General features: G+C 54.2%; 4 protein-coding genes across 5 annotated transcripts; all 4 read left to right on the top strand.

Annotated features, from left to right (window-relative positions):
- Positions 1 to 23,151: 23,151 nt before the first annotated feature.
- On the top strand, positions 23,152 to 67,698 carry RASGRF1 (Ras protein specific guanine nucleotide releasing factor 1). Of its 2 annotated transcripts, none has more exons than XM_050902928.1 (27): positions 23,152 to 23,427; positions 36,868 to 36,974; positions 37,945 to 38,092; positions 41,535 to 41,627; positions 42,907 to 43,160; positions 44,896 to 44,975; positions 45,468 to 45,661; positions 46,180 to 46,289; positions 47,632 to 47,750; positions 48,269 to 48,429; positions 49,301 to 49,364; positions 50,430 to 50,566; positions 51,891 to 51,973; positions 52,743 to 52,991; positions 53,419 to 53,789; positions 54,756 to 54,881; positions 55,549 to 55,719; positions 56,147 to 56,253; positions 56,968 to 57,080; positions 57,726 to 57,786; positions 60,391 to 60,494; positions 60,888 to 60,972; positions 61,273 to 61,470; positions 62,273 to 62,352; positions 63,494 to 63,611; positions 63,968 to 64,036; positions 66,681 to 67,698. In XM_050902928.1, exons 1-27 carry the CDS (start codon positions 23,152 to 23,154, stop codon positions 66,771 to 66,773), a joined length of 3,771 nt encoding a protein of 1,256 aa, XP_050758885.1. In that variant the 3' UTR covers positions 66,774 to 67,698. The 2 variants fall into 2 exon arrangements, with proteins under 2 accessions (XP_050758885.1, XP_050758884.1); XM_050902927.1 differs by having other exon boundaries at positions 56,141 to 56,253.
- A 234-nt stretch (positions 67,699 to 67,932) lies between these two features.
- CTSH (cathepsin H) lies at positions 67,933 to 75,781 on the top strand. The gene is made up of 12 exons (XM_050902929.1): positions 67,933 to 68,021; positions 68,181 to 68,212; positions 68,345 to 68,450; positions 68,542 to 68,612; positions 69,178 to 69,282; positions 69,609 to 69,695; positions 70,554 to 70,609; positions 71,747 to 71,828; positions 71,917 to 71,985; positions 72,427 to 72,533; positions 74,320 to 74,445; positions 75,116 to 75,781. The coding sequence occupies exons 1-12, from the start codon at positions 67,949 to 67,951 to the stop codon at positions 75,189 to 75,191; spliced, it is 990 nt and encodes a 329-aa protein (XP_050758886.1). The 5' UTR covers positions 67,933 to 67,948; the 3' UTR covers positions 75,192 to 75,781.
- Positions 75,782 to 76,405: 624 nt separating this feature from the next.
- Positions 76,406 to 97,093, top strand: BLM (BLM RecQ like helicase). The gene is made up of 21 exons (XM_050902926.1): positions 76,406 to 76,518; positions 76,637 to 77,361; positions 78,521 to 78,710; positions 79,169 to 79,290; positions 80,531 to 80,663; positions 81,672 to 82,414; positions 83,245 to 83,421; positions 83,848 to 83,966; positions 85,436 to 85,549; positions 86,311 to 86,409; positions 86,498 to 86,646; positions 87,486 to 87,592; positions 88,400 to 88,560; positions 89,059 to 89,254; positions 90,273 to 90,463; positions 91,301 to 91,442; positions 91,810 to 92,009; positions 92,799 to 92,991; positions 93,447 to 93,569; positions 94,823 to 95,030; positions 96,762 to 97,093. The coding sequence occupies exons 1-21, from the start codon at positions 76,421 to 76,423 to the stop codon at positions 96,943 to 96,945; spliced, it is 4,374 nt and encodes a 1,457-aa protein (XP_050758883.1). The 5' UTR covers positions 76,406 to 76,420; the 3' UTR covers positions 96,946 to 97,093.
- Positions 97,094 to 98,146: 1,053 nt separating this feature from the next.
- WDR76 (WD repeat domain 76) lies at positions 98,147 to 110,987 on the top strand. The gene is made up of 13 exons (XM_050903197.1): positions 98,147 to 98,199; positions 98,658 to 99,005; positions 99,850 to 99,942; positions 101,557 to 101,612; positions 102,484 to 102,604; positions 103,379 to 103,480; positions 103,567 to 103,610; positions 103,702 to 103,855; positions 105,701 to 105,853; positions 107,263 to 107,477; positions 107,934 to 108,086; positions 109,670 to 109,723; positions 110,601 to 110,987. Exons 1-13 carry the CDS (start codon positions 98,194 to 98,196, stop codon positions 110,854 to 110,856), a joined length of 1,755 nt encoding a protein of 584 aa, XP_050759154.1. The 5' UTR covers positions 98,147 to 98,193; the 3' UTR covers positions 110,857 to 110,987.
- Positions 110,988 to 112,213: the final 1,226 nt, after the last annotated feature.

The raw sequence follows: 112,213 nt of genomic DNA, 5'->3' as shown, positions 1-112,213 counted from the left end.
GGGCTTGTTTGAACATATGTTTTTGATTTGGAGGAGTACAAAGGCAGGCACCTGGAAACCAAGCCGCCTCGGCAGCGGGCTGTGTTGGAAAGCAGCCCTTAGCAGGGACCCTGGGGCTGCGGGGAATGGCAAACTCAGTATTGCTCTGGATACTGCAGTTGATAAGAGCTAATACAGCCCTGTGTGTGCAAGGAGTGGCAATGTGGAAAAGGCTGGGGGACGATCCGGCCTTTGGGCTATTATTGAAAGCAGGTCTGATTTTGTGTGCTTCTGCCTAGGAAAGGATGCCTGTGAGCGGGAGGGGGTGTGGGACAGACCCACGGAAATCTCCTGAAGTCAGAAACCCCCCAAGCCAGGGTTCAGCCTGGGCGATCCAGCAAAGGGCCAGCAGCAGCACGGTGTCCCTGTCCCCGTCCCCACGTCCTGCCCTGGGGACAGGCGTCAGGGCAGGAGCAGACTCTGCGGCTCCATGAAGAAGGCAGAAAGCATCTCACCCCAGGATGGGGAACCAGCCCCTGGCTTAGGCAGGAGGAGCGGTTTGCTGGAGTGGATCTGGCACCTCCAGCCGGGGATGCACGGGTGCTGCTGCCTCCCGTGTGCCCCGTCCCGGCGGCACTGTCGGGGGTGAAGCTGGGGCTCCCGCGGGGCTGGCTGTGGGTCCTGGGGGAGGGAGGGAGGGATGCCTCGGGCTCTGTTGGATTTGAGACAGACTTTGGTCTCCCAGAGCTGCATCTCACTGCTGTTGGCGCTAACTAGGTCGTGCAGGACGAGCCGTACCTGTCCCTGCGGCGGGGCTCGGCAAGCCATCGGCACAGCGTCGGCGCCAAGGGCAGGGGACTGGTGACTCGTGAGCCGGAGCATCCGTGAGAACAGCGGCAGAGAGGGGCCGGGAGGGTGGGGGGCGGCTGCCTGTGCCGGGGCAATGCTCTGCACGAGCCGTTCACCTTGGCCATGCAGCAAAGCTGGCGAGGGTGTCTGCTCGCCCCGATGCGGCAGACCCCCGGGACCCTTGGCAAAGCCTTTGGTCACGGCGGGCTGGGATGGTGACAAACAGCTCTGAGCCCACGGCTGGATCTGAGATGCCGCAGCAATTAGTACGGCAGCACTCCTGAGCAGAGGGTTCTGTGCTCTTCACTCACTGGTGGTGCGGTATCGTGACTTGTTAAATGGCGTCTGGTGTGATCATGGGCAAGAGAATCGCCCAGCGTGGGAGCCACCTCCGGAGGTCTCTGATCCATCCCCTGTTCAAAGCGGGACAGCTCCAGGTTAGATCCAGCTCCAGGCTCAGGTCAGGTTTCACAGGGTCTCCTGCAGTTGAGCTTTGGGCACCTTTGGGGTGGGATGGAGCTCCCCCAGCTCCCCCAGCATCCTGGCCCTGCCCGGCTCCTGACCACCCCGCAGCAGCCCTTCTCCCTGCTGTCTGGTCGGGATTGCTCTTGCGGTGCCCGCTGTCCCTCGTCCTCTGCGAAGAGCCTTCGTTGTGCCTGCCTGTGTGGCAGTTAAGACAGCAAGCAGATCCCCTTCAGCCTTCTCTTTGTAGGACTGAGCAATATTTTTGCTAAAAAGAGGAATTCAACTATTTTAAATACCAGCTTGCTGTATGATTCAGTGTCTGCTCAGGCAGACACGAGGTAATAAGGATGTCGGTCTTCAGGCTTTATTCTAGGGAGAAAAACCTCTTCCCTCCGTGCTGGGTCTCCTCTAGCGAGAGCGATGCAGTGAGCCTGCAAACCCTGCCGGACACGGGGCAGGCGAGGGGCAGGGACAGGCAGCTCCTCCTGAGCCGGGGCCCAGCCCGGGTCTGCAAGGGACCGGGCAGCTCAGCGTGCCGGGGAGGGGAGAAGGTGGCTTTGGATAAGAGTTCAGGGACCAGAGGAGCTCGGCCCTGCGGCAGGATCACCTCTCCAAACCCCCTTGGCCAATGGCCCATCTGTCTGCCAAGCCTCTGGTGTCCCTGCAGCTCCGAAAGCTTTCCATACCTTCGGAGCTGGATCTTCCTTGCTGTATTTTCATCCTGCTGCTGCTTGTCCTCACCCCATGTCTTCTCTGCACGCTCCTCCGGCTGGGGAGGTGAAGGTGCCCGGGAGCCTGTGGTGGGGTGCACCAGCCCTGGTCCACGACCCCCTCGCTCTGTGTCATGGGGAAAAAACCATAGCTCCAGCTGCCGCCAGAGTTCCCGCGTGGATAATGCCACCGGGAGCAATAGGATTTAGTAGAAAATTCCCTCTTTCAGATGCAATTGATTTGGGTTCCCCCACGGTCCCGGTTTCCAGGCACCAGCAGCTGCTGGAAATGCTCTCCTGGCGACAGAAAATCTATGGGAAAGCAGGCAGCCTGATGAAGTATTCATGGGGATTTTTATCATTGGTTTTCACCCGCTACAAAAAAGTGATCTTTATTTTTAGTGAGCTATGGATACAACAGTAACATAGGAGAAATGCTCTATTTCTCTTCGAGCCTGCACATGTGACAATCCGGGGCTGCGGGGCGCGTTGGAGAGGGCTGATTTTGGAGGGCTGTGAGTGAGCGGGGTGTGTGCTGGGCCCCATGCATCCTCACCCCACCGACAGCAGAGATGTGCCGCAGCATCCCTGCGGGACCCGGCTGTGCAGGGACAGAAACCCCCCGGGACAGCACCAGGCTCTGTCAGGCGGTTTCTTACAGAGTGCTGGGTTATCAAAATGCATCGGTGTAACTCAGATGTTCCAGCGTCTTTGGCCCAAGACAGTGGAAATTATGTCACTAAAAGCACTCTTCAAGCGTCTATATTTGAGTTAACTTTTTGGTGATGTTCAGAAGTTGCTACGGGGCCACCAGGCACCGTCCCCTGGGCATTTCTGGGTGCTCAGCGAGCGGGGTGTGGGGGACATGTGCCTGGGACCAGTGACGGGGGGGATCGATGCCACGTGCTTACGGTGGAGAAGTAAAAGTGGCCACCGGGGTTAAAAGAGCTGGGTGAATGAAATGTGCAGGTACTCTGAATAATTGATTGGAGAAAAATGTTAAAATTAATTAGACACCCTCTTTGTTAAGAGGGATGAGAGCTGTGCTAGTGCTGAACGGTGCCGGGTTGGCACGGGACGCAGCGTGCCCCACAGTGCTGCCACCCAGCTCAGCTGAAGATGGGGCTTTGGCAAGTGATGGGCATTGCACCAGCATTGGGCAGCGAGCTCGGCGAGTATCGGTCCAGAAAATAAACCCGGCTGTCTGAAACCCAAAATGCTCCCTGCCTCTCCCGGGGGAGCAGGAGGGGACGCGTGTCAGCATCAGCTCCCTAGCTGGGTGTAAATGCCTCATTAATCTTAAAACCACAGAATCTGGACAAGGCTATTCAGGCTGAGAAAAGTAATGACTATTACTCTGGTTCATTAATCCATTTGTGGATTAATCCATTAATTTGTGAATTAATTTGTGGTTCATTAATCTATTTGTGTTTATGGGTGAGGAGATGCCCTTGTTAGCGCTGGCAGGGGCTGGGCAGGTGAGGAGGCAGAGGAGGGCAGCAGAGGTGCAGGCAGCGTACTGGAGCTGGAGGCAGGCAGCTGGAGGCACAGAGATGCTCGTGGAGGCTGGCACCGGCTGTGCAGAGCACGGGTGACAAATCCACTCCCTGTGACCTGCTCAGCCGTGCCCCACGGAGGTCAGGGAAGAACAGCACATGGCCCCTGGTCCCTGCACAAAAGGTGCTTTGTTTGTTTTTTTTTTAAGGATGTAAAAATGCAGGTGATTGATTTTCCGCAGGGCACCGGTGTGATGCGTTTCACTGGGATTTCGATCGCTGAAGCAATGCGGTCCTGCTCACTCGCTGTGCTGATGGCCAGCTCACGTCATCGCTTCCGACTCCAGCAGGTCAGGCTGACCTGCTGGAAGGCAGCTTTTTGGTTTTTTGGTGTTCTTTTGTTTTGTTTTTTTACTGGCTTATCGCTCCGGCAGGCTGTCCCCTTGGGCCACTGCAGTGGGAGCAGAGGAGGGGAGTGGGGCTGGGAGAACCCCCTGCAGCCCCAGCCACGCCGGAGGGCAGCCCCATGGAAAGCGATGGATGGGTCCCCCAGGGAGCTGCACCCCGAGCCGCCACGGGGCCGGCGGTGGGGTGTGCTCAGCACCGGCGTGTGGCACAGCAATGGTAGCAAGAGCAAGTCCGGCCAGGCTGCCTGCACCGCTGTCAGCCCGGCCTGAGGCTCGGCAATAGCTGGTACCAGACTCCATTAATCAAGCACTGAAAGAGGGTGATTAAGGTCAATGGAGTTCCTTTTCTGGCAGCTGGATCTGGTGGGGCTGGTGGTGGCCGTGGCGGGGATGAGAGCCTGAGCTGGTACAGCGGCAGCGCTGCTGCTGAGGCTCTGGTACGGCAGTCAGCGGCTTGGGTACCTGGGATGCTGCAGTCACCAGCGCGTACAACAAATGGCTTGAAGTGACTGGTGGGTCAGCCCTGAAATGTGACTGGAGGCGAGGAACCCACTGGAAAGGGATGGCAGCGCCTCTGGGGACGAGGCTTTGGGCTTGCATTATTGAACATGTTTTGCCAATGACCTGAAAGAAGATAGAAAATCATTACGACAAGTGTTTGCAGGTGACGTGACACACAGGTTTAAGGAGCGGAAAGGTAAGTTCGTGCAAACCATTTACACTGAAGTTGTGCAGATATCAGCTCCTGCATCTGCCGACAGAGGAAGAGAGGAGCTGCTTACCTGGGCTGGGGTCCCCGTCCCGGCGGGTGGTGCCTGGGAGAGGAGCTGAGGCTCACAGGGGACGGCAGCAGAGACGAGAGCCCGAGGCATTGCCGTGTCCTACAGAGCTGAAGCAGCCTTTGTGTGTGTGTGATGGGAGAACGTACGATGGCGTGAAGACTATAGCACTTCCATCCACTGCTGCAAGCCCTGTTAGACCCGTGTCTCTTTCTGGGGTCTGCACGAGGAGAAGGACATTGAAAACTTGGAGACAGTTTAGAGAAGAGGTTTGGGTCTGACTTAAAGGACTGAAAGTGGAGGCTTGGATCTATTTACTTTCACGGAGACAGGTTGAGCTGCTCGGAGAGAAAATATTGGCAGTGGGCACCTCTTCATCAGAGCCAGCAAGGACAGGAGAGGGCTGGTGCCTGGAAACGGGAATTAAACGAACCGACTCCTAAGTGTTTCCTGGTTAATTCTGGATTCATTAGGACAACTGAACAAGCCTGTAATTGATTCTCTGCTGCCAGCGACGCTTGAATCGGCCCTGAGTGCTGCAGCCCAGCCGCTCCTGCCAGACCCGAGGCGGCAGAGCCTTCGGGCAGCTCAGATTCGTGTGATCGCAGTGTTCCCGTCCGGCTCGCTAATCCCCCAATCTGCCACTGTCCCGCAGAGAAAGCACAAGAATGAATCACATCTGATTAATTTGCCTTATCCAGAAGAATCTCCCTGAATTAGCAAATGTTTTGTTTTATTTGTTTCTATAACCAACATGAAAACATCCTACAGAGCCCGGCATCTGCATCCGTGGTGGTGCCAGGCCCTGGCAGCCTGCCTGGAGCGTGCCAAAGTGAGCAGGGCCGGGGTGAACCCAGCGTCGGCCGAGCCCTGATGGCACACTCTCACATCTGGCTTAGAGTGATCTTAAAACATATTTATGAGCCAGCCAAGCTCGGTCGCTGCCTTCCCCGGTGTTTTCCTGCTACGCTTCCCCCTTGGGCACTGCTCGCTGGAAAGTCTGCCCGGACTGTGCAGAGATGTGCTCTGTCAGCAGCAGATGCTTAATCTGATTAAAAATAAATCTGTCACTCTTCTGTGACTGATGGGAATCCGTTACAGCAAATCCCATTGTAATGTGGAACCGAGCAGCGTGCGCCAAACTTCGGCGCTTGCTCCCCGTTGAGCTCCAGGGAAGGTGCTGGGTCCCCTTGCTGTGGGTCCGGGGGCTCGCTGTTCTCTGTATGCATTAATGCCCATTTACCGGCGGAGCTGCAAATACCATCCAGCAAGGACAAGGAGACCTGGGGCCTCTCCTCACTCTGCCCGTGACTCCCCGTAGGACCTTGGGCAAATCACTTTGCCTTCTGTGCACCATCATTGCAAGGCGAGGATAATGATACACGTATGCCTAAAACACACCATGGAAAATGCAGGATGAATGAGAAGGGTCCCCCCACATCCACAACTGAACCAGCTCCATCCAGCAGCCAAAAAAACCCCAACAAAGTTGCTGAGGGACCGTAACAACATGTAAAACTTTACCCCGCTGAAACAAGGGTCAGTGCCCAGGAGTTGTGGCTTGGGCATGAGGAAGGTGGTGTGGTGGGGGATGTGGGCAGTGGTGCAAAGGGACTGCAGACGTGGGTCGTGTCTCCGTGGGGCAGCCCCAAGGCAGGATGCTGCTGCGGGCAGGCTCGGAGCCATGCCTGCACCTGGGGCTTTGCAGGGCCCTTGGTGCCGGTGGGTAGGATTGCTGGCGCAGGGGATGGGAGCTGGGAAATGGTGGGGCTTTGCTGGATGCTGTAATGCCAAAGTCGTCCTGCTAACGACAGGCAGCTAATGAGGCTGGATGCCTGACAGAGCACTTTCTTCCCAGGAAGGTGAACTCGGGTGCAGAGGGGTCTCTGCCCTCCATCTAGTGGGTAACAAGCCAATTAAACCCCTGAATGATGGAGACGCGTTTGGGGTTGTTTCCACCCCAGGCAAGGGGAGCAGTGAAAGACCTGGTTCGGGGGAAAGTGCAGCAAAGCCTCCATCCCTGCTGCTGTGCCTCGGGAGGTGTGACCTTGGGGGTCCTGCCTGCCGGGAGATGGGGTCCCCTCCCTCCCTCTGAGCTGGGCTGGGGCGAGGCTGGAGTATTCCTGCGTTGGGAATCTGTTGGGCTCCTTAAAACACTCAAATTCGTTTTCCCAGCATGGCGGTGAATCCCCGCGCCCCTGCTAGTAGGAACAGTCCTTGCCTCTGCCGGTGCAGCAGCCCCGCAAGCTGGTGCCGGTGCAGGGGCAGAGACCCACGCTGCGGCGGGTGCTGGGGCCGGTGGCTGCTGCGGTGTCGCTGGGCTCACGAACCCGTCCTTGCATGTGCTCCTGGGAGAAGAGGAACAGACACAGCGTGTCGCTGATGCATTGCAGAGACAGGTACGGCCGGCAGCAGCGCGCGCTGCCTTGGGCAAGTGCCAGCGTGGGTCAGTGGGGCTCATCTCCCCGGCCCCGGGCTGCTCCCTCGCCCGCGGGGCCGGCTGTCCTGGCTGGGTGAGGGGAGCCGGCCAGCGGGCTGGGGTGCCGGGACGTGGGTGCCTTTCACCATGCTCTCTGCGGCTGCTGCACCGCGTGCTCGGGGAAGCACTGTAGGGAGGAGAGGCAGTGCCGCAGGCCTCAGATGAACAGGCAGCACCCTGAGGTCCGCTTTCCCCAGCCCCTGGGGCCGAGCAGCACCGAGCTTGGCCCCACTGGCCGAGGGGGATCCCGCCTGGGCAGGGGGGATGGCTCTGTATGGGGAAGCCAAATTACCCCATCTCTGCAGCACGAGGGAGAGGGACCTCCTGCAGCCTGCTGGGCTCCCCACTTGCTGTGGATGATGGGGGTGATGCTGCCTGACCCTGGGATGCTTCCCTGGCTGCTGTGAACCTCCATCTCTGGAGCTGCAGCTCCCCGTCCCCCAGGATCTGCCCCCTGCCACTGGCTGCTGTGTGGAGGGGGAGCTGCTGCTCTCCCCAGGGCTGCACAAAAGCACCTAGCAGGAATCCAGCCCCGGCTGCTGGACCTCTCCATCCCAGGGCCATTTGTGCCCCTGCACCAGCATCCTGCCATCGGGCACAGTCTGTCCTTCCAGCCTACCTGGGCAGCTGGGAGCTGGCCCGGCTCCCTTCCCCGAGGATGGCCGGGGTGCTGTGGAAAAGCCCTGCCCTCTTGCAGTGCTAATCACGGAGCAGTGTGATTACCCCGGCCGGCTGCTTATGCACGGTGCTGGTGGAAGTGGGGTGCTCTGCCTGACAAAGAGCAGACGCGTGCGGACAACCAGGTTCATCGGGCTGTTGTTCCTGTTTGCGGAGCCCTGGCTGCAGCGCGGCGTTGCGAGGGATGCAGGAGGACTGTGTCGTGGCTGTGGGCATCCCCGCCGTGCCCTTGGTGCGGATAATCCCACCCGCCCGCGTAAGCGGCTAACGCGGAGCTGATCAGTCGGTAATTGCGGAGTGTTTGCCATGCGGCAAGTGGGGAACTAACTGGTTTAGTGAATGACACCCGTGTCCTGCCCACAGCCACCTGCGTCGTCTGGCGTATTTACAGTGTTGTCTGCTATCAGGGCTCGTTTCACCTACTCATACTAAGTCCTGTGGCTCCTGTGTCTGCTTAAACCATCGCCTCTTAGCAGATACAGGAGCGCTTTGTCGTCTTCCAAATCTGCTGGTAGAGAGACAGGGAGAAACAATTTCTCCACGACAAAAAGTAATTAATTGCTTCCAGAGATTCAGTTGTTAAATTCTTAATTAGAGATGGACTGAAGTGTGCAGTAACATTAGCCAGAAGCTCTCCCTGGGCAGGGCTGTTCCTGGGAGCACCTGCAGCAGCAGCAGCAGCGTGCTGGCCTCGCTTCCCTGGGCTAATCCCGGCGGCCCTGGGGATTACACGCCCAGGCACGGCGTGTCCAGCCCCGGGACAGATTGTCCAAGGTGATCCAGCCATGCCGCCCAGCACCTTCTGCACTGGCACACATGCATGCACGCCGAGCTCAGAGCAACCCGGCTCAGCGGCTGCCGTCCTCAAAGCTTCTCCCTGGTACCTGGCTGCCAAAATCTCTTGCGGCATTAATGCAGCTTGTCTGTCCCAGGCTTGGAGGGGGCTGAAAAACCCTGGTCTTAATGTTCAGGTGTCTGAATGAGAGCAGTTCCACTACACGGAGCGTGCAAAGCTGCCCTCCAAATTGGTTGGACCGGAGGTTTTACAGCAGCCTTGAAACGCTGCCTGTCCCGGGTCAGGCTGCAAAAATGGGGTTAGGTGGGAGCCCAGACCCGAGGTCCTGGCTGCTGCCCCTCCACGTGCACCCCTGGCTTCGGGCTCGGCTGGCCGAGCGCAGGCTCCCGGCCCCGGCTCTCCCTGTGGGCATGTCCCGAGGAAGGATGCTCAGGCTCTGCTTTTGCACCTCATCCTTGTCCCCCGTGCCCCGTGGGGAGCAGGCAGCGCCTCGGAGCAGCCCAAGCCCTCCTGGGCAGGACTGCCCGGTGTGCAGGCAGGTCGCAGGCAGAGCTTTGCCACTGTCTGTCCTCCCAGCTCGGAGAGCAGAGCTCGGTTTTCCAAAGGGTCCGGGGGGATGTCAAAAATAGACTTTGCCAGATCCGCTTTTAGTGTTGCTGAATGAAGGTCTGGCGTGCTCTTGAGAGACGGGTGGAAGGATCGGAGCCCTCTTCAGCCTTTTGTGAAAGCAGTGAATTGGGAAAAAAAGCCCTTTTATATACATATATATAAAAACCTTATTTGGGGGATGTTTGTGAGCCTGCTGGGATTGGAAGGATGCTGTTTGTCCGAGATGTGCCAGCTCCCCTCCCCACCTGGGGCAGCTCCACCTTTTCTGCGTGCCAGTCAGATCAGGCCGTGGGCTCTCTACACGCACACCCACACGTGTGCACGTACACGTGTGCAGACGCACACCCTTGGGCACGCACGGCTCTGGGGCTGCCCCGCAGCCTGCCCTGCCGCAGCCTGCCCCACTGCAGACGGAGCCTGGCTCCCTGATTCAGCGCCGTTGCTGTTCCTGCCAGTGTCACATTTAACACCTCATCACGTCTTTAATTGTTTGTTTACTCGTTCTTCAGTAGTAAGATGCAATATTAGTTTAATTAGAGAACAGAAAGTAGCACACTCCTCCTTCGGAGACCCAGGTTCAGGGAAGGGTTTAAAGCTGGGTTTATTCCCTACGCTCCCGCCTCAGCCAGCCCTCACCCTGCAGAAGATGCTTGGGACCGGGACCCCCGGGTGGGTGCGGGCCACCCAGCGCCGGGCACGGGCAGCGGGGTGGTGCAAGTCAGGGGACTGAGGAGTGCGGCTCCGCTTTAAATTTCAGCTTAGAGAAAGTCATTTTGTGTCCCTGTGGCGGCAGCTGGGAGTAGAAGGAGCCCTTCCCCTTCACCCCAGCGTGGTGTTGACTCTGAAGCCTAATAAGGGAAAATGTGCAGAGCTATTCCATCTGCAAATGTCACTGTGCCACGTGCTCAGGGGGGTAAAGGGGCAGCTTCAGCCTCGACCTGCAGGATGGCAAGAGCTGCCGTGTGTGCACGCACGGGGAGATGGGGAATCCTGCTGGGAACGGCCTCCCACGCTGCCGGGAGCAGCAGCAGCCAGGCAGGCGCAAGGGAGGTGCATGGGCACCTTGAAGGCGGACAAGCTCCGGGTTTTTGCAGGAGCCTGATACCACTTGAGCATTAGCTGCTTGTTTGCTAAGAGCTGTCTTTTCCTGCAGCAAATGTCCAAGCGTCTAGAATACTCCATCATATTGCTGACAAAATCGAAATACCAAAGCGTGATTTTAATCCTCCTGCTCATGAAATGTACCCAGGCGTTACTAAAGCTTCACTGACTGTGCTGGCAGTGCCCACGGATTTTCTGAATTTCCCACAGAACCAGAAATGGGGATTTCTGCTCGCGACCATCCCGTCGCTGCCAGGGAGCCCAGAGCTGGCACTGGAAGCTGGGGAAGATGCTCCGCTGCTCCTTGCGCTGCCGCACACGTGCCCTGGTTCTGATCTGCCTGCAGAGGACGAGGTGGGGCAGCGACGCTGCGCGGCTGGGTTTTCTCCCGAAGCAGCCGGAGATGCTTATGGGTCCCTTCCCACTTGAGATATTCTATGGTTCCATGCGCTCATGCTGGTGGCGGCCGGCTCATTACTGCTGGACCGAACGTGGGGTTTGGCTTGTCAGCTCTGCTGCAGCAGCATGTCCCTGCCCTGAAGTTTAACCAATAAATACGATGTTTCACCCAACCCGGGATCCGAGCCCCTGTACCCGAGTGGCAGAGCAGAGGGCTGCTCTCAGAAACCGTTGCCTCCAGCACAAATACTGTGCTGCCGCACCCTGCAGGGACACGGCAAATGGGCACTTACTGGGATTTCTTCCACTCTGGCTTAGCACTATGACAGTGTTTTGCAAGCAGTGCTGTGAGCAAATCGCTGCCCTGAAAGCCTGCTTTTAAGTAGGCACCCAGGCACGCTGCGCAGGGCCGGGGTGCCCAGGGTGCTGCTGCCCCGTCCCCACCCATGGGACTGCTGAGCAGAAACAGCAAGGAACAGCAAACCTGCCCTCACTGCCCCCGAATACTGATGGTACCTACATATGTGAAGGGAAAAAATGAACCCTAACCAGGAAATTTGTAGTAAGTATTATTTAGAAGTGCTTCCGTTTATTCTGTCCGTTCTGCACCCTGGGACAATGCCCGGTTCAGCCCACAGCCCGGGGCTGCCCGTTTTCTTTCCAGCTCCCATCTGCCTCTCCAGTGGATCCTTATGGCTCTGATATGCAAAGCAGCCCGTAGGCTCCTGCAAACGACCCAACTCTTTAATATCTAATCCTGTTTCTGCGGGAGGCTTGGCAGAGGCTCAGAGCTGCCAACAGCACCTGGATTGGCGGGAGGGAGAGAGGACAACGTCGAGGAGGTCGCTGCAAGGCATCCCCCTCCCTGGCCATAACCGGGGGGTCGAGGTTTGCTTGCTTTGTGCCCCTGCTCTGTGCCACCTCCTGTCTTGGGGGGGGGCACAGCTTCCCCCCCCAACACCACTGTGCACCGGAGCTCGGGAGAGCTTTAGCACGAGGTGGTGCGAGGCTTTTCACTCGCCCTGGCAGGAGCCTGCGCCGTGCTCGCCCCGGGCAGGCAGCTGCCTGCGAAAGCTGCCACCACCACCCACCCTGCCACCACCACCCACCCACCCCTCATTCCTGGGGCCAGAGGGGTCCGTGTCCCTCCTTCCCAGCCCCAAAGCCATGGCTGGGGCTGCTCTCTGCCCAGCCACCCCAGGCTGACACGTGCCGGGGTGCTCCCCTGGGACATGGGGGAAGTGGGTTGCTTTCCTGGGGATGCAGGGTGCTCCCCTAGGGATGTGGGGTGCTTTCCTGGGGATGTGGGGTGCTTCCTAGGGATGGGGGCTGCTCCCCTGAGGATGCAGGATGCTCCCCCAGGGATATAAGGTGGTTTCCAGGGGATGCCCAGGGCCCCGGTGCGGGGCTGGGGGTGCTGTGCACAGGGCTGGGCACTCGCGGCACAGCCCGGCTCCTGCTCTGGCCGTTCAGCAGCGGCTGGCAGTGCTGTGAGCTGCAGCGTGGAAACTGCCAGTCAAACGCGGAGTAATAAAGTCAGACACAGGGTGAGTGGGGATGTTTGTACCTGAAAATACTTTGTACCTGTAGGGACAGGAAACGTCTTTAAAAGTCTGCAGCTGTGATTTTCAGGGGAGGTTTCAGTGTCGTTCTGTCTATCATGTGGCAAATATTGTATGTAACAGCAGGGACCCCTGGCCTGTGAAGTACAGGATCACACAAATATATAAAATACATTTTAGCTGTAATACATTCAGAGGCGCTTGTAAAACACTCCAGTTTGTCTCAGAAATGCCTAAAAATAACTTTCTGGTTACCAAATCACTGCTGTATGTGCACTAAGTGAGCCTTCCTGCGGCAGCTCGGGAAGCCCAGCGTGGTGCTGCTCTTGACACAAATTGCCAGCAGCGGCAGAGCTCCCATCCCCGTAACAGCTCCCGGTGCGCTCGGGTGTCCGGCACCGGCACGCGGTGCTGGCAGCGGCCGTGTGTGTGGCAGCCCCAGCCCCCGTGCGGGATGCGGCCCCCGCGGCGGCGGCTGCGTGCTCCCCCGGGAGCTCTCCATGGAGATATTAATGATTCACGTTAGGCGATCACACACACTGAACGCGGGGCCCGGCCACAAGCGATGCGTGTCCTCCTCCAGCCCAAGGGGCAGTGGCTTGGGGTGCCGCAGCGGCTCGGGGTGCCGCAGCAGGGTGCTCAGCACCTCTCCCCTCTGCCTGACGCTGCCACGGGACAGGGAGAATTTTTGTCTGTGTCCAGGTACCTGGTGCTCTTGCTGGGCTGGGCAGATGCTGTGTCATTGTCCCAGTGGAGCAAGGTGGCACGGGGACGGCTGCAGGTAGCCAGGATGCACAGACCAGGCAGGGACCCACGGCACCGCGGAGCAGCCGAATGCATCGCCGGGCTGGTGTCCCCAGGGGACAGCAGGGGAGCGGCTTGCCCCCCTGGTAATGGGAGCTGCCCATTGCGGCCAGGGCTGCCAGGAGATGTGCAGCTGGCCTTGAAGCACCAGGCAGGCAGGGATCATCCCAATGTCATGGTGGCCCCAGCGAGCACGGTGGGCGCCTGGCCACGCTTCAGCTGGGACCACGCTGGGCTGCTCGCGGTTACCCGAAAGAGACTGTAGCTTCCCGGGGCAGCAAAATGATTTGTGGAGAAAGCAAATCCACGAGCTCTTGAGCTGGGAGACGAGGCAGTCAGCCCAACAACCTGGTTACCAGTGCCCGTGCCAGCTCCCATCAGCGCTGAGGGACCGCGCACCCCCCCGGCACAGCCCGGCAGCAGGGTGACACCGAGGAAGCCTGAGGGCACCCAAAGCCGGGCCTGAGCACTGGGAGGAGAGATCTCCCCAGCCTCCGCTCTCCCGGTCTGTCCCGCCAGCAGCGCACCCACGATGCTGCAATCCCTGCTGCCGAGCCATCATTCCCGGAGCTCCTGCCTGGGCTATGCAGCCTCCCCCGGCAGAAAGCTGGCGTGTCTTTTCCAGGCTGTGCAGTTATCCTCACTGCCTGCTTCATCTGCTGCAGGGCTGGAGCGGCCGCTGGGCTTTGGTGGCCTCGGAGCCGCTCCCTGCAAATGCCGGTCCCCGATAGCTAAAACACTGCTGTGCCTCACGCTGCTCCGTGCTCCTTCCAGGAGAGGAAGGACTCGAGCAAGCCATGACTTGATGAAACGTGGGAAGGCAACTCTTTTCCTCCCCATATCTCAGGTGAAGAAGCTGGCACCCAAGCGCTGCACGACAAGGAGGGAGGAGCTGTGCCAGCAGCCCTCTCTGCGGGCTCAAGAGTGAGCGAGAGCTGCTGGCATAAATTACCACGTTGTCATCCCCGGTGCTGAGATTCCCAGAGAATAGCTTAGCGGTTCAAAGGGCTGCTGAAATAATTTTGCACAGCATAATAACAGTCCTTAAGCTTTCCACTTAAAAAATGTCAACAAATACATGATTTCCGCAGCGTGGCTGACTCGCTGGCACCCGGGGGTCACGCGCAGCCAGCCCCTTCCTGACACCCAGCACGGAGAGTTTAGTTCTAAGTGACAAATTAGCCTAATGAACTCACAGCATCTTTGTGCTGCTGAGGAGCCCTGATTTATACATCCCTTCCCCCCACAGCACTTCACGCAAATGTCACTCCTCCGTCTGCTCAGCTCCAGCGCCGGTAGCTGGGTGCTGGCGGGGAAGCAGGACTCAAGTGATGAAAAGGGACATGAAAAGGGACATCCATGCTGGTGGCGGGGCTGGTGGCACTCATCCTGCCCGGCACGGCCACTGCCTGGCAAGGATGCAGCCCGCTGACCCCAGCGAGTGCTTCTCACACTGCCCAGGCTGCACCAACGCTTTTTATTTTAGCCAGTAGATGGGAGAACACTTTGCGGTGGGAGCGCAGCTCCGCCAGCCTGGCATGCCACAGCACCTCTTGGAGCATCTTGAATTCCCTCCTCTGACAAGTTATTTCAGACTCTTGGCTGATGAAAGCCCTTCGCCCTCGGAGCCATGCGCGCACAAAGCCCGTTTGCTGCCCGTGTCGCCGAGCGGGTTCCGAGACGACGATGCCAGCCCAGGCGCCGGCTGCAGGCGGGTCCTTGGCACCGGGAGCCATCGCTTGTGTGGGCAGGAGGGAAGTCTCTGGTTTGCAGCGCGGTGGGGGAAGCAGGCGCGTAGCCAGGGAAGGGCAGCGCCTGCGCGGCAGCCTGTGCTTGCTGCCTGTCCCCTCCCCAGGAGGTGGCTGGAGAAGGGCTTGGGCGGGCGGTGGGGCTGGGGCAGAGCTCTGCCCCCACCGGTGCCGCAGTTCCAGCCCTGCAGCTCAGCAGGCGTTCCTGCTTCTGGCCAAGCTCCAGCTCCCACCGTCGGTCAGCCACGGGGTGCCTGGGGCACCTCGTCCCTCCTGGAGCCCAGCACCTTCCCAGGGTGACAGCGTGGGAGCCACGCTGGTGCCAGGACACCGTTACACCATGCTTTACTCTGATGCGAGAGGGCTCCAGGCTGGCAGGATTTGGCCAGGGAGAGCTGCAGCTCCACTGGCTCAGCTCAGGGAAGGAAACACGAAGGCAGAACCTGGGAACAGGAGGAAGAGGTTACGGCTGAAGGCTCCGGGATCACAAATCTCCTGAGTCCCTTTCCCTCATCTCCTCACTCCCCCGGGCAACTGGGACCAGTGGGGCTCAGTCTGGGAGAGGGGTCTCTGCTCCCTGGTGAGCCCCATGCACCACCGGCACCAGTACTGTGCCCTGGCCAGGGCTGTCCCCAGGCTGCAGGTTTGTGCCACCTCCCTGGCACCCCTCGTGCCCCTGTCCCTGTCCCTGTCCCTGCCCCTGCCCCTGTCCCTCTCCTGCCTGGCATGCACAAAGCACTAATACATGCTCCCCCGCCACCCCTGAGCTCACGCTCCAGGAAGGCAACGATTCCCAAATCCCTCAGGGGCTCCTTCAGCCGAGGAGTCAATGGGCAGCTCTTACCAGCGTTTAAGTTTGCAAACCCTCTAAGTGCTCATGAGTAGCGAGGGAAATTACCACGGTTCGTCTGGATTGCCCTCCTGGCACGCTGTTCGTTAGCGCGGCGCAGCACAGCCCTGGCGGAAAGGGCCCTTTACGGCCGCTGAGCACACATTGCGCTGCAAACGCTTGTAAACCAAACTGCTTGTGCCTGTGATTCACACATCCAGGAGCAACGGGTTATTCCTCGCCGGAGCTCTGTTCTGGGCACTTACGGCTCTGCAGCTTCGCGTGGACATTATTTGCATTTTTACATAATATTATGAGTTGCCTTGCAAGAGAGGGAAGACGTTGCTTCTAACTCCATCGCGCTTGTGGAGAACCTCTCTCTGCAGGGCTTGTTTTCTGGTTTCACCAGCCATTGAATTAGTGAAATTCAAAATAGATGAAGTGCCTGGCAGGTTTCCAGAACCATTTGCTTGTGAAACCAGTTACTACTGAGGGATTTATAACACGGTCGGAGAAGATGCTTTTCCTACGTAAACCACTCAGCAAATCTGCATTCATCCTATTGTTTATTCCCAGGCATGGTGCGTGTTACAGATTGAAGATCAGCACGGGGCAGTGCCGGGAGTGCCCTGTCCTGGAGCCTGGTCAGCGGCCACCGCCTGAAGAAACCAAGCGTGGCAATGCTGTGGGTTACACAGCACCCGAGGTGCCAAAGCAGGAGGGAAACACGTGTGCAAGGAGGAGGGGCGGCTGCACAGAGCTGCGGCACACCAAAGCTTCAGTTCGGTGTTTCCACAAGTATTGCCTACCAGCCCCTTTGTGAGGAGGCTGCCGATCTCTGCAGACCAACGCCACCGGGAAGCCATGGCGGCCTGTCTTTACATCTGCAACCCGGTGGAGCTGCACCGGAGAACCCCACACGGCAGCGTGCCGCCAGCCCAGCGACACCCAGAGCCCAGAGGCATCTTGTGCCGCAGGGACCTGGCTACTCTCTGCCCTCTGCGATGGCAGGCGGCGGCAGGAGCCCGCCCGGCAGCCAGCACGTTGCCGGCGACACTGCGGTGCTGCCGCACTTGGGTTGCGGGGTCTGGGCTCCTGCTCTTTTGCTTCCCAGCCTCAGAGCAGGTTCTTGTGCGGGTTTGCAGGGGCACCGAGAGCAGAGGACCCGCACTGGCCCCAGGCCTCTCAGCACCCGCCTGCTCAGGCAGGGCAGGGCAGCCCCTCAGCACCAGAACTTTGCTCCAAGCATCTGGAGGAGAGGGAACCGCACCGACCCGCAGCAGCACAGCTGGTTCTCACCCGGGGGGAGCAGCCCTGGGACGTGCAGTGGAGCTGCCCTGGGCAGAAAGCAAAGGCTGGAGAGGCCGAAGTGTAGGTGGAGAGAGCAGCGCTGCTCCTGCTCGCAGCAGGAGGGCTGCTGGCTGCAGATTTGCGCTCACAGGTTGTCCCCAAGAGCCAGGTTTTCTCTCTCCCCTGGAGACTCCTCCGTCAGGGAAGGTTAAACGTGTGACGGTAGTGATGGGAGCCTGGTCTGCCAAAATGAAACACTGGATGGGGCCAATTAGCAGAGAACTGTCTGTGCAATAAAGTGCTGAGTCCAACTCTCCTGATGCTGGTGTATCGGAGAGGGCATTGCTTACCAGGCTGGAGCACTGACATTTTGTGTGAACATAACAGATGCCTACTTGTGCTTTGAAAATCTCTTCTCTGTCCTGCCATTGCCCCAGCAATATTTCTGAGCACACAAAGGAGAGAGCACTGGAGCACTGCTGGGGAACAGTGTAAAGATCAAGGGCACACTTGAGAGCAGCTCTAAATGAGGGTGCCTTTCGAATCGGGTTGCTTTGTCCTGTCCACAGATGATCTGGTATGCCATCAACTCTGCCAGGGTGCCTTGGAAGTAAATGTGAAGTTACTATTCCTGCTCCTTCCAAGTTTGCTGCTGAGCAAACTTTGCTTCTGCACTGCAGCCTGGTGGGTTTTGTCTCCCTCCCAGAGAGCCGAGCCCTCGTGCCCGCAGAGCTGCTCGGAACCCCGCTCGTCCCTGCTCAGCCCAGCCCTGTCCCGGGGCGCAGGCATGGCAAGCAGGATGGGTGAAACCTCCTCCCGCGGCACGTGGAGCACAGTGGCCGCACACCCGCCGGGCACCTGCTGCAGCTAAACCTTAAGCACAGATGTAACTTGCTCAAGCAAGGATGGGACTTTCAAGCTAGCTGGTGTGATTTAGGAGCCTGAGCCCATGGACTCGACTTCGACTACAGCTTGTGCTGATTTCTTTTGGAAAGCCCAATTTGGGCAGAGTCCAAGACACTTTGTGTCCCTCATCGCGGTTGGAAGCACACTGTACACATACTACACAGAGAAGAGGAGCTCTCGGGGGGCGTGAAATGAGTATCCACGCTCAGTACTGAAAGTAAGCGTGTGCCCGGCTGCCAGCAGCCTGGAGGACACGGTGTCCTGGGAAAACACGTTTTAACATCACAAACGTCAGCACTTGCCCTGTCGATGCCTCAGCCCTTGCTGGATGCCTCTGAGCCTGACTGGATAAAAATGCCCATTTTACTGCCCGCTCCACGTGATGGAAACGAGTTTGTCACCAGAAGTACAACCTCCCATTTCTGGTCTCTGTGCTGTCAGGCTGGGAGCTCCTCAAGCAGCATCTCGGCTGTGCCTTACCAGCTGCCTGCTGGCTCTCCCCGCTGCCGGCAGCTTCCCGTGGGCGGCAGCCAAGCCCGGCCTTTACGGGAGAGGCCGAGCGGGATCTGGGGGAGCCGCCGATAAATACCAGCGCCCACATAACCCAGCAGCATGTGGGGAGCTGGGAAGGCTGTGGGGTTTTTTTTTGTTGTTGTTGGGCACATGTTTAGCGTCAGCATCCTCAGCCTGCAGTTCAGGCAGCGAGATGCGCTCGGCAGCCCGAGGGGCCAGCCAGCATCTGATATCCCGGGGGAAAGGAGACAGGAGTGCAACAGGCAGCAAGTCTGACCATCACGCGAGCTGCACAACGCCCCGGGGGAGCACGGCCGTGCTGCCGGCACTGCCTGTGGGACCCCCCCGCCCCGTGCTGCTCTGCCGTGGCTCGTGCCAGCAGGGTGAAGGGCAGCAGCACGGTGGGTCTCAGCCCCGGGGGGTTGGTTGGGAAGATGCCCTTGGCTCACGGGTGTCTTGCGCTAGCAACAGACAGGTCCTTGGCGAGTGGTGCCCTGTGGGGCTCCTCCCAAGGGCATTCCAGCCCTGCTGGCCAGGTAAGGGGGTGCCGAGAGCTAGCCCTGCGGGGAGCATTTGCACACAGAGATGGGGAAATATTCGTGCTGCTGAGCAAGGGTGTCAGCCGTGGATAGTGAGCCGTCGGGCACCCGGCCCGTGCGCCCCACCAGAGCTGGATGTACAGAGCGGCAAACTGTTTCTTCCATCCAAGCTTGAAAGAGGGAGGAGACTGTATGGGAGCTGAACTGGTGAGGAGGCTGCTGCCGTATAGAAGAGCCTGCCGCCAGCTGAGTCAACATGAGCCCTGCTAATGCGAGAGGTTGAAGCACGGGCTGAGAGCAGCAAGGGCCGTGTTTTCCACAGCTGATTATTTTGGCATGGAAATCACAGGATGCGTTTCACGAGGAGTCAGTGCACAGCAACAGGCTTTGCACCTGCCCGGATAACAGCAGCAGGACGCGGGGACGAGCACATCCCAGCGCTGCGGCGCGGAACGAGCAGGCAGTCTGCCGGAGACCCGTCCTGCACCGAGAGACCCGTCCTGCGCCGAGAGACCTGTCCTGTGCTGCACCGGCGGGTCAGGGCTCAGCCTGCGGCTGCATGTGCAGACACCCACTGAGCCCCTAACAAGCCATGGGTGCTATCACCCTCTCTCCTTCGCCTGCCTTGTCGCTGGCTCAGCGGATGCTCTACCCTGGTCCCCCAGACCCTGTCAGCGTGCTCAGAGCTGCTGGGAGCAGCAAGTCTCTGCTGGTGACTGTCCCACTCCTGGAGCTCCCCTGCTGCCGGTGTGCCCCCCGTGGCCCCCCACTGTCCTGCCCTCCCGCTGCTCCCAAGCAGCATTCCCGGCCCCCCGGCTCTCCCTTGCCAGCGGGCCCTGCGCCCTTGGGTGTTGCTGCAGTAACTGCTTCTGCTGCGTGCAGTTCTGCTCAGGCTCAAGCCTCGGCTTTGCGTGGGATGCCCACAGGAACCGCTTCGATGTTTATTAAACACTTAAATGAAGAGAGAAGAAACCACTGCAATTAAAATACTTGGAAACCCTGGGAAATCTTTACTCTGGACAAACTCCCTGTCTCACGGCAGCCAGCAGCGGTGAGTCTGGCTCTTCTGTGCGGCAGCACCCAGGAGAAGTGACGAACGCTTCACCTCTGCTTTCCCAGAGCAGAAGGGTCACGCTGCAAATGCCTTAGAATCGATCGAAGCAAACGTCACATGCAAAAAATAAACCTCCCTTTGTTTTAGAAATCAAAGTTTCCGTATTTGCTCGAGCCTTGCAAGCTGTCAGCTATTTTTTCCATTACCCTCGTGTCATCTAAGGGGAGTCCGAGCTAAACCAACACTATCTGGGGAATAAAGTCCAGATGCCTCATCTGGTACCAACTCCATCACAGCCAAACGCTGCTCGTCCCTGGCACCATAAGCGCTGCTCTCCTCACGGCAGCCTGCTCACGCTGGCGAGGCAGCGGAGGGCAGCAGGGACCCTCGCCCTGCGGGCAGCGGGCGCACTGCATCCCCGGGCATACCGTGTCCCCTGGCACGCTGCGTCTCCGGGCATGGCCCCACGGCCGGGCAGAGGGCTCAGCAGCTCCCGGGCCGTGAGACGGCTTTTCCACTTACATCCAGTATAGGAATTATTGGCAGCGCTAGCTTCCAAGTTATTATTTGATCCAAGATTTTGCAGGCTTCCACGAAGGATCTCTCCTTGTGCAACTGCACCATTTCATACGCAGCAGGTCCTGCCTGACTGCCCCTGCCCAGGCAGCACTGCCCAGAGCTCGCTCCCCATGATGAGGAGCTGTGAGAAGGCTCGGCCCCGCAGCCACGGCCATCACTGCCCAGCTTTGCCTGGCTGCTGCCTGCTCAGCTCCAGCTAATCTGCAGAGAGATGGAGGGGACAGAGAGTGTCTCAGCTTCTTCTCCGGGGGTTATTCTGGATCAGCGCTTGGCTGGCAGGATGGGCTGGTCATGGGAGCACCTTCTGCGGCATGCTTTGACCCATCTTTCACCCCAAGCAGAGGCTGCGGTGGTGAAACGGGATGTGGGACCTCACTGATCAGGCTGGAAATGGAAAAGGGGAGAGCCCTGGCCAAGGAGGAGAGTTAGCCATGCCGGTGGGGAAAGTCCTAGAGCTAAATACCCGCTTGCAATCTGGGTAACAGCGGGCGCATGCAGCCGGGAGGGCAGCAGCCGGTCTGCCAGCTGGAGGGGCAGGCGGGCACGGGGTGCCAAGGGCAGCATGCGGCCCCGCTTCCCGCTCCCGGCCGGGGCCGCTCTGCCCCTCCCCGGCACCGATCCGGCACCCATCCGGCACCCGGCAGGCACTCAGGCCGTGCCCCTCGAGTGCCTGTCCCAGCGAGTGCCCGGGCCAAGCGGATCCATCCTGGAAATGCCAGCACCCTTCCCAATTCCAGCCCGTTCCCTCCTGTTGCCATGGCAACCCGTGACCTCACTGAATTCCTTGGAGATCTGCCAGCATTTTCAGCGGAAACAGAGCTAATTAACGTGGTTTTCCTGATGCCGTCCCTGTCTGCAGGGGCTTGGTCACACTTGGGGCTGGGGCCGGGGCCGGTTCCTCTGCCGATGCGAGCAGGCAGCTGCCCATGGGCAGCAGGGTTCGTGCGCTGCCTCGCAGCCACCTCAGGTCTCGCACGTGCCCATTACCGTGGTGTCTGACCGACCCCGTGCTCCTGGCTACGGGGAGCCCCCGGGATATGGGGAGCACCAGGGCTCTCCCTGCCCTGCACAGGCTCCAGCTGAGGCCAGCGCCCAGTGTTCCCAGTTTTGCCCTGCTCGGCACAACACACAAGGCCAGGACGGACCGAAGAGTGAGGCGAACAGAAATGAATGGAGAAACTGGGTCCTCTTCTCTCCCACGTGTGACATCTGGGAGCGGCTGCGCAGTTACTGGGCTGCCCTAATGAGAGACGGAGGGTGGGAAGGGAGAGGACGGTGTCGAGGGGTGCTGATACCTCTGCATGCAGAGGGACCACCCGGCTTGAGGGACTGCGGCGTTAGGGATTGCAGCGTGCCGGGACTGGGCCAGCTCCACGCTGCTGGGTGGGGAGGTGCAGGCTGTGCGTGGGACCCGCCAAGGGGAAGGCCACGAGTGAGGATGTCCCACGGTCAGCGACATACGCAGGGCTGGATGTGGGGGGTGCTCCCCCGCATCAGAGGGGGAGTTGGCACCCAAGGTTGGAGTAGGTGCCCGGAGTGGGTGCCCAGCTGAGCACAACCTCATGCAGAGCCAGCGCAGGTTGGGGGTCCCACCTGGCCTGGGGGTCCTGCTCAGTCTGGGTCTCAGGGCAAGCCAGGGCTTGTGGCAGCCCTGGGTTGATCTCAGGCTGGGGGTCTCCACTTGGCCCGGGGGTCCCTCTTCACCCAGGAGTCCCTGTCCACATAGGATCCTGCTCTGCCTGGGGGTGCCATTTCTCCCAAGGTCCTTCCTGGCCTGAGGGTCCCATTTGGCCTGGGGCCCCACTTCACCCAGGGCTCCCATCTGGTCTGGGGGTGCCTCTTGGCCCGGAGCTCCCGCTGTGCCCAGAGATCCTATCTGTGGTGGGGGTCCCATCTGTCCCAGTGGTCCCCCTTGGCCCGGGGCTCGGTCTGGGCCCGGGGGTCCCGTGTGCCCGTGGGTGCCTCTTGGCCTGGGGCTCCCACTGCGGGCAGGGGTCTGTGCCAGCCCGGGGGTCCCGTGTGCCCATGGGTGCCTCTCGGCCTGGGGCTCCCGCTGCAGGCAGGGGTCCATTCCGGCCCGGGGGTCCCGTGTGCCCGGCGCGGTGCGGAGCGGCGGCCGTGCTGGCGGCGGCGGGCGCCCTCGGCATCCCGCGGCCCGCGGGGCGGGGGGGCTCCGGGGAGCGCGTCGCGGCCGCCCCCGCAGCCGGCGGCAGGGCAGGGCCAGCCCCGCCGCGGAGCGGACCGGCACGGCACGGCACGGCACGGCTCGGGCCGGCGCTGACGGTCTCCCGGTGCCGCCGCCGGCTCCGGCATCACATGACTCGCCCGTCTGCGGGAGACGCGGCTCCGGGACGCGGCGCTCCCCCCGGCAGAGCCGCCGCCGCCGGCGCCGCGGGAGGCGAGCGCTGCGCGGGCAGGGCGGCGGGGCTCGGCCGCGGCATGAGCCGCCGCGGCGGCCGCCGGCTCTCCCGGGGCAGCGGGGGCCGCTGATGCGGGCGCGGGGGCTGCGGCTGCTCGCCAGGGACCCGCCCGCCGGCCGCCCGGCGGGGACCATGTGAGGAGCTGGCGGTGCCCACCAAGATGCAGAAGGGGATGCGGCTCAATGACGGGCACGTCACCTACCTGGGGCTGCTGGCGAAGAAGGACGGCGCCAGGAAGGGCTACCTGAGCAAGCGGAGCTCCGACAACACAAAATGGCACACCAAGTGGTTCGCGCTGCTGCAGAACATGCTCTTCTACTTCGAGACCGACTCCAGCTCCCGGCCCTCGGGGCTCTACCTGCTCGAGGGCTGCGTCTGCGACCGGGCGCCCTCCCCCAAGCCCTCCCTCTCGGCCAAGGACTCCCTGGAGAAGCAGGTGGGCGCGACGGGGGCCCGGGGCCGGCGTCCCCCCCACCGCCCTGCACCGGCCGCTGTCGGAGCGGGATGATGCCCCGGGGCCGCCACTGCCCCCGCGGGGCTCCCGGTCCCGGTCCCGGTCCCGGTCCCGGTCCCGCACGCAGCCCCGCTCCCCGGGACTCCCGCCGCGGAGCGGACCTGCCCGGCGCCCTGGACCTGCCCCACGCGTGACCGGGGCGGGGGATGAGGTTGGCCTGTGGCGGGGGAGGGGGGGGGATGCTCCCCGGGGTTGCGGTGCCGGTCCCCCGGCCGCGGTGCCAGCGCACTCCGGGGCAGCGGGTGAGTTCATTATGGGGGTGTCCGGAGGGTTCCCCCCCTCCCCTCCCGCGGCTAATTAGCCGCCGGTAATTGGCGGCGGGGCTGCGGCGCGGGGCGCCCCCCGGCGGCCCCGGGCCGCGCTTTGCGCAGCGGAGCCCCGCGCCCCACGCGTGTCCGCGGCGCGGCCCGGCCGAGGTTTTGGGGCAGTGGCCCCGGCGGGGCGTGGAGGGGCCCGGGGTTCCCGTGGGGTTGCTCCATCCACGCTGTGGCTCGGCCATTCGGCTTCAATGTTTCCCAGCCTGACGCAGCCCCCCCCCACCCCTCCCGTGTGCACCCCCCCGGGGTTTGCCAGGGTGCTGGGGGGCAAACCCGCACCCGGCCCCGCGGCGTGGGCAGCCTGGGCGATGGGTGGATGGTGCTCAGCGCGGCGGCGGGGGGGGGGCTCAGGGCCTTGTTTCCAACACAGATTTCATCCCGTTCCCGCTCCCCACACGTGCGGTTCGTGCTCCTGTCACAGACCCGGCTGGAAAGGCCACGCGTCCCCTCCCGGGGCGGTGGGGTGAAGCGGAGCCGGGGGCCCCCCATGCCACACGCAGGGCTGGCACTGGGCTGCAGTGCTCCTCGCCAGCTGCTCGTGTCTGTGGGTGGAACGGCACTGAAACAGCAAAGCCGTTGCGAGACCCTGGGAGAATCCGGGTTCCCCCACCCCCCCACCCCAGCAGCGCCTGGGGAGCCGGCCGCAGGGACGGGAGCCCCCGATGGGCCCCGGGGGTGGGTTTCTCTCCCCTGGCTGCGCCTTTCCCAGGTGGGCAGGGTGGCATGGAGCGGCGTGGCGTGCAGTGCTGGCAACCTCTGGCATGTTTGTCTGGTGTCGTTCGCTGGAGCTCGGGGTGCGTCTGAGCAGCCAGGCAGGGAAGGAGGGGAGGAAGGACTGGCTTCCAGCCTGGGGGTGCAAATCCCTGCCCATCGCTGCCATGGCTTCTAAAATCACCTCCAGTCTCACGAACGTGGAGAGGAGCCCGTTGCGGCTGAATTCACCCCTCGACCGCTGCGCGTGGAGTGCAGCTGCACGCCCGGTTGGGTGCCCGTGTCGCAGAGGGCGCCGGGAAGCCCCTCGCAGGGAGGAGCGGGGGCGGTTTTCCCGGCGCTGGCAGCCCAGGCTGGGTGCTTGCAGGAGGCACCATGCATTTTGGGTCCAGCTCTGCAGGTCTTGCATAATTTCTGCCTAAGCGGGCTCCCGGGGAGGTGGTGGTGAGCGCTGCCGGCAGACTGCGGGACAGGCCCCGCGGGGACCCGCCTGAGGCAAGGGGCAGCCTGGAAGGAAATAAGCCCCTTAATTGCCTCTGGCTAATCATGGCACGCTCAGCACTCCAAAAAGCCCTGCCACTAGAGCGAGGCAGTGCAGCACCACCGCTCCGTGGCACGTCTCCTCACTCCCGGCAGGGAGCACGGGAATATTTCCCTGTTCAGATCAAAATACCGTTTTTTTGCAACAGCTCTGCCTCCTCGCAGTCCTGGCTCTTGCATTGGAGCAGCCTCCGGCGTACCGCACAGTCGGCTCCGGCAGCAAGGAAGGGTCTGTGTCTGCAAGGGGGTCACGCTGCTGTCCTGTTTTGTCAGCTGTGTCCCTTTAGGTAGCAGCGTAATAGATGTTGTTGCGCGTTCCTGGTTCAGCTTCAATCAAGCTTGCTAGCCAGGTTTAAATCAAGCTTGCTCGCCAGGTTCTGACTCCTCGTGTTTGTGCAGGAGGGGTTTTCCGCCAGGTAAACATGAAGGGGAGGATGTCACAGCCCCTTCCCGTTTCAGAATGCACCTGGAAGATTTATCCTCAGTGTAAATGAGATCCTGCCACACCAAATATTTACCAGGCCGCTGATCTGCATCGATTTACCAAGGTTTAGCGTCTAGCTCGTAATTTTGTATAATCATTAGGGCACATTTAAATGAAAGTGCTCAAGCACTTGGATGCCCACTGCTTTGCAAACTAATTAATGGCATACCAGATGAAATAAGCAGCAGAATATTGATGGTGCAGATCTGCAGCATGGTCTGTGCAGGAGGGCGAAAGCGAGCAAACAGCACGCAAAGCCGGCAGGTCCCTGAGAGGAAGGTGTCCGAGTTCTGCAAACCAGATAAAACATTTTCTTCCAGCTCACCTGGTACTGAGCTGTGTTCAGCATCGCCGGCTCTTCCTTTGAAAGGAAGGTGCCGAGGAAATTTCTAGCATTGCCCATGTTCACCACTAATTGTTTTCTGAGGGTATTTATCTATCCGGGCAGTTACAACTGGAGCTATGAGGCCAGCATTCCCTGCAGCAGAGGAGTTTCAGGTTTAGATTCCGTCTTCACTGGAGTAAAGCCTGAAAGGTTTCAAATTTTCCACAAAGGAGAAATTTTAAAAGGTGGGTCTTTCAAAACCCCCTCTTTTTTTAAAGTTCACATATTTTGCTTTGGTGGTTTTTTTTTTTTTGCTGGGAATGCAGCATATTTTTAGCATACAGTGCGTGTGAGAATGAAGGAGCAAAGTTATTTGAAAAATTGAAACACCGAAGAGGGGATTTGGACACCTCTGGGAACTTTCTTTGCTGTTTTTGTTGTGTTTTTCCGCAAATGAAATTTCCTTCAAACCAGTTGGATCTGGAAGCTATTTTATTGTTGGGTGGGCTTCATCAAGGCTGTGGCCCGGAGGAGGCGTCTGCCGGGTCCGCCAGCGCTGCCCTGCTCGGTGCGGGAGGCTGGCATTTGGGCTGCTCGGGGCGGTGGTGCCGGCGGCGCGATGGGTGCGTGCCCGGCGGTGCTGGGGCGAGGCGGGGGGGGGGGGGTGAACCCTCCCTTTTATTCCGCCGTGGTGTCTGGGCCATGCCGCCCAGACCTGGGACCTGGTCCCCGCTGTCCCCGGCCCCGCCGTGGGTAAGGATGCCGGGATGTGCTTTCACGCGGTCACATCTCCTGCCCCTTGGTGGAAGGGGCCGCAAGAGACCCCCGGGTCCGTGCTGTGTTGCAGGGCAGGGCAGGACATGGGTGCCCCGGGTGGGACTGGACATGGTGGGGCGCAGCCAAGGTGAGATCGCGGCGGAGGAGCTGAGCAGGCGCGGAGGTCCGGAGCTGAGGTGTCCCTGAGCTCGAGGCCATGTGCTCAGGACCGGGAAGGCCCTGGCATCGGGTGAGGGCTCTCCATTGCGCTCAAGTCAGGCAGTGGGAATCCTGGCTGGGTTTGCTCCGTGGATCCAGCCTTGAGTCGGATTTGCAGACCTGTACCCCGGTGCCATGAGTTACTCTTAATCAGCAGCCCTCTGTGTCTCAGACGAAAGCCAACATGATGCTGAGTCCCGAGTCAAGTGGTAGCACTGTGCGAAACCCTTGACTTGAAACTCAGAAGCTCTCCGGAGCTACGAATCTTTTTTCCCACAAAGCCTGGGCTGCTCTTGTGAACACACAGCCTATAAGCGGAGATTTTATTCCCCATCTCTGAAGCGTTTGCCAGGGATGGGTGTAACATTTATTGTCTGTGCTATCAGGGGGCAGGGGAGACTCAAAGAAGCCTTCTGTACGGTGATGCAAAGCTGAGGATGAGGGGTCAGTGGGTGGGCGTGCGAGGCTGTGGTTTCCCAGTGGGATGGGAGAAAGCTTGTGGAAACGGTTCCCACCAGTGTGTCGGGGAAGGAGTTTGTCTTCCATCTCCGTGGAGTGTGTCCAGCCCCGGTCCTGCTCGTTTCCCTGCACAGCTAAGGAGGGCACGAGAAAGCCACGTCTTCTCAGCACCAGCAGCACAAAGAGTAGCGAGCACCGAGCGGAGACAAAGCGCGGTCACCAAGGGCACCCTGTCCGGTGGCACCCATCCCTGAGATGCTGGAAGAGCTGGAGGGAAGCAGAGCTGGAGATGCTTGGGTGCCTCGGGGATGCCTGCCCTCAAGGAGCGTCGGGTACCTGCAGCAGCCCCAGCCAGCCCGGCAGCTCCGGCTCTCTCGGAGCCGAGCCCCAGGCCCCGCTGACGGAGCCATCCCTGGCGGCAGGAGAGCTCGGGCAGCTCTCCAAGGGTGCAGCAGCGTGGGCCACGGGATCCAGCTGTGCCAGTCCCTGCACAGGGGCTTCGCCTGGGCAGAGCTCCCGGTACCCTCAGAAAGGGCTGCTACGGGTGAGCCAGGGACAAACGCAGCCTCGCTCTGCGGGTGGGACTGGGCGGGCACCCGCTGCTGGTCCCTCTGATGAAGAGGGTGATGATGGCCCTTCTGGAGCAGCCAGGCATTTGCCCGGACCTCCTCCTCCAGCATTAAATGCAAGTGCCTTTGCTGGGTGCTGCCATCCCAGCCCCCGTGGCGATGACGAGCAGCATGTGCCCCCCGGGACCCCCTGGCTCTTTCCAGCAACGGCCAGAGGAGCCGCAGACGATGGGTTCCCCTCCTGGGCACCTCTGTTAAGCGCCCAGCTGGCCGGGGTTATCTGGGCCGTGGGCCGTGCTCGAGATGAGTGGGAGCAGCAGGGGAGGACCCAGAAGCGGCTTTGAACGTGGTCCCGAATTGAGGCAGGCAGGGAAGGGCTCAGAGCAGGGTGCAGCTCCGGTGCCGGTGGCAGGAGGGGACAGATCCCGCCTGCAGAGCAGCTTCTCGCTGGGGCGAGCAGGCGTCCATGGACACCCCGAGCAGGGCTGCCCGCAGCCCGGGCACCCTCTGCTCTGCTCTGGGGGTGCAGGGTGGTGGGGCGAGGATGCTCCTGCGCAGGGTGCGGGCGGCCGCCCGCCCGCCCGCCGGGGCCCAGCACAAAGGCAGCGGAGCAAAATCAGCAGGTTGGTACGACAGGGCTGCCTGGAGGCAGTGAGCGATCCCTGTGCCACATGGAAATCCTGCGTTAGCCGTGCATCCAGCCACGGCTGAGTCTGTGCGAAACAGGCTTTGCACAGGAGGGTAATGCGCTTCTCGTCTTCTAGAAAAGTCTGGTTTTTCTTCAGGGTACCCGTCTGAGCGTGCTGCTGCCTGATTGCTGTCTTTCTGATTATTCACATGATGCTTATTCAAAGGACAGGATAATGTAGTGTGATCTGTGTGACTGATCGCGATGAAGCGATTACAGCTGAGTCTGAGCGCAGGACACCTTGCCTCTGCGGGGACTGGCTTTGTCATAGGATGAAAAACTATTCCCCAAATTTGTCATATAAATCCAAACAAGGCAATTTTGGGATAACATGGCCTTCTTACAGATGTGCTGTGAACAAAGGAGCTAAAGTCATGGGATGAATTGTTCCCGCAGCAGTACACACGACGTGAGCGGATGGGGATGCTGGGCAGGTTGCAGGCGGGAGCCCCGGCTGAGGTTCTGCTTGTTGCCGTCACCAAGGGCTGGCTGCAGCCCGGGCCACTCCGCCCTGGGCAAACTGGTGTTTGCAGGACTCGTGAGCCAAGCAAGGTGTGTATGTTAAACATACTCATCCTCCAGTGGTGGTCAGGGCTGTGGGTTTTTTAAACGTTTACAAATGGTTTTCCAAAAGGCTGAGATCCACCGTAATCGATGGCTGCCTTTCGTGCGTCATCACGAGTGCCAAGTGCGTGTCGCTGCACAGCCCTGGGGTTGGGGACGGCGTCCAGGTACGTCGGGGCATCGCGTGCTCGGCAGTACATACCCGCCTGTCCCAAGCCCCAGCGCAGGCGTCAAACACCTTCCCGAGGTTTTCCAGATCCGGAGTTGAGTTTAGCATCGATGCCTCGGGTACTTGAGCTCCAGCTTCCAAAGTCCACGGCCGGGTGCTTGAGCAGCAGCCCCCTCTGGGGCAGCGGAATCCTCTCGGAGAAGCTGTCGGTTGTTGGATTGTTGAGAAAAAGTGGGTTTGTGCATCCAAACTCTCAGTTGAAATAGTAAAATAGGTATTGGAATATTTTGGTTGCCAAAGACAGGGGAGTCAGTAGAGGTTGGTTTCTGATAAAGCAAAAAGGCTGAGAGAATTTTCACCTGTCAAACAAAAAATCTGAAGAAGAAAATGGTGTTAAAAAGTTTAAAAGGACATTTTTCAATATGATTTTTTTACAAAAAATGTATGGACCACTTCAGATTAAGAGATCTCTTGGCTTACGCTGTTTGGCTCTTCCCATCAGCTTAATTCACCTTGATTTGCTCACTTGGGTCTTTGCCATGACAGCCAGCCTGTTGGCTTGTCTTGTTGGATTTTTATAAACTTTAAATTAAAAATTTTTTCCTAGACTCGTGTACTTTTAGCCAGGCTTTCTGCAACGAGCTGAACGCGGCCGTAACTCAGCCTTTGTATCAGCAGCACAGAAACCTAAATGTTATTTACATGCAATCTGATTTTTTGAACATCAGTCACAGTTTGTGAACCTAAACCTGAACTACCCATAAATTTGGAGATTATCCTACTGATTTTTGTGTTTTAAACGTGATGCCAGCCCATCCCCTTTTTTCACATGCTCGCATCCAATGGATTCGTGAGATCTGCTAAAGAAGCAGGAGGAGAGAGGAAAGAAACCTTCCCCCAGCCCAGTCCCACCAGCTCAGCAGCCTCAGATACACTTTCTCAGCTGCTTATATACAATTTGCAGATTTCTTGCAAATACGAAGGCGCAGCATCATTATAGCAATGGCGATATTCATAGGTAAAATCCAGCCGAGGTATGAATGTCCGATATACCCAGGGTTAGGACTTTGGTGTAATGCTGGTTTCTTCATTAATTACTGCACAGAGTGATGCCAAGGCTGTATTTCCAAGTTGTGAGTGAGGGGCTGCTCATGGTGCCGGTACCACGCAGGCATCGCCTGTACCATGCAGGTACAGGCGATGCCTGCGTGGTACCGGCGATGCCTGCGTGCCCGTCTGCCAGCATCCCTGGATAATGTGCCAGAGAGGATCCCGTGCCTGCTGTTTGCCCCACTCGACGTGGCTGATGCTCGGCTCCAGTGCCCGTGCACGAGCATCCTTACGGTCCGTCCTGAAGCAGAGGAGAGAAATCACAGCCTCTGGGATTTTTCCTTATTGTCAGCAAGCAAATGAGCTGCCCGACCACCCGGCTCCTCCTCTGAGTCCCAGGTCCTGTCTTCCCAGAGCACATGGTATGTAGGTCAGGGAAGTTAAAAGCTGCCATTGCTGGCTGTGGATTTTTAGACTCATCCATCCAGATGCAGGAAAATTCTCCTCCCTTGCCCTTTATGTCAGCTGCAATAACCATCAGCTTCATGAACAGGCGGCTGCGTACCTATCTGCCACGGGCGGATGGAGGGCAGGCGGGTCCCTGGCGCGGCGGGGAGCATCCCTGCTGCAGAGGGATGGCGGGGGGCATCTGCCGCGGGGCAGAAAGGCCCCTGTGATGGCACAACGAAGCCGCTTTGTGCGGGAGAGGGTGACGGTCACCGCTTCTGCGCGGGCGGCATTGCTGGGGATGTTTCCATCTTGGTCCCCCTGCTCTCACGCCAGCTGCTTCAGCAGAGCTGGGCACTGTCTGTGACCGGCATGGGGCTGCAGGAAAAGCGCCCGGCCGCGTTGGTCACGACATCCAGAGCAGTCTGGCAAATTGTTCAGGCTGAAAAACGCCCTGCTACAAATTTTAAAAAAATTCTGGAATACGCTGATTTTCTATTTTGGAAATAATGCATCATTTTAAAGCTTATTTGAATTTATTTATTGTTTACTTAATAGAAGGCAAGAAGCAAAGTGAAACCCTTCAAGAGCTTAGCTGCACCAGCAGCGGTGGGTTTGCTTATGGCAGGCCTGGCTCTGCTTTGCCCTTCTCTGCCTGTACTCCGACAAACCGGAAAATTTGCTGTTTTGTCCCTGGCGCCGCGGTGTCGGTGCCTGCCCGAGAGTCCCGCGGCACCAGCCCTTTGCTCCCTCTGGACCCTGAGCCGGCAGCCGGGCACCGGTCGGGTCTGCGCAGGCAGAGTGGGACAGCACAGGCCAGCCAGGTGTTGGGGAACCGAAGTCCCAGCGTGTGCAGCTCCGCTGCGGGCAGCGGGCACGGGAGGGCTGGGCAGCTCTCACTGGGGAGCAGCGGGGTACGGGGGGGATGCTGGTGCAGCCGCTGGTGTGCCATGCTGGGACCCCAGGGGGGAGCCCGGCTCCCTGCGGATGTGGAGCCCTGCAGGAGCTCGCTGGCCACCCTTAAATGTCCCTGCGGAACACCACGTGGCACCTTGTTGTGGCCATGGGACACGGGGACCTGTGTCCCAGCAAGACCCCAGTGTGGGAACCCCAAAGCACCGTGGCAAACGCGCTCTCTGTAATCGTCTCATTGCCTTTTTCGAGGATGTGGAGGATGGAGGAGCCCAAGCGTCCCAGCCACGGCGGGTGGGAACAGGCGTCAGACGGACACGACATGGGAGCGGGCAAAGTGCAGCTGGGGTGTGCAGAGACCTGTATCTTGGGGTCACCGGGGACCCATGTCCTGCGGTGCATAGGGACCCGTGTCCCGGGGCGGCAGGGACCCGTGTCGGAGTGCACACGCGGGACGTTTTGCTTCTCCAGCACTGGGCATGGCAGGAGGGCAGAGCCATCGCTGCGCTAACCGTGCCAGCCCAGGGACATCAGACACGCGGGAGGACGTTTCTGGGGAGATAGTCCTTGCACATCAGTCACTCGGGTAGTCCTCTTCATTAATTTAAAATCGTTTGTTGAGGTTCTGGAAGCAGAAATAGCTCCTGAGCAGCATTTTGCTATTGTACTCTCAGTAAAAATAGCCAAGCCGGCGCTGGGAATCTTTTGCAGAAAAAGTGACAGAGGGAGCGGAGTTTGGGGAGCGGGCTCAGGGGGGCCGGGGCCGCGGTGGGGGCCAGGCCGGGTCCCTCCCGGCTGGGCCACCCTTGAGCAGAGCCCCAGGCACATGCCGGCCAGGGCATCCCGGAGTGACCGCTGGAAACGGCTTCGTGAGCTGCCGGTGGCTGGCAGGTGCTGTGGGGTCCCTGGAGGAGCAGCCCCTGCCTGTGCAGGCATTGCCTGGCCCTGCCCTGCCTGCACCTCTTGAGCTGCGGATGCCCAACACCTCTCACGACAGCACTCGGCATCCAGGTACGGGACTTTGCCGCAGTACCTGCTGGAGCTGGTGTTCTCCGTGCTGGTATCTGCCTCCAGCTGAATTACTGTGAAACGTTGGGTGAAATGTTTCTGAGGCTGATGCAAAAGACGTTGTTCGCCTCTGCTGAAAACCACTCACAGCCATCTCCCTGTGAGCCTTGGCGGCTCAGGGTCTGCAGGACGGATTCGGCTTCTGCTGGCTGCCGGGGATGTGCCGTGTATTCCCCCGTGAAAAGCAGGAGCAGCCTGTCGAGCCCTTAAGGTGGGAGAGAGGAGAGGCCCTGGGGGTCTCTGGCATCACAGGCTGTGTCTCATCAAGCCCAGGGGTCTCTGCATGTTGGGGGCTTCAGTAACTGCCCCCCGTGGTGTCCAGCACCTGCCCTTCCCTGCAGCAGGCAGAGCCTGGGAAACGCTGGGCAATGGTCGCAGGGCTGCGGCTGGCCCCGGGTGGGTTTTGTAATGTTTTACTTGGTGACCTGAAATGCTCCCGTGTCATTATTTCAGGCAGAACTGCTGTGTCCCCCCGGGGTTTCCTGAAGTAAAACCCCCGCAGCACTGGGTCTGGGGGGGCCACGCATCCCACAGCGCCGGGGGGCTGCACATCCCGCAGCGGGTGCTCAGAAGGCACCACGGGAATGGGGGAGGCTGGAAAATGCCCCGTGATGAGGGACTGGCTTAAGGAATTGCATCTGCTCAGTTTGCCAGGAAGCAGAGTGAGAGGTGTTTGAGTAAGGGCTGTCAGTGCCTCCATGGCTGAGTTAATGAGGCCTTCAAATGAGCAAAAAACGGGTGTGAGAAGAAGCAAATGGAAGCTGCGGGTAATTCATGCTCTGCGCCAGGCAGGGGTGGCCCAGCAGCACAAACTGCCCTGGCGAAGCTGGGCGTGGGGTGATGCTGGAGGCGAGGGCTGATCCTGCTGCTCCCTGCTCTCTGCCCAGTGCCGGTGAGTGGCTGGTCCCCTCGGTGGGTCTGTCCGCTGCCCGGCCGGGGCCGTGCTGCCACCAAGCCTCGGCCCCCAACTCAGTGAGCGCCGCTGGAAACGCTCCCGGGCTGTCGAGTTTGATGTGTCACTGTGATAACAGAGAAGGATCATAATTTAGGCGGAGATAAAAGGTGGTGGGAGTTTTATTATTCAAATATAAAATAACTTCCTCCTTTCAAGCGCGCTGCACTTCCTGGGTATTGTATGGGGATAAATCAGAGTGACATGGGGAGCTGCAGCGCGTGTGCTCGCAGGAACCGCTTTTAATTGTACGTGGAGCAGCAGTCAGGACTGAACTGTCCTGGCCGCAGCCCCACAGCGGCTGCCAGAGCTGCCCCCGGCCGCGGTGGGAAGCTTTCGGCCCCACATCATCCGGCTCCGCGGCTGACAGAATTGAAACTGCCGTTTCCAAAACCTTCGGGAGTTCCTGGGTTTAAATTAGATGAGCCAGAAGCCGTCTGATGAAATGCTTTTGATGCTGGTGTGTCGGGAGGTGCCTCAATGGACCTGGTGGGCGAAGCAGGGGGAGAGGCTGCATGGGCAGGGTGGGCGCCTGTCCCGGGTCCCTGCCACGGTCCCTGCTGTGGGCACTGCCACCCCTTATTTTAAAATCCAACAAGTCCCGAAGCTGTGCGAGGCGCTGCTTTCCCAGAGGGCCCTGGTGAAGATCAGGGTGCTCTAACCCAGCGTGATGCCCAGTCCTGCCTTTGGGCGCAGGGCTCTGAGTGGGTGCGCTCACCCATGGGGGCGCACACGGGTGCTGCATCGTCCCCCGCTTCCCCCCGAGGGACCCACAGCACCCGGGAAGGGCAGCCCAAGGCTCGCCGTCCCATCCCCTCCCGCCGGGCAGGGACTGGTTTGGGGGAGCCAGAGAGGCATCTCCCCGTGTTTCTGGTCCTGCGGGGACTCAGCCGAGCTCCGGCTGTTGGCGTCGGTGGAGCGTGGGGCGGTGAATGCGCACGCCGCGGCGTTGGGGCAGTTTGTCCCTGCGGCACCGGGAGCTTGCGGGGGCACCGGGGCCGAGAAGGGGCTTTCCCACCCCTCACCTCCCTGTGGCCAGGACAGCGGGGCTGGGGAGCGGGTGCTTGGCAGTGCCCTGGCACGGCTGGTGATATTCCTGAGCCGGTGTTTAAGGGGGAGGATTTCCAGACTTGCCAATCTGACAAGCTCTTTTTAATGCTGTGTGCAAGGGAAGGGATGTAAGAGAGATGGGCATAAAGCAGAGAGGCGGAACTACCCGCACAGTTTAAGAGACCAAAAATTTCTGGTGAATTTTCTATCAGAGATGTCTCGTTGCCGATAAAAGCCTTTGGGGGTGGGAGGGAGAAGAAAGAGGGGTGAGAAGCAAAGGGCTGTGGAGCTGCTGCAGTTCCAGACGTGTCCCACAGACAGAGGCGAGCCAGCAGCCCGGCTGCCCAGAGCTCTCACCAGCCTGGCCGCGGCAGGTCGGGGAAGGGGTGGGAGATGGACGATGACGTGTTTTACTGTGGAGAAGGCTCCATAAGGAGAAAACTTGTCCGCAGGATCAGCAGTAAGAAAACATTGCACCTAAAGGATCCTGGACAGAAGTAAAGGAGATGCATCTTCACAGGGTCACAGCAACAACCAGTTGCCCCCCAAAAGGCGAAAGAGCTGTTTCTGTAGGGGCTCAGGCATGGCCCCAGGGCAGCGCGGGGTCCCCGGGCTCCCCCATCTCCTCTGCAGGACCCGGACGGGCTGAGCGAGCTCAGAGGGTGTTTCTCAGGCTGTTGCTTAGCAAGACATGAGCCCTGGGTGGGCATGGTGCTGGGTGGGGGAGCTGAGTGTCCGTCTGTCCGTCCTTGCTGCCTGCACCGGCGTCACCCGGGAACAGCGACCGGCTGCGCCTCAGCTCCCCTGCGTCCCGGTTTCACTGAAAGCCCCCTGCATCCCTCTGGAAGTCCTTCTCCTTAACACCCCTGGGCCTGGTTAGGGATGGGAAGGGGACGAGAGTAAAGATGCCCGGGGAGGGGGAGGACAGGGGAGAGCTGGGAGGGGTAGGGTGGGAGACGTAGCCCTGTTTTGGGGAGGCACGGTGAGCAGTACCCCCAGTGTTCGGCACAGGGGCAGTGATGGTGCTGGGCCGCCCGGCTGCACTGGATGAGTGCCAGCCTTGCCCTGGTGCAGCACCCCGCTGCCCGTCCCTGCCTGCCACCCGGCGTCGGGGCAGGTTCCCACGCGAGCTCCTGCCTGCGTTGCGGTGCCCGTCTGTGTTTTCATGGCGCGCCAGGGTCTGCGCTGGCAGCCGGCTGCTGCCTGCCGTCCTGGGGAGCAGTGGGGTGCACACCAGGGAGCAAGCAGCGGCTGCAGTTTGGGTTTGGGGTTCTTTTTTTTTGTCAAGATACCTGTTAATTCAGATCCCTCCTTAAACGTAACAGAGGAGCAGAGAATGTCAGGATGAGCTTTTTCTAGTGGGTTTCGTTTTAGCCCAGTTATTCCGGGCAGTATCTGGCATTGCAGCGTGGTACCTGTTTCCTAGGAGACTGCAGGAAAGCACAGGAGCAGCACAAACCCCAGCCGCCGCGGGCTGCCGCCGCACACAATTAGCACAAATACTGTAAATGTCAAGGGAGGCTAAATATAGTCCTGTGCGAGTCCTGTTACACCGTTGCCCATTAGAGCCTCCTGGCTCGAGCGGTGTGAGCACGTGGGACCGGGGCTCTGCCCAACGTCAAGCCCCAGGCAGCAGCAGGGCTTCATTTTGGTGACCCGAGGGTGCTCGCTGCCCACGCAGGCAGGGATGCAGGCAGCCTGGTGCCAGGTCCGGCTAAACGTCCTTGCTCATCCGCCCCTTTCCCCGAGTGAGGGTGGTCCCCAAGGCGATCGGTGCAGGCTCAGGCCTGCAGCCTCCCGGTCCTCGGTGGTTTTAGGTTTACCTGAAGCCCGGTGTTTGCCCAGTGGGATTTCCCCTCGGAGCATTTCTCAGCCCCATCCTCACCCGCGGCACGGCTGCGCTGCCTCGCCGGCAAGGAGCAGCTTTTCCCCGAGCGCTGAGGACAGCACGTCTTGGCCGTGCTCCTGGTGTTTCAAAAAAATTTTTTTTTTTAATTAAGCGACCTGTGGTGGATCATAAAGCGCTTTTCTAATGGCCCTGTGCGAGCGAGCAGTAACTTCACCCTGTATTTGCTCCCACAGCATTACTTCACCGTTAATTTCAACCACGAGAACCAGAAGACCCTGGAGCTGAGGACCGAGGATGCCAAGGACTGCGACGAGTGGGTGGCAGCCATAGCTCATGCCAGGTATCGCCCTCCACCAGCGCAGACCCGGGGACAGGGGGTGTTGGAGGCAAAGCTGTGCCTGAGGGTGGCTGTGGGCAGGGCTGCAGGCAGGGAGGCGTTGAGCCAGGCACTGCCGGCAGGCAGAGCAGAGTGCTTTTGGTCCCCAGCCCCATGTTGGGGACCCTCGTGCCAAGCAGGAGGCTGCATTCAGACGTCCCCCCTGCCCCACGCCTGCCTGTCCCCTTCCCCATCCCCATCCTGGCAGGCTGGCGCTGCCTGTCCCAGCCTGGTGCCGGAGGGATGCCCGATTCACCGTCAGGTTCAAAGGCCATCAGGAAGGGTTTCATCTGGAATAGCAAAAATGGTCAGAAGGAGGTTTTTCCAAGCTCGTGTTTCCCTGCCATGGGAATGCTAGCACAGCCCACTTGCTCGCTGTGGGAGAGCGGTCAGGAGCCGGCACAGCGCAGCTGCATGTCCAGCAAAGGAGGGTGCCGGGCTGGCAGCGAGAAACAGGGGGCAGATGAGTGTTGTATGCAGGAGATTAGAGAAATATCATCTGCTGCAGCACCTGAACGAGAGCAGATGTTTGTAAGAGGTTGTGCCACAAGTGTCCTCCTTCTCGTTAAACTTTTGGGACATGGTAGGTGAGAGAGGTTTGCCCGTGGTTTTATATTTTTTCTTAGTCTGCTATCATTTCCTTAAAATTTGCGTTGTCTTTTCTGTCTGCACCCTCGCGGGGAACCCGAGTCCTCTCCAAATTGGTCAGTTCTGAGTAGCGGCATCCCAAACTACGAGAGCTGTCTCCTGGTTCGTTCACCCTGTGGGTACCCCGAGCTGGAGGGGCAAGGGCAGCGTGTAGGCAGTCAGGCAGGAGAATCCCCCTACAGCAAACTGCAGGATGCAGACACCTCATTTTGCGTGCACGTCCCAGGGGGGTGTGTGGCGGCGGGTCTGCGGGCGGAGAGATGCTCATGGCCGTGTCTGCCTGCAGCTACAAGAACCTGGCGACAGAGCACGAGGCGCTGATGCAGAAGTACCTCCATCTCCTGCAGATTGTGGAAACGGAGAAGACCGTTGCCAAGCAACTCCGCCAGCAGATCGAGGACGGGGAGATCGAGATCGAGCGCTTGAAGGCCGAGGTGAAAAGCCCGGCGTCGCCCCATGGATGCGCTGCCGCTCCCCGGGGTGACCCACGGGCTGCAGGCAGGCGGGCGGCATCGCCACGCTGGCAGGGACCGGGAGATGTCGCAGCCGGAGTATTCACGCTTGTTTTAGTGACATCAGGCTGGCCCCTTCTCTTGCAGAGAGGGGCAAGGGCATCGCCTTCGCTGGAGGTTTTTCTTGCAGGAGCCATGCGGTTGTGGCTGCACCATGCCAGCACGGTGTGTGTGCGGGGCTCGGTGCGGTCCCCGGCCCCAGGACGCTGCCGCGGCAGGGAAGGGTTCGCTTCAGCAGTGAGCGCTGGGGAACGGGCTGGCGAGCCGGTCCCTTGAGTTCAGGAGTAGGTGTCAGGGGAGGGATGGAGACTCCTTATCTTACCATTTTGCCATCCTTATTTTCATCCTAGATACCTTGATTAGACCCGCTCTGCGTGCTGCGTGCCCGGTGGTAACATCTGCCGGGCGGTGCAAAGCTAGAATAGTAACTGAAAAAGGGAAGAGGCGTCTGTGGCCTCGGGAGGGAACCTGTGCCAGGTGCAAGCCGCACAACCCGAGTCCATCAGGGGATTAACGTGCACGGTGCTGTAAACGAAACGGACACTTCACTTCTCTGCAATGAGAGCAGCCCATAAAACCTGTTGCCCGTTGCTTGTCCCAGAAGCTCTCGCAGCAGTTTGCTGTTCAGTGGTTTGCGGCGTTGGGTCGTAGGAAGGGTGACACGAGCCGGGTTACGGCAGGCAAAGCAAGAAAATGCAAAAATGATTCAGCAGACAGTGCCAAGGGAAGCTCGCGTCTCTAAGGCACCCGGGAGGCAGATGCTCGGAGGCATGGGTATGCCCCGTGGTGCCTGGCCCCCGCGTTGCAGGGCTGCAGCCGGCCCTGGGTACCCTCTCGCTGCCTGGGTTTCGGCTGCTGGTGGGTGTTGGTACCGGTGGTGCGGCAGCTGGCGAGCGTGGGGCACCCCGGAGCCGGTGCTGCCGCCGGCCCCCTCCTCGTGTCTGGCAGGGAGGGTCGGGCAGCGGCTTCGGGGTGGAGGCAGCCGGGAGCGGGTCCTGCTGCCTGCTGGGCTGAGACGTCGACCCTGAGTCAGTCAAAATCTCAAAATTGCCACGAAGGAGGCAACTGGAGAGGCAGTGGGGGCAGGAGTGGTTCGGCACATCCTTATGGTGGTCTTTTCTTAAATTTTGAATTTTTGAATTAAAAAGTGCAGGTTAATAGCAATCTCTGACCATGACTCAGGGTGCGCTGCGGGCTGCTTTTAGTCTTGGGGAGCTGGGGAGCCACAAGCCTTTCCCAGGAGTTGCTTCAGCACCACTGAATTTGTGCTCTCTAACAGAACAGGATCAGCCCCAAAACCGCCCCGGCCGCAGCCCGTGGCACCCACTCAGAGGGGGGGTTTCTCCTGGGACCCTGGTCCGGCACTGGCCAGGAGCTCCCTGGGTCCGGTCCAGCCTCTGAATTGGGGCGAGCTCCGCTCCCCCGGTGTAAGGGGCAGGGGAGGCGAGTGGCGGCGGCGAGGCGATGAGCATCGTGATGAGCTTTAGGTCAGGGGAGGTGGGAGATGTGTTGTGAACACGGAAATTAGCTGAGGGGTCGGGATCAGAGACGCCGGCCAGAGCTGCAGCCCGTCCCCTCCCCTGTGCCCAGGTACTTTTGATTTTACCTTGCGCTGGGTTTTGTTTTTTTACTCTTCCACATGCTTTGAAGCAGAGATCAAATAATCAGCTTCTACTTTAATGTGCAAATTTTGCTCACTCAATTTGAAAAAAAGAAACCAAAATAAAACCATAGCACTGGCAAACCCGCTCCACGGGTCCTGCCGAGATGCACCGGGAGCTGGCTTCGGCGCTCTCAAACGCTTCAGTGCAGAGGGGATGCAGGGGATGTTTGGTGACTTGAAGCTCCACAGGAAGGCACAGGGAGAGGAAGAAATCTCTAAAGTCTCTTCTAAAATCTAATCCCATGGAATAAAATGCGGTGAAACCCATAGAGCTGCGTAGGAGCTGAATCGGTGCCTGTGAGCCCGCGGCCGCTTTCTCCGGCGTGTCGCAGCCCCTGCCGAGGCCGGCGGAGCCGGGGGCAGCTCTGCTGGGAGAGCAGGGATGCTGCGGGGCCAGTGCCCTGGCAGTGCCGGTGCCTCCAGCCGAGCCGCGGCCGGGTCACGCTGGCGGCACACCGGCAAGGCAGCAGCAAACTCCGCTTCACCGAGCGGGGCCGGCTGGCTCGGGCTCGCCCCCAGCCCTGTGCCAGGCACCAGCCCCGCGCCCTCCCTCCAGGTGCCTGGCAGTGAGAGGGGCAGTTCCTGGGAAAATGCCTTAGTTTTGAATGTCGGGAAGTTCGGGTCTCTTTGGGAGACCTGGGCGCCGAGAGGCGGCTGTTGAGCTTCGTTCAGGCACGGTGAGCGGACTGACCCACAGCATTTTTAGCTTCTTACGGCGTGAAAACCTGTAGATCGGAAGAGGCATTTCACTTAAAATCTTCAGGATTTTGTGGAAGTCACCTCCTCTTCCCGGGCTGTGATCGTGCAACAGAAGCAGCTTCTGCCCCTGCCCGCGTCCCCCGGCAGCCGTCTCTTTGCATCTTTTACTTTGCTTTCCCTCCTAACCACCCAGACACCAAAAAATCAACTCGCGCTTGGTGGGTGTTGCAGGTACTGCTGCTGTCGGTTCCTGGCGTCACTGGGAAGCAGAGTCTCCGACTGAAAAAGATCTCAACTCCTTTCTCTCCAAGACTTTTTGGAAAGTACTCTTTGAAAGTTGTTTTCTTATTTTTAGTATTTTCTGTAAAATCAAAATTCAAATTGCATTTTTCCCAGTTTTCATTTTCTGAAAGGTACATTTTCTGTTTTCCTACCCTTCCCTGGAGCTTTTTAAACGGTTGCAGCCGTGGGGGCAGGGACACGGCAATGAGCAGAGGGGCGAGAAAAAGTACAGGCGAGAAATGGTAGAAATTCAAATGCTTGAAGCTAACGAGATTCGATCCCATTTGTGCTGGAAAGCTGCGACTGGATGACAGTTTGTCCCCGTCTGCAAGTTTTAGGGTGCAAATGACTTGAGATTTTCCTGCCATTTTCTCTCCAACTCATTTTTTAACGACTCGCCCGTGAAGGCTTTCTTAGGAGACGGGGATGCGGTTTGCATTGGGTACCCGGCAGGATTTCCCTGTCTCTGCGGCGTGTTCGGTGGGTGCTGGGGATGCCAGGGAGTCGGCAGCGCCCTGACGGCTCCGCAGCATTTCTTTATCTGTTTCATCTACCGATCTCCCATTAAGACAGAATCAGCGCAATGTGTCCCTGTATGTGTAGTTAAGCTGGAGACACGTGCCATTCCCCGGCACTGCGCGGCAGCAGGGTTTGTCCTCAGCTCCCGAGACGTGCCGGGATGTGCCGGTGCAGCTGCTCACGCCCGCCCTGTGCCCGCAGATCGCCTCCCTGCTCAAGGACCACGAGCGCATCCAGGCCGGCCAGACCAGCGCGCCCAGCGACGACGACAGCGACATCAAGAAAATCAAGAAGGTGGGTGGTGGCGGGTGAGCGGCGCGGGGGCCGGGGCCGGCACTCAGCGGGGTCCCGGTGCTCGGCAGGGTCCCAGTGCTTGTGGCAGCGCGGCGGACAGGCTCTGTGTGGGGCTGGTGGAGCGGTTGGCCTGGGGGAGCTGTCTGAGGAGGTGCCTCTGCTAACAGGGTTTTTTTTAGGAGGAAAATGTGTTTTGCACAAGTGGAAACCCTTCTGTTGGTTGTGTTTGCTCCGCGGGGCACTCCCCGCTTTCCCCGGGTGAGCGAGGCGTCCCTGCCCGTGCCGGCCCACGCACAAACAGCACCTCTTACATCTCGCTCCTCCCGTGGCTGTGGTTACGTCTTTTATTTTCGTGAGGAAAAAGCCACCGCCCCAGCAGCATCCCTGCAGGGAGCAATAGACCCCGCAAGGAAATCTGCTCCAAATACAGCGCTCTCGGAGAGGACAAGCCACACTCACCAGCAGACGCTGCTTGCCGTGCGCCCTGCTCCCACAAGCGATTCCCTGAGCCCGGCAAGCGCAGAGGTGCCTCGGCCTCCCCGCGGTGCCACGGAGGGGACCGGCACTGCCAGCCGCTCAGGGAGCGGGTCCTGCCCTTGCCTGACCCCCAGGAAAGCCTCCGCCGGCCCCGGGTGCCCGCTGCCCCATGCAGGGGATGTGGGGTTGAAGCCCGTGGGCTTGGGGCGGCGGGCAGCGGCCGCATGCACGGACGGAGCTCTGGGCACGGACCGGGATGCGCTGCGGATGCTCATTGACATGAGGAAGGGTTGGAAGCTTTTCTAGGTGTCAATACATCTCTGCGCGTTTGGGTGCACAGATAGGTGTTGCCTCCAGAGGGGCTTTGGTGCCCCAGTTCACTGGGGGACTGGGGGGTCCTGGGCAGCACTAAGCACCCAGCAGGCTGGGAGTTTCCGTACCTGCACAATCCTGCTGGCAGGAAGGTGCCCAGCATTGTGTTCGTGCCCAGGGAGGTCAGGAGTTAACACGGGATCCTTGCTTCTCGTAGGAGTCTTCCCTGCATCTCTGTAAAAGGGAAAAGAGGACATTGCAATAAGCAAGTGCATTTAAAAGAGTTATTGTTCGTTTCCCAGCTGGGAGGATTCAGAGCAGCACCAGTAACAGGCACCATCGTGCACACCTCAGCACAGAGCCAGGGAAACCTCACTGCAGAGCCGCAGCCCCTGCACCATGCTGCCGCGGCCCCTGCACCGTGCCGAGCGTGGGGCGCCTGCCCGGCTTGTCAGCCCGGACCCTAACGCGGCCGCTGCTCCCTCGGCAGGTGCAGAGCTTCCTGCGGGGCTGGCTGTGCCGGAGGAAGTGGAAGACGATCATCCAGGACTACATCAGGTCCCCCCACGCTGACAGCATGCGCAAGAGGAACCAGGTCGTCTTCAGCATGCTGGAGGCGGAGGCCGAGTACGTCCAGCAGCTCCACATCCTCGTCAACAACTTCCTGCGGCCGCTGCGGATGGCGGCCAGCTCCAAGAAGCCTCCCATCACGCATGACGATGTCAGCAGCATATTCCTCAACAGGTGAGTGTCATCCTGGGGTCCAAGAGCTCTGCGGCTCCCCAGCAGCACCGGCAGCCTCCGGGCAGGCGTTGGTGTCCGCAGCCCACTGCCCTCCCCCGGGAATGGGTGTTGGGGCGCTCGGTGCCAAGGGGTTCCCCGGGAGCCTGCAGCCTGGCCCCCAAAGCCATGGATGGAAGCTCACCGTCCCCATGGGACACGGGCACAAGCAGCCCGCTGAGTGCTTGGCACTGACGCGAGGAGGTGCCCTGGGGGCTGATGCTCCAGGGCCTCGGTAGCGGGTCAGGGCTGCCTGGAGCCCGTCTGTATGAGGTCCTGGCTCTGGCGGTGGGGAGGACGGTGTCCTCTGGCTTTAATAACCACATAGGTAATGATGGACAAGTGAAGCGGGGAGGATGCAGCTCTCACGGAGATGGTATGGAGGGGCAGGCGTAGCCTCTCCTGCAGCTGTGACACAGGGTCATAGCCACTGCAAAGCGTGCTGAGAGCGGCCGTGCCCGGGCGCTGGCAGGGATGGGAGGTGGCACTCACCGACTCCAGCCAGGCCACAGTGACGCCACGTGTGTCAGCAGTATATGCCAGGTTTAACAGCAGCTGCAACGGCTCCGTCCCACGGATGGTACTGGCAAGTCTTACCAGCCAGCCCTGCCAGCCCTGGAGGTGCCGGCCACCGTCCCTTGCGGAGGGAAGCATCTCCAGGAGCAGCACTCGCGGCTCCTGGCATTCGCTCCTGCCCTCTCCGTGGCCCTTGCTGCTGCTGCTGCTGCTGCTGCTGTGAGCTCCCCGGGCTGCATGGGGTGCCAGCCTGCTCTGGGAGCAGGGAGGGACCCAAACTGCAGAACCCAGATTCCAGTTTTCCCCCACATCTGGGCTTGTGTGAAGCCAGCACCTTGTCTGGGGCTGGTGCAGACACAGCGAGTGCTTCCAAGCATCCCTCCTCTGCCTTGTCTCGTCTCCGTGGCCTGAAGGAGTTTCCTCGCCGTGAGGTCTCTTGGCAAATGAACAGTGGAGGACCCGCGGCCAGCTCAGAGCTCCAGCCAGGAGCACCCTGTCCTGCCGAGGCTTGGGGAGAACACGGGTGCCTTGGGTGGGCAGCAGCATCAGGGCAGGGAGGCAGACGGGCGTCTGGAAGGGCTGCACCCCCGTCAGGCATCACCCGCCCACGGGAGCGGGGCTGCCCGGCCAGGGGGAATGCAAAGGTGATTTATCGACTGCTGGAAATCAAACCAACCCCATGCCTCGCTGTCGGCAAGGGACAGATACCCGCAGAAGACATCAATATCCCAAGGGGAGCGGAACCAATAGTGAAGGGGGTTATTAATTAGCTCCCAGCCTGCAGCTAATGGGGACGGGGGTGTGCACAGCATCGACAGCGGGTGCTGGGTGTGGGGGAGCTGATGGTGCTTTCGCCCCCCTGCCAGCACTGCTCGGCAGGGCTGGGCTGGGAGGCAGGGGGATGGTTTGTTCCCCTGCGGGAAGGGGGGTCTGGGCTCCCCTGCATTTCGGGGTTGACTTCTGAGGGGGGCTTCAGGCTGCTTGGTTCCTCTCTCTCCTCCTCTGTCCTCATCCATCGTTCGCTGCATGCCTCCGGGACCTTCTCTGCACCCCACCTTGTGCAGCCACCTCCCCAGCCAGTCCGAGGGCTCCCTTGCTCTCCCTCTGGGCTGCTGCTTTCGTCTGGTTACTCGTTATTTGCCGCTTGTTCATCTGTCTTTTCACCCCTTGGTTTATCTTTCAGCGAAACGATCATGTTTTTGCACCAAATCTTTTACCAAGGCCTGAAGGCAAGGATATCCAGCTGGCCGACGCTGGTGCTGGGTGAGTGCGTGTTGCCTTCTCACCGCGTTCCCTTCCCACTCGCTGGTGGAGCCGAGCCCGCGCTCCTCCTCCTCATGCAACTCAACAGGCATTTTGCTAACCGGCGGCAGCAACGAAACGCATCCCACAGCACGTCGTTGTTTGTTCATGTTGGTCGCGGAGGCGAGGACCAGAGCAAAAGACCCCAGAGAAACCCAATTCCTGCGTTCCTGGTTCTGCCGGGCGGTGGAAGGGGTGGGCTGGACCCTGCACAGGAGAACTGATGCTGAAGAGCATTGCTGTGTCCGATTAGACCCTCAGCTGGCTCTAAAGGGTGTCTTTAAAACCCAAACTGGGCAGACTTGGGGCTTGCACAAGCAGCACGAGGCCCCGGGGGGTGCCCCGGGTGGGACCTGGGGGTGAGGAGGGTCGGGAGCCAGGGGGGCTGTGCCGGCACCCCAGGGTGCGGGCTGGACCAGCGCACCCACCTCCCCACCGCCTCTCTGCTCGCAGCCGACTTGTTCGACATCCTGCTGCCCATGCTGAACATCTACCAGGAGTTTGTGAGGAACCACCAGTACAGCCTGCAGATCCTGGCACACTGCAAGCAGAACCGGGACTTCGACAAGCTGCTGAAGCACTACGAGGCCAAGCCCGACTGCGAGGAGAGGACCCTGGAGACTTTCCTGACCTACCCCATGTTCCAGGTGACCACTGGCACCGGGATCAGCCCCGGGATGCCACCACAGCGCTGGCAGCGAGAGATGGGCTGGGCGGTGCAAACCCCAGCCCCACAGCAGGCATCAGGTGGTGGGGAGGCAAAGCCCGGACAAAGATGGCCTGGGGCTGGACCCCGCTGCTCCCGGGACCTGCTCAGGCCATTGCTGGGCTCGTCAGTGCTGCCAGAGGACTCTCTGGGTGAAGCTGCTGGCTTCCCGGTTACCCCACGCCTCTGGGACACGGATGGGGCACAGCAAGGTCCTGGGCAAAACCCCACGCCATTCCCCCTCTTCATTAAATTTTAGCACAAGGAGCTTTGAAGCTTTCTTAACCTCCCCGATCAGGGGGTCTGAGGCATGGTGTCCCTGGCCATGGTGTCCCCAGCCACGGCAGCTCCGGGATCAGCGCAGGGTGGGCGCCCGCAGCCCTCTGTGCCCTGCTCCATCCCGCCTGCCCCCGGCACTGCGCCACGGCTGATGCCCCGCTCCGGTCTGTTGTGCCGCAGATCCCCAGGTACATCCTGACGCTGCACGAGCTGCTGGCTCACACCCCGCACGAGCACGTGGAGAGGAACAGCCTCGATTACGCCAAGTCCAAGCTGGAAGAGCTGTCCAGGTCAGACCCACCGCTGCCCGTCCCTGCCCATCCCTGCCCGTCCCGGAGGCCGGGGCTGTGGGACCGGGGCCAGCTCTCGCACCCAGACGGTTCGGGCTGGTGGAGGGGCTCTTGGCCAGACTGCTGGCATGGTGTGCTGCCCTTCTGGCAGGCAGGGAGAGGGGCTGGGGCAGGCAGACCCCCACCACAGGGTTTGGAGAGGGTGCAGTGCCAGTGGGACCGGGCTGGCCTGGGTGTTTGTACAGCACCCGCAGGGTGAAGCCGGTGGAAACGGTGACGGAGGGGCTGTGCTGTCCCGCTGGGGTGGGACGCAGGAGAAGCTCAGTCCTCGGTTCGCTCGGAGCCCGTCGGCCATCCCTGACAAGGATGAAACCCCTCGCGAGCCGTTGGCACAGGGAGATCTGCCTGCTCGTGCAGGGGGTGCTGTGGGTGGCGTCATGGGGAGCTCGCCCAGGTGCCTCCGGCTGCCCGTGCACCCTGCCTGCTGCTCGGGCGCAGGCAGCAAGCAAAGCCCGGCATCGAAGGTGCTGTTTTAGCCAGGACCTGCCCTCCCATTGCCCTTGTCCTCTGCATTTTGAAGGCTGAGACGTTCCAGTGCCGTCTCCTCCTGCCCTCCTGTGCCAATCCGTCCCTGGGGCCGGCGGGATGGGAGCCCGGCTGCTTCTGGCCATGGGCTGCATTTTCCAGGGCTCCTTAATGATGAAATACAAGTTTTGGAGGGCTGGGATGGCTCTGAAGGTCTGGCTCTGTCCTCCTCTGTCTGGCACAGCTGTGCTGGTGGGTGCTGGTGGGTGCTGGTGGGTGCTGGTGGGGCTGCCCCGGGAAGGGGCCGAGTACCTCCGAGGTCTCTGCAACGAGCACCCGGGAGTCGTCCATGATTCCCCATTTCTGATCCTCTCTGTCAGCAGGCCACAGACCAAAGCGTTCCGTGTGTGCCGTGCCAGCGTACTGCGATGGCACCAAACCCACCAGCGCTCCTCGGTCCCGAGGCGATCTGTAAAGTTTCCATCCCTTTTCCCACTCCTCAAGGAGCAGGGATGTCGGAGGGGGCCGGTGATGGGGGGGATCTGTCTGCCCTAAATCCAAATTTTGTGATTTCTGAGCAAGAAGCACTCGCGTTTCAATATTTAGAAATCTGGAGGTACAGTGCGGGCTGGTGTGTAGGTTACCTCCTGAGCTGCCGGGTCTGTCTGTGTAGATACAGATGACTGCTGTAATTCTCTTGATATTTCTTTGGTTCTGGTCTTACCTAGTGCAGCCCCTCCGTGTGTCCAAAGGGATCTGCTGGGAAAACTTGTGCAGATCTCATCCGAGCTCCAGTTTTCTCTTCTCCCTCCTTCAGAATAATGCATGATGAAGTGAGTGAGACCGAAAATATTCGAAAAAATCTGGCGATAGAGAGGATGATTATTGAAGGGTGTGAAATTCTGCTGGACACCAGCCAGACTTTCGTAAGACAAGGTACCGTGTTTGTGTCGACGTCCCTCCCGTCCGTGGTTAATGCAAAGCCCTGCAGCCCCTGTGCCCCATTCCTGCATCCCTCCACGGCGCGGTCTGGTGAGCTGTGACATTTAAAAATATAACCCGTTTCTGAATTTTCTCTACTTCAAAGTCTCGGCACTGCATTTTATTGCATCACGGAGCAGAATGTGCATTTTAGCTGTTATTGATTTCCTACCGCCAGAGCAGTAGCGGGATGCATCCTGACCTCCTGGGCACGTTGGTCCTGGAGGAGCACCCATGCGATGTGGGTGCAAGGGTGGGCTGGGGGCCGTGGCCAGTGCCCGCCTGGTCTCTGGGCCCCAATAACCCGCACAGCCAGTGGCTCACGGGGCCAGTCCCGGTCCCAGCCCCGGCGCTTGGGGACACATTCGCCACTGTCCCGCTCTGGGCATGCAGCAATGCCCTGCTCCTGGGGACCCTGCCCTGCAAAGCTGCCCCCGATGCCAATGCCAGGGATGGGTCTCTCCCCTCCGTAGGGTCCCTCATCCAAGTTCCGATGTCGGAGAAAGGAAAGATCACGCGGGGGCGGCTGGGCTCCCTCTCGCTGAGGAAGGAGGGCGAGCGGCAGTGCTTCCTCTTCTCCAAGCACTTGATCATCTGCACCAGGGGCTCCGGAGGCAAGCTGCATCTCACCAAGGTGCGGAGGGACGGGGGGGCTTGGCAGCCCCCAGCGAAGGTCCGGCGGCCACCGGGCTGGGAGCCGTTGCTGCTCCCTGGGGTGCCGGGGCATGGGCTTGTGCACGGGGAGCGGGCAGAGGCCGGCACTGCTGCAGCCCGAGCTGGCCGGGCTCTCCTGGTGACACTGGGGGTCCAGGGGCCACCTTGCCCTCCCCTGGCTGCGGCCTCCTGGGGGTGCCGGGCTGGGAGCAGGCGGGCAGTCAGATTTATTTCACATGGTCCAGACGCGTTGTCAGTGATGTGCGGAGCTCTGAGTCATGGGCAAAGATGAGAAATTGCAAGTTCTCGATAAAAGAAGTTATCCTGATTGGCGGCAGAAACCTTGACAATCTATTCAGTGAGAAAGTTAAATTATAGCCTAGGTTTGTACATAACGCTCACAGTCTCCTCCAGTCCGCTCCCAAGACTCACGCTTTTGTTGGTGGAAGTTTTGCAGTTAATTGAGCAAGAATCTTACAGAAATTGCTCATTACTGGCATTAAATTATCAGTTTGAAAAATTACAGTCCATGGCAAAGAGTTGATAATTACAACAACAGACTTTTGGAAAATTTAATTTAAAGCTCATATTAAATAATTTATAAACAAATTAGTTGATTGGTTATACAAGGAAAACCGCGATATCCCAGCAGTCAGTAACTGCTTTTTTCCCAGTGAAAGCAGACGCTGCGCTGGCCGTGGGCGGTGTGTGCACCCATAGCAGCATTGCCCCGTCCCCGTCCCCATCCCCGTCCCCGGGGCGATGGGCTGCGACGCGGGGCAGGGGCCGGGGCAGCCCCCAGGCACCTGGGGGGGGGATCCTGCCGCTGAGCCCTGACTCCCACCCTGCAGAACGGCGTGATCTCCCTCATCGACTGCACGCTGGTAGAGGAGCAGGAGAGCACCGATGAGGACGGTAGGTGCCCCTGCCCCACCCGTGGCCCCGTGCTGGGCAGACTCCCCTCAGGGCATGCCCAGGGCCCTGCTCAGCCCCCACCCGTGGGTGCGGGGTGGGGGGGTTGGCTTATGTGTGTCCCAGCGGGTGCTAAGCAGACAGGGCATCTCGAAAAGCAAAGTTGCAGCTGCTCCAGGACCCTCTTTGCTGAGGTTGCCAGCACCACCACCATGGCAGACCATCTCCTGCTGTGCACCGCAGGCGGTTTCGGGTTTTGCAGCATGGTCACCCCATTGCGGGGGGCAGGGGGGCAAAGCTTGCACCCAGGGGGGCCGGGGAGGTGCCGGGGGTGCGGGTCCTGCTGGAGGCTGCACTTAATGCCAGAGCCTTGGCGTGAGGTTGCTACCAGCCCCGGCAGTGTTTTCCCCGGCTGGAGGCAGCTGCCGTGTTCCGTGGCTGGGGACCGATGGCAGCGTGGTCAGTGCTGCCGGCATCCCCTGTCACGGACGTGGTGTCCTCCTGGACATTGCTGCCATCCGTCCGTGTGGCATAAAACCAGCTGCAGCGGAGTTGGAGCAAATTCAGATGCTGAACAGATTGTGGAAGTCATGATCTACTGGCTGGATTTAATTAAGTAAATTATTTACTGTGAACCGAACAGATGCACATTTATGCAAACCTGACCTGCCTGAGGCAGGCAGCGAGCGTCACAGCTCAGTGCTAGCAAGTGGAAAAAGGCAAAGATGCTGGACGTCCTCAGCCATGCCCACTTAACTGCAGACTTGTGAAAAAGCACAGGCTCCTTTCTCTTGTCCTCATTACGAGTTTTCTAACACGTGCTGGGGAGCCGGGTTCTCCCCTGGCACATGGCACCAGGGCCCCAGCAGTGAGGCCACGCTGCGCTCCTGGTGTGCAGACTTTATTTTGCAAACACGGAGCCTTTGCCCAGCAAACCTGTCCCGTCCCCACCGCAGACAACCCGCAAAATGCAATAAACTCCTTAAAACGTTAATAAAACCTATGCTGGGGGAGAGGGGGTGGGGAAATCTTTTCACAATCACCGTGTGTGTTTTTTGTTTTCCAAAGCAAAAGCATCAGGGCAAGACATCGACCATCTTGACTTCAAAATCGTGGTGGAGCCAAAAGATTCCTCATCTTTTACGGTTATCCTCGTGGCCTCGTCCAGGCAGGAGAAGGCTGCGTGGACCAGCGACATCAGCCAGGTAGGACGGACCCGGCAGGGAGGAGGTGTTGGGGCACAGAGTCCCCCGGGGGCCACGGGATTCCTGCTCGGCTGCCCCCACGCAGGCTGCGGCAGCGGCTTTGGGCACCCAGAATTAACACTTGACGTTTGCTGCGCGGCTGCCGTTCTGCTGCTTGCCCTCAGGCTGTGGCTGCGGTGGTAGCACCCGGCTGGGTTTGCACCCTGGGTGCTTTCCCAGCACCATCGGGGTGCTCGGGACCTGCTGCGGGCTGAGGTCTCGCTGCATCGGGCTGCTGTGAACAGCACGGGTGGACCACCAAGCCTTGGGCACCCAGGGAGAGCGGTTCCATGCAGAGGGTGACTTGGAGCTGGGGTGCACCAAGAGCCCGGCCATGGCCGAAAGCTTTGTGGTGTCTGGTAGCTCAAAGAGGAGGAGGTGGAGGAGGAAGGTGACACAGCCGCAGTGGGTGGGAGCAGGGTCTGTCCCATCGGTGCTCTGCCTGCACGTGTAGATATGTGGTTTGGATTTCTCCTCTGACTCAGACCCGTGGTACAATTAACACCTGCTCTTCGTTTGCTTTATGCAAATGACTTTGAAGATATTTTTTCCCAGGTGGGAGGAAGAGAGAAAGTTACCGGTTAAATAGGGATTGCCTCCTGGCCACCTCTGTTGTACCACGTCCTTGCCTGTGTCCCCTTGCCGAGCCTCGGTCCTCGAGGAGAGCCGTGGGCAGGAGCTGGGGCCTGGCCCCACGCAGGGAGGTGGTGGCTCCCAGCCCCAGTCAGCCACTGGTCCCACTCTCCGCAGGGGCCAGGGCTGGTCCTGCCTGCGTGGGGATCTCCAGCCCACGCTCCGGCCCAGCAAAGCCCTGGGTGGTGAGCTGGCAGCGAAGGGACCGGTGCCGCTCTGCTGCTCGCTGGGTCTCCCTCCAAGAGCATCCAGCAGCGCAGGCTGGGAGGGGAGTTTAATTACGGCAGTAAAGGATGAGAGCAGGTTTCTGGCAACTCTCGCAATGCCTTTGCGTCTGCCAGCATACCCTGAGGCTGGGCCAGTTCCACAGTGGGAGAGCTGGGGAGCAGCGCTGGGTGATGCTTCCCCCAGAACAGGGATGCAGGAACGTGATCACGAAGCTCCTATTTTCAGGCAGAAGCTCTTGCCCTTCCCAGCTGCGCACTCCCAGCCCTGGTCTCCCGTCAGGCACGGTAGATGCAGCCAGCGAGGATGTGCCTTGTCTGGATAAGACCAAGCTCGGGCTCTCTTATGGTGCGTCCAAGCCAGGCGGGCAGCGGGGCTGCCCTCGCTGCCACCATCTTCTCCCACCTCCCACCCGTGTCTCTTCCAGTGCGTGGACAACATCCGCTGCAACGGCCTCATGATGAACGCCTTCGAGGAGAACTCCAAGGTCACCGTCCCCCAGATGATCAAGTGAGTGCTGCCGCGGCCGGGCGCTGCGGAGAGCGCCGGGCTGTGCCCGGCCCCACCGCACAGCTGTGGCACAGCCAAACACTGCCGAAAGCCCTGGGAGCCCGGCAGCTTTCCCATGTGCTCAGGTGCTCGGGTGTGCTGTTCCCAGCACGGCGATTAGGAGCGCTAATTAGCGGGGAGAGGAGATTTGTGTGGGCCTGTGCTCGGGGAGGTGGGAAGGTCGAAGGGGAGAGCTCAGAGAAAAAATAATAGTAGTAAAGGCAGGGGGTAAAACTCCCGGAGGAGAGGGGCGCAGGGGGCTGTCGTCCCTGTGGGTGCTGGGGTGCAAGGGCTGCCCTGGCCCGAGGGGGGACACATGCGGCACGAGGGGGGCCGGGCACAGCCGGTGGGATGGGGCAGCACGGAGGGTGTCCCTGCTGCATCGACCACCCGCACTGCTGCGGGCCTGCCGTCACACACGGGGAAGGGTCTTGGTTCATGGGTGTCCCTCAGGGACCGTCACTCCACGTTTTTTGCACGAACCTCTGCCTGTTGAGCACTGTGCAATGTTTCCACCCGTCGTTCTGGGGTGCGGATTTCCTAGCTTTCCCCTGGGAGTATTCCTGCCTGCGTTTTACGTAGGGACGCCCCGTATGAACGCGGCTCCTTCGCTGCCGAGGACCTGTACCACTTTCCGTGGTCCCCACACATCTCGGGGGGAAGCTGCTTGCGTGAAGCAGCTCTTGGTTTCGTTCCAGGCTGGAACCACAGATATCTTGTTTCTCTGCAGGTCTGATGCCAGCTTGTATTGTGATGATGTTGACATTAGGTTCAGTAAAACGATGAATTCCTGCAAGGTCCTGCAGATCCGCTATGCAAGCGTGGAACGGCTCCTGGAGAGGCTGACGGACCTGCGGTTCCTGAGCATTGACTTTCTGAACACGTTCCTGCATTCGTACCGCGTCTTCACCACCGCCCTGGTCGTCCTCGACAAGCTCATCACGATCTACAAGAAGCCGATCAGTGCCATCCCCGCACGGTGAGGCTGCGTGCGGCATTGCTGCAGTGCCCGCGCCAGTGACCTGTCCTGCCCCTGAGGGACCGGCAGGGTTTATGGGGGGGCTGTGGCATCACTCCTCCGTCCCCTCTTCTGTCCCAAGTCAGTCCTCTGCTCCCCAGACCTGCCTGGCCCCAATGCTGCCCCAGGGCTGTTTCACCCCGTCCCCATGAGTTGTAATACCTGCAAATCGGGGAAGCAGATAAACCCGAGCTCTGCTCGTGCCGGTGTCCCCGCTCCTGGGAGGGCCAGGCGGTGGGAGCGGGGTGGCAGGGGCTCACGCTGGCTCTGCTGTTCCCCGGGGGGATGCCTCGGAGACCCAGCGCTGCTGGAGCTGCCGGCGGGGGATCTCCGCAACCTCTCAGGCAGAGTAGGTGCGAGCTCAGCCTTTCCCTGTCTCTCTGCCAAGGTCCCTGGAGCTCCTGTTTGCAAACAGCCAGAACAACAAGCTGCTGTACGGCGAGCCCCCCAAGTCCCCCCGAGCCAACCGCAAGTTCTCCTCGCCTCCCCCTCTCTCCATCACCAAGTCCTCGTCCCCCAGCCGGCGGAGGAAGCTCTCCCTGAACATCCCCATCATCACAGGAGGGAAGGCGCTGGACCTGGCTGCTCTGAGCTGCTCCTCCAACGGCTATGCAAGCATGTACTCCTCCATGGCTCCCTTCAGTAAGACCACGTTGGACATAAACAAACTGTACGTGTCCAGTAACTATCCCAATAAAATCCCTGATGAAGGAGAAGCAGCCTCAGAAAAGCAAGAGGAGCCGCTGCCGAGCAAGCAAAGTAAGTGGCTGTGGGTTTGCAGGGTGGGCTCCAGCCCAGGCAGCCGGCAGGGAGGGGGCCGGTTTTGGTGGGCGCTCCCGCGGGAGTGGTTCGGCAGTGGAGACCCCGGGGACCCCCTGACTTTAGCATTCACCGCAGCGTTTGTGGCTGTGGGCTGAGCTGCGCTCCCCACTCGCAGGGCAGGGACCAGCCCAGCGCTCGCGCTGCCCCGTTTGCTGGGATCACACCCAGCACCCCGAGGTGGGACCTTTCAGCGCGGGGCAGCTGCCGCAGGGCTGGACCCCTGTGCTAGCAAGGCTGTGTGCATGACTCCGGCACTGCTAGCAGTTTCCCTGTCTTTAACAAAAACGGGAACAGGCTGCGGCCCCCCTGTTTGCACCTCAACATTATCCTCTCCCTCGCTGCGGGTTGCGTGAGTATGTCTGCGCCCCGGTGCCCAAGCAGGGGCTCCGAGAGGGGCGAAGCCGGTCTGTGGGGTGGCTGGAGGGGAGGGCAGAGGACAGCCCAGCCGGAGACGGGGGGACAGGCTGCCCCAGCTCCTCCCGCAGCCCTGCGCTGGGTGATTGCCCAGCGCCTGAGCCCTGCGAGGGAGGTACTGCATCCCACCCCATCGCTGCGCACGGGGCTCACCCGCAGTTCCGGCTCACCGTCGCCAGCCCCAGGCACAGCCTCCGAGCTGGCGATGCATGCACCGTGCATGGCATGGAGAGCTCCTGCCTCCTGTGGGTTGTGTGCTACCTGAAAGCTGAGTACGTTGTAATAACAAAAAAACAAACGAAAAAAAACCAAAAAAACCCCACCCCAAAAAAACCCAAAGTAACTGTGGGACTCTGTACCTTTCCTGTACTTGGTTGCTGTGTGCCCAGCTAGAATGATTCAGACTTTAGGAAAATCTGGAAGAGCTAAAAGGCGGCTGCACGTGCACCTGTCCAGCGGTGATGGTAACTGGTTCCCTGTTCCTCCCAGGCTCAGAGGTAACTGTCAGGGAAGAGTCGGACACAGATCCCAATCAGAGCGATGAAGCAGAAGCTGAAACTTCCCCAACAAAATCTCCGACGACTCCTAAGTCCATCAAGTGCAAAAATTCATCAGGTAACAGTGAGCCAAGAGCTGTCCCACTCAGGGGTCGCCCAGGGCTGCCTGCTGCCCTTGGGCCTGGCCGTGCAGAGCTGCTACAGGTGCAGGCGTAAAACTGAAGGAGACGTGAGAAGGAGCAGGACTTTACCCTTTATTTTCCTGCAAGGGGACAGGGAAATGCCGAACTCTCCGGCCCGTATCGCAGAGCTAGTCTGCGCATCTTACCGGGTCTTCTCACCCCTTTCCTCCCCTCTTGGGGCTGATCTGGTGCTTTGGGAGCGAGTTACGCTGCTCAAGACATAAGCCTGGACTGGCATCGAGCATCGATTTATCTGCTCGAGTCTCCCCTGTAGCTATCTTAACACCGTCTATAGCACCCCGTTGGTTTAATTCCTGCTAAAGCTGTGCTGGATAAATTTTTACGGCGTGGTGGCATCCAAACTGCCCATCTCCTTTGCCCCAGCCCCGGCGGGGTGAAAGCCAGCTCTCCATGAGGAGCAGCCCCGCGTTGCCTGTCTGCACCCACCACCTCCATGAGCCCTGTTCCCATCCTGCCCCGACCCAGGGGGGCTGCCTGCGTGCTGGGGGGCTGGCGAGTGGGGGCCGGGGCTGTGGGAGGGGACATGGCTGGGGCTGCGGCGGCGGCCGGAGTGGTGTTGGCTTTCTTCCCCCCCCGCCCCAGATTTCTCGTTGTTTTCTTACAACAACGGCGTGGTCATGACATCCTGCCGGGAGCTCGACAGCACCCGCAGCGCCCTGTCCGCTGCCTCCGCGTTCGCCATCGCCACGGCGGGAGCCAACGAGGGGACCCCCACCAAGGAGAAGTACCGCAGGATGTCCCTCGCCAGCGCAGGTACCTGGCCCCGGGCTGCCAAGAGAGCGGGGACACGTTTTTGGGGTGCCTGTTTCCACCATACTCGGCTGGGTTTCCCTCCACTGGGAACCCTCGGCTGGGTTCTTCCCTCTGCGGGAGGCCAGAGCACCCACAGCCCAGCGCCCACTCGCTCTGGGTTGTGATCACCGGGTGCCTGGGCACGGGGGCTGCCCGAGGAACGTGCAGGTTGCAGGCAGCTCAACCCTTCGCACCCGCAGCCGGGCTGCCCGTGCGGCCCCACGTGTCCCGCTGCCTTCTAACACGGAGCCTCCCCGGCGCTTGTGTTTAAGAGGCATCTTAGGGATGCTTGGGAAGGTGGGGCTGCTCCTTCTGGCAGTCCTGGCAGCAGCCATAAGCAATTCCCGAGGGAGCCGTAGCTGTGCTAAGGGGTCGCTGGCAGTTTCAGGCTTTCCGACGGACCAGCGGAATGGAGACAAGGAGTTCGTGATCCGGAGAGCGGCCACCAACCGGGTCCTCAACGTGCTGCGGCACTGGGTCTCCAAACACTCGCAGGTGGGCAGCGGGGGCCGGGGTCGGCGCCGTGGGGGCTCTCCCTCCCCACCGGCGTGAATTCGGCTGCATGCCAGGTGGCTCAGCCGGGCTCCAGCTGGAAAGACAATTTGGCACTTCTTTTTTAATTAAGCAAATGAGTGGACACAGGGAGGAGATGAAAACTGCGAAGCAGGGGAGCTGGGAGCCCCTAGCGTGGAGCAGGGGTCCAGGCCTTGGATTGCAGTGTTTGCATATTCGGTGTGCAAAGGGGGGAGCCGGGATCCGCGGTCATCCCGCCGGCTGGGCTCGGTAGAAGTGGAGTAGCTGGGTTGGATTTCTGGTAGGGGGTTCCAGTTCTGGGGTCAGGGTTAGGAAACCACGTGGCTTTCCTTGCTGTCCCTGTCCCTCTCTGCCGCTGGTTGTTGGGGGCACTGGGAGCGTGCCGTACTGGTTGTCACTGGGAAGCCCCTGCACCTCTCCCAGGCCGGGTGATGCCAATGCAATGGTACAGAATGAGCCCGGTGCTTTCCTGGCCGGTTCCTGTTTGCCGGGCACTACGGGCTGGGATTTTGCAGGGAAGAGGCAGCCTCTGCCCTCGGCCCAGCAGCCGCCCACACTGGCACCGCGGGGCCATCGGTCTTGGCCGGGTTTAAACTGGCAGGGAGCGGAGCTGCTGGGAATCGGTGTTACTCAGATTATAGTGCATTAACACTGTGACTGTGCCGGCTTTGGCAGGACTTTGAAACCAACGAGGAGCTGAAGTTCAGAGTGATCGGCTTTCTGGAGGAGGTTATTCACGATCCCGAGCTCCTGACCCAGGAGAGGAAAGCAGCTGCCAACATCATAAGGTGAAGGGCCGTGGGGGGGGGAGGTTGCTTTTCCTGGACGCTCTGCCAGGCTCTTGGCGGCTGCTTCCCGCTCTTGCCTGGGATAAGAGCAGGCACGAGGTCTCCGGGAGGGGCTGTGCCCGTGGTCAGGGCCTGGGGCTCGGGAGGTGCCGAGGAGGAGGACGGACGGTGCTGGCTGCATCCATCTCCCCGGCGCATCAGGACCTGATCGGGGACCACGGGCGAGGTGTGACCCCCACCCTCGTGCCTGCACGTGTGCAGGCTCGGCCAAGGTGCGGTGTTGAACCCAGCGAGCACGTGGCCCTTCCCGCTGTCGGGCAGTGGGACGGCACCGTGGCTCCCCGTGGCCAGGGGCTGTAGGCTCCTCCGATGAGCGGGGCGGCTCTGGCCACCCAGGCACGTGTCCAGCCCGTGCTGGGGCCAAGGCAGCCGTGTCTTGCTGCAGGAGTGACACATGCAGGGCCAGCTGTGGCCTTGGTTAAGGAGTTTTTTTCTCTTTAAAACGGGAAATGGGACTTAGAAGCGTTCTTATGCAGGCCGAGTGTTTAATATGTGAAAAACCACGAACTCGTGCTGCAGCCCCGTTGGAGTTGTGCAGGTCTGATGCTTTCCCAGCCAGAGTAACGCTGTCTTTTCATGCCATAGGACCTTGACGCAGGAGGATCCAGGAGACAATCAGATAACCCTGGAGGAGGTTGTACAGATGGTAAATACCCTTTCTCTTCATCACTCCGCCTGGTAGCTTGGTGTGGTGGTAGGGGAACAGCTAAAGATCCCTGCGCTCCCATGCACCCAGCTTGGTGGAGAGTGGTTCTCCAAGCCTGCTGTCCGGGCATACGGCTACAAAGCAGGGAAAGGTTTTCTGGGGATGGGGCCAGCTGTGAGCACAGCTGGATCTGTTGCGGGCAGAGGCAACACTAATCCAGCCCAGGAGCTGTTTAGTCCTCCTGCACCATCGGCAGGATGGCTGGACTGGGCACGGAGCCGTGCCTGCCTGCTGCTGCCAGTGCCTGCCCAAGGGACGCAGGAAAACCCTGTGGGTTTCCACTGTGTCCTCTGTGTCCCCAAACCTGCGCCAGCACTGCTGCGCACTGGTTCCAAGTGACGGGCACTGGTCCGGCTGGCATCGGTGCCGCTCCCCTGGGAGCAGAGCCCTGGGAACATGCGATGGATTTAAAACCGTCAGGGTGGCTGCAGTGCATTTGTTGCATTAAAAAAAAGCCAATGTCTCCTCCCAGAAAAACCCAAGAGCCACTTTAAATTGGCCTGGTGCACCTGAAACAACAGCGGCTCTGTCCCCTGGCTCTGCCGGCTGGCTTCTGGAGTGGCTGGTCCCTCTTGGCGTTTTTTTAAGCTTTTGTCTGTAACCACGGGTGCTGGAAACTTCCTTTGAAGAAGAGAAGACAAAAGAAACCGCAGGGTTTCGGTCTGCCCCTCAATCTGAGCAGCTGAGCAGCAGCGACCTGCAGTCAAAGGCGCAGTGGGGACACGAGGGAGCCCTGGGTTTTGGGGTGCACATTGGAGTGATTGGGGTTGTGGGTTCCCCGGCCCCCTCCTTGTGAGCTGGGTGTGTGCATTGCGCTGTGTGCCGAACCCTTGGCTGGGGTGCCCTCCAGGGTGCTCGGAGCCCTCCTGCATGGCACCGGTGCTGCTGAGTGCCACCGGTGCTGCTTGCCCACCCAGTGTTTGCTGTCAGCAGCACCCTGTGCTCTGGCAGGGTGTGACCCCATGGCCTGCACCCCGCAGTGTGCACCCACCCCCCTGCAGCCTCTCCGGGGGCCCTTGAGCCGCTGCAGAGGAAGCCCAGCTGGTGTTTGCTCCCCGGGAGCCGCTTTTGGAACCCCCTTCGCGCGGCCAGGAGGACATTTTGCAACGGGCTGTTAACTCGTGCTGGCCGGGACGGTTCCTGGGGCCGGCTCGCCCGTGGGTGCCTGGAGCCACTCTGCTTTTCCCAAACCCCTGCTTTGCAGAGGGTGCTGGAGGGAGGCGACGCCTCTTCTCAGGGTGAAGCAGCACCCCAGAGCAGAGGGCTCAGCTGGCCCACGGCATCGCCTGCACGTCCTGCACCCCCAGCCACCCCGCAGCGTGGTCCCCTGGCACCACCGTCCCCATGCACCGCTGGCTCTGGCCAGGGGACACTGCAGCGCGGCAGCTCGTGTTTCAGCGCGACATCCCTGAGCAAAGCCGGGACAGGGCCGTGCCGTTTGCTGTTTGCCTGCGGGAATTGCTGGGGAGGGCAGTGAGGGCAGTGAGGAGGGTCCGGGCTGCTTGTGGGAGTAACTTGGCTGGACTGGAGGCAGCGCAGAGCACCCGCACCCACCCTGTGCCTGCTGCCCCGCGCACTCCGTGCTTTGCACCTCGGCCTTCGCAGCTCCATCCCCAGAGCCGCCCGCAGTTCCCGATCACGCTGCTCCATCCCGGCACGATGCCAGCCTGGCCCCTCTTCCCTGTGCACCCCCCGTGCTGGGAGCTGCTACATCACCTCTCCTGGGACCCGGATGGGAGAGACGCTGCTGCTCGTTTCCAGGAGGAGGGATGCTGTGGCAGGTTTTTAGACATTTCCCTGCTGGGAGGACCCTGAGTTCGGGCTGTGTTTGTGCCGAAGCGCAGCAAAGCCCGTGCACGCTCCGTGCAGGTCTGGGGCCGCAGGCTCTCACTGTCAGCCCGGGTGGCTCCGAGCACGGGGCACCTTGAGTCCCCCCATGCCTGCAAGCACCGCTTGGCCAGAGCCAGGCAGTGGGGACAGGGGGTGTGCCTGTTCTCCTGCTTTTCTGGATGTCCTTTGGAAGAGCCGTCCCAAGCAGCAGCAGGGTCTGGGAGCTGCCGACCCCACGGGCACTGGTGGAGCAGTGCTGGCGAGGCTGGCTGAGCTGCCGGGCAGGGGTAGCTGGGCACGAGGCAGCAGCTCAGCAGCACTGCTCCGGTGGGATCCCCTGGTGCTCTATTAATTAAACAGATGTAGAGCAAAAAGGCAGCGGTTGCAGAAGTCGGTGTGCAGGGATCTGTTCCGTAGCTGACACCTAATTACTTAAATAGAGAAGATTAGTTAATTTTGTGTCTGTACATGTGCATGGATGATAACGTAATTAAAACCATCAGGTTTGCAGGGCTGTGTGAAGCCAGCACTTCTCAGCGCTGGCAGGATGCGGGATGCGGTGCCTCTGGACCGTTGGACCGGCACGGCACCGCACACGGGAAAAAGCCTTTGGCTTGGGAGTCCGACTTCGGCTTTGGTTTTATGTGCATGAAATGTAGAAGTTCTTACTGTGCTCTTAACCAATGAGCCCTCATCGTTGCCTTTGTCACTCAGGCTGAGGGAGTCAAAGCAGAACCTTTTGAAAACCACTCGGCCCTGGAAATAGCAGAACAGCTGACGCTGCTCGATCACCTGGTCTTCAAGAAGATCCCGTATGAGTGAGTGCTCCCCACGAGTGAGGAAGGGCTGTTCTGGTCACCCATGGCTCCGCGGCCGTCCGCTCCACCGCAGCCAGCCTGGCCCAGGCTAAACCCAGAGGGTACAAAGCCTTCCCGGCTGCCACCTGGTTTGCAAGTAGCCCAGGCTGGGCTCAAGCCCAGATTTGAGGCCTGACCCTGTGGCTTATCTGCTGGCGTCCCTGGGGTGACCGGCTCGGGGAGAGCCTCCCACATCCATCGCACTTTCAAGCGCATCCGTGCGGTCCCTTTCCGGCAGCGTGGGGAGCAAAGGCCCCGGCGTCTCCGTCCCATGCGGGTGCAGGGGAACTTGTAGGGCTTGGGTGTCCCAGAAAAATGGGAACTAAATGTTGACCTGAATGCTGTCGTTTGCAGAGAGTTCTTCGGGCAAGGTTGGATGAAGCTTGAGAAGAACGAAAGGACTCCTTACATCATGAAGAACACAAAACACTTTAATGATGTAAGTGCAGCCACAGCGGGGGACGGGGAGACAGGCAAAGACGAGGCAGCGCAGTCAACCTGCCCCCGGTGTTAGCCAGGGACTGGGACGTACGAGGTTTACCTGTCCCCACTCATGCTCCATGGAAGTTACGTGCCCTGGGGACCCGCTGCAGGTGGAGCACCTCCTGGTGCAGTTGCTGCTGCTGGGGCTACTGCAGCGAAGGGAAATCTTTTTAAAAAACGCTGCGAGGCTGGAGGGCGCGTAGCTGTCGTCCAAAGTCATCCTAACACGTGGGCTGGGACCGGTGTCTCCCCAAAGGTCAGTAACTTGATAGCGTCGGAGATCCTCCGGAACGAGGAGATCAACGCGCGGGTGAGCGCCATCGAGAAGTGGGTGGCGGTGGCGGACATCTGCAGGTGCCTGCACAACTACAACGCCGTGCTGGAGATCACCTCCTCCCTCAACCGCAGTGCCATCTTCCGCCTGAAGAAAACCTGGCTCAAGGTCTCCAAGCAGGTAGGGGCGCGGGGCTGACCCTCTTCTGGGGAGGCAGGGCAGGGTGGGCTGGGCGGCGGGTGATGGTGTTGGGATGACATAAGACACATGCATTGAAAAAACAGTTAGAAAAGAGAGTAAGGTTTTTGTGGGTCTTTCCCAGGAGGGAGGTGGGGTGCAAGCAGCTCAGACCCCGCGTTGCTGTCGGGTGTATTCATCCTGCAGGTCAGATGTGCAGTTAAAGAAACCTTTTCTAAAGAGTCATTGTAGCTGTATACACACACAGACGCTTCTTTAAACTGGTTTTCTGGTCTTTGCAGACCAATTATGGATGAGCAAAATGAATTCTTGTGTTGCGTTATTTGGTACAGAAATAGCTTGTACCTGCACGGTGCAGAGCCTGACGGAGGCTGGGGGCTGCCAAGCCAGAACCACTGTGTGGGCTCCTCTGAATCTGAAACACCGTCTTTTTTCCTGCAAAGTGATAAATCTGTAAATTAAACCAGGCACTGGCGAAGGTGGGAGGCAGGGGAAGGAAACATGTGCATAGCTTGTCTTTATTAAGTGTTGGAGGAACTTTGCTTTCAAGTGCTTGCTCAGCTCCTCTGGATGTCACCAGGTGTAATGGGTGTAACGGCCGGGGCAGGATTTGTACCTGCAAGGGTGTCGAGCAGCCGGACAGGGGTGATGTGCCCCGGCGGCTGCCGCGGGCAGGGCGGGATGGGAGCGACCCTGCGGCTCCGCAGGCTTCACCCTCCCCGCCCGTGGGGATGGGGGTTTTCTTCCAGGGCCTTCTCCAAGCGACACTTTGGGTTTCTTGCAGACGAAGGCTCTGATCGATAAGCTACAAAAGCTGGTGTCGTCGGAGGGCAGGTTCAAGAACCTGAGGGAGGCACTGAAAAAGTGAGTGAACGACGATTGTCCTCCTGCGGCTGCTGCTGCGAGGGGGCTGCTGACGGCCAGCCCGGGGCCCCCGCGGTGCTGGGGGACCTGGATCCCACTCCGGCTCCTGCACTGCAGGCTGGGGCTTTGCTCAGTAGATCATTTCAGAGCCTGCGCTAATGTGCGTCTTGTTTAGCTGGCACAGGGCAGCGGCTTGCAAAGCGATCCCGAGTAATGAGCTGCTCCTTTGAGCGGCAGTGTGGAAGGACGTGAATAAAAGGGACTGCAAAGGGGGAAATCATTGTCAGACACCGGGAAACTTTTTTTTCCCCCCTCCCCTTACAGACTCAAAGTTTAAACCCCGAAGTGTACGATATTTAGCTACAGTTTCCCGCCAGACAGCACATATCACTCCAGCTAGCATGGACCTTATCGGCAGCACACTGGGGTGGCTCCCGAGTCAGAGTGTTGCACAGCAGAGAGCTGGCGGAGCTGCAATAGCAGCCAGCCCCGCACCCTACCAGAGATGGCATCGGGCTTCTCTGCCAGCGCTCAGGTTCCCCAAATCGTTGTTACTTGGTGTTCGCTTGGTCCCGCAAGTCGAGGATCCCGGTGCCGTGGGTGCATGGGGAGCAGGGTGCTGAGCTGCCCTGGAGCTGGTGCATCCCCATGGGCTTGTGCATCACCGTGCACGGCAGACACCCGCGGGCCCTGTCCCATCAGCAGCGCACGGCGATCCTCCTTGGGGGACTGGGCTGGGGTGCGGGGTGAAGGGTGGGGGGCAAGCCCAGCGCCTGCACTGCCCTCGGCTCTCGTCGGGGGTTTTGCTGGCTGTGGAGGCCAAGGCCGGCAGGGAAAGCTTCAAAAGATCTTCCCAACCCTCTGCCGAAGCTGCCCCCAGCTCACCTCCTGCAGCCCACGGCTTCGTGCGGGGCACGGCCGCAGCTCGTGCTTGTCCTGCCCTGCCCGTGGGGACAGCAGCTGCAGGATGTGGCCCAGGAGACCAGCAGCCTTCCCAGCGAGAGGCTTCCTTCTAGGGTTTCTATATATTAGAGAGAATCCTTCAAATTCTGCTAACTGTGGAGCCCGACCCTCCTCCCCGCTCCAAAGCCCCACAGTAAGGCAGTTTTCTTTCTTATTTGTTTCTCGTTTGCTCCTGAAGTTGTGACCCTCCGTGCGTCCCCTACCTGGGAATGTACCTGACCGACCTGGCGTTCATCGAGGAGGGGACCCCGAATTACACCGAGGACGGCCTGGTGAACTTCTCCAAAATGAGGATGGTGAGTCTCCCAGCCCTGCTGCGGCGGGCGTGCAGGGGCCGGGTTGGAGGGATGCGGCTCGGTGCCGCGGCACTGGCCAGGTCTCTGCCCACCCCGCGCAGTCGCCACAGCCGGCTGGCATCCGCACAGCACCAGCCGGCCACACACGTCCCCCTGCACGCGTGCACGCAGCCGGGGTTGTCCCTGGTGAGGGATGTGTCTGGAAGAAGCAAAAACGCCCTTTGTGTCATGCTGTGGTTGAAAGGTGCGGACGGAGCGTGCTGCACCGGCTGCCCGTCACCCTCCCAGGTGCTGGGATGCGGTGCCGGTGGCGATGGCTGTGCTGTAAACAGCTTCTGTGTTTTATCTCCGGACAGATTTCACACATCATAAGAGAGATCCGCCAGTTCCAGCAAACCTCCTACAAGATTGAGCACCAGCCTAAGGTACGGCCTTGTCCCGGGAGCCACGCGCTCCCTCTCCTCCTCATCTCCCTCTCGAATCACGGCGTCTAAGCCTTCAGTGTCTGGCAGCTCCGTTGGGGAAGATACGATGCTTCTGTAAGAAATTTAAGACAGAAAACGCTAGCAGAACCAGTACAGGTGTGAGGGCTTGTGTCAGGCGAGGCATAACGGAGGGGGACAGGCACAGGAGACATGTAGTGACCTCCCTGCTCCTCTCAGCACATGTGTGCCCTGCCACGCAAACCATAAAGAACTCATCGCCTACGCAGTGAGCAAAAGGATGTGGCTTCCCGCCGTCAGAGCCTTGGCCAGAACAAGTCAGCGCTGTCCCTGCCTGTCCCTAGCTTTGCTGTCACTTCTTCCCAGCCAACAGGACTGCCCTTTTGCTCTGGTTCTTTCTGCAAGTCACCACGATCGTGGGCACAAGGGTCAGCAGTCTGGCACGGTCTTGCCAAGTTGGGGCTGGAGCGTGGCCGTGGTCGGGCAGTGCAGCAAGGGAGCAGCCTGGAAGGGCTCCCGGGGAGCGGGTGGGCGCTGGGGATGGTGCCGTCCTCTGCTGTGAGCCACTTTTGGGCAAACGTTGGCCGAGGCAGAGACCTGTGCACTGCAAGAGTGTGGGTGCAGGTCTCCGCGGAGGTGCCCCCGTCCTGTGGGAGAGCAGCTCCAGGACTTGAACTCAGCCGGAGCTCGTGTTTTACCTGGGGGTGAAACAAGCTGTACCTTTCCCCATCCATGGGGCGCTTCCATGGGAACGAGTAACACGTGTTGGTGGCTCCTGGGACCGCTGCCCTCGCACCCTGCGCTCCCTTGCCCTTTGCTGCCCGTCCGCTGCAGCAGGAGCGTGGCTGGTGCGTCTGCACCGGGAGCAGTGCCTGTGCCTTGCTGGAGGCTGTCGGCAGCGGTGCAGGGGATGGAGGGCGGCTGCAGCGGCTGCAGCAGGCTCCCCCGTGCCTCCCCCAGGATGCTGCAGCAGAGGCGTTGCTGTAGACAGCAGCTACACCCGGATGCGACAGCCGTCAGGCAGGGCGGGCAGCGTGGCGGATGGCCAGAGTGCTCCTGGGGCTGCTCTGTGTGTTTGTAAAATGCCTGCACAGCCGGGACAGGGCGCAGAGGCTGCCCCTCCCTCAGTGCCCCCCTTTCCCTGCAGCGGGCTTTGCACAGAGCAGGGCCAGACTCTGCATCCCCCCGGGGCCCCCCGCGTGCAGCTGAGTTATCCCAGCACCCGCAGAGCCCACCCTGGAGGTGCTGAGAAATAGCTATTGTGGGGCAGCACCCCCTCCCCAGGCTGGGGGTGCAGGCTGGGAGCAGAGCATGTCCCACCCCCCCCCGCAGCCTGGTGCTGGGTGGCCTCCACGTCGCAGTGGCCCCCACACATGCGATGAGATGAAAGGTCTCAGCCACCCTCGCACTTCCTCTGCCGCAGCACTGCAGAGCCACCCAGGAACTGGGCTGGTTGCTGTGGGGGTTTCCGCTGTCGCCGGCACTGCTGTTTTTCCAGAAACAGCAAACCCTCCTGAAACACTGCTGCTGCCCCGCAGGCATCTGCCGAACCTGCCCGGTGCCCTGGCTACCATGTTGTTGGTGAGCAGGCCGAGCCAAACTGCCCTCCGATGACGCCAGTTTCCGTGTGTGGTGGCAGGAGCAGCCCGAGTCCCTCTGGACCACAACCCCTGGCCGGGCTGGCGGAGGTCGGGGAGCTGCGGGCTCTGATTTTAGCCTCTGCAGCGCCGGGCAGCCCCAGCCCTGCCCTCCGCACCGTCGGTACCTGCCTGGGGCTGGGCTCACGCCGCAGCCTTTTCCCAACCGGGCACCCCAGGTAACCCCTGCCTCCTCCCGGCCTCTCCTGCTCAGGATCAGTGTCTGTGAAAGCAGCCCACCGCCCCGAGAAACCCGGCTGAAAACAGCCAGCGCCAAGTGCAGCGGGGAAGGGTAGTGCAGGTGGTGCCGTGCGTGGCCGCACATCGCCCTGTCTCCCTGCAGAGGTGGGATACAGCCGTACAGAAGCTCCGGGATGCTCTTGTGGGTGATGGGATGAAGCCCCATCTGTGCTGCCAGCGCTTCCCGGGCAAAGGCTCTGCTGCTGGCTGCTCCTCGCGCTGGCCGGCTCCGAACCCCAGGCACGGTGGCTTGGCCCGGCGTGGGCTGTGCCCCTCTTCGGCATGAGCTGCGCACCCCGCGCTGCTAACGAGGCCAAAAAGTAATTTGGGAAAAATCTGCCAGGAATTGCGAGCAGATTTTCTGCTAGCGCCGGAGCAGATGTCCTGCCCTGTCAGCAGCATTCCTGCAGCAAGAACGTTGTTCCTCACTTATGCGGTGCCTTAATTATCAGGATCTATCAGGATCTTGTGTTCTCAACAGGAGAGAACTTTGTGGCTGATAAAATTGTACCAGAGAGGAAAACTAAGCAAGAAAAACAGAAGAGCAGCTGAGGACTAGGCAAGACTTTGCAATCCTGGGATGAGATAAGCACGTGCAATGCCTGTGTCGGTTGGCAGGAACTGCAGGCCCTTCTCTGCGACCGGTTGCTTACCGCTCAGGCCTTTATCATTGCCCAGTTTCAGCACTGATCGTCGGCTGCAGCAGAGGTGAGTCCTCCCCGTTAACGGTTTGGCTCTCATTTTTCCAGGTGACGCAGTACCTGCTGGACCAGTCGTTTGTGATGGACGAAGAAACCCTTTACGAAGCTTCTCTGCGAATAGAGCCCAAACTGCCTTCTTGAGCCCGGAGCAGTGGCCGGCGGCTGCTCGTGTACACACGCTATACCATACTGTATATATCCGTTTGTTTCTGTTGGACGCCCTGGAGTGACTTCCACGTATGTGCTTCTCCAAGCAAACCGCCCCCCTCGTTCTTTGGCCGCAGTAGACCTCGCGTAGGATTTCCCGCATCGTTTAAGGTTTCCACGCATCGACACTTTGCTGGAGTCCCGGTTTCTTTTCGATGATGATGTTATTTTTGTCATTTGTGCTTCTCGAGGGGGCCGGCGGTCGGGCAGGTGACCCCGTGTGTTCCCACAGGGCTCTCGGGCGGCATGGAGCGGCTCTCGCTCGGACGGTGCCGGCAGTAACATCCCTGGGCAAGCTCTGTAAGGCGGGGGAAGAGAACGCGTCAAAGTTTATCCCTCCGTGGGAAGCTGCCCTCTCTCTCTGTGCCACCCCCCCGCGCTGGCCCGGCGCCAGGGGGGGCTCTCGGCCGCTGCCCCCGGTCCCTCCTAAGTCGGGAAGATGGAAACGTCCCTTTGACTCTCCTCGCTGCATACGGCTCATGACAAGCTTCTGTTGATATGCTATAGATCCGTATACCTTGTGACCACTATGAGTAACATGATGTAGAATTAGAAAAAGATGACCGAGTGTTTTTATTACATATACTGTAATCCTGTCTAACCACCTTCTAGCAGGAATATAGTAATGTAGTGCTTATTCTGTGAATATTACCATGTATTTTTTACATTGTACAGTATATAAACACAGTTTAACTTTACAGTGGCAGGCATGCTCCACTCTAACAACCGGAACACTTTTGCTGTAAGCAATACCTCGTGGTATGAGAATTCTCTTTCAAGCCCTAAAACTATTTCAACTTACAGCTTGTTTGGAAAAATATTTCCATTTTTTTGTAAAAATATATGTTTCCTGATTACCTCTTGCTAATAAATCTATTCTATCTCAGGGTGAACCGGGACTTGGGATGTTTTTATGGGCGGGTCGACGCCTGACCCGCAGACACCCCCCCCCCCCCCCAAACCCCTGAGGGGACGGACCGCCCCGCCCCCTGCCCCGCCCCTCCGGCGGAGACTCGGCCCAGTTCGGTTCGGCCCGGCTCGGCTCGGTTCGGCCCGGCTCGGCTCTGCTTGACTCGGTTCGGTTCGGCTCGGCTCGGCTCGGCGCGGATATGGGCTGGGCCGTGCTACTGGCTGCGGCCGCGCTCCTGGCGCCCGCCGCCGCCTGGGCGCCCTCCGCCGAGGGTAAAGGGGCACCGGGAGGGGAGGGGGTAACTCGGCTCGGCTCGGCTCGGCTCGGCTCGGCTCGGCTCGCTGCCCCGGGCGCTCTCCGGGCCGGAGCGGCGGCGGGGGAGCCGAGCCGAGCCGGTGAAGCCGCTGACGCCTCCCCGCTCTCTCCCGCAGAGGAGCTGCAGTTCAAGGCCTGGATGCTGCAGGTAAAGCTCCGGGGCCGCCTCCGCTGCGGGCCGCGGTGGGAAGGAAGGGCCGGGGCAGGGGCTCGGGGCGGGCGGGGACCCCTCGGGAGCGGCGGGATGCCGGTGGGCGGCTGACGCGCTCTGCCCCCGCAGAACAACCGGCAGTACGGCCCGGGCGAGTACCCCCGCAGGCTGCGCGTCTTCCTCGGCAACAAGAGGCAGATCGACGAGCACAACGCCGGCAACCACAGCTTCCAGAGTAGGAGCCGCTTCCCCAGCGCCCCGGCCCGCTCTCGCTGTGAGCTCTGATCCTCAGCGAGCAAAGCGTTCCCGTTTCCTCCTCCTTCTAGTGAGCCTGAACCAGTTTTCAGACCTGACCTTCGCAGAATTTAAAAAGCTGTACCTGTGGAGAGAGCCCCAGGTAAATCACGGGAGCGCGCCGCTGGCGGGGAGGAGGGGGTCTGGCAGGACGGTGGACCCCGAGCCGCGGGGGGTTCTGCATCGAGCTGCACCCACATGCGGGTCGGCACCCCGTCGCTGTGCTGCCTGAAATCCACTTTGCTAAGTGCAGTGCCCTGTCCTGCCGGAGCCTGGGTAAGAGCGAGGTGAACCCCCCCCATCCCCTGCCTTCCCAGCTTTCAGCCGCCTCTGGCTCTTGACCCTGGCTCTAGCCGAGTTGTCACTTCTGCTTTCAGTTTTGCAGGTTGATCTATATTTTTATGCGTAGACCTAAGGCCTGAGCGCGGCTGCTTGGGGAGATAAGAGCTCCCTGAGCAGCTCGGGCACTGCTGCCGGGGGTGCGGGCTAGCAGTGCTCTTTCAGGGCTGGCCCAGGTCTCCCCGGCTGTAGTGGCTGGCGTGCAGCGGGCCAGGGCTGCAGGCGCAGCGTGGCAGTCACCGCTCCTTCCACCATGGGGAGGGCGGCCGTCCGTGGGTCACCGTCTGCCGGCACGGCGGCTTGCCGCAGCCCTCCCGCCTCGCTTGCAGAACTGCTCAGCCACAAAGGGGAACTTCCTGCGCAGCTCCGGGCTGTATCCCGACTCCATCGACTGGAGGAAGAAGGGAAATTACGTGACACCCGTGAAAAACCAGGTGAGGAGTCATTGGTGACGCACCAAGAGCAGGCTGGGAGAGGGGCTAACCGCTGCGGGCAGGGCACCGTGCCAGGAGGAGGAGGAGTGCTGGGGTGTGCGTGCCCGCAGGGAAGCAGGCTTCCCCGGGAGCCACTCCATGGCTGGGGCAAGGGGGAGGCTGTGGGCCCCTGGGCAGGGGCCAAGCAGAAGGCGAAGCCCAGCTGCCGGTGAGGAGTGGAAGCGCTGTGCTCCTGGCTTGCCCTTCTGCCCCGGCCCCGGTGTTTCGGGAAGGCTGGTGACCCTGCGGCACATTATGGAGCAGTTCCTCTCCATTTCCTAACACAGGGCCTCTGCGGGAGCTGCTGGACCTTTTCCACCACGGGATGTTTGGAGTCTGCTATTGCTATTGCAACAGGAAAGCTCCTCTCTCTGGTAAGAGATTTTCCTTTCCTGTGTACTGACGGCAAGTCCTGCCTCCGGTTATTGCGGGGGCTGCCAGCGGGGCCAGCCCGCTCCTGTCCGGGACAGCCACCAGCTGCTTGTTCCGAGTCCGACTGTATATCACTGCGTGTGGCTGTGGCAGGCACCCCCAGCCCTGCAGACCCCTTGCAGCTCTTCACAAGCCAAGCAAAACTGCTGGGGAGGCACGGGGCAGCGTGGCTGGGAGCTCTCTGTGCCTGAGGATGTGCCTGTCACCATCCCCTCTCGGGGTCTGAGTGTCCTGCTGCCTTGGGCTTGGGCAGAGCCCTTTTCGGAGCAGGACGAAACCGGAGGCTGTCGTGTCCCTGGCTCTGGGAGCAGGCATGGTTAGCTAGAGCAGTGTCTGGTGCTGCCAGCCAGCAGGAGCTCCTTGCTGCAAGCAGCACATTGTGAGACTGTCTATTTTTAAACTCCCAGAGGACTTACATTCTCGAAGAACTAAAAAGACAGTAGCCGCTTATATGACTTATCAGAATAGCTGAGGGTTGGGTGTAAGTGTTAAAAACAAACTTGACCTTTGAAAGAGGTCTCAGCCAGCGCTCCCGCGGGTGGGACGGTGTCCTGGCAGGCGTGAGGAGGAATGCCTCTTGCAGCCCGAGCATCCTGGGCTGCCGGCTCCGCGTCTTCCCCGTCCCCCTCCTCGGGATGTGGAGCCGTTCAGCCGGGTGATTCCCGCTCGCAGCGGGTGAACAGCCAGCTGCACAGATGAAACCAACGCTCTTCGGTTGCCTGCCGCGCAGGTTGCATTTTGTCTCACTTATTCTGAATGCAGGCGTTGAATATACACTGACTCAAAAAACTTTTCCGTAGGCGGAACAACAGTTAGTTGATTGCGCCCAGGCTTTTAACAACCACGGCTGCAGTGGGTAAGTAATATGAAGTAATAAAGAACAGAAATGAGAGTATCTTATGTTCCACGATTGACAGCCTTCCTCAAGATCTAGTGTCGGGATCCTTCCAGATCTTGGAATGGTTTTAGTTTTCCCTTGGCTGAGACATGTCAGGGAAAACAGTTTTGGGTTTGGTTTGGTTTGCTTATTTTAATTTCACCCTCCCTAGAGGTTAGAATGTTTCACTAAACCTCCAGCATTTCCTAACCTCTGTTTCTCTTGTTTATTAGTTTTTCTTCTGATATCGCAGTCACGGGTGCTATGTAGCTAGGCTTTAACATGCTCAGGGAAAGCAAGGAGAGTTTTGTCTGTTGCTCTGCTCATGGGTCACGCGCATCTCATGGTGCTTTAAGGAACCCACAGAAACCTCTGCTTCCCCTTTGGTAAATTCCTACTGGCATTGCTAGAGAAGGCAGAAGATAAAGCTTTCTGAAATCTTCTGTTTTCTGTAAGATAAGCAGTCCCTGAGGAATGCTCAGAGAGCTGAGTAAAACCACTGCTGGTGCTTTTTATTTTTCTCATGATTCCTCCTTAGTCCTTTCCTTGTGAGCATGGCCTGATCACACTCTCTTTTTTTCTTCCCTCCGTGAGATGCGCTCCCCAAAGGTGGCGGGGGAAGGAAGCAGCTGCTTGCTGGAGATGTGGGGTCCCTTGTCCTCCCCCGTGCTGTGTAGCTGGGGACCCCAGCCACAGCATCCAGGCTGCAGGCTGGGCAGAGGTCACGGATAAACACCTTCCAGTGTGCGAGGCTGCAGAGCTGAGCTGGCACAGTTGGTGCTGTGTGGGCGAGGTGGCCTCGCACCTTTGGGGCTCCTGTCTTGGTGTCCTCCCCCAGGGATTAGGCACCCCTGAGAATGAGGTCTTCCTGTGCCTATGTAGGACCATGCCAAACAGCGTGATGGGCTAGGCCTGGAGTCCCAGACAGGGAGATACTGCAGGGATAGACTGGAGTTTATGCCTCTAGAGGGTCTGGGATACACGCTGTCCTTCCCTTTCCCCCCAGTTTGTGGGAACAGTCTGTAGGACTGCGGGGGAACGTTGATGGCTTTGCTCTGCAGAAGCCACAGCGTTACCATCCTAATTAATCTGCATTCTGGCTGTGTTGTCTTGCAGGGGCCTGCCAAGCCAAGCCTTCGAATACATATTGTATAACAAAGGGCTCATGGGGGAGGACACCTACCCGTACCGGGCCAAGGTATTTCCAGCGCAGCTCAGACGCATTTCTGCAGGGCAGAGCAGGGTCCAGAGCAGGCTCTAACACCAGTTCCTTTCTGTCTGCACAGAATGGCACCTGCAGGTTCCAGCCGGAGAAGGCTATTGCGTTTGTCAAGGATGTTATCAATATCACACAGGTAAGGCCCCCGAGGGCTACGTTTCCGAACTTCCAGGGCTGTGCCAAGCCTGACCTGGAAGGTGCTTGGATGTCCTGAGGTATGCCAGGCTCTGGAGCACAAGCTGCAGCCTGCTTGCTCTTGGGAGAGGAGCGAGCCGCTGGCGTGCGCACTCCTCCTCTCCTGCGCGCCGCTGACTCCCTTTTCTGAAGGTGGCACCAATGAAGTGCTGTAGTCAGAATGCAGGCAGTAGGTCTCTGCCCGCTTCCCACAGTGGGTGCACCTCCAGACTGTAAGAAAGTCTTGGTTCTTGTCTTTCAATGCAAGCAGCACTTGTTTCCTTGTCTGCAAGCAGAAAGCCAGGGTGAGCCATCGCCACTGTGCTCTGACTGCTGGTCCGGGGATCCTGACTGGTCCCAGCGTAATCAGGAGATAAATGACCCTGGGATCCTCTTCTTGCAGTATGACGAGGATGGCATGGTAGAAGCTGTGGGGAAACACAACCCGGTGAGCTTTGCGTTTGAGGTGACAGCTAACTTCATGCACTACAAAAAAGGAGTCTATTCAAAGTGAGTATTTCTGAACCTGGGAGGTGAGGGTGAGGGGAAGGTGTAGGGCTGGAATCGCTTGCATCCCCATTTCTCCCGCTATGCGGCACTGGACGCAGGGACACTGGACTGCATTCTTGCATTTTCTTTTAAACAGAAGATAGAAAACAAGTAAACTGAGCCTTGATACACTGATTTCCCAGGGGGATGAGAGCACAGCACAGGGAAGAGGGAACAGTGTGCTTGCAACTAATTTACTGCTAGGAAGCAGTCCAACCTGAAGACCAGTCTGCATTTGGAATGAAGCTCAGCGAGTCAGTGAGCTCGGGAGATCCTTCTGCAGCCCTGCCGCAGAGCTGGGGGAAGCCTGTTCCAGGGCTGACGTGCGTGTCTGTGTGTCTGAGCTGTGGATGGTGGCAGGGTCAGCCCAGGTGTTGCAGCTGAACACATCTGGTTTATTTAGGGTAAGCCCTAACCAAAGCAAGCTTTCCTGGGACTCGGGCGGCTCTTCCAGGCTAGAGGCAGGCAGGTCCCTGAGCACCCCGTGCCAATCCCATTAGGTGCTTACCTGCCTCTGCAGCTGGACATGTAAAAAAAAAAAAAGCAGAGATGAAAAAATTAGTTTTGAGACATGAAGTGACTTAGCAGAAGGTCTCGAATGTTGTGCTGGCCCTATAGCTGAGGCAAAAAGCTACTTAAAAGGATGATTATTGTATTTTGGAAAGACTATGGAAGCTAACTGTGGCAGGATAGATGTCTATTAGGCAAGAAATGGGGAAAGTGCATGTTTGGAGACAACTAGAAAAATACTTTAGACTAATGAATCCTCAGTCACGTAGAACTGCAGGGAAAATTAAACTAAGAGTCTAAGCATGAGTGATCTGCCCGAGGCAGCTGCAAGGGAAAGAGTAGGCAGCACCGTGAATTCAAGTGGCTTTGCTGTTGAAATAAAGACAGTAATGTCAAAGTTTAAGGCAAGCAACAGGCGGAGGTAAGGTGTGAAAGCAGGTGAGACAGTCAAGATCCTTTGTCATAGGATTCCAGTTTGAGGAACACGCAAAGTTATCTTGTAGATTTATAGTCTAAGGTAGATTTAAAGTCAGAGCATATGGAGTAATTGATGCTCCAGTGGTTTCAGCCTATGCTCCCCAGACCAACTGTTAACAGATTCAAGGAAAGTAAATCTGTTGTGGGGATTATTGATCTTTTAGTTATCTGCAATTTGAAAATGTTTAAAAATAGGTGCCCTAGAGATGGGACCTTGTACCTTGTGTTGTCTTGTTCTATATCACAGGCGGCAACTTTTAAATTGCACTTGATGAAAGCTGGAAATTCAGAGGAAACACTAGGAAACGTATTTAGACTGAGCAACTAGCTGTTCCCCGTGCAAAATGCGGAACAGTGCCCCTGAACTTTGGGGCAGAACAAACCATTACTGGGATGCACTAAGAGCTTCTGGTTTTCATTGGAAAAATTCCTTTGCTCAGTTTTTTTCATTGTAGCTCATTCTTGTGTGACAATGTTGATGTTAATTCTGAACAAGAGGCCGGACCAGGGGCTCAGATCAAAGGTCCGTGTAGCCTATTGCCCTGACTTCAGATATGCCCGCTAATAATTTCTGAGTGAGAAAACAGAGCAGCATCTCCTTTTCTTGGCTTCCCTCCCTACTCTCCACAACTGGAAGTTCAGAGTACCCATTAGTTCTTTTTGCAGTTGGAGTGCAATCAAGAATGCTGGCTAATCCACGATTCATTATAGGCTTTTTTTTCACCTAACAAATCTACATTATTTTCCCTTTTCTTTGCAGCCCACGATGTGAGCACACTCCTGACAAGGTGAACCATGCTGTCCTCGCTGTGGGGTATGGAGAAGAAAATGGGACTCCTTACTGGATTGTGAAGAACTCCTGGGGCCCGCTGTGGGGCATGGAGGGGTAAGGAGGTCCCAACGCTACCGGACCCACCACGGTCTCCCTGTAGGACAGCCATGTGCGTGGGATTCCACCCACCCTCATCAGCCCGCAGGTCGCCCTTACGCTCTCAAGCTGAAATCTCGCAGCCGTTTCGTACTCTGGGAAGACGCAGGGGAAGTCATCCCAGCCTTGGCAGCGAAGGAGATGTTGCTTTACAAACCGGTCCCAGGGTGACTGGTTGGAGCAGACCCTTAGATCCATAGACATGCCGTTGTCACCAGGGGCTCAGCCAGTGCGTGCAGAGCCGCCGTACCGCCGGTTCGCCTGGTGCCAGGAGAGCACTGTGCCTCTTCTGTGGTTACACGGCCAGAGAAGAACGGGTTGTGCCAGGAGTGAGTTTTCACTCCAGCTCTGCAAGTATTTCCAGCTGCAAGTGAAATTTTTTAGAGTCAGGTGCTAACTCTGCTAGTTTGTGATATAAGGGGGACAGGGAGTAGCATTGCCTGGCTAACTGCTGGTGCTAACAGCTCTGTCACAGGTATTTGCGCTCTGTCACAGGTATTTGCTCCTCGCGCTGGCATGAGAAAGGAGCTTGCACCTAATGAGAGCAGTTGTCTTACACCACTATCTGTCGTGCTGACCCTGCCAGAGGAGGGAACGCTCACTCATACGCATTTCTTTCTCTTTTTAGGTACTTCCTTATTGAACGTGGCAAGAATATGTGTGGTCTTGCTGCTTGTGCATCTTACCCTGTACCTCAGGTGTAAGAGGAGAGCGCAGGCTGGGGAAAGTGGGCATAGGAAACGGAGCGACTGATTGTGTACGAATTTCTGAATGCTAAAATCAAGAAAGCGAGAACAAGATGGAATACCAGCCTGCTGAAAGTCATTACCTGCAGGCAGATTCCTTGGCTTGCACGCAGCTTCTTGCAGTAGGAAGACCCGTGCCGCCTCTTCCCCGGCCAAAAGCAAGCGTGCCCCTGCGCCGAGTGCCACACTCCTGCCTTCTCCTCCCGGCTGCGGTGGGCTGGCGGCATGCCTCGCTCGCCCTGTCCCCACCAAGGCCCCGCGGCTCTGCCGGGGGGGGTGTCAGCAGCAGGGGGGGCTGCTTGGGCAGTGGAAATGCCCCGCAGTTACCCGATTTTAAGACACTGCCGCAACAAAGCTCACCCCTTCCTTCAGGTGGCCGTTTCCCAATCAACAGGTGTAACTTCTAGCGATTTTTTAATTTTCTTTTGAAGGTGATTTTTCCTTTCTCTAGAGAAAGATGACTGCTGTGATTTGTATGTTTTTATCTATTTTCATTAAATGTTTTTAGTATTTTTTTTAATTAAAAAAATAGGGTATTTTAATGCAAATGGAGAAGAAATGGACGATTTTCTTCTATGAACCAATGAACAAAGCAGGAAGCTTATTGCTACTAGTTTATAAACACGTGATGGTGAGAGAAGGCCGTGTGGCAACAGGGGGCACGCCTGTTGTGTGGTGTTTCACGCTAAAATCCGCCACTGACTGAATAAAGATGACTCGTCACCGCCGTGGTGTGTGCTCTCCGCGGCCCTCTGCATTACCGGCACGGTCACCGGTGGGAGATGCGGCGTTATCTGTGCTTTCCCACCGTGGCGCAGGATCCGACCCCGGGGCCGTGCAGAGCGTTAAAAACCTTCCCGGCCTCACGCAACTTGCTTTTATAACCAGATTTCAAGTGGCCGACGGCCACCGCTCTCCGCCCCGGCGGCCCGTCCCTGCAAGTAGCGGCGCCGCCGCCATTTTGTGGAGAAGGGCGGGGCGGAGCGGAAGCCCGCCCTTGCCGTGGAGACGGAAGCGCCGTGGCGCCACTTCCGGCGCGTCCACCCAATGGGCGGGGCAGGCGGTGTTTTGGCGCCGAATGCGAAGGGGTGCGGGCGGTGGAGCAGGCGGTGAGAGCAGGTTGCCCCCCACGCCCCGCGGCGCTGAGGGCGCCCCCTGCCGGCGGGGCGGCCCCGTCCCGCCCCGTCATGGCGGCCGTGCCGCAGAACAACCTGCGGGAGCAGCTGCAGCTCCACTCGGCCCGCGGAGCCCTCAGCAAGCCGCCCCCGCCGCGGCACCGGCCGGCGTGAGTACCGCGGGGCCTCGGCGGGCGGGGGTGGTCAGCGGGTGGCAGAGCTTTACGTGTGCAGCGAGAGCGGGAGGCGTCCGGGATGCTAACGGGGGGGGGCTCCGTCTCTTTCCAGGGGCTTTACCTTCAAGAAGACCTCTCCGGCCGGTGCCCTGCCCAGGGAGCCTCGGGCCCTCTCCACCGCCTCTGCATTAAGGGACAAAGATGTTAACACGTCCCTGGCTGCGCTCGCCTCATCCCTCCCTGCCTCCAAGGACAAGAAAACACAAATCCCGGATTTCTTTCTAGCGGCAGCCAGCCCCCAGGGACAGGGCCTCAAGCCGGCCTGTGCGAGCCCGGCGCTTGCCAGCTCTCAGGAGGCGTCAAAAGGGCCCGCGGCCTCGGGAAGGCAGAGTGCAACCGAGGGGCTGCGGGGTGCTCCCGCCCGGGAGGCCCGGCCCGGTCCTGCGGCTGGTCCCATCATTACCATAGAAGATGAGTGGGATGACATTGATGACTTCGATTTGTCGAGAATCGAAAAGAAGTATTGCAGACCGCCGGCCCTGTCCCCCAAAGGGCAGCGGGCCTCCTGCAAGGCTTCCCAGAGGTCAAACCCCCGCCTGGATGAGCCGCCTGGCTCTCCCGGGACCGTGGGCGAGGACACGGGGCCTCGCAGCCACGGTGCTTCGGGGCGCGGGGAGAGCTCTCCGGAGGCTGAAGGACAACCCTCGTCGCAGCAATCTCTGATCTGTCTTGAGGATTCAGCTCCCTGCAGCGGTAACAAGGCTGCGGGTGAGGGCCTTTGGGAGAATTTATCTGCTGCCGTGATTTTGGATGATGACGGGGAAGAGGCTCACCCAGGTAACGATTTATTTTTAAAGTACCAGTGAGCTAGAAGAAAATATGTTCGCGTTTGCACACAGAGGGCTTGATTTTTCAGAAATCAGAGGGAGCTGCATGCATGTATCTGACAGTCGTGGGTACGTGGATTTCGTTTGGGTAACCACAGCTTGTGAAAGTGCAGGGTTGTAAATAGTGGAGCATTGTCTCTGTGGCAGAAGTAGCAGCTGGTCGCACGGTAGCATTGGAGTTGCAAGACTTCCCAAACGGCATTCCAGAAATGAAGACCAGTAATCTGTAGGGATGTTATAGAAAGAAAAGCACTTTTAAGGTTCATACAAAAGAGACATAAAATCATCTTATGCCTAAATGTAATGATGAGAAATATTAAACCAGAAAAAGAGATCTCTTTCAATTTAAAACAAAAAAAAACCCAGAAACCCCCCACAAGACCTCTAGCCCTCGATTATGACCAAAAAGTTCACAGCTATCAGTTGGAGTGTTTCCTTGGCAGCTCTGTGTGCCACACAGCTTCTCTATTTTATATGCTTTACCTGTTATGTTTTGAAACTTTTGATCTTTATTTGTGAAATTAATATGTTTATGCAACTGAATAATATTGAACATTGTTGTGTGATGCTGCTGTTACACTTAATGGTGAAAAGATTTGTGAACTGTATTTTTCTTCTTAAGAATATTTTATTACCTTTTCCCCTCTTTCTGTGAAATGAATTTTAATATATTAATGATACTGGCCTTTCTTAGTAGGATTTGTCTTATAAGGCACTATACATGTAAATTTACCTTCTAATTCCAGTATAGGGACTATGCTAGTTGATGACTCTACACTCTTTTTAAGCTAGTATTTAATCTAACGATAGTTTTCTGAAAAATCTCTTGTAGGAAAATATACCTCTTCTGACAGGGAAAGGTAACTGTAGGCAAGCTATATAACTTTTCCACTTAAAAGAGGGTTTGTGGGATTTTTGTCTGTTTGTTTTTAATGGGGGAGAAAAAGAGAGCAGCAATAATTCTTTTGTCCTTTAAAAGTCAGAAACTGTATTAAATGAGTGTTTTGAAATCTGGCTATTATTTTTTTCCCTCTGTTCAGGTGCATTTTTCTTTATACCAGAATGAGTTTACAGTGTTACCCAACAATATTAATACACTTCTCTTTCAGCTGCTAATGACAAAAGTGGTGAGAGCCAGAAGCCAGGCAGCAATGAGAAAAACAGCCCCCCAGAACTGGATGAGGCCGACACCAGGCCGTTTGCAGGCGCTGAGCTTGAAGAGGATGATTACTTAGATATCGTGCCACCCTCCCCTGAAGAAGAGCTGCCTTCCTTCTCGCCTTCTGTAAAAAGCATTAGGTAAAACAAAGCTCGTTGATAAAACTGTCTGTCTTTAGGATGATTTTAAAAAGTACCAAAAAAGACGTGAAACTAGCGCTTGTTAAAAAGTTACAGATTGAGTTGATTGTGTCTGTTTGTCGCTTGGCGGGTTAGCAGTTGACAGCTGCTATTAATGTTTTATGAAATACTTTTTTTTATGGCCAATGTTTAAGGTGGCTTTTGCTTCAGGAAAAGCAGAGTTATTTTTCCTGTCATAGTGGGAGAGGAAGAAAAATTATTGAAGCAAGTCTCTACACGTTGGCCCACAGGATGAGTGACAAACTGCTCAGCTACTTGGATTTTAAATGGGTTTTCAGAAATTTGTTTATCTTTTACACACATCTTAAACACTGTTATTCTAAAAGATAAACTTCTCTTATGGAAATGCCTTGATTTACAGATATCTGTATTTTAATGACTTTTTCTTTTGATGTTAGTAATATTTTCAAAGAATCTCCTCCTGGTGGAAGATCCACAGCTGCCAGCATGGAGCCCAAGCCTGGGAAGGTTGCCACAACGCAGCCTGTTGCTGAAAGTGATCCTAGTGCGGAGGATGCAGGTACACGAAACGTTTTGAAATGTTATGCCTCAGACTTTGGGGATGGTTCGCAGCCCGTTGTTCTCCGGTGTATCCCATGTAATCTGAGAGCATTAACTAACAGTGACGGATGGGGACAAGGAAGCAGGACACTGAGTCTCGTACAGGGTTTTCAGATGTTGTGTATACGTTGTGTAGACTCAGGGGTGTTGTCTGATCCTGATTCCGGGTTTGTCAGTACCAGTCTGGGATATGGCACAGGCCTCCTTTTCAGAACTTAAAAGCACAGATCGACCAAATCGTTCCCGAAGTCAGCTATGACACAAAGACGCATCGCTGTAAGCTGGAGCTGCGCCGGTGCTTCCATTTGATTCTCACAGACGCTGGCTTTGGGAAATACTGAGCTAAAATGTTTGCGAGTTTCACTTGCAGAGTGAAAAGTTACTAAGTATAGGTGTGGCACAGCCTGGTTTTAAGGCTGCAGGTTCAGACTTTCAAGATATATAAAAGTGTGGCTTATGGTACTGTTCTACAGTGTCATTTAAAATTCTGTGTTCATAAATGCCCAGAGCAGTCTTTTCATATTTATGTTTTAACAGTGCTGTTCTGGAAATCAATTTAGTCAAGACCCATCTTGTCATGCTTTAGTGTACTTATAGCAAACTTCTCCGCAATGTGGACCGTTAGCTTGTTGCAAGAGGGGCCCTTCTGACCACCCAGTAAATCAGTTAGGCAAGCGTAGCAGGGGCCAGAATTTAGTCTGAGGGATCACAGCCCTGGTAGCAGCAGTTCGAGGTCCAGTGCAGTTCATTGGCAGAATCCAGATGGTTTGCAGTGGTACCAAATTTGAAAGGGAAGGTCATGAGGTGACAAATGCTGACTTTCACGTGTGGGAGGTTTTCTACGGTACTTTCTAGACTAGAATTGCAATGTAATGTTTTGGTAAAATGTGTTTTAGTGTGTTTGGGGAGGGGTAACTTGAGATAAGCAAAACATGTAAACTTGAATGTTTTTTGGAAATAAATTTGAAAGAACTGTGATGAGGTTTGGAAAATATATATAGATGGATAATTAAAAGGCAAGGGCAAAAATATGTAGACTAGGTGAGTTCGTGCACACAGACAGTTTATGCGAATGGGCTTTTTAAAAATATATTGAAAGTAAATTATTTAGACTTATTTTTTGGGAGAGTGATATCATCTGGTTACGTATTCTAATAAAAATTAGTATTACTGTCTGCTAAAATCACTCCATCTAACAGAGAAAGGCTTGCAGTTGGAACAGCAACTCTACGGCATCATGGATGATATCTGTAAGCTGGTAGATGCCATTCCGCTTCATGAGCTTAAGTCTCTGTCGTGTGCAAAAGAACTTCTCCAGCAGAGAGATCTCAGGTACGCTTTACTAAGCAGCCCTCGGCGTTTCCACGCTCTGTGTGAAGCGATGTGGTGCCTGCAGGTGTCTCCATCGCACTGAAAATAAGGATTTTTTTAAAAAGCTTAAAACTACTGACTGAATGAAGGAAAAAAATACCCCAAAGTGCTGAAAGTATTAACAATCCCAGTGTTCTGCCAGAAGAAAGGATCCAGTTCCACATTCAGTCTGAGGCATAGGTAGGCCTCTATCTTTTCTCTGGAAGGTGACCAGCACCAGATGCTTCCAGAGAAGCAGGGTGATGTGATATAACCTGCTAGGTGTCATCCTGATTTGTTGTAACCAGAGGCATTAATTTAATATTCTCTCTATGAGACTCACTATCACTGACTACAGTGATTATGACTTCTCCTAATATCCATGTACTTGTCATCTTTCAATCTGATTATTGCTACTGCAATCTGCTTCTTTAACTTCTGCATAATCTGACGACACAATACGTAGACACAGTATTGAGATTTGGGATTTTGTTTTGGTTTTTCACTGGACTGGGACTATGTGCTTTTCCTGAACATTCTCAGTAAAACTAATTTATTCTATTGCCTTTTATTACTGTAGTCAGACATAGTCTTTAGAAAGTATATAAAAACATAATTTGGTTCAAGCATCTTACTTTTTTAACTTCAGGTTTGTGCCTCTAAGGAATTTTTTTTTTTTTTTTTTTAATGCTCTACCTTGCCTGGATCAGTTCCTTGCTATTAGGAATTCTTTTATTTTATGTCTGCAGAGAAGATGTAGTAATTTTGTAATTATTTTGTTCAACTGAGTTCTGGTATTATTCTCCCTTCCCTAGATTTGTTTGAAATATTTTTAAAATATAGTGACACAGAATACGATGTGACCACCATATCTTAATGTTTTTAATAGGAGAGAGACAAAACTGTTTAATGTATGTTGTAGAACCTGATAAATCATTGCTTGTGACTAAGTATTTTTTTCCTTCTTCTTTCCCTTGCCATCTCTCCCAGGAGAAAATTGCTAGCTAATTCTGCCACTTTGAACAAAAGTAGCATGAACAACACTTTTCCTAGAAACTGGAAGGCATGTGTGGAGCGGGGCCCTCTTGCACGTCCTGGTACTGCTCTGTCTTCTGGCCCGAACTGGAGCTTCAGTTCTGACAGAAACTCACCAAAATCCACAAACCTCCCATCTATGCTTTCTGGGTCTGTTAATTCAAGCAATTTTTCTGCCAAAAAAAATCAAACCTTGGATACCTCGTATGCTTCAAAGCAAAGTATTGAGATCACCTGCCCAGAAACTACAGCGCTGCCTTCTTCCAAGGTAAACAGCAAAGAGGGAGCTTCCCTCAGCCTCTGTTCTGAGACGGCCTTCGACAGCAGCTGGTGTGAAAAGCCAGGGGTGAGAAACGGTGGAAACCGTCATCTGCTGGAGAGGCCTCTTACAAGCACAGCTCTGAAAGGTCAGAGCAAAGCTCCTTCTGGCATTCCTGCAGAAGACAGATTAGGTATAAATGATACGGACTTTGACCTTGATCACTTTGATATTGATGATTTTGATGAGGGCTGGGAGAATTCGGTGAATGTTTCGGCACCTGAGACGCCGTCTACGCCGTTGTATCAGCCCGTCAGGGAAGGGCCACCTGCCAAATCGCTGTTGTCAAAGATAATGTCCAGAGCCAAAGGCTCTGCTGTTGTAGCAAATCCTGCTGCTCTGCAATCAAGCTTCTTGATGGCAACAAAGAACTGTTCAGGTAAATTATGCTCATTAGGATTACTGTCTTTCCCTTTTTAAATTTTTATTTACTTATTTTTAAACCTGAGGCCAAGTAACTTACTGTAGATTACATCAATGCCTTTTGTTTCTGTGGAAATTTCTTTTGGTTTCTTTTTGCAAAGTCATCTTCTGGTTTTTTTTACCTCCAAGTGATGCCAAACTTCTTGAATATTTATTTGCCATGCAGGTTGCAGGCTGCTGGGAAGATGAAGCTGCTAAAATTGGAGACTAGAATGTTTCTGTGGTTTTAATTAAATAATGATTCTGCAGTGGTTAATTCAAAGCTGTACAACAGTTTTGAGCTGTTTATGCAAAACGTTCAAAAATGGGCACTTGTTGAAGCAAACCCAATCCCTCTGGGCCACAGGGGTGGGTTGGTGTTATTTGTGGCTGCTGTAGGAACGGGTTGGTAAAAGGGGAGGTGAAAATGTTAACTCGTTCCATCAGCTTCTCTGTCGCTGATTCAGCTAGCACCTACTGTTAGGTACCCACGAACGGTGAGCCTATTCAGAGTTGTTTGTGACAGAGATGAAGTTTGTCAGTGTAAGACTATGCATTTTATACAGTCATGGGTAAGAAGCTTGTTTCCAGAGATTTGCATATAATCAAAATTCACACTTTAGCTGGTCTTAAGTTCTAGATGAATGCAATTTTTTTTTTAGTAAGTCATGATTTGACTCTGAAAGGTTTTAAAGGGTTGAAGTGGTGGCCAGGCCATCTGTTATAGTGAAGCAGTTTTATGTTGCAAGAGGGATAGCGCAGCTTGATATTGTAACTTATTTTAAGTACCTTTTCTTTGTCTACTAGATCCGCTGGTTAATAACCCTGCACTAGAACATTTCAGGGGCATGAAATTTTCCCATTCTGAAGAAATGATGAATATATTTCACAAAAAGTTTGGTTTGCACTATTTTCGGACAAATCAGCTGGAGGCCATCAATGCTGCTCTTCTGGGTGAAGATTGTTTCATCTTAATGCCCACTGGTACGTATCTCCAAACGTCACACAGCTGCCGGCTTTTGAGGTCTGGCACACACTTGAGAAATAAACACCTGAAGCTCCTTTTGCAAGGCCCGTGACAAACTTTTCTCTTTCTCTGTGCCTTTGTGGAGGTGGCAGTAAATTGTGCTGCTTGAACTCTGTGGCTGCAGGATTTCTGGAATATTGTATGCGCAGTGGTGTTTTGAATAAGGTGATTGAATTTCTGCCTTCCATAATATTTCACATGATAACTCTTCCTTATTCTACAGGTATCACATTAGAGGCAGTCATTGGTAAAAGTTTATTGTTTCTGAAAGTGCTCTGAAATGGGAAGTAAGAAATAGGTCTCCCCTCTTCCGCAGCTTCTCCGCACTGTCTCCCTTTCCTCTTGATATCTAACATTTGTTGTGTTCTGTTTAATCCTTACAGGTGGAGGTAAAAGCTTGTGCTACCAGTTACCAGCATGTGTCTCTGCTGGAGTCACTATTGTTATCTCTCCACTGAGGTCGCTTATAATAGATCAAGTTCAGAAACTGAAGACTTTAGATGTAAGTTCAAACAGCTTTATTTAGTTAAACTGCAGATAAGTTAATTAGAACTCTGAAATTTTACAGCAAATCTTACGTCTCTCAAATATAAGCTGCAAAAATTGATTAGATGGAAACTGTAAAAGGCACACAAAGTTGTCTAGGAAGAACTAAATTAGATGAACTAGAACATCTTGGCAGTCTAACCACTACATTTATTGATGCTCATGTGTATTTGTTATTGGAGCTTAGTTTTCAAGTACAGATGCCCGATTCTTAGATTCTGAGAGTTGTATTTAGACACCTAAATAGGAGCAGCCTGGCTCTGTAGCAGAAATAAGCACTAACAATTCCTGAGTTAGGAGGGCTCTGGAGATGCTAAGCATTTCTAGAAAAGTAATACACAGAGAAAAGAAATGCAAGTGCAGAAGATGTGTGTTCCTAAGGCTGACCACTTACGAACTGCTTTTGCCTCGGTGAAGTGTCTTTTTCATCCTTAGTGTATTATTGAGATCGAGAGATCAGGGAAACAAAGGTGGATAACACGTTTTAGGGCAAAAATACAGAGATGTTTTGGGGTACGAGACCAAAGGGACTATGATGCAGGGTTTTGAAGCTCAGACAAACCCTTTTCTCATCAAGTACAGTTTTTGATAGCCTAACTAGACAGGGCCCCCGAATGGTTGTCCGCCATTTAGTGACTGTTGCAGAACACTACGCTTTGGCCACGCTCTTCGCTCTTTCTGGCATTGTGGGGTGCCATGGCTGTAAAAGCCAGTTAAACTGGCTCTCTGACTCCTGGGGATTTGCAGCTGGAGAAGGAATTTCCTCTGCAGAGCCGCAGCTGCCTCTTGCGAGAGGAAGGGGAGACAAGCGGGCAGAATTGGCTCTCTTGGTGTGACCTGTTCTTACATTGTTTTTGACCTTAGGATCTAATTCCTTTGTTACTATTCAGCATGAATAGTAAGTTACACTTTCAAATTTAATATTAAATTGCTGCTCCAAGTTGTATTCAGTCTCTTCTGATGCAACGCTGTTCTGTGTCTGTGGGCCCTGTTATTGAGGGTGTTATCATGTTTCTGTGCTTCTTGGAAACTTTGTTTCTTATCTTAAGATCTCTGTTTTCTGAATTCAATCTCAAACTTACAGCGTATTGAGCAATAAACAAACATCACGTCTATTTTCTTTACTGGAAAGAGTTCAAAGAAAGCAGACAAATCCCCTAAGTTAGCTATTGATCTGCTGGTAGAACTGGGAGCAGAAGAATAGGATTTGGCTTATAGTCTTTTGGTTTTATCACTAGAAAAATTCTGTGATGTCTACAGTACGGTGGGGGTTCAAATGCTATCTATAATTACACAAAGAAGCATTGAAAATGTTATGTTTCAGGATAGTAAATGCATATACTTTTTTATAACTAGATGTAGGACTATATTTGGAGGTTCTGTTGTGTGTGTATTAAAACTTAATATATTTTTTTTTTAATATAGATTGCTGCAACATATCTGACTGGTGACAGAACAGATGCTGACGCTTCAAAAATATATATGCAATTGTCAAAAAAAGATCCTGTAATAAAGCTTCTGTATGTTACCCCTGAGAAGGTTTGTATTTAATTTGAATTGTAAAATCATGGAGGCAACAAAAGGAGGATTACTATGAAGTATTAAAGGGGAAACACTGAACTTAGAGTAGAATTCTGGGGGAAAAAAATTGTTAAACATTTTTTAGGTAATTCAGTAAGACTCTGTACAGATGTAACTAATTTCAATCAGTAATTAACCGAGAATGAGAACAGAGTATGTCTATACAATCTAAATTCTTAAAACAAAAGCCCCGTGTCCATCCATTTCAATATATCTTACCACATATTAGTGGCTAATTGCTGTCAAGCAGCTATTAGAATCTAGACTACTATGAATAGGATAATACAGGGAAAAAATATGTAACTGTCAAGGTAATACGTGATTGTCAAAAGATTGCCTTGTACTTAATTATATGCTGCCTTTAAAAATTATGTTATTCCACAAGAGCTTTCTAAGAGGGGACTGTTCAGCATGCTGATTACGTTTCTTTCTTCTGCATTGTCTTTCTCTGTCTTTCGTGACATAAGTCATTTAAATTTACTAGGATTGTAGGACCTCTGGATAGATGATCCTAGAACCTTGTGGTAATCCCACACCAGCTGCTTTGTTGTCAGTTAAAATGAAGCTGATTGCCATCTTCTTTATGCCTTCAAGCTTTACCTGTGCAGTCAAGATTAACTTTGCTGTACAGAACAATTGTTTCTGTATTCTTAGTCAGGCAGGGTGACGCTTTGCTCTGTTCCTTTGCTTTCTAATGCCACTGGTGGATGTGTACCTAGGTTTGTGCAAGCAGCCGACTGATGTCAGCCCTGGAAAATCTCTACGACAGGAAACTCCTAGCACGTTTTGTTATTGATGAGGCCCACTGTGTCAGCCAGGTAAAAACCTTGATCTGTTTTTCAAAATGGCTAAAGACATAGTTGAAGCATCGTACTCAGTTAGACTTAAATTTTGTTTTTAAACTAGTGGGGTCACGATTTTCGACAAGACTACAAACGACTGAATATGCTCCGCAAGAAGTTTCACTCTGTTCCTATGATGGCCCTTACTGCCACTGCTAACCCCAGAGTACAGAAAGATATTCAGAATCAGCTTGAGATGCTAAAACCACAAGTGTAAGTTGCTCAGCAGTTTCCTGAAACAATTTGTTTGTGCCGCAGAAATTTTGAGTGGAAAACTCAGTAAAGTGAGAACAGGTCCATCTGAAATACGTAGGTAGCTGTATCTGATGAAATGAGAATGTCTGCACGGAATTTAATGTGGGTTATATGCAAAATATTTAAGTAAGAAGAAAAAAACTTGCCAAACTCTTCCTTGCATGATTAAGGAAGCTGTTTAATAGAATATAACATCATGGAATTTTCTATATCACTGACAAAATGTGCAAGTTGTATTTTAGGGTGCTTTTCATGAGACTGCTGGAACACTGCAAAAGCTGGAAGTGTTTTTTAATTAGCATTGGCAGTAACATAGATAATGAGGTACCATTGGGCCTGGATTGTATTGTAGTGTTTTCATTGTACACAATGGAAAGATTAAGCATTCTGTTTTGTTGAATTTCTTATTTTAGAAAGGTATTTTAGGGTAGAAGGAGGGAGGTGACGCTATATTTTGCAAATTTCATCAGTCAAATGTGGATGCTAGTATTCAAAAGGAAAATGAAGGCAAGGCAAATCACTGTGTGCGTGTTTTGGTTTATGGGCATTTCTTCCTCCAACATAGTGCCACGTAGCTTTTGGTTTTTTCACAGCCACAGGAAAAATGCAGGAATTTTAGACCCAAAGTATGGGTGACGTGAATCCCCGTGGGCATAGTGGAACAATCATTCCTTTGCAGATGATGCAGAATAAGTAGTAGCTAGTTGAATTTGGGACATTCCAGTCAATACCTAGTTTGTTGAAAGGATTACTGCACCCAAAAAGCTTATGAGCACCCATGAACTGTCATGTTTTAGGTTTACAATGAGCTTCAACAGGCATAACTTGAAATATGATGTATTGCCCAAGAAGCCAAAGAAGGTGGCAATGGATTGCTTGGAATGGATTAAAAAATATCATCCACGTGAGTACTGAGCAGCATAGTGTGCTTGCATGCATTTTTATGAACTACTTTTTAAGGCAGGAAAAGCTTTTATAATGCTGCAAAACCCCCAAACTTGTGCCTTTCTGTAAGCGACTAATATATTTACAAGGAAAACAAGTTGGAGGCAAAATGGTATTATTGATAATGGGAATCGGATTTATGGGCATCCTGAAGTCCAGAGTTCAAGTTAAGATGGAAAAGTAAATTATGGTAATGCTCTTGAGTAATCTTTCTGGAGGTTGCCGGACCTTTTAGCGTCGTGTCTTCAGAGTATAAAGGTCATCTAATATCCATACTGTTTTAATTGTTTAATTCTGTTAGTCTGCTTATCTATGGTTCCCCTTGAAGATATCTTCAGAGATTCCTATCTTTCTAGGCTCACTTTTGGAGTCCTGCAGCTCCTGCTGCTGGAAGTTGACTACACCAAGCTCCCTTCGTAGCTCCTCTGGTGCTGTAACCTAGTATATCATTGACTAAACTGCTCTAAGCTCTTGATTTATGTAGTTCTTTATTCGTGTATTTTAAATCCTAAGATTGCACAGTACTGAGCAGGAAAACTTTTCTTGAGTCCACCTCACCAAAAAAACAGGAAATTGGGTGAGGAGAAACTAACAAAAACATCTGATATTAATAAAATTACTTTTCTTTATTATTAAGCAGTTATTGCATTACACTTACCAACCTCTCCCTATTGGAATAAATGTATTTGCTTGACAGGTATGACTTAAGCAAGTGAAAGGGAATAAAGCTGTATTGTAGCACAAATCTTTTTTTATATATTTGCAGATGACTCTGGAATAATTTATTGCCTTTCACGTCATGAATGTGACACAACAGCGGCTATTCTGCAGAAGGAAGGTCTTGCTGCGCTTGCCTATCATGCTGGCCTCACTGACTCCAACAGAGATCTTGTACAAAAGAAGTGGATTAATCAAGAAGGATGCCAGGTACAAGAAAAGCAACTGGGGCAAAAAAGTGAATAGAATTTAGAGCACTTTTATCCCTCTTGGCCTGGTAAATGAAAGCGAAGTTGTGTAACGTTATTGCCAAATCGGATGCAGTATTAAATAACTGATCCGAGCAGATCTGCCAAAACACGTTAGCCATCTTTTTATTGGGAGCTTTACAAATCAAAGACTGCAGCACTGCACCAAGGTGTGATACTCCAGGAGGAAGGAACTGAGCAGTACAAGGCTTCTGAAACAGCTCTAGGCACGCTGCTGAATTGTTTATTGGGACTCAAATTTGGAGTTTTCCCTTTGACTGGAATAGCTCTTCTGAAAGGAGAAGCGTTTTTGCTATTTTGTACTCGTCTTGCAGTGTTACAGTTGAAATTCTAGATTCTGCACAGTTTCATAATCCTGGTCGCCTGTCTATTTTCGGTGCAAAGTGCTGCATGAATACCTTTTATAACTCTATGTAAAAAAATATTATTTCCTTCCTAGGTTATATGTGCAACAATTGCCTTTGGAATGGGAATTGATAAACCTGACGTACGCTACGTTATCCATGCTTCTCTTCCTAAATCTGTAGAAGGTTACTATCAAGAATCTGGCAGAGCTGGACGAGATGGTGAAATGTCCCACTGTCTGCTTTTCTACAGCTACAGTGACGTAACCAGACTTAGAAGGCTAATACTAAGTGAGTTCTCATGTTTGTAACTTAATGGAGACAATATTAAAGAAGTCACTTAGTGTCCTGGTTTCGGCTAGGACAGAGTTAATTTTCTTCCTAGTAGCTGGTATAGTGCTGTGTTTTGGATTTAGTAGGAAAAGAATGTTGATAACACACCGATGTTTTTAGTTGTTGCTAAGTAGTGTTTATACTAAGTCAAGGATTTTTCAGCTTCTCGTGCCCAGGCAGCAAGAAGGCTGGAGGGGCACAAGAAGCTGGGAGGGGACACCATCAGGACAGCTGACCCAAATTGGCCAAAGAGCTATTCCATACCATATGACATCATGCCCAGTATATAAACTGGGGGGAGTTAACTGGGAGGGGGGATCGCGGCTCGGGAACTAACTGGGCATCGGTCAACGAGTGGTGAGCAATTGCATTGTGCACCACTTACTTTGTATAGTTTAATTCTTTTAGTATTGCTATTGTCATATTATTATTATTATCATTATCATTGTTTTTCATTCCTTTCTGTCCTATTAAACTGTCTTTATCTCAACTCACGAGTTTTTTTCCTGATTCTCTCCCCCATCCCAGGGGTGGGGGGGCAGTGAGCAAGCGGCTGCGTGGTGCTTAGCTGCCGGCTGGGGTTAAACCACGACACTTAGTCACTGGTCTCTGCTTCATTTAGACTGTGTTATTTTCTCATTTAGAAGTGCCATGTATAGTATGGTATTGCAAAGACGGGAGAACTGTGCATCTTTACCTGAATGGTTGTCTGTAGTGAAAGGTTTTTGTCACTTGTACTTAATTTTAGTCAAAAACATTTTGCTTCATACATATCCATCTCTTGATTCTTGTCATTCTAGTCTTATTTCCCTTCTCCATTGTTTAAAACTTTAGAGGTAAAATCTGTCCTAGGTTAGTTCTGTACTAACCTACTCATCTTTTGTTTAAGCAAAAAAGCATATTTTGTCTATTTGATAATATATAAAAATGCAGAGGTGCAGATTTAACAAGTACAATTGAATTTATTGCATTTCAGTGGAGAAAGATGGAAACAGTCACACAAGACAGACCCACTTTAACAACCTGTACAGTATGGTTCACTACTGTGAGAATGTAGTTGATTGCCGGAGAATTCAGCTTTTGGCTTACTTCGGGGAAGCTAATTTTAATCCTACCTTCTGTAAAGATCACCCAGAAGTAACTTGCGATAACTGCAGCAGAAAGAAGGTAAAAATCATAGCTCTTATTTATAGTGTTAAACTGATTTCGCATTTAGCTGCATTAAAAAATGGTTACATGACATTTGGGAAGGCAAATGGAGAAAATGAATAAGATGCCTTGTATTTTTGTGATGCTAGATGCTTCGAATTATTTCCAGGGTTTAACCTAGCTTTGTGCTGCCAGAGTAGCACGAGTGCCACTTTAGGAGGTATACGCTGCTTGAGGTGGCCCAAAGATTAGGGTTTGTGAATCAAGGATTGAAGCAAACTTGTTAGTGGCATGAACAGGAGTAGAAGGGAAGCTAGCTGTTGAAGCAGACAGGGAAGGGTTACTGATCTCTGTAAACCAGATCAGTTTTATACCTGATGATATTGCTTCTCAGTCCTGTGTTTGAAGCATTACCATACGTAGCTGTGATCGTAACAAAATTTGACTAGAATAACGCACATTCAGTCCAGTCTTTTAATTTTAATGCATATTGGAAGTGTAAGTTGTAGTGCCTGGCAGCAGAATAATTATGGGAATGCTTTCCAAATGATTTACCTTGATTATCAGTATTCATGCAGCAATCTTGCAGCTCACTCTATAGAATTAACACAATAGAGATTATATATAATCAGTTGGTATGTATTATTGCATTTTCCAGAGTATTATCAAATTCAGAATTCCTGTAACTATATTGTATCACTGTAGGTGTACTAACTAGAAAATCACTATTTCTCTGTTTGGAACAAAATGAATTCATGACTGGAGAAAGCTCAATAATGAAAAACAAGGTTGTCAGTAACAACTTGCATTAGGACAGAACCACATAACGTTCCCTAATCAAGTCTATTTTAATAGGATTACAAATCAAGAAATGTAACAGATGAAGTGAAGAGCATTGTAAGATTTGTACGAGAGCACTGTGGACAAACGGGACGAATAAAGAGAAATACAGGTTCTGGGAGATACACATTGAATATGATGGTAGACATTTTCTTAGGTAAGTCCTGTTCTTCCAGAAACAACACCTAAATAGCCTTGGTGCATAAATTCCTGACTAAGTATCAGGAGGTCTGCGCAATACCAGCAGTGGTTTAAAAGGAGATACATTTTGCAAAATTATTCTTCCCAGGAATCTCTTGGTGGTAAACGATCCAAAATAAATGAGACTGAAGCTTTAATCCGTTTCAGGTTGCTATAGTGATAATATTAGTTTTCTGGTGGTGCTTGGAGTTTCTGGTGCTTAAGTGCATTTTTTGAATGTGCATAGACTATGGAATACCCTTGGGAATCTTCCACAGGTCTGTAAATACATACGTACGTAGGCTTTCTAATCACAGGGTAATCTCGTGATTTCTGTCGCACAGGTACAACGAGTGCGAAGATTCAGTCTGGAATATTTGGGAAGGGAGCTGCCTACTCAAGGCATAATGTTGAAAGACTGTTCAGAAAACTGGTCTTGGACAAGATTCTGGATGAAGACTTGTATATCACAGCTAATGACCAAGCGGTAGCATATGTAATTCTAGGAGAGAAAGCTCAGGCTGTGCTAGATGGATCACTTGAGGTGTGTAACAATTTTTTTAAAATTTTTTTTCTTGAACGTATTGTTTTAAGGAACATGCTACAGTTTTTATGTAGCGTATACCCTAGGATAGTTTAAACATAGTTTGCTTACCAGCTGAAGTACAGGAACTAATCTTTAGCAGATGCAGGGAACAGAATCCAACATGCATGATTTCTAGTCCAGTATTCTAATAATAATGTTGTGAGGCAAAAGGTGAGTTGGAGAGGATTGGAGAGGATTAAATCTTTCTCTTCTCCCCCTATCTATCTGATTCCAGCTTGACAAGAAAGGAAAGTTATGGCCAATACAGAAAAAGCTAGCTAAGAAGAAAAGAAGGAACAGCGCTACCTTCTCCTGCATTTTCTGCTCTATTTTTTTCCAGTCATTGGTGAGCTCTGATGGAAAATGCACTTCAAGAAGGTCATGGAACCAGTCCCAGAATTGCTTGAGGCAATGTCTCCTCTGCATTAGTGCTGTGTTTGGAGAAGAGCCCTCAGCATTAGACCTGTAGTGACCTCTGTTTAAAGCTAGCTTTGCATTGGGTTCGCAGGATTTTTTTCCCTGTGTTGTGTATACTCTGCTAGTTCTTGGTCGAAGAAACTTAGGGGCGGCTGAGTAGCCTGTAAAAAATCATTTTAAAAGCGTATACTGGGTATATAGCTTTTTTTTGGTGCATCAAAGAATACTTTCGGCTTCCTTCACTGTTTTCCTGTGTTATCAATCAATCTTCTAATGACAGCTCTGCAGTAACTCCCCTGACAGAAGTTATTGATTGGCTTATTTTAACAGGTGGAGTTTCATGAAACAGAAAGTGCCAGTGCCATCAGAAAGCAAAGGGCTTCCATGGCAAAAATGTCACAGCGGGAAGAGATGGTTAAAAAGTGCCTTGGGGAACTTACAGACACATGCAAAACGCTTGGCAAAGTCTTTGATGTGCATTACTTCAATATTTTCAGTACTTCAACGCTAAAGAAAATAGCAGGTAATGTACGCTTTTCGTTACCTGGAACCTCTGTCGGCAGTAGGCTGCATGTGCAATTGTAGATTTTCGGTCAGAAAATCTAGTTTCTAACGTTTAGCGAGAACGGATTTAAGTGTACATAACTGAGTGAGTCCTATGGAAGTAGCTGACACAGCATAGATTCCTTGGAGCTGCAGTTTATGCTGCAGCAGTCCTGCTGGGTAAGTACAAGAGTCTCCCAAGTAATCATACTGCAAAACAAACTTCGAAGCATTGTCGGAGAAAACTTTTGGACCAGTTTTTGTGCTAACCAACTAGAAGCAAATCTGCTAGATTAAAGGCTCACTTCCATAAGGACTTAATGCATAGTGTAGCACTAAAAGGAATTAATTTCCTCCAGAGTACTCTACCATGATCTCTCTTTAAAAAAAGTTAGTTTGTTTGACATGTCTCATTGGTACTTTGTTACATTACAGAAACCTTGTCATCTGATGTGGAGGTTTTACTGCAGATTGATGGTGTCACAGAAGACAAACTGGAAAAATATGGTGCAGAAATAATTAAAGTGATGGATAAGTACTCTGAATGGACCAAACCAGGTTTCGTATGCTTTGTACCTAAATGTGTACTTTCCTGTTTAGTACCCTTCTCTCCTCCTCTATCAGAAGTTTCACTCAAAAGTTACCTTGTTTTAAATACAAATAACTAATTCTTACAGTTTAATAATTACAAAAAGGGAGCAATTGCACACTTTCAGAACATAGAAAGGTCTTTGCTATCTTCTCACTAGTTAAATTCAGCATATCTCTGAAAGGCTAAAAAAGGAAAATGAGAACTAAGCAGACTGCTCTGCTCCTAACCTACTAGTTTTTGGGATTTATGTAATATGCGTAGTGATAATGAAAATTCTGACCTTAAGGTTAAAGGTCTTGCACCTCCTGCATATTTTTACAGCTGCATCTACTATGTATGGGGTAACGTTGTAGCCTGGCAGATAATTAATAATTACTACCTTTTATTTTTTCATAGTAATTGAGGTCAGCAAGTTCAGGTCTTCACTGACTAGCCCTTGCTCAAATGGGAAGAACTTTCAAAGCCAGGTGTAAAAGCAGCTATCGGGTCAGAATGGTAGTGTTTTACAATGCCTTTGCACAGCTCTAACCTTATATACAAAGTTCAGCTCAGTGGAGAATTGAGCCCTGAGACTAGTAAATCTGGTAACTTCACGTGAGCGTAGCATGTAGCCTGTGTCATAATCAGACTATTTAATACAGGTTGGCTATCAGATTAGACATTGGGGCCTGCAATTTTAAAGTGATTCATGTTTACATTTAAGGAGGCTGTGCTTTCATACACCGCAATGTGAATAAATGCATGCCTACAAACCTGATTTTTAAGTATTTTATTCTACTGCCTGTGCGAAGAATCGCATACCTTTTGATCGTGACTGACTGAGGAGCTCTCCGCTGTCTGAGCCTTTCAGTGTCTCCTGATGCTGTTTTTAAAAACAAGTGCCATATTTGACTGCTGACATGGGGAAGAGAGTGTAAAGGCAGAAAGCCCAGTGTTACCAAAATAGTTTAGACAAGAAGCCAAGCTAAAGCAAACAGGACTGCCCAGTATTCTTTTACGTCATGAGATAAACCAAAACTGCCTTCTGTCCTTGCTTTACACCAACCTACGAAACACCTTTAGCTGAGCCTGGAGCATCAGCAGGAGGAAAGCAGCACAAAGGAGGTTTTGAACAGCGAGGACAGAAGTTTTGGTACAATCAGTGTGTTCTGGCTGACGGTTCTGACTGGCCCAGGCAATATCTTGATTTTGTTGGTTTTAACTCACTGTCTGTCTGTAGAAGATGCTGCCTGCCAAAGTGTGGACGCAGCTACGGGAAGCACTGGCACCCCTGAGAGCGATGAAGAAGCAGAAGGTGTAGCTACAACCTCAAGCTATTTTTGCAATAATGCAAACCAAAGAAGGAAGAGGAAAAGGCCACCAAACTTCAGAGAATCAAAGAGGAAAAAGACAAGTAATGGCGGTAGCCAGCAGTTTCAGTCCAAAGGGTATGTTGCTTGCGGTCATTTGTAACTTTTCTTTGTCCAGAACAGCATGACGATGATCCCAGAATTACACTATTATCCTACTGCATTTTCTTGAGTAAGTATGGGCTTTAAGAATGGCGTTAAAATTATCCAGGTACCTGGTAACAACTGCTCTGTTTTGGTTTTCTAGCATTTTTGGTTTAAAAAGCTCCTGGTGAGGAAGGATATTTAACAATTATCCTTTGTTTCTCACTTGACTGCCACAAGCTAAGTAGTGACACTAAATTTCAGTGTGCTGCCATAACCATTATTAGCAGGCTGACTGGATTCTGTGCTTGGAAACATAAAGAGGGCTTAAAACTTCGAAGATTTGATGGAATATTTGAACTTCAGTTCCCAGTCCCTTGTTAATTCAAGTTCTCCCTCTGATTGTACCATACGAGGCAACACCTGCATCAAGAGCGTAAGGTTTGGATCCAGGAGTCTGGTTGGTCTTGAGCTTCTAGGGCAGATCCACCACCAAACTATCGCAGGGTGATGCAAGAGCCAGGCTGGGCCTTATCCTTTGAGTCAATGACCTTATTTTAGCAGTTCATGTAGTTATGAGTCTTGGTAACTCAAGTAGTAGCAGTTTGTGCTGAAGGTCCATGCTTCCAAAACATGATGATTGATCAGTGCCGAAAGGGAACAAACGAAAAAGGAGAAATGGTTGGAGAAATTCTGCCCTCCCCAAACCCTCTTTAAAAACAGGGGGAGGGTGACATTAGAAAACTTGAGCAATTAGTTCTTATTTGGGTTTTATAGTTATGCCTTTTAAAGGTTTGCTGTGCTCACAGCTTGCCTTGCACAAAAAGGAATTCAAGTTCCCTGTACTGTGGTATGGTCAGGTTTCTTAATCCCTCAGCCTAGAAATTTTACCTCGTTTGGTATATGAGATAGGGAACATGAGGTACAAAAGAGCAGTTATGCAGACAACCTACGTCGTGCATTTCTGAAATAATTCCTTGAATGGGGTTTTATTCAGTCTATATGTGTCATAGAAATTGCGTTATCTTTCAGCCGGGAGGAGTTCAGGCCTTTTGGAAGAGTAGCTCTAAATGGTACTAACGTGTTCTCCATGACGTTCTGTAAAATCCCCACCTGAAGAGTCATGCCTAAATTTTAAAGACTGTTAGGTTTTATTGGTATATTAACTACTTACATTTTACTGCTTTAATATTGCATTGATCATCAAAGAGAAAATATGGTCTACCTTGTTAAAACTCATTGCTTTCTGCCATTTATCTGTTCTTTCCAAGGATGTCTCCTCTTCTGCCCTGTTTTTCCTCATTCTGGTCTTTGTTTTTTTGTAGCAAATAGCAGTTCCCAGCTCAGTAGGTTTTACTCTCGCCCTTTTCACCTTCCCATCTACTAAAATATTAGTCATTAAATGCTGTTGACCCTGAAGTGTCACTTAATGTTGATATTCTAATTGGATTAATAGGAGTCAGGTTGATTCAGCATTCTCTGTCCCTGTTTCAGGCTGCTTCTTGCCCTTAGGCAAATGCCAGAGCAACAGCTACACTTGATTTACATTTCAAAGGTATTTTTGCACCCATGTGTATTTAAAAAAAAAAAAAAAAAATTAAAAAATGAAAGCCTAGTCTTCTAGAAAATCTGATGGTGGTGTATATGTAAGTACATCATGGGTTTAGGCAATGCAGCAAGTGAAGCAGATGTTTGATGCACATACCTTCTCTCTAAATTTTGCAGTGGTTACAGCAAGTACAGAAGGACCAAAAGGCCGTCTACCTCAAAGGCTCCAGCTTCGTCTGGCTACAGTGCAGCGTCACACAGCATTAGTGCCACGCAAGGAGCTGCTGGAAAGCTGGGGATTATGGCACCGCCGAAACCCAAAAACAGGCAATTCCTTCAGCCTTTGTATTCACTATTCTAACTAGGAAAACGTAAATACTGTATAAAAGCAAGCCCTGAAGATGTAATCATTGTTTATTAAATTTTTGTTTCATTTGCTAAACCTTCTGAGACTTGTACATTTGTCAAGTACAAAAACTCGCATTAAATAAATGTTTTTAAACTCGTAAGTTTATTTGGACCTTTCTTTCTCCTATAAACAAATAGAGTTCTAACTAGTTCTAGAAACCCTGCTATTTCAGTGAAAATACTCCCTGTAAGCCTGCTTTACAGCTACCTCAGGGATACGCTTGAGACCACAAATCAAAAGCGGTTACTGAACTGCGCATCCCAAAGCTGTGCTTGTCTGTTCTTCTCCCTTGCTACTTGCGTAAGTCCTTCAGAGCTCGATAGCTGAGCTGCTCTTCTGAAAATGTAAGTCTTGGGATGCTCAGATGAGACAGAAAAATATAATTAATGTTTCTAAGTTGCAAATTTTATTCCCCAGATACTGGGGCTGGAGGGCCTCCCCAGGTGTGCTTTTTTTAGTTTTGTTTTGGCTTTTTTTAAAAACTGATCTTGTCACAGCTATAGTGAAGGGCATTTGAGCTGCCCTTGGCTTCCACGTCCCTGCCTTGCACAAGGTAACCCTGGTGCGTTCAGCCGAGGGGTTTAGAAACGAACCCGTTCGTACACGCACGGCAGCGCCTGGCCAGGATGAACCATTTGTTCGCTTGACTGGAGCAGAGGATTTCATCAGCCATTTCTGGGCAACGACTCTGTGACGGCTGGTCTCATGTATTGTGTGACCCATCTTGCGAGCCTTCAGACCGTTTCGAATGTTAAAAATGTTCACTTTTTCTCTCCTGAGCATCCACAAGCTGTAGCACGTATTTGCAGAGCATGATTCCATCACCCCTCTTTGCCACCCACGGTCCTTCCACCACGATTTTGACCCCTTACACAGCAGACCTGCGGCACTTACGAGCAAGTGCAGGGGGCCAGCACGGGCTCCGCGGTTTTGACGCGAATACGGTAGCTCTGGGGCCGCAGGGAGCCGGACGGCCTGGCGTTCCAGGCCCTCACCCCCGACCCGGCTGCGGCTGCGGCTGTGGCTGCCGCTGCCCTGGCGGGAAGGCGCCGTGGGCGGGAGCCCGCCCGGGCCGCCCCTCGCCGGAGCGGGAAGCGGCCGCTCCGCCTCCGCGCCCCGCCCGCCACTCGGCCCGCCATGGCGCTCTCGCAGGCCGGTACGCTGGAGCCTGAGGAGCCGTCGCCGCGCACCCGGCAGCGGATGCAGGTTCGGGGCGGGTGGGGAGTGAGGGCCGCTGTGAAAGCTGCTTGCCCGGGGCCGGTGGAGGGCTGGCGGGGGGAACCGGTGCGAACCGGTGCGGCGGGGAGAGGGGACGGCGGGCGGAAGGGGCCGGGGCCGTGAGGAGAGGGGAGGACGGGGGGGGGGGGGGGGGGGGGGGGGGGGGGGGGGGGGGGGGGGGGCTGGGGCTGTGAGGAGAGGGGCTGGGAGAGCTGGGGCTGTGAGGAGAGGGGAGGAAGGGGGAGCCGGGGCTGTGAGGAGAGGGGCTGGGGGAGCCGGGGCTGTGAGGAGAGGGGAGGACGGGGCAGCCGGGGCTGTGAGGAGAGGGGCCCGGGCGGCCCGGGGTTGGTGAGGAGCGGGGCGGGAAGGCGGGTGTCAGGCGGGTGCACCGCGGATGCGGCCCGGGCTGCGGATCCCCGCCGAGCCCTCCCGGTTTCCCTCCCCAGGAATCCACCCCGACGGGGACCGCCGAGCTCCAGCTCAGCCCGGAGCAGGGCGAGCGGCGAGACGGCGCGGCGCGGCAGCTGCGGGTGCTGCTCACGCCGCTCGCCGTCGCGGGCCGGCGGCTGCCTCAGAAGCGGCTGCTGGGGGCCTACGGCGGCGGGGGGACGGAGGGCAGGGCTCCGGCCGGCAAGAGGCTCTGCCTGGAGCCTCCCCCGGCCCTCCCCAGCCCGCGGAAACCGGCCCCCGCCTCGCCCCCCGGCACCCCGCCCGCGGGCACCCCGGCCGGCAACGGCTTGGACGGCTTTGGGGATGCGGACAGCGATGGGAGCGATGGGGGAGACGCCGCTCCGGTGAGTGCCCGCGGGGGACTCTCCCCGCGTGTGTCCGCGCCGGTGCAGGGGTTGCCCGGCCCCGAGCTGCTTTCCCGGAGCAGCAGCGGTGTTAATCAAGAGTTGTTTGGTCCTTGGCTGCAGCAGAGGAAAGGTGATGGTTTTGCAGTCCTCAAGATGCGCATTTATTGTGGCTATAAAAGTGAAGTTTGGAAGTATTTTTCCTCTTTATGTAATTTTTTTCTTTTTAGCCTCTCTGACTGGCAGTATAAAACTTCATTTTACCCTTTTAGAATGTCTAAGGGGTGAAAAAAATGCTCTTGCTATCAGTCAGAGTATATAAAACCTGGTAGCAAAAACACCAGCCTGTTCTTGTGCTGTCAATAACCATCTTCCAGACGTTTTTACAGATGGATGCAGTCATAGGACATGATAGTTTTGTCAATGTTCATTTATATTTAAATCATCATTTCAACTTGTCAAGTCCACCTTCTTTATAAAAGATAAAAATGATCTAAGACTGTATTCCATTTATGTGCAATGTTTGCTGTATTGCTGAAGTTTTAAGTTGTTTATTGAGTCACTTCAGTATTGTTTTTGTTCTAGCAAGATTTTGATGAACTGCCTTTTTTGCAGAATTAATGCTAGGAGTAAGTTTTGTGATGCAAGCTAGTACCTATATGGACAAGTTTTGGTATTGATATGGGATCGCCCCAGTTTGTTTTTTTGTTTGTTTACAAATATATCAAGCTGCTTTTAAATAATTTAGATAATCAATTTAGAGACTCACTTCCCAGAAGCCTGAGACATCTCTTGCAGGCCATGTAACTGTACTATGGAGAGTAATTGGCTTTTCTTTTTGTAGGATGGATACTCACATTTATCAGCTTATGAAAGGAAAAGACTAAAGAACATTACAGAAAATGCTAAATTCTTTGCTGCTTTAAAGCTGCATGAGGTTTGTATGGATTCTAAGTAGCATCAAAATGTGCTCTCCAAGTGTAATAATTGTCCTGTCATCCCTCTCGTTGTGAAACCCTTCCCTAACAGTGGCAGGTGTGTGAGGAAAGCCACGAAAAGTTCCTGAGACATCAGGACTGCCCTGACTGGATAAAAAAATGGGGTTTTGTGCTGCTAGTTAGCTTTTTCCAAAGAGGGGAAGTCGTCAGTTAAACTTAGAAAAAGCGAAGAAAGCAAAACTCCACTCACACGGTATTCCGTACCAGCAGCACCCAGCCGCGCTAGTGCGTGTGGTCCCAGAGCTGCGGACCCAGCAGCACCAGATGAGGTGACCCTTGGGTGCCATGCTCACGGGAAGGTGCTTGCGCGTGTGTTCTGGGCAGAGCGAGTGCGGTGCGCGCAGCGTCCTGCTCGCTTGTGTAACGCGTGCTCCCACCCCTTCCTGTGCACCGCGTTCCCTGTGGAGGGCACTGAGCTCTTGCGTTTCAGCTGCAGTGCACGCAGGTTAGCTGGTTATCGAACGGAAAGGCTGCGAGGCATTGGGTGGCAGGTCCAGAGCTGTCAGGAGGGTTCAGCTCACCACCCTGTGCTTGAGAGGCTCTTGGGAAGAGCCTGCAGGGCGTGTGCTGCTGGAGTTTTTCCCCGTGTCGTGTCTAGTCTGGGTGGCCACGAGCGCGTTGTAATTCTTCTCGTGTTGGAGAAGTTGTCTAGAAGGTTAAGGCAGTGGAATTTCAAATGCTATCACATGAGTAGATCCAAATCTTTGCCCTTCTTTCCGCACTCCTTCATTCTCTTACGTTATTTTAATTCATAATATATCCCTTTTCTGGCAGCAGCGAGTGCATTACCTCCCTGAAAGGCTGCATGCTTGCTTGCTCATTATACCAGGCTGCAAGACATGGTTGGGCCTGTCTAGTAGGCAGTAAGACTCCTTACCACCAAGACTGAAACTTGAGTAAAAATAACTCCTTTTCTTCCAGTTATCCTCAGAGAGGTCAGTAAAGACTAGGCAGTCTGACTGTAATCACAGCACTGACCGCAGAGTAGCGAAGACTAGCAAAAGGAGCTATAGCCATCTCGGTTGCCATTAGCACTGGCCAGTATGGGCTGCCAAACCCAAGAAGCAGGTAAATCTTTTCATGCCAGGGTTCATGCTGCTTTGGCTGGAGTAGTAGTGGAGCAGTGGTCTTGGTGGTCTTAGCTGGACATCCCTAAACTTTTCTGGAGTCCAAATGAACTAAATGCCTGTCTTCAAAATGTGATGGAGAAGACGCTGTGAATGGAGGCCTCTGTGGTTACAGGTTCCACTTTAAATGCCTTTCTGTGACTGGTGTGTAGCATTTAGAATATCTTCTTTGTTCTGTAAAGAGAAGGGCTACAGAACATCCAGACTGTGCTGCGCGCCTGCGCGCCGTTCACAGAAATGAGGGAATTCTTGCTGGTACATGGAAGCAAAGCGGACACAACACAGCTCGATGCTTAAAAATCCCTTTTTATTATTGTTATAAATAATTGCAATATAGTTTATTGCAGCCTTTAGATAATTGTATTTTATACAGGTTAATCTTTTATGCTTGTTATATATACTTCTAATCTTTTTTTTCTCTTTAAGTCAGCTGCAAGACTTCACCAAATTGCAACTAAAAGACAGTCTCATGTCACCAAAAGGTAAAATAACTGTATATGAGATTTATATCACTGTTCCTTCATTGTGTGTTAGCTGTTTTAGCACTTCCACCTGCACATACCTGATACTGCAAAGAGGGAGAGCTAGTGAGGAGTCTCCCTATAAAGCTAAATCTGAATAACTGATTATCTTAAGCTGTATGAATTCATGAACAGGTAGCTCCTCTAGGTAGTGCCTCTCCTCTGCCACCCTTTGGAAAGGAAATGACAGTATTGCTGTCTCTTTCGTCAAATCACAGAATTCGTTCTATTTGTGATATTTCTGTTAAGGTATTTCAAGCACATTTCTTTTTTCTGATGATATTTTTTCATGATGGCTAAAGAAAGAAATGTTAAATGATGAAAACAAATTATGGGAAAAGGTGTGGGAAAGAAAGAGGGGGGGAGAACTAGATGCAAGCGATAGGGTAACCAGTTAGTGTAGAAGAAAAGACATTTGGCAGTGCCAAAACAGTGCCAGGTGAAGCAGAAAAATGAGCTTAAGTCCAAATAAAGAATAAGATAGATGATGAAAGAAAGTGGAAGAAGATGACTAGATCAGTGAGTGGAAGGATGAATTATAAATAAAGAGGGCTGGGAAGAGAAGCGACAGTGGCAGGATGTATTACAAGTGAAATAAAAATGCAATACATACATATACATTGCAGAGTGCTCTTTTTGTTGTTCATTGCTATCACTGAAGGAAAAAGTAATCACAACCCTCCTGAAGTGAATCAGAACTAGTTAGGCTGTAAGTCTGGGCCAAGGTGTTAGAGCTATGCATCTGAACCTACTCTGTAGTCTTGTACTTAAATGCAGAGGACTTATGTTATTTAACTGTGTCTGTAATTTTGAAATGTTTTAATTGTTCTAGAGCTAAGCCTAAAAAGGCAGAAGATGAAACAGTACGGCGAAGATCTATGCGCTTACAAAGAGTAGAGCCGTCAGGAATTCCAATGCCGGAGATGCCTGCCCAGCCAGGAGCAGAGGAATATGTAAGATGGGGAAGGGTTAGAGGAGATGTGTGTGTGTGTGTGTATACACAGAAGCTTTGTAAAAACGGTGCTGGTGAAGTTGACTGATAATACTTGTCATTGCTGAACTTACTGTAAAAACCTTTAGATGTTTGGGAAGGTGCGTTACACAGTGGCGGTAATAAAAGGTAAATTCTTTCACCCTCAAGCATCTCGAATAGCAGGCTTCCCATGTCGTCTCTGAAAGTTAGTCAATATTCTGTGACTCAAGTTGATGAAATAGTGCAGTTTTGGGTGATCAGAAGGGTCCTGAGGTAAAACGTTATGCATTTTTCAACAGCCCATAGATTTGAGGAGCTTTAAATTCAAAGTTTTATTACTCTGTTTTAATGTTATTTCACTGTAACTTTTGATCTGGTATATTTTCCTTTGAAATATTTACTACTTTTTTGAAGTAGTTATATACCAACAAGTAAAAATTCTATTGCTCTGAGATGGGAATTTAAATCTTCCATGGTGCTGTAGAATAAAGCTAAATCTCTAATCCAGTTCTTGAAGATCAACCTTGCTGGAGTATCAGAAAGGAGAGGAAAAAACCATAGGGTAGCTATTTGTCTTTGCTATTGTGTTCAGTAAAGTTCTATTTATCTTTTTAATAAGATTTTGGTACAAACTTTTTTTTGCTTGTATTGTCGTAGATGTGTTCTCAGAATATCTGGTGTGTGGAAAGTAACAGTTTGCCCTATTTGTAATTTTAGTTGGTTTGAGTTACGAAAATTGCTAATGTCATTCCAGCCTCAAGTTCCAGCCGGACCTTTGCCAATGGTTCCAGAAGATCAGATGGAGAACAGTAAATTGACAGAGGAGTTACTGACTACATGGATGAGGATAAGTGAGGTATTATTAGTTACAATTAGTTATTTTTGGATAACGTAATTTAGCTTGGGTTCTAATTCTGATAAGTATTTCCTTTCTATCTGTAGATGAAAGCTAGCGATACTGAAAAGTGCACGCATGACATGGAAAGGTAATCTGAAGACAGCAGCTAAAAACTGGATATTGTCTTGTTCTCCTTCTTTCTTCTCTTGAATAGCTAATGTTTTAATGATGTTGTCTAGATACCAAGGCAGCCTGAACAGCATGGTCCTCAGTGAAGATAACATTAAAAAGGTTGTGAAATATCGAGTGTGTTCTATGGCTATCCATCCTTCTGAAAGCATCATCTTTGTGGCAGCTGGAGATAAGTCCGGGCAGATCGGTCTCTGGAATGTGGTGAGTTGTTAGTGTGCTCTTCGCCTGGCAGAGCTCTTTGTTGCAGGATGGATGCAGATGGGGCACAGCCTGGAGCGTCGTTTTGTCAGGCTCACAATGGTATTTTAGACTTTCCCCATTCTTACGGATAACACCGGGGTGTCCGTTAAATTGAAGCTCGCCAGAATTGCTTGAAAGGTCTGTCAGGTCCTTGGCAAGCCCAGATTTAATGGGAGGAAAGGTTGCACTGGTAATTTTTGGGAGCAGAGCAGAAGAAAATGGATCACTAGCTGAAATAATAATATCAGTGAGGGTTAAAATTGCAATTCACTGTTGAGAGATTCAGGATCTAATTACAGTACCCTTGTAGCAATACCACAACTAGGTTTTGGAGAGTGAGGAGAAATGGATGCTCAAGTATTTGTTTTTTGAGTTTGTACAAATTTTGGGTAGCTGCAGTGAGTCACTGTTTTTCCAGACAGCAGAGATAAAATTGATATGCCAATATGTATGCCGGCACATATTTACATAAATTGTCTCTGAAAAATAGCTTAGCATTTGGCGCTTCGAAAACTTTTGAGGGCTTTGCAGATAGTCTCACCATCGTTTCTGAATTGCCTTAATTACTCCTGCAGCAAGAATCATGCCCTTGACTTACACCTTTGTAACTGCCCCCCCCCCCCCCCCTGCACCTTCCACTTTGATCCCACGTCATCCAAGCCAGCTGCTTGGACTTCACACACATGCAGATTTTCTTTTAGTTTTTCGCAATGCCATTAACTTCTCGAGTTTGGAGTCATTTCTGCTTTGACAGCTTTGGGAAAGTGATCAACTAAATTCAGCTCTGAGACCCTTACTCAATTATAAAGAAGTTTAAACTGCTCCATCCAATTTAGAAAGCTCTGACTGCAGCTGCGGTTAGTACCTGTCGAAGAGTGTGATCTGGTGACGGGGAGGCTGAGGTCTCCGAGTGCTGCAGGCTCTCTTTGTGGCCTTGCAAAGACATTTCAGTGGAAGCCTAGACTTGTTAAAGCTACTCTTTTCCCTTTTGCTCTCCCTTTTTTCATTTTCCTGAAGTGAGTTGGACTTGACCAAGTTTGGGAGCAGAGTAATCTTTGTGGAATGAACCAGTACTTGTTCCAAAATGGTCTATTCGGTTTCTTTTAAAATAACAGAGCTGGAATGGTGCCAAAATTAGAAGAGAAGATACAGGAGATTATGCTTTACATTCAGTTTGGGTCACCATAATTTAGCTTGAATTCTAAGTAACCTAATATGTACATATTTTGATGTAAAAGGCACATGCATATGTTTGGTCCTCAGCAAGGTGTTCAGCCGTGGTAACTGAGAAACCAATGCTGTCAGTGAAAAAGAGCCAGGTATCGATGTGCAGATACAGCATTGACGACTGCAGTGACAGAAGTGCACTTAAATTACAGGAGGAAGTTGCAGCTTTTCCTAATTAGGAAACAGAATTCCGAAACTGAGAGTAAATTCTTAGTGCTCTTTTGAGCTAAATTACTTGTATAGTGGTGAAAATGGTGGCGGGAGGGAGGCCGTAGCCTAGCAGTGCTGTGTTGAGTGGTCCACGTGAGGGCAGTTCTCTCTTCCATGCAGAGGTGAAACTCCCTTTGTTCCAGTAAGATGTTAGCCTGGGCACGCTGGGCCCCGAAGCAGTCTTGCTGCCTGTGTTACCTGTGCTGATGTCTCCACACATCAAGCACCCTGCTGCCTCCTCCATACAGTTATCCCGAGCAGACTGAGAACATTTGAAGGACAGAGACTTTACTTTGAAAGTTGCAGTAATTAACAGAAATAACTACAGTGATTAGCATCTGTGTCTGTTGAATCTCAACTGTTTTTCAGAACTGTAAGTCTGAAGAAGGAGCACATGTCTTTATTCCGCACAATTATCCTGTCAGCTGCATGCATTTTTCTCCATTTAATCCTGCTCACTTGCTGTCTCTAAGCAATGACACTCTGCGATGTGGTGATGTTACTAGAGCTGTCTTTGATGAGGTGAGTGCTCCCGCGGTTGTGCTGCAGACTCCTTGGAAATCTCTTGGTATGCACTGCTGTGAAGTTTTAGTCTTGTTGTACACAAGTTGTTATGTATTGATTGTTTTGTTAACAAGAAAGTTCAAGATCCCATTTCCACAAGGACACATGAAGTAACCTTTAATTAACATCATAAAAACATGGAGATGCTTCCTACTCAATAAAACATAGTAACAGCTTGGGTACTCCCAACTTCCTTCGTGCAGAGACAGTTGCAATTATTTAATTTAATTTCATATCTACGTCCTTAAGCAATATGTGCCTCTTTTCAAAAGCATTACCTTTTAACGATGACAAACGAGAGCGATTTAAAGAACTAAATCTTACAAAAAAGCCCCACCCAAATAAATGTTGTAAAACAACATAAAGCATGAGTTGACTTTGCTTTTCTGAGGCTTCAAGTGAGCAAAATGCTGTGACTGTCTCCACGGTGAGCCAGACAGCTTAACTGAGGCGCTTCATGATGCTTGCTTTGTTTGCTTATTTTTGACAGATACATCTGCATTGATCAGCTCTCCAACACTGGAAAATCTAACAAGCTTACAACAGTTTAAAGCTGTTTTTTCCCAACCCTTACAGGCACCTGCAGGCAGGCAAGCTGCTTGGGAAGTATCTGCAATTGGTTGGTCAAGAGGCCAGGGAGGTCCAGGGGGGCTCTTTCTTTGAGACAAATGCTTGCAAGAATGTGTCTTTAGAGGTCGGGGGAAGAGAAATGCCGTTCTCCTGCTCCGTTTACCTTATGCCAACTCACACAGCCTTGTGATAACCTCTAGGAGTATTACTGCCATTGGAAAGAATACAGCTGCTAATGGGGAGAGTCTGCACACCTCGAGAGCTGAAACATGGAAGCTTTCCTGCAGCATTATTATACTTGTGGCTAATTGCTGCTTTGAGAGGAAACTGCCATGGGATAAGATGGCTTGACATCCTGACTCTGATCTCCCAAATTATAGGAAGCCAAATTCACATTTCTGCACCCGATTAAAGGTTTCTGTAGCATTGGAGAAAGGAACAGTATCATTAATCCTTGCTCAGTATGCACTTGAGGATAACAGCCGTTTGATTACTGGAACATAGAGGCGATAGTGTCTTGTAAGAGTTCTAACAGAGAATTCAGAGTATGTTGTTGCCAGTTTGTTTTGGATGGTTAATTATCTCCTCTGTGGAAAGCATACCAGTTTTACAGAAAGGTTACCTACATGGATAGCTAAGGCCGGAGCTATCAAATTAGGTCGTCTTCATTAGTATTTCTAGTATATTAAAAAGGGAAAGCATGAAATCTACAGCTCATAGGGTGTTTTGGGTATTAAGAATAACTCTGTGTATTTCGTTGAATCGTTTCGGTTACATTTGACCTTTTCTACACTCAGATATGCAGAAGCGAAGAAAGCTTATCTTCCTTTGACTTTTTGGAAGATAATGCCTCCACTGCAATAGTAGGACACTGGGATGGCGACGTCGCTGTTGTGGACAGACGGACCCCAGGAACATCTTCAGAGCTTTCTGCAGACATTGGCTTCAAAAGAACAAGGACAGTCCATGTTCACCCAGTGAATAAACAGTATTTCGTTGCTGCTGGCTCAGTGTATGTGGCTCAAAATGAACTGCAGTTATTCTGTTTTCGGTGTTCTATCTGCATTGGTGAGGCAGACAATTTGTCAGCCTCAGTGTATAGTCAAAGCTCTCTTGATCTTTTTAGAAAACAAGTTTTTAGTTCTTAGCAGGATTTAAGATGTGATACACTTTGACTTCCCTTCACCTTTTGGTAATGGGTACAAAATGGTTTTATGAGTCACTGTGGTTTTTGACAGATCGCCGTGTAGAGGGATTTTAATGAGCTGTTGGTTTGGGCTGGTTTTGGTGCTCTCAAAATCCTTTGGAGCCACTGGCCGCTTGAGTGAATAGGCGCTGCTGAAGTAAAGTTCTAAATGCAGCTCACATAAAACCTGCGGTGTCTCTTGAGTGTTTTTTGATAAATGGAGAATAAGAATAATGATCTAACTGTCACCTTTTAAAGTGTTCTGTGTGATATGTGTTGCAGGGATGTTTGTATTTATGACGTTCGATACCTGAAGTCTAATGGGAACAAGCCTGTGAGCTCTCTTAAAGGACACACAAAAAGTGTTGCTTCTGCGTATTTCTCACCTGTAACTGGGAACAGAGTAGTGACGGTGTGTGCTGATGATAAGCTGAGGTAAGATGGTGTGGGAAGGAATAATCTTTATGGAAAATGTCAACTGGTATTTTTTTTGTTAGTATTTCCGATCTGTGTTACTCATCATTGAGAGCTTTCAGTCTTTATCACTTTTTTAAAAAATTTACTTGCATTGGCATTTTTAATGTTGTTTTCAATGATTTTATGGGGTTTTTTCCTAATTCTCATTTTCCTGAAGAATATTTAACAGTGAACAGTAAAATATACAGGTACTGTTAGTCTTCAAAAACAAACAAACAAATCCAAACAAAAAAACCCCCGGAACCAACCAAGCAAAAAAACAGCTAAAAACCTGGCTCGTGAATACGAATACAGAATGCTTAGAAACTGAATTTATTTTTAGCTGCTGGTACTTAGAATTATGATAATATCAGCTCTTTTGTGACTAGTCTACTCTTTGATAATTTAAACTGCTGTGATTTGTGTTGTGTTAGAGATCTAGGTTTTTTCTATTTTGTAGTTTTGTGACCATAATTTAGGTAATCTATTCCTGTGAATACCTGATTGCATCTGCATGTTCGCCATGTACGTGTTCAGAAGTCCTGAATTGTATCAGAGACTAGCGGGTACAAAATGGGGAGGCCCAGTTAAGGCCAGGTTGAAAATCAGGCCTCTACTCTACAGATTGCATGTGTTTTTAAAAGATGGGGTAAGTACATGCATTCTGGAAAGAATCTGAATATGGTGCAGTTGTTATAGCATTATATGTTTTGTCTGGAAATTTGATTTTCTCTCTTCCCCTTCCACAAACACAGGAAAGAGTTCTTTTGTGTGAGTTCTGCGTTGCTGTAATGCTTGCTTTCCTGTGATGGATTTACTATATATAATTGAAGATTTGTTCTCCATAGTAAGCTTGGTTATGAAAACTGTAAATCCTTGGCACTAACGGAGCAAGCGTCAGAGTACAAAATGGATATGAGTAAACCAGAATATTTGTGCTGAACAGAATGGAGAAAACAGATACAGGTTCATTTATTCACTGCCTCCTCCAAAGGAAAAAGAAAGCAGCTTTTAACTCAGCAGCTCCTGGAACTTTTGGCCCTAGGCGGGGTGGGATCCTAAAAGTTTATCAGGGGTGAAGGAGAGCCCAGAACGGGAGATCTGTTGATGGTTTCTCTGTCAGTCGAGCTCATGCCTGCCTGAGGAGGTCCTGGCACTGGACGCTGTTAGTGGTGGGATTTCACTCCTGCGTGTGTTTTCCCTTCTCCTGCGTTCTTCCCTGGGCAGCCTGCTTGTGCGGTGACTAAATGGACAGGATACTGGGCTAGAGGAGCCTGCCGTGTGTCCTAGCAAGCCATTCTTGTTCTCTTCCTATAACAGCTTTCAGAAAGGATGACCTTCAGTTCTAGCTAAAAGCAAATCCAATTAAAAAAGCAAATTTAATAATTGCAGTTGGAATGTTGGTACTTATATTCGAGCTGGACATCTATGTGCTGTTCGTGACTATATTCCAGAATGTTGTGTGGTCTGGCCTGTGCTGATCTGTGCCAAGTGCTTTATGAGGAAAGGGCTGCCTTTTTTAACGCGTGTACATTTTGTTAACGCACAGTTTTGTGTTGTAGGATCTATGACACCACCTCTTTGCCATCGACAGTCGCAGTTCTCAGTACCGTCAGGTAAGCTGAACATGCCGGGGCTGAGGACAGCACGCTCGGGCCGTTGTGCTCAAGTGCAGTTGTGGCATGAGTGATGGGTGCGCAGAGGCTACGCGGTGTTGTGTTGGCAAACAGCCTCGGGCTCATCGGCAGCTGTGGAAGCGAGAGCAGCCGAGCACCCTCCTAGCCTGAGAATTTGCCCGAGTCCTCACGGGTGCCTACAGTGGCTTTTGTTCGCAAAGCACAACTGGGGCGTAGCCTGCGTTGAGTCAGTAAAGTCTGCAGGGAAGCTTTAACGTCTTCCTGTGTACCTGGAACAGACCATTTTGTGACTTTTGAAATGTGTTTTGTTTCAGAATGCTTTTTCTTTATGCATTTTTTCAATATCAAAGGTTACTTCTTCACGGTAAAGTGCATGTTTCTGAGTGGCGTCTCAACACGTGTAAAACACCTTTGTGCTCCAGAAGGGTGAATCGTTGTCAGGGTTGGTTTGCTAAGGAGCTGGAACTAGATGAGTGACTGTTTGCAGATGCAGACTGTTTGCAAATTCTTAGTTTGCAGTTTATCGGAAGGCTCGATGCATGTTTGTCCTATTTTTACTAAAATATGCAGCCATGAAGTGTAACTACTTTGACTAATAATCACTTATGTCGAAGTACCCTCTGCTTTATCTTCTTGCTCCATTACATTTCTTTGTCCCATCCCACCCATCGCAGGATAGTGATCCACTGAATGGATCTGAGCAGCACGATCTGTCCAGTGTGTGAAAGTGCTGATGGTTTAGAAGGCGAGGAAGATGGGTTTAAGCAAACAGGACATAAATGACGATACTTAAAAATACTGGATTCAGTAAGAGGAATGTTTATCTCTCTCTTTTTCTCCGTTTGTTTTTCTGAAGACACAACAATAACACGGGACGCTGGTTAACTAGGTTCAGAGCAATATGGGACCCTAAACAGGAAGACTGCTTCGTGGTGGGCAGTATGGCACGACCAAGACAAATAGAAGTCTTCCAGGATACTGGAAAATTGTTGCACTCCTTTTATAACCTTGAATGCCTTGGTTCCGTGTGTTCCATTAATGTGGTTCATCCCAGTAAGAACATCTTAGTGGGTGGCAACTCCAGTGGCCGCCTTCATGTGTTCAAAGAATAAAACACGTGGCTTAGATATTTTTGTTTTTCCTTTTTGCATTAAATTTGTTTAATCTGTATTAAGCTGTTCCTAAGCTAACTGTATTTTCTCAAGACAAAAGTGTATTTTAAAAACTTTAAAATAAATCTTCTAAACTACCTTTGGCATTCTCTTAATTAAAATATTAATCCTGCTATGACAGTCAGTTTGTGCCAAAATAGATATTTTTCCCCAATACTGAAGTCATTTTTCAAAAAAAGGAACGCTGGATCAGTAGGATACTTGTTACGTGTGTGAGGCACTTAATGATTGTTGTTAATGCATCTGGAGCCCTCGTTCTCCACCAGCTTGTGTGGTGTTCCCATGATCTCTCCTAAGGCTAGCAGGTGTCCAGGATCTGTGACTTCAGCAAAATTTGTCCTTTAAGTAAGCTGTCTGATGTCTAATTAAATCCTGCCTGGAGGCAGAAGGAAGGTCTCCGTGTAGGCCCGTGCCACTGGGCGCAGTTTCTAGGGAAGCTCCACCGTTAGGAGTTGAACCAGGAGTTGTCGCGGTGGAGGCAGAGCAGTCTGCAGGCACTGCGGTGCTGCCGCGGGGCTGTGGTCCTGGGCCGCGCGTTGGGGCTGCTGGCCTCGGCTCCCCCTTTCTGCACCCACAGGCCCCTCTGAGGAGGGCTGTGTTGTACCCGACCGAAATAGCTCAGCAGGGCTCACGTTAAAAATGACGTGTGTCATGTGTCACTGACGTGCCGTGCGTCAGGGACACCAAACGCACTTTTAAAGGTAAGATACTGGTGAAAGGCTGTTGCTTTTAAAAGCCTATGGGTAACGTCCTCCAGCGCTGGCAGGCGGGTCCCGCAGGAGCCTGCCGCTGCCCGGCCGAGGTAAGAGCGTGGTTTTGCAGCCAGCACAGCAACTGCCGTGCTTTGCTTTTGCTCTACCGGAGCCTGCTCAGCGGTAGCAAGCCTGAGTGCGTCCGTGTAGTTTTGGTGCTGTTGGCATCAGCTGGCAGCACCAAGCCCTGCCGGCAGGACGAGCGTCCTGCTACAACAGGAATCCCCTTATGTCCTGAAGTTACTCCGGGAGTAAGCTGGGAGTTACTCTCTGGCCTCTGCCGCTGCTGTTAGTTTCGGCATGCGCATTCCTTGCCGTTGGCTGCGCTCGGGTGGGCAATGCAATCATATTTTACTGGTGGCGTGCAGGCCTTGGTTAGCAGCTCTGCACAACAGGGATCGGGAGGAAACGGGGCCGTTCGTTCGTTTGCATCTGATTTGCCCGGTGCATCGCCATGCTGGGCCGTGTCCGCTTCCCCCCAGCAGCGATGCGTGTTCGTAAAGCGCCGCGAAGCAGCCGGGCTTTAGGGCAGAGGCAGCCGAGGG

The sequence above is a fragment of the Gymnogyps californianus genome, chromosome 11 (genome assembly GCF_018139145.2).
Source record: "Gymnogyps californianus isolate 813 chromosome 11, ASM1813914v2, whole genome shotgun sequence".
Classification (NCBI taxonomy): Eukaryota; Metazoa; Chordata; class Aves; order Accipitriformes; family Cathartidae; genus Gymnogyps; species Gymnogyps californianus.
This window is presented reverse-complemented; position numbering and strand designations above follow the sequence as displayed.

Bases quoted from the DNA above. Each gene is read 5' to 3' on its own strand.
- RASGRF1 (XM_050902927.1), top strand. From the start codon at position 23,152: ATGCAGAAGGGGATGCGGCTCAATGACGGGCACGTCACCTACCTGGGG. The intron at 45,662-46,179 runs GTGACCACTGGC...GTTGTGCCGCAG, and splicing joins TGACCTACCCCATGTTCCAG to ATCCCCAGGTACATCCTGAC. The intron at 57,081-57,725 runs GTGAAGGGCCGT...TTCATGCCATAG, and splicing joins GCAGCTGCCAACATCATAAG to GACCTTGACGCAGGAGGATC.
- CTSH (XM_050902929.1), top strand. From the start codon at position 67,949: ATGGGCTGGGCCGTGCTACTGGCTGCGGCCGCGCTCCTGGCGCCCGCC. The intron at 68,613-69,177 runs GTAAATCACGGG...CCTCGCTTGCAG, and splicing joins ACCTGTGGAGAGAGCCCCAG to AACTGCTCAGCCACAAAGGG. The intron at 74,446-75,115 runs GTAAGGAGGTCC...TTCTCTTTTTAG, and splicing joins CCGCTGTGGGGCATGGAGGG to GTACTTCCTTATTGAACGTG.
- BLM (XM_050902926.1), top strand. From the start codon at position 76,421: ATGGCGGCCGTGCCGCAGAACAACCTGCGGGAGCAGCTGCAGCTCCAC. The intron at 92,010-92,798 runs GTGTGTAACAAT...TTATTTTAACAG, and splicing joins TGCTAGATGGATCACTTGAG to GTGGAGTTTCATGAAACAGA. The intron at 92,992-93,446 runs GTAATGTACGCT...GTTACATTACAG, and splicing joins AACGCTAAAGAAAATAGCAG to AAACCTTGTCATCTGATGTG.
- WDR76 (XM_050903197.1), top strand. The intron at 101,613-102,483 runs GTAAAATAACTG...TAATTGTTCTAG, and splicing joins CAGTCTCATGTCACCAAAAG to AGCTAAGCCTAAAAAGGCAG. The intron at 109,724-110,600 runs GTAAGCTGAACA...GTTTTTCTGAAG, and splicing joins GCAGTTCTCAGTACCGTCAG to ACACAACAATAACACGGGAC.